Source organism: Mya arenaria, chromosome 15 (genome assembly GCF_026914265.1).
Source record: "Mya arenaria isolate MELC-2E11 chromosome 15, ASM2691426v1".
Lineage (NCBI taxonomy): Eukaryota > Metazoa > Mollusca > Bivalvia > Myida > Myidae > Mya > Mya arenaria.
Window position 1 is genome coordinate 6,037,858 of NC_069136.1, and position 134,801 is coordinate 6,172,658.

General features: G+C 35.7%; 1 protein-coding gene, 4 long non-coding RNA genes and 18 other non-coding genes across 23 annotated transcripts; all 23 read left to right on the forward strand.

The window, feature by feature from the left end:
• The first annotated feature begins 28,140 nt into the window (after positions 1–28,140).
• On the forward strand, positions 28,141–28,212 carry Trnae-uuc (transfer RNA glutamic acid (anticodon UUC)). Its single transcript has one exon. It is a non-coding gene; the product is annotated as a tRNA-Glu (tRNA).
• A 4,217-nt stretch (positions 28,213–32,429) lies between these two features.
• Positions 32,430–32,501, forward strand: Trnae-uuc (transfer RNA glutamic acid (anticodon UUC)). Its single transcript has one exon. It is a non-coding gene; the product is annotated as a tRNA-Glu (tRNA).
• A 3,697-nt stretch (positions 32,502–36,198) lies between these two features.
• Positions 36,199–36,270, forward strand: Trnae-uuc (transfer RNA glutamic acid (anticodon UUC)). Its single transcript has one exon. It is a non-coding gene; the product is annotated as a tRNA-Glu (tRNA).
• A 4,010-nt stretch (positions 36,271–40,280) lies between these two features.
• On the forward strand, positions 40,281–40,352 carry Trnae-uuc (transfer RNA glutamic acid (anticodon UUC)). The gene has a single exon. It is a non-coding gene; the product is annotated as a tRNA-Glu (tRNA).
• Positions 40,353–42,476: 2,124 nt separating this feature from the next.
• Positions 42,477–42,548, forward strand: Trnae-uuc (transfer RNA glutamic acid (anticodon UUC)). The gene has a single exon. It is a non-coding gene; the product is annotated as a tRNA-Glu (tRNA).
• A 1,488-nt stretch (positions 42,549–44,036) lies between these two features.
• Trnae-uuc (transfer RNA glutamic acid (anticodon UUC)) lies at positions 44,037–44,108 on the forward strand. The gene has a single exon. It is a non-coding gene; the product is annotated as a tRNA-Glu (tRNA).
• Positions 44,109–56,018: 11,910 nt separating this feature from the next.
• Trnae-uuc (transfer RNA glutamic acid (anticodon UUC)) lies at positions 56,019–56,090 on the forward strand. The gene has a single exon. It is a non-coding gene; the product is annotated as a tRNA-Glu (tRNA).
• A 1,784-nt stretch (positions 56,091–57,874) lies between these two features.
• Positions 57,875–57,946, forward strand: Trnae-uuc (transfer RNA glutamic acid (anticodon UUC)). Its single transcript has one exon. It is a non-coding gene; the product is annotated as a tRNA-Glu (tRNA).
• Positions 57,947–59,215: 1,269 nt separating this feature from the next.
• On the forward strand, positions 59,216–59,287 carry Trnae-uuc (transfer RNA glutamic acid (anticodon UUC)). The gene has a single exon. It is a non-coding gene; the product is annotated as a tRNA-Glu (tRNA).
• Positions 59,288–59,903: 616 nt separating this feature from the next.
• Positions 59,904–63,563, forward strand: LOC128218987 (uncharacterized). Its single transcript, XR_008258528.1, has 2 exons — positions 59,904–62,644; positions 62,940–63,563. It is a non-coding gene; the product is annotated as an uncharacterized LOC128218987 (long non-coding RNA).
• Trnae-uuc (transfer RNA glutamic acid (anticodon UUC)) lies at positions 61,185–61,256 on the forward strand. The gene has a single exon. It is a non-coding gene; the product is annotated as a tRNA-Glu (tRNA).
• Positions 63,564–64,981: 1,418 nt separating the features above from the next.
• On the forward strand, positions 64,982–65,053 carry Trnae-uuc (transfer RNA glutamic acid (anticodon UUC)). Its single transcript has one exon. It is a non-coding gene; the product is annotated as a tRNA-Glu (tRNA).
• Positions 65,054–66,712: 1,659 nt separating this feature from the next.
• On the forward strand, positions 66,713–67,896 carry LOC128220580 (uncharacterized). The gene is made up of 2 exons (XR_008258817.1): positions 66,713–67,031; positions 67,465–67,896. It is a non-coding gene; the product is annotated as an uncharacterized LOC128220580 (long non-coding RNA).
• A 1,726-nt stretch (positions 67,897–69,622) lies between these two features.
• Trnae-uuc (transfer RNA glutamic acid (anticodon UUC)) lies at positions 69,623–69,694 on the forward strand. Its single transcript has one exon. It is a non-coding gene; the product is annotated as a tRNA-Glu (tRNA).
• A 1,580-nt stretch (positions 69,695–71,274) lies between these two features.
• LOC128220467 (uncharacterized) lies at positions 71,275–72,722 on the forward strand. The gene is made up of 2 exons (XR_008258790.1): positions 71,275–71,673; positions 72,098–72,722. It is a non-coding gene; the product is annotated as an uncharacterized LOC128220467 (long non-coding RNA).
• Positions 72,723–74,126: 1,404 nt separating this feature from the next.
• Positions 74,127–74,198, forward strand: Trnae-uuc (transfer RNA glutamic acid (anticodon UUC)). Its single transcript has one exon. It is a non-coding gene; the product is annotated as a tRNA-Glu (tRNA).
• A 7,522-nt stretch (positions 74,199–81,720) lies between these two features.
• Positions 81,721–81,792, forward strand: Trnae-uuc (transfer RNA glutamic acid (anticodon UUC)). The gene has a single exon. It is a non-coding gene; the product is annotated as a tRNA-Glu (tRNA).
• A 655-nt stretch (positions 81,793–82,447) lies between these two features.
• Trnae-uuc (transfer RNA glutamic acid (anticodon UUC)) lies at positions 82,448–82,519 on the forward strand. The gene has a single exon. It is a non-coding gene; the product is annotated as a tRNA-Glu (tRNA).
• Positions 82,520–84,868: 2,349 nt separating this feature from the next.
• Positions 84,869–84,940, forward strand: Trnae-uuc (transfer RNA glutamic acid (anticodon UUC)). Its single transcript has one exon. It is a non-coding gene; the product is annotated as a tRNA-Glu (tRNA).
• Positions 84,941–92,961: 8,021 nt separating this feature from the next.
• On the forward strand, positions 92,962–93,033 carry Trnae-uuc (transfer RNA glutamic acid (anticodon UUC)). Its single transcript has one exon. It is a non-coding gene; the product is annotated as a tRNA-Glu (tRNA).
• A 4,181-nt stretch (positions 93,034–97,214) lies between these two features.
• Positions 97,215–98,274, forward strand: LOC128220421 (uncharacterized). The gene is made up of 2 exons (XR_008258780.1): positions 97,215–97,683; positions 97,864–98,274. It is a non-coding gene; the product is annotated as an uncharacterized LOC128220421 (long non-coding RNA).
• A 2,332-nt stretch (positions 98,275–100,606) lies between these two features.
• Positions 100,607–100,678, forward strand: Trnae-uuc (transfer RNA glutamic acid (anticodon UUC)). Its single transcript has one exon. It is a non-coding gene; the product is annotated as a tRNA-Glu (tRNA).
• Positions 100,679–110,528: 9,850 nt separating this feature from the next.
• LOC128220348 (BTB/POZ domain-containing protein 6-like) lies at positions 110,529–116,628 on the forward strand. Its single transcript, XM_052928704.1, has 3 exons — positions 110,529–110,784; positions 112,243–112,504; positions 113,386–116,628. Exons 2-3 carry the CDS (start codon positions 112,263–112,265, stop codon positions 114,386–114,388), a joined length of 1,245 nt encoding a protein of 414 aa, XP_052784664.1. The 5' UTR covers positions 110,529–110,784; positions 112,243–112,262; the 3' UTR covers positions 114,389–116,628.
• Positions 116,629–134,801: the final 18,173 nt, after the last annotated feature.

Below are 134,801 nucleotides of genomic sequence, written 5' to 3' on the forward strand. Positions count from 1 at the left end.
GTATATATATTAGGTTTATTTTAGGTAAAATGTCACTAAATTATGTAGAGGTCAAAATTCAGCACATTCCCTCCAAGTCACTGTGCATTGACGTCATGGCAAACCAAAGACTCCAGACATTTGCTTAAACAAAACGTAAGTCCATTGTGAAGTTTAAAAGTCATATAAACGACTATAAATGCCTATCAGTTATATATGTACAGCATGGTCACTAAAACAGAAGTTGTATGAGAAAACTATTTCTTAACCGATTCAAAAAATATTTTAGAACCAGTTGTTTGCGTTCATGAAAAAATCTTCTGTAAACGAAGTTGATAAACAAGAAAGGTAAAAACATCCCCTCTCAATCCCTGGTGTACCGGGGTGGGGGAGGGGGGGGGGGCGTGGTTACAATTGTCTGACTGGTACATTGACAACTAGAAAAGCTATGTTTAAATGTAATCTTGGAACCTTAAAATGCATATTTCCCACAAGCTTCAAATGGGCCAGCCGCCCTTTGCCTACTAACAGAGTACAAAAGGGCCTGTCCCCCATCGACCCACATAATAGCATGTATGAATAATGTAACCAGAATCCAAACTAACCCTTATATCTTATCTTACATTTAGCACAACCTGATTTAATTTCATTTATTATTTTAATATTAATCCAGTCCACTGGGTGACTGGCTCTGCTTGGGTTTCAGGACTCCTTCTAGCTTAGACATTCTCTCTTCTAGATTGCGGTATTAATGTGCCTCAGAGATCTATAGTCATCTTCTAACCTGTTCAGCCTCTCGCTTAAAAAAGGAAATACAAAATCACTTAACTGTTAACGTTACAAAATAAATAATTTGTTTTTTTTCTTTGAGTTACAGTTCTTGAAGAAGATTGAATAACTTTTTAGTTCTAGAACTGATGTTCTAGAACATGAAAGGTTCTTGAACAAGGTTGAAGAACTTTGAGTTCTTGAACCCGAGTTCTAGAACCATTTGTGTACTAGAACGTCAGTTCAATAACTAAAAACAGTAGTTCTAGAACAGTTCTTAAGGTTCTAGAACAGTTCTTGAACGTTCAAGAACTTGATGCTAGTTCTAGAACTTTTCTCGCAGGGGAAGACAAAAATGCCCATGCGTATACATAATATAATTACGAAACATGTTTCTAAACATAGTCAAGGTCCAATACATTCAAATAAGCAACTGATCAACATTATAAATACATCAAATCATGCGACCAAATGATATATCATCAATAAACTTAAATTTAAACGTGAAGTAGTTAATGTTAACAAATAATATTACCCGTAATACAATAAATATCTTTCTCTTAATTCCATTGCCTTATACACATAAATGGCAAGGTTTCTGTTTACAGTTACATTTTGCGATTTAAATAATTTAATAAATTTAGGTATATTCGGTGCAGTATAATAATAAGTTTTCAGGTATTGCTTTCTTAGTTCTTTATACAGTTGACATTCAAGAATAAAATGAAATTCGTCTTCAAGTAAATTACATGCAAGACATTTTCTATCACAGTGTGGTATTGCTACTGGTTTGTGCCATCTACCGGTTTCTATTTCTAATCTATGTGCAGATACTCTTATTCTCGCTAAAGCAGACCTATATTTTACTATATTAACATTTGACAAATAAGATTGAAGTTTAAAATCTGCAAACAATATGTATGATCTAGCTCTAGTAAATGGAGTAAATGCCTCACCAAAAAAGCCCATGATTTAAAATGTGAATTATCATCTAAATCACAATACATTTGATCATACGTACACTATCCTAACGTATCTAATAGTCTCCATTTGAATAATTTTCATCCAATATCGTATTACACTTGTACAACGTTTAGCTAACAATGTTGTTCTACCAAGCTCTCCATATACAAAATTGTTTTGAGTACATTTGTAAATTGTTCATTCATTGAACCATATTTGAAAATTTCATTCAGAAAATAATCAGGTCCAGCAGCCTTTCCATTATTTAGTTTTCTACATGCTTTTTTTATTTCATCTACTTGTATTGGAACATTCATTTCATTAAACATAACATTTATTTCACCATTCAAGTACCTTTCATTGAAATATAAAATGTCTTCATCTGGTTGAAAATATTGTGAATCTGGATCATTTATTGACTTAAAGTAATCTAAAAATTCATCTGATGTCAATGAACATGATTTCTTTACCACAGAGCCCTTAAGCAATCTCCAATACATCTTTGCACTTTTGAGTCTAGCTGTTTCTAACATTTTGGTTTTATTTTTATCATATAAAAATTTCTTTTTCCTGATAGTATTTTTATAATCCCTTCTAGCATGTACCATATCAATTCTTGTTTGGTCACATGGATAGTTTCTGTATACATTTAAACATCTATAATACTGTTGTTTATTACCTTTAAAATCTAGCTTATTGTATCTGTTTGGGATATTCTTTTTAAACAATGGTTTACAAACACCATCCACTACATTTGAAAATTGTTGTAAATTTTCATCTAAACTGCCTGACAGGTTGACAATCCGCAAACCTGTAGATTTACAAAATTCTAACAAATGTTTACCATATTCATTTACAATTTGATCATAACTTTTCCTGGGTATACATTCATCAGGAATATAATTATCGGGTAAAATGTCATACAAATGTTTAGATTCATTTTCTACATAGTCTGGCCTCTCCCCTACACGTGCATTAAAATATCCACATAATAGATACTTACATTCCACACCATAAATATTTTGTAAATAAAGCATATCATTCATTAATAAATTGAAAATATTTTGCTCTAAATACATCTCACTACTACTCCCTTGTGGTACATTATACAACAAACACAGTAAAATGTCACTTTCTAAATTAAATAAAGCTTCGTTTAATTTCAGCCTGATTAAACAGTCATCTGTACTTTTCACTAATTCTAAATGCCTTGACAATCTGTCATGTATATACACTATAATTCCACCACTGTCACCTTTTGCACCTTTACTTTTATTTTGTCTATTTAACATATACGTAACGAAATTCTTAACATTATATTTAGAATAATCATTCAGCCAAGTTTCTGTAAATAACAATATTTCTTTCATGCTTTACGATGAAATATGGGGTTTTAACAGTGAAATAACAACAGTGAAAATATCAATTTGATATTTTCACCGCAAAATAAGGAGTGAAAATATCAATTTTCAGAACTACTTTTAAAATCCTTTGTTGTTACATGTACTTGCCTTGGTCAAAACAGAACACTGGACTTCAGTAAATTATGTCAAAAAGGTTAAAAAAAATAAAGAAATATTTTATAAATTTAAATAAATATATAATTGGAAATTAACAACTTACCGTTTATTACCGGTTATCCCGTTTATCAAACATTTTACTGATCTTTGAAGCTGAATGTTCGAACATTTGCTTTCATTCCAAACAAATTACAGACAAAAACAACTGTTCGAACATAAATAAAATTTTATAGCATCGATCAAATGTATTTTGAACTGTTAACCGTTGTAGTACGTAAAATGAGCTTCCTGGAGAATTCACACAACAATTTACAGATAGATCCGATATTTTTTACCCCACCCACATCTCAAAAGGTGTCAACAAACTAGCGTGGCATTTACTCTTCTGGAAAACAAACATTTTAAAGCGAAACAGACTGGTCTCTGACAGTAAGATGACTGTATATTAACTTACTATAAAAACACGCGTATATGCAGTCTTAAACTAAGAAGAATGGTTAAAATCCAATGAGTATCCACATTTGTTTTGCTAACACATTTTACCTTCCAAATTTTCATTCTATAAATAGCGGTGTAGTAATTTGGTTAAAATAAAAAGTGTTTTCATTATTTTTGGAACATCTGTGCATTAATAATACTTCATTTTTTACTGTTCATAAAGCTTTGCAATAAAAAACGAGCGAATATTAAGCTATAAGAATGAATAGCAGAGAAATATTTCTCAGCAAACCGAAAGTAAAAAAGTTGACAGCTATAATTATGCATGAGGGGCGCCCCACGGGTAGCGGCGTAAAGCCCACCCTTTTCAAAAAAGGGGGTAATTCAGAAATAAATAAAAAACAAATAAAACTCCGAAAATAAGCATAAAAGAAACAGAAAATTTGTTTATTTCAGTGTAAGATCGTATTTAATTTCACTAGTGATCATAAAAAACTACATTTTCACTCGTGGCTTCGCCACTCGTGAAAATATGTTTTTCTATGACACTCGTGAAATAAAATACGATCTTACACTGAAATAAACAAATATCCTCTATATCATTTTTATTAAACAACTGCTTTATTTCCGACAATTCTAACTTGTTGTAACTTTTTCCTAATAGTCCTTGCACATTTAATAAACAAAAATTAACCCCATTAATGACCCCATCGCTGTCCTACTTCTTTCGCTGTTCTTGGTTTTCATTGGTCATTCGTGCCCCTCTGTTCTGTCTACTTGTTCCACCATCCGTCGTTCCCTGGGATACCAGCGAAGAGCCTCGTTCCCGTTCTTCACCTGAAGCAGAATTTCCCACTGGTCTATTTTTAGCTGCTGTCATACTCTGTTTACCTTTACCTCGGACATTGCCTAACACCACGTGTTGTACATTTGTGTTTGCTCCCTTCTGAATGGAGTGTTTTTGTGTTTTCTTGGTGTCTTTCTTTTAACGGAGTAGTGAACTTATTAGTAGCCTGTGTTGCTTTATCATCAAAAGCAAGTTCTTGGTCGGGAACTACAGGTAGGTCATTGTTTTTGTTTTGGTTTTTACCTGTACTAATTTGATCATGTGACCCAATGTTTACATTTTGTTGACGTTCAGCATGTACAATGTTATCAAATACCTGGCGTTCCTCGTCCCCGTTTGCCCCTTCCTGCTCCGAATCTGTATTTCTTTCATCTGTTACTGTCTCCGTCGAATACGCCCTGTTATCCTTACTTTCTGCTGTGAATAACGAATCATAATCATTGCCAATATCCTTTATTCTGTCCGTAATAAGTATGCTTAATGCATAATCCTGTCCTTTCATATATAAACACAGACCCCATAGTGTACCAACATTGCATAACCTGGTCCTTTAATATATATAAACTTAGACCCAAATGTGTACCAACAATGCATAAACTGGTCCTTTAATATATGAACACAGACCCCATGGGGTATCAAATATACATAATCTGGTCCTTTTAAATATAAACACAGGCCCTAATGTGTACTAACAATGCATAGTCTTGAACTTTAATATATAAACACACGCCCCAATGTGTACCAACAATACATAACCTGGTCCTTTTATATTTAAACACAGGACCCAATGTGTACCAATAATACATAACCTGGTCCTTTAATATATAAACACAGGTCCCAGTGTGTACCAACAATACATAACCCTGTACTTTAATATATAATCACATGTCCTTTAATATATAAACACAGGTCCCAATGTGTACCAACAATGCATCACCCTGTCCATTAATATATAAACACAGGTCCCAATGTGTACCAACAATGCATAACCCTGTCCTTTAATATATAAACACAAGCCCCAATGTGTACCAACAATGCATAACCCTGTCCTTTAATATATAAACACAGGTCCCATTGTGTACCAACAATGCATAACCCTGTCCTTTCATATATTAACACAGGTCCCAATGTGTACCAACAATGCATAACCCTGTCCTTTAATATATAAACACAGGCCCCAATGTGTACCAACAATGCATAACCATGTCCTTTAATATATAAACACAGGTCCCATTGTGTACCAACAATGCACTACCCTGTCCTTTAATATATAAACACAGGTCCCATTGTGTACCAACAATGCATTACCCTGTCCTTTAATATATAGACACAGGTCCCATTGTGTACCAACAATGCATTACCCTGTCCTTTAATATATAGACACAGGTCCCATTGTGTACCAGCAATGCATAACCTGGTCTTTTTGAATATAAACACAGGCCCCAATGTCTACCAACAATGCATTACCCTGTTGTTTAATATATAAACACAGACCCCAATGAGTATCAACAATGCATAACCCTGTCCTTTAATATATAAACACAGGCCCCAATGTGTATCAACACTCCATAACCCTGTCCTTTAATATATAAACACAGGCCCCAATGTGTACCAACAATGCATTACCCTGTCCTACAATACATTAACACAAGCCCAAATGTGTACCAACAATGCATTACCTGGTCCTTTAATATATAAACACAGACCTCAATGTGTATCAACAATGCATAACCCTGTCCTTAAATATATAAACACAGACCCCAATGTGTATCAACAATCCATAACCTGGTCCTTTAATATATAAACACAGGCCCCAATGTGAACCAACAATGCATTACCCTGTCCTACAATACATTAACACAAGCCCAAATGTGTACCAACAATACATAACCTGGTCCTACTATATATAATGATATGCCAAAATGTGTACTAATAACAAAGCATAACCTGGTCCTTTAATATATTAACACAGACCTCAGTGTGTACCAACAATACATAACCTGGTCCTTTAATATATAAACACAGGCCCAAATGTGTACCAACAATGCATAAACAGAAAATTATGAACTTGGTTATATGTAATTTAATTGAATGTACTATTTCAAAAAAAGAAATATTTTTACATCTAAATTTAGGCCTTCCGGCGTTCCTACTTTTTCCTACTTTTCCCTACTTTTTAGCCTGACTATTCGAAGAATAAGGAGAGCTATCCTAGTCACCCGAGCGTCGGCGTCGGGGTAACTTCTTATGTTAAAGTTTTTGTAACAGTTTTTGTACCACCTCAAATATTTTCAAAGTCCATTGACACAGGAGGAGGTGACCCTATCAAGCATTTTGACAAAATTATGCCCCTTTTTCGACTTAGAATTTACATTAAAGTTTGCGTGCCACCTCAAATATTTTCCATTCAATTTATGTAAATATCTCAGCACATCATGTATTGCATTGAAATCTTATCTAACAGTGATCCATGCATGTTTCGCCAAAACTTTCAATCCATACACCAAAAAGCGGCGGAATAGTCGAGCGCGCTGTCTCTTTGACAGCTCTTGTTTAACAGATTCCTACTTTTTCCTACTTTTTTCTAAACAACTCCTATTATTCCTACTTTTTTTGAAAATAAAGTCCACAAAAATATTAAAGTTTGATCTTTGTGCTAGTTTTATTTGCAGAAAATGAACAAAAGATGTCAAACTGGCTGGTTTCTGTATGTTAAAAGATGTGGCAACATGTTCCACTTTGACTTGCATCATCTTTCATATAAATAAAGGTTAGTCTCTTGGGTATTTTATATAATTTTTAGGCTGAACTCCAGAAGCATACTAACTTCTTGCAGTGTTTTATACCCAAGGATGCCATGCTGAGGGTGTTTTTGGTTACTTTCAAATGTGACTGTCAATTTGAAATAATTTGTATCTAGTTTTAGATTATTTATTTTAATCTTAGATTTCCTGTTCTTGAAATAAATTATCATTTGAAAGTAACTAAAACTGCTCTATGGGCATTCAAAGTCATATCAACTGGTATGTCGTACAGTTCATGTGATGGTCTTCCAGAACTATTTAGATCAATGTTTCCAGGACAAGTGTCTGATGACTTTACCATGAGCAAATCCAAAATCTCCTACCTAATATCTGATGGGATCGGACCATTCTTGAGGAAAAAACTTGTTGATCAAATTAATTCCAGTAAAGTTCCATATACTATTCAATTGATGAAACAGGAACTTGCAAAGATAAAAAAAAAAGTGACATTCTTCTTAGGGTTTGGAATGTGAAAACGGGACAGGTGTCAACTGTGTATTTCAAAAGTCTGCTTTTTGGACATGCTCCAGCTTATGTTGTAACAGAAGAAATCATTGAAACTTTAACTGAAAAGGGGTTTGAACTGAACGTACAACAGTTAGTTGCTTTAGGTTGTGATGTCTGGAATGTCAACAAGGCAACATGGAAAAAGCTTAATGACTATAAGAAGGAGTTGGGGTTTGCAGAATTGTTACCATTCATTCCTTGTACCCTTCATGTTGCCCACAATGCCTTTAAGAAAGGAATCTTTGTCTATGGTAAAGATGCTGAGCAACCAGCAGTGGACATATCTCAGTGGTTCAAGTCGAACACATGTCAGAGGGAGGATTTCCAGGAAACTTTGGCTGAACTGGGGCTTGATGATGAAATGTTTGGGCGACATGTTCAGTGTCGATTGCTAACACTTGTTCCTGCTTTACAGAGAATACTGCAAAACTGGAAAGCTGTCTGCAAGTGTTTTAATTCTGACCTCCCAGCTATCAGTAAAGAGAACCATACAGAGTCTAGCCTTCGTAAAACTCCAGGTATCAGCGTATTTGCAGCCAGCTTAAGGGCAAATCAACACTTGCTGAGATCCAGTTCCTGACCAACACAGGACCATTGTTTGAATCTTTCCTGGAACTTTTTCAGAAACAGGAGCCTCTTATCCATATGCTGTACTCGGAATCAGCAGATCTTTTGAAGACTATCATGCTCCGCCTCATGAAGTATGACTCTATTGGAAGTTGCAAAGGCATGCAGTTATTGGAAGTAGATGTCCGGAAAACTGAGTTGTGTTCTGATGTTTCTGAAATGGAGATAGGCAATGACACAAAGGCAGTGCAAAGAAGGTATTGTTAGGCATTAGGTCTTTCTATCAGACAGTGGCTGAATATCTGCAGAAACACATACCACTTCAGAGCAATCTCATGAAAGGAGCTCAGTGTCTCCATCCTAAAGTAAAAGATCAGGAGGCAGCCCAGAAGCATTTGAAAATACTGTGCAGCTCTTTGCCTGTAATCTAAGATGAGAATGTGTCTGCTGTAACTGATGAGTGGAAAGTATACAGAGCTGAAGTTTCCAGAATCAGTTTTATATGATGATGAAGGCAATCTGAAAAGGATTGATTCATTCTAGGATCATGTTCTCAGTACAAAAAACTATGCTGGGAGTCTGAAGTATCCACAGCTGACAAAGGTAGTACAGACATGCCTGTCCATTGCCCATGGAAATGCAGATGTTGAAAGGAGCTTGTTAGTAAACAAGAAAATACTAACTCCAGAAAGAACATGTCTCTCTGAGAAATCATTGAATGGATTAAGACTTTCCAGAGATGTGGCATATTTGGCAATGTGACAGATGTGCCTGTTACAAAGGAACTTTTGTCCTCAGTTAAACAAGCTCATGAGAAATATGCAGAAAGAAAGGAAGCTTGAAAAATGGAGATCTTAAGGAGGGAGAAAAAAGCAGCGGAAGACAAATTGAATAGGCAAAAAGAGAAAAAATCACTGCAGAAAGAGCAGGATAGAAAGAGAAAGCTCAATGATAGAGAGGGATGTGAAGAAAAGTGAAACAGAATTGCATGATGATCTGCAGAGGGCAAATATAATCTTTGAAGATGCTAATGAAAGGCTGGCTGCAGCTATTAAGTCAAAGGATTTCAAGGAGCTTAACATTGCCCAATCCCTACTGGAAGTAGCTAAAGGAAACATAAAAAAGGTGACAGAATCTATTGAGAAATGCAAAATACAAAGGGATGAAATAGCTAGAAAGAGAAAGAGGATGATTGATGAATGCCTATCAAAGCAAAATACTGCATTGGATAAGGACCAATAAGACCAACAATGGGCTTTTAGTGCTTAGTTTGCTTGATTGGTAAATGTAGATATGATTATGTTAATATTCAGCTGCTTGCTTCTGGATTTCACCCATACATATATGTATGTATAAGTAGATGTGTAGTCATATTCCTCTTTTTTGGAGTCATTGTTACCTTTTATTAACTACTAACATTCTCTTGTGTTTACTTATTTCATTTTATGCAACATGTGCATTGTTTCTGCTTTGGTAATAGTTTAATAGTCATTGTAAATCATCTTGCTTACTAACATACTATACTGTATATAACCCTGTTTCCATGTAGTTTGTAATATTGTGTAAATTTACCAGTAACATGCTAGTGAATGCATTACTAGCATGTTTTTGTTTATTTGCTTGAGATTAAAAAATATATATATAGTTTCAGGCTGAGGGATGATGACCACACAGTTCAGCAACATAAACCGACCAAACATCATTCACTAAAATATTTAATGTGGCATATAGAATGGTATGATTTTGCATTAAGAAACATCTCCTCCAGGTAAGTTAATAGCTATTAATAATTACATATTTAACCAAAAATATTCCTACTTTTCCTACTTTTTTGTAAAAAATATTCCTGCTATTCCTTCTTTTCTGTCAGAAAACCTACTTTTTATGCCCCCGAAGGTGGGCATATTAAAATCGCACCGTCCGTCCGTCCGTCCGTCCGTCCGGCTCTGTAACTTTCCCTTGTATGGACAGATTTTAAAATAACTTGCCACATGTGTTCCACATACCAAGACGACGTGTGGCGTGCAAGACTGTGTCCCTACCTCAAAGGTCAAGGTCACACTTAGTGTTTATTCACAATGGAGTGCTGCATATAAGGACATAGAGTATGGGTGGTCGTGTCCGGGCTGTAACTTTCCCTTGTATGGACAGATTTTAAAATAACTTGCCACATGTGTTCCACATACCAAGACGACGTGTCGCGTGCAAGACCCGTGTCCCTACCTCAAAGGTCAAGGTCACACTTAGTGTTTATTCACAATGGAGTGCTGCATATAAGGACATAGATTATAGGTGGTCGTGTCCGGGCTGTAACTTTCCCTTGTATGGACAGATTTTAAAATAACTTGCCACATGTGTTCCACATACCAAGACGACGTGTCGCGTGCAAAACCCGTGTCCCTACCTCAAAGGTCAAGGTCACACTTAGTGTTTGTTCACAATGGAGTGCTGCATATAAGGACATAGAGTATAGGTTGTCGTGTCCGGGCTGTAACTTTCTCTTGTATTGACAGATTTTAAAATAACTTGCCACATGTGTTCCACATACCAAGACGACGTGTCGCGTGCAAGACCCGTGTCCCTACCTCAAAGGTCAAGGTCACACTTAGTGTTTATTCACAATGGAGTGCTGCATATAAGGACATAGAGTATAGGTTGTCGTGTCCGGGCTGTAACTTTCCCTTATATGGACAGATTTTAAAATAACTTGCCACATGTGTTCCACATACAAAGACGACGTGTCGCGTGCAAGACCCGTGTCCCTACCTCAAAGGTCAAGGTCACACTTAGTGTTTGTTCACAATGGAGTGCTGCATATAAGGACATAGGGTATAGGTTGTCGTGTCCGGGCTGTAACTTTCTCTTGTATGGACAGATTTTAAAATAACTTGCCACATGTGTTCCACATACCAAGACAATGTGTCGCGTGCAAGACCCGTGTCCCTACCTCAAAGGTCAAGGTCACACTTAGTGTTTATTCACAATGGAGTGCTGCATATAAGGACATAGAGCATAGGTTGTCGTGTCCGGGCTGTAACTTTCCCTTGTATGGACAGATTTTAAAATAACTTGCCAAATGTGTTCCACATACCAAGACGACGTGTCGCGTGCAAAACCCGTGTCCCTACCTCAAAGGTCAAGGTCACACTTAGTGTTTATTTACAATGGAGTGCTGCATATAAGGACATAGAGTATAGGTTGTCGTGTCCGGGCTGTAACTTTCCCTTGTATGGACAGATTTTAAAATAACTTGCCACATGTGTTCCACATACCAAGACGACGTGTCGCGTGCAAGACCCGTGTCCCTACCTCAAAGGTCAAGGTCACACTTAGTGTTTATTCACAATGGACTGTTGCATATAAGGATATAGAGTATAGGTTGTCGTGTCCGGGCTGTAACTTTCCCTTGTATGGACAGATTTTAAAATAACTTGCCACATGTGTTTCACATACCAAGACGACATGTCGCGTGCAAGACCCGTGTCCCTACCTCAAATGTCAAGGTCACACTTAGTGTTTTTTCACAATGGAGTGCTGCATACAAGGACGTAGGGTATAGGTTGTCGTGTCCGGGCCTAGATTTTAAAATAACTTGCTACATGTGTTCCACATACGAAGACGACGTGTCGTGTGCAAGACCCATGTCCCTACCTCTAAGGTGAAAGATACACTAAGTGTTTATTCACAAGGGAATTCTGAATATAAGGACATAACAGTGTTGGTTGTCAAGTATGGGTGGTATTTTTTTATGTTCAAAGGCAATTTAAAATAACTTGCCATATGTATTTGACACGTAAAGGCAAGATCAACTTTTCATGTACTGACCTTGTTCGTAGGTCAATGTCACATTCGGGGGCATTCGTCACATACTGTGACAGCTCTTGTTTCCTACTTTTTTGTTAGTGGCTGCTGGAAGGTCTGCATCTTTGTGTTCTTATTTCACGAGTAGTGTCATTGGACGCTAAAATGGCGAACGAGGTTTGGGAAAAGACGTTTTAACGAGCACACCGGGCTATGTTGTGCAATATATTGGAATTAAGGCAATATTCCGGATAGAAGTTTTTCTATCCCACCAGGGGCAGCCAATATTTGTAATATTTCTGATTTTTTAGGTCAGCAAGAACTAGATCCTGTTAATATACATCAATAGAGAAATTTCCGTTCCAAGGTGGTACCCAACAATCCTTGATAAACACCCCATTTTGTATATGTTACATATGTAGAGTGTTGTTTGTGAAGTTTTGTGCTGTTGTTCAATGTTCCTAGTTTGTGATTGTTTATGTGTTCTATGTCTTTGGTCTAAGTTTGTGCTTGTTTGTTTCTGTGTTCTTTTTCTTTGGCCTAAGTTTGTGCTTGTTTGATTTTGTGTTCCATGTCTTTAGCGTTGACCCTGTGCCATTAAACGGGGTTTATGTTTAAACTTTCGACTACTGAACCTGTTTCTGTAGTTTTTAGCTCGACTATTCGAAGAATAGGTGGGCTATACTCCTTCGCCCCAGCGTCGGCGTCGGTGTCCGGTTAAAAGTTTTAGGGCAAGTTGGGATTTTCACTTAAAACTCCAATACCATTCATTCAATTAACTTAATATTTCACACAGTTGTTCAGAGCCATCACATAATGAGGTTAGATAACTCCATATTATCTTTTATACAAATTATGGCCCCTGATTGACTATGGAACTTAGGTTAAAGTTTAAGGACAGGTTGGGATATTTATTAATAACTTCTATACTCTTCATTCAATTGACTTAATACTTCACACAATTGTTCAGGAGCATCACCAAATGAGGTTACCATATCCTTAATACAAGTTATGGTACCTGATTGACTGTTAAAGTTTTAGGCAAGTAAAAGTTAAGGGCAAGTCGGGATTTTAATAAAAAAAACTTCTATACCGTTCATTAAATGCACTTAATAAAATTCAAAATTATTTAAGACCATCTTACAACAAGAAACATAACTCTGTTTTAAGCCTAAATACAAATTATGGCCCTTGATTTTTTTTTTGATTTTTTTAAAAATTCCTTTGAAAGGCATATTTGTATATTCTTAACCACATTTTCATTATGGGAAATCAAGATTTTTTAATGACTTGCGTCATTGTTTGGGCGGGCTGGTGGGAGTGCAGCATCAAAGTCACCTCATGTATCGAATAATTTTAGTTAGGTTTGACATAAAGAGACCAAACTTGGTATTATTACATCGTTATTGTATTCTAAGTCAAAGGGGCGTAGTCGAGCGTGCTGTATTACGACGGCTCTTGTTTTAATTTCTTTTTACAGGCACATTTTTACATTCTTAAACAGTTTTTTTTACCAAGGAAAAAAAGGAGGGCTATGCTATATGGCCCTTGATTTTTTTATTTTTTTTATTATTTTAATTTCTTTTGAAAGGCATATTTGTATATTCTTTACCACATTTTCATAATGAGAAATCAAGTTATTTGAATGACTTGCATCATTTTTCGGGTGGTGGGAGGGCAGCATCAAAGTCACCTTATGTATTGAATAATTATAGTTAGGTTTGACATAAATAGACCAAACTTGGTAATATTACATTGTTATTGTATTCACTTCTAAGTCAAAGCGGCGAAGTCGAGCGCGCTGTCTTACGACAGCTCTTCTTCTTATAAATATTGTCTTGGATTTTTCTTTAATCCGCCATTGATGAATACTTCCCGATATATATCTCGTTTGTTTTGTTTTTCATTATTTTGTCTAGTAAATACGCATAGCATGTAGGAAAACGTATAGAATGTGATATATATGTATGTCGTTAACAATTCTGTGTTTTTCTTCTATGTCATAAATTCAATAATATTTGTCCACTTGTTACTGTACTTTACACTGTAGTTTTCATTGTGTTATTAGTGATAATATATGTCTGTATGCTGTAAAGTGAGACACCTAAACCTTACAGCGTCTTGAATCAGAGGAGGTCTGTTTAAAACAAACTGTTACCTCTATGACTCAGAAGAGGTGTGTTTGTTTGTAACCTTCTGTTTGTGCATAATAGATATAAGTCTACAAAAAGGGAAATTAAAGTGATAAATCTAAACCTTAAGCAGCCTCTTAACTCAGAAGTGGTCTGTTTAAAACAAACCGTTACTTCTATGACTCAGAAGAGGTGTGTTTGTTCGTAGCCTTCTGTTTGTGCATAATAGATATTAGTCTACAAAAAGTAAAATAGGTACTTGTGAACATATTTACCATTTCCTTCTCACATTTAAAGTGAGACACCTAAACCCTAAACAGCCTCTTGGCTCAAAAGAGGTCTGATTAAAACAGACCGTTGCCTCTATGACTCAGAAGAGGTGTGTTTGTTCATAGCCTTCTGTTGGTGCATACCAGATATAAGTCTACGAAAGGGAAATAGGTATTTGTGAACATATTTACCATTTCCTTCTCGCTCGTAAAGTGAGACACCTAAACATGAAAACGAACAGTTACCTCGACTCAGAGGAGGTGTGTTCTGGATATTTATAGCCTTCTCTTGGTGCATGGGAGATGTATAGTTTATACGTATCCAACCACAATAAGCCAGAGTGACCCTGTTTGACTGTCCGAGAGGCCCAGCACTTCTCACACTCCTCGCCTCGTCATTCAGTAGATTTTCCACCTGGGTCAGGATATTTTAAGGGTGCTGGCTTGATGGGTATTTGTGAACATATATACCATTTCCTCCCTACGTGCAATGTCGGTAACCTGACCAAAGCCAGTCACAAGTCTGGGTGAAAAACAAGAAGTGACCACTTAACGATGTTTGATTCTTATATTTTGTCTCATGTTTTCAAATTAACCTTTTGTGCGTTCAAAACAAAAATCTTCTCATATCTATAGAATTTAATTGGTTAAAATGTACCCACTTTCGATGGGTAATTACCCCAATTTAAAGAGGAGGAAAATAGAATTGGCATTGTTCGTCCTTCATTACTATATATCCGACATAAGTTAATGAAAAATGTGTGAAACCAGTATAACCTAAGTGCGCCTAATATACCAAATTGTCATTGAGTTTATACCAAAAGTCCGTCTTGAGCCATTACTGTAAATTATGGACAATGATTAAATGAAGCATATGGCAAGTGTATAAAACCATAATTCCTTGGCGCATGCCCTAGATACCATTCACAAATGTCAAACTTTGTCCGCCCAGAACCATAACTACGTAACTAATTAATTTATAGAACTTACATGGAGTGTATATGATTTATAGGGTGATGGTGAATGAACAAAATTTGCCTACATTGGACTCTTGTTACAAGTAATTGTTTTTTAATTAATGGGGAAGACAACTATAATGTTTCTCTTCAGAGCCATTACAATCATCATCAGCTACCACGGCGCGAGTGTGATGGTCATCCAGGTTTCATCTATTCAGCAGGCTAGTTAGTTGGTTAGTTGCTCGATACTTTTGTTTTTACAAAACTATTCCATGAAAAAGTTTAGTTTTGGGAGATTAAATGGATTCATAATAATTTCTTGATGACGGATGACACACTAACAAAAGTCGTGAATAAGCTACTAACGATGCATGATTTGTAAGATAGTCCTGATCAGGCTGGGCTTATCATGAATGAGGTTAAGACAGTATTGGTACAAACTCAAATCTGGAATTGAACAGTAATGAACAGTAATAATTGTTCTATCAGTATTCCTGCACGTTGGTCAGTAACATAAACATTTATAATTTTCATATTCTCTGCATACTTTTACTGCTAAAAGTTAAGCAAAGTGTACTAGGAAAGTGATTTATATGTTGTCGGCTATTGGCAATAATGTAGTGGTTCCTGTAAATAGAAATGTGTTTAACGAACAGTTGGGAAATAAACTGCCATTGCATTTCTGAGATATGATTCGGGCTTGATATTAGATTATTTAGATTATTTATATGTAAAGTATTCTAACCACGAAAACCATGTAGCCGATGATATGAGTAAGTACAGTTATTCCTGAATTTTTAATTTTGAAATAAGATTGGGGGACCATTTACATTTGGCAGTTTTGCTTACTGTATTAATATGAAATAGCACAGGTTCAATTGACACCACGCCAATTACGATAAGGCTATGCCTACAGTGTCACGTGACCCCACAGTAAGGGTCCTCAGACATGAACACAGTCTCGAAGCAGACTATAATTATAGAGAATTTATACTTGACAATCAGATAAAAGATGCATGGAACATGGTAAAACATAGCAATAAAAGCAAGAACAACAATTAATTAGTTAATTATTATAATTAATTAAAATCAATGCTTGATTCAGGTAAAAATAATTTAATGTCTAAACTTTAAAATAATTAATTTCTAAATTACATTAGAATTTTGTTTCAGTAGAAAGGCAGTCTCTATTGTAAACCTCAAATTTAGGGAAACAAAACATGTATATTTAATTTCATTTACGAAAGTCAACAATAAATGACGTTTGTTTAGATCAAATGGATTTTGCTCTTACTTTCTCCATTAAAAATCACCTTTTATACAAGGTTAGTGAATTATTATTGATATAACTACCGTTATATTTATCTCAATGAATTAATATCCGTATTAGATGAAATACGAAACTGTTCCTACAAGGAACATACAGTAGGAGTTTGAAGTGATCATAGTCATTATAAATGCACAGGTTTATACATTGATTTGCGTCATTTACAAAGATTATTTTGTTTTATCTATACGTATATACGTGTTGTGACCTTTAGCTACATGATATTTGATCTATATGATATTTTAATTTTTTATCTAAATTTAATAAAACGTGTAACTCAAATTATGTAACTCAAATGTGGTCAATGTTATACACTAATACTAAAAATGATATTTCTTGTTTTAAGACTAACGAAAAGATACGTATATTATCATATGTACGTTCACATTAAGAATTTGGAGGGTTGAAATAGTCTACCCAAAGGTCACTTTGTTATCAAACAAATTCCAAAAAATATGCATAATTTGCATAATGTGAGCAGCAATAAGTAAAAATGTCAATATTATGGAATTCCTGGTCTTTACTATCTCTCAGTCATAAAAAACAGCATATTTTGTGTTTAATAAATAGAAAACAGAGAAATTACACTACTGTTGAAAAGTGCAGATTGTCGGAGGTCATGGCAGATAACAAAGGGCAACTGATGAGCCCCGCCTTATCTTAATGCTGATTGGTCAGTCGGGTATCGTCCAGCCAGTTTGACTGACAGGCGGCGTCATGTTAATTCAATATTTAATGATTTTATACTAGGTTTATCAGTACATTCAGTTGGTTCCATCCATTAGTAAATAGAGCTGTTTTCCATCAATAAGCATATTCTGGAGGGCTTTACTACTCCCACCTGCGTCGTAGTCCGCGTCGGCGTACGCTTAAAATTTTAGGGCAATTTGGGATTTTTACTTATAACTTCAATACCCTTCATTCAATTCACTTAATACTTCACACAGTTGTTCAGGGCCATCACATAATGCGGTTAGATAAACTCCATATAATCATTTTTTCATATTATGGCTCCAGATTGACTATGGAACTTAGGTTAAAGTTTTAGGGCAGGTTGGGGTATTTATTAATAACTTTTATACCCTTCATTCAAATGACTTAATACTTCACACAGTTGTTCAGGACCATCACACAATGAGGTTACATAACTCCATATATCCTTAATACAAGTTATGGCCCCTGATTGACTTAGTTACTTAGGTTAAAGTTTAAGGGCAAGTTGGGATTTTCACTTATAACTTCAATACCCCCAATACCCCCATAACTCCATATATCCTTAATACAAGTTATGGCCCCTGATTGACTTAGTTACTTAGGTTAAAGTTTAAGGGCAAGTTGGGATTTTCACTTATAACTTCAATACCCTTCATTCAATTCACTTAATACTTTACACATTTGTTCAGGGCCATTACATAATGAGGTTAGATAACTCCATGTGACCCTTTAAACTTAGCATGGCTCCTGATTGACTATGGAAATTAGGTTAAAGTTTTAGGGCATGGGATGTTTATTTATAACTTCTATACCCTTTATTCAATTCACTTAATACTTCACACAGTTGTTCAGGGCCATCACATGATGAGGTTAGATAACTCCATATTATCATTTATACAAATTATGCCTCCTGATTGACTATGGAACTCAGGTTAAAGTTTAAGGGCAGGTTGGGATATTTATTAATAACTTATATACCCTCCATTCAATTCGCTTAATTCTTCACACAGTTGTTCAGGACCATCACACAATGAGGTTACATAACTCCATATTATCCGTAATACAAACTATAACCCCTGATTGACTTTGGTTAAAGTTTTGTAGCAGGTTTAAGTTTTAGGGAAAGTTTGGATTTTAATGTAAAAACTTATAAAACCTTCATTCAATTGACTTTATACTTCGCACAATTAATGACCACCATCTTACAATATGGTACATAACTCCATTTTAACCCTAATTACAAATTATGTCTGTTGATTGATTTTTTTTATTGATTTTAGACAGACACATTTCTATATTTTTAACCAGGTTTTCATACAGGATTTAATAAATGGAAAACAAGTTATTAATATAATGACATGCGTCATTGTTCGGGTGGGCTGGTGGGAGGGCAGCGTCGAACTCACCTAATGTATATAATAATTATGTCTCCCCCATTCATGGGGAGACATATTGTTTTTGCCCTGTCCATCAGTCAGTCCGTCCGTCCATCAGTCCGTCAGTCAGTCACTACGTCACACACTGTCTCCACATAATAACTAAAGATAGCTTGCACCCAGGAACTTCATACTTAGTATGCTAGTTTGTCATAACTAGAAGATGACCCCTATTGATTTTGAGATCACTAGGTTAAAGGTCAAGGTCACTATGACCTTGAGGTGAAGAAACGATTTCCGCTCAATAACTAGAGATCCTTTGGGTCCAGGCACTTCATACTTGGTATGCTAGTTGTTCATGACTAGTAGATGACCCCTATTGATTTTGAGATCAAAAGGTCAAAGGTCAAGTTCACCTTCAGGTAATAAAACGATACGTTGGCAGTGACCTTAAGCTTAAAAATGGTTTCTGCTCAATAACTAAAGAAAGCTTGTACCCAGGAACTTCATACTTGGTATGCTAGTTGGTCATTATTAATTGATGACTCCTATTGATTTTGAGATCATTAGGTCAAAGGTCAAGGTCGCCGTGACCTTGAGGTGAAGAAACGGTTTCCGCCCAATAACTAAAGATCCCTTAAGTCCAGGAACTTAATACTTGGTATGCTAGTTGTTCATGACTAGAAGATGACCCCTATTGATTTTGAGATCAAAAGGTCAAAGGTCAAGTTTATCTTCAGGTAAAAAACGATATGTTGGCAGTGACATTAAGCTTAAATATGGTTTCTGCTCAATAACTTAAGAATGCTTGTACCCAGGAACTTAATACTTGGTATGATAGTTGGTCATGAGTAGTAGATGGCTATTATTGATTTTGAGATCAGTACGTCAAAGGTCAAGGTCACCCAGTTTCTGCTCAATAACTAAAGAACGCTTGCACCCAGGAACTTCATACTTTGTATGCTTGTTGGTCATGACTAGAATATGAACCCTATTGATTTTAAGATCACTAGGTCAAAGGTCAAGGTCGCCGTGACCTTGAGGTGAAGAAAAGGTTACCACTCAGTAACTAAAGAACGCTCGCACACATGAACTTCATACTTGATATGCAAGTTGGTCATGACAAGTTAATGAACCCTATTGATTTTGAGATCACTAGGTCAAAGGTCAAGGTCGCCGTGACCTTGAGGTGAAGAAACGGTTACCGCTCAGTAACTAAAGAACACTTGCACCCAAGAACTTAATACTTGGTATGCAAGTTGGTCATGAAGATGATCCCTATTGATGTTTTGATCAGTAGGTCAAAGGTCAAGGTCATAATGACCTTGAGCTGAAAAATGGTTTCCGATCAATAATTGAATAACGCTTGCGCCCAGGAATGTCATACAATGCAAACTTCGTTTACATTTTCCAAGATTAATCTACAACACTTTTTTCTCTTCACTATTTAATACGGGTGAATAAACAAAACTTCACTGTTGGTTCAACTTCCAAAATTACAAGTTTCATGTCCATCATTTATTTTTTCTCAGCTACAACCACACAATAGGGGAGACGCGCGCTTTTTACAAAAAGCAATCTCTAGTTTTAGCTAGGTTTGACATATAGTGACCAAACTTGATATATAGGAGGAGTTTATGGAATTATTTCATTGGAATACATTTGAGGCCCTTAGGATTACGGTCAAAGTTACTTTAAATAGAAAAATGGTTGGTATTGAATAACTTTTGAAAGGGTCAACATATTGTGACCAAACTTAAATGGTATGTAGGAAGAGTATAAAGAGACCTTTCCTGAGATTGTGTTTTGGGCCCCGAGAGTTATGGTCTAGGTCATGGTCACTGTTGCTAAAAATAGAAATATGGTTAGTACTGAATAACTTAAATAAGGGTTGACATAGTGTAGCCAAACTTGGTATATAGGAAAGTTTATGCAGAGCTTTCATTTAATTGCCTTTTGGCCCCCTAGGGTCAAGGTCTCTGTTTCTAAAAATAGATTACTGTTCGGTACTGAATAACTTTAGATGACATACTGTGACCAAACTTGATATGTAAGAAGAGTTTATGGAGGAAACTGAATCTCTTCTGCCAATTACTAAAAACCCGGTTTTGTCACATCGAAAGCGACGTAGTCGAGCGTGCTGTCTTACTACAGCTCTTGTTAACCAGGTTTTCACAAAGTGAAACCTGGTTATTAGAATGACGAACCTCGTTGGTCGGGTGAGCGGGCGGCCGGACGTCAAACTCACCTATGAAACTGAAAAATTACAGTAAGGGTTGACATATCTTGACCAAACTTGATTTGGGGCCCCTAGGGTCAAGGTCAAGGTCATTGTTACTAAAAATAGAAAAACGGTTGAAACTGAATAACTTTAGTTAGGGTTGACATATCTTGACCAAACTTGGTCTATAGAAGGTGTTTATGGATACCTTTCATGGGATTGCGTTTGGAGTCCCTAGGGTCAAGGTCAAGGTCACTGTTCTTAAAATAGAAGAATGGTTGAAACTGAATATCTTTAGTCAGGGTTAACATATCTTGACCAAACTTGGTCTATAGGAAGAGATTTAATGGATACTTTTCATGGGATTGCGTTTGGGGTCCCTAGGGTCATGGTTACTGCTACTAAAAATAGAAAAACGGTTGAAACTAAATAACTTTAGTTAGGGGTGACATATCTTGACCAAACTTGGTCTATAGGAAGAGTTTATGGATACCTTACATGTGATTGCGTTAGGGGTCCCTAGGGTCAAGGTCAAGGTCACTGTTACTTAAAATAGAAAAAAAACAGTTGAAACTGAATAACTTTAGTCAGGGTCCACATATCTTGACCAAACTTGGTATAAAGGAAGAGTTTGTGGAGACCCGTCATGGGATTGCGTTTGGGGTCTCTAGGATCAAGGTCACTGTTACTAAAAATGGAAGAATGGTTGAAACTGAATAACTTTAGTCAGGGTTCACATATCTTGACCATACTTGGTCTATAGGAAGAGTTTATGGATATCTTTCATGGAATTGCGTTCGGGGTCCCTAGAGTCAAGGCCAAGGTCACTTTACTAAAAATAGAAAAACAGTTGAAACTGAATAACATTAGTTAGGGTTGACATATGTTTAGCCAACTTGGTTTAAAGGAAGAGTTTATGGATACCTTTCATGTGATTGCGTTTGGGGTCCCTATGGTCAAGGTCACTGTTACTAAAAATAGAAAAACAGACACAGGCTGAAGTTATTCTGTCAATCATTGAAAACCTGGTTTCGTCGCGTTGCGGCGTTTCTTGTTTTTTATAAAATAAGATTTGACTTCTGAAATTATTACATAACTTGAGAGCATATTGATCATTAGTCTGTTAGAAAATATAAGGAATACAACTACGAGAATATGGTTTTATACACATTAAACATTTTAACTGATTTCCTAACTTAAGTCAGTTTCTTAGGTTAGGTATTTCACTGGTCATATGATATAATTATGGTTGCATATTACTGCCGCAAGATAACCTGAAAAACTGTTCGTGTTAACCACATGATTTTCTCGATACTTATCTAGCTATCTAGTTAATATTTGCGATACGTTTTTGTTAAGATAAATATCATAAGATTGAAAAAAGGCTTTTATGTAATACTTATAATTTTATGTTAAAAAACTTGTAGTTTTTAGCTCGACTATTCGAAGAATAAGGAGAGCTATACTACTCACCACAGCGACGGCGTCGGCGGCGATGTCGGCGTCACACCTTGGTTAAGGTTTTGCATGTAAGCACCTCTAAGTCATTATCTCAGTAAATACATCATGTATTGCATTGAAACATTGGATTTAATGCAAATAATGGGCCTTTATTATTTGACTTAGAAATTCTGGTTAAGGTTTTGCATGTAAGCACACATAGGTTATTATCTCAACAACTACTTAATGTATTGCATTTAGACTTTATACAATGGTACTCAACCATCCAACCTACTTAATCAACCAAGTAAGATAACTTTAGTTTGCATTTAATGCAAAATATATGCCCTTTATTATTCGACTTAAAAATTCTGGTTAAGGTTTTGCATGTAACCACATTTTAGTCAATATCTCAGCTAATACATCATGTATTGCATTGAAACTTTAGATATGTATTCCCAACTATCTAACCTACTACATTAATGAAGTTATATAACACTTTTTTTAAATATAATGCAAATTATGGGCCTTTATTATTTGACTTGGAAATTCTGGTTAAGGTTGTGCATGTAAGCACACATAGGCTAATATTTCAGCAACTACATGATGTATTGCATTGAGACTTAATACAATGGTACTCAACCACCCAACCTACTTGAATATCCAAGTTAGATAACTGTTTTTTGCAAATAATGGCCCTTTATTACTGGACTTAGAAATTCTGGTTAAAATTGTGCATGTAACAACATTTATGTTAATATCTCTGCAAAACATGTATTGCATTGAAATCTAATCTAATTTTACAGTGATCCATGTTTTGCCAAAACTTTTCAATCCTTACACTGAAAAGCGGCGGAATGGTCGAGCGCGCTGTCTCTGTGACAGCTCTTGTTTTTTCTTAATTTAACATTGAACATTTTAGGAAATCGACTTAGTTAAGAAATGACTTAAGATGTTTTATGAATACCAGCTCAGTTTTTTCTTATCTTTATAAACTGGAAGAGAATAGAACTTTTCTAATTCAACAAAGTTTGTGTCACACTTAACTCCTAACTAAAAACATAAAGGGGGTCATGGTTACCTTAAGATTACCTTCACCTGGAAATTGGTTTCGAATCAAAATATGACGAACGCTACGGCAAAGGACTCTGAATGTAATGCTCAATGAAAAATAACAAAATAGTTTCACAACACAGACCAATGACCAACAATAAGAGGTTGTCATTTCATTAGAAAATGATATGAAGGAATGTCATTTAGGAATGAATCAAACAGGATAAATAAACTTAAAGAACCAAACTTACTCACACAATGCTACAGTTTGGAGACACGTCCATAATGTTATTGTGCAAACGTAAAAATAAACCACATGATGTCACTTCACCAATTTAAGTTTGGCTGGCTGGTCTGTCATTATCCCCCCTCTGACTTGTTAAAAACAATAACAAAGTTATAGTAAGACATATAAAGGAATTGGATGAATAAATAGATGCACAAAAATGGGTTGATAGAATTACTTAAAACCTATTTTCATAAGCGCAAACACCAGAGTGTTCAAATGGGGTAAGGGGGTGGAGGGCTTTGGTTCATATACTTTTTGTTGTTTGAGGGGTACAATACACTCGGAGTAAGACCCCTTGTCCGCGCTCTCACCGAGGGATTACGTTGTCCAATTTTATGACACTGCTGCGGAACTCCACGTCTAAGATAATGAAATAAGCAAGACACAATTATTTCCTGTTAATAAATTAATCATAGTCTGTGGTATCGTTCATCGCGTTCTATACGTGTACAATGTACACATACCTTCATGACATAGTGCACAAAAAGTAGCCCACAAGTACGTGTACATTAAATAGAGTTTTTTCATCGTTTACAACCTCTGGTGTATATGGACGGTTTACAATGTCAGAATTCTTTCCTTAAACTACGCTCAAAGTAGATCACTAAGTAATTTCAATTTAGCAGTTAAATGCCTCTACTCAAAGGAGGCTTAATTGTTTATGCATTAATTCACTTCACCGGCAATCATTTTAAACAGAGTATTTTTGTACAAAATACGTGTTAAAACGCTATCATTTGTTATTACTATTGTTTATTTTTTAAGAACAGCTTTTACTGATGTACCGGCATACACCCAAAATTGTATGTTTATTTAATTGTTTCAATATAAGGCGCCATGCGGATGTTTCCCAGGATGCGTACAATGCTGGCCCAAACAAGCAAACTCCAGCCACATGTTTTACGGTTATGGCAAGTCCTGTGGATATAAGGTCAACGGACTGGTACCTCCACTTGACCGCTATGACTGGTTACAGGTCCTGCTTTTGCTCATGGAGTGCTAATGGTGAGCGTTTGTGTTCGCCAGCCGTCCGTCAAACTGAAGTTATTTCCTTCAACGACTTCTCCTGAAATCTTCTTTGCATTGACATCCCAAGATTGAGCAAAATGTCAGCCTTATTGAACAACATGCTCAACAGCGTTGCTGTTTTTAAGCAAACTTTGATACGATAATCTTCTTGTCCAAAGCTGACATATATGCTATCTGGAATCACCTAGAGATAGTAAACATTGTTTGTTCAAAAAATGTTATAATGTCTTGATAGACCCCGCCACGAAACTTATAGTTTTTCATACCGAAATACGTAAACAATAGGGATGCAGACGAATATTCGAATATTCGATCGAACGTTTGGTATTCGAATGTCAAAATCGGTATTCGTATATTCGATGTTTTTGTTGAATCAATAAATTAATAAGCTTTTTGCCTACAACTGTCATCTTCGTCTGCCTTGTTTTTACAACGATGGACCCGTAATGCCAGAGGTGTGAACTTGATGACACTATACACGCGCCATATCGGATATATAAACAGTCCGCGTAATTTTGCATCTACTGGCTGTTAGACAAGTGACATCAAACACATTCCAATTATTTTGGGAACATTTAAGATCGGCTTTTATACCAATGTGTTGTCTTCACTGCTAATCATGCTTGGCGATATTGCACAAATCGCCTTGATGGTTCAAGGGACATGTGCTAGTTATGTGCTTTAAACTGTTTTCTATGTTTCGATACAACGCTCTTGCGTTGAAAAGTAATTGTACGGTTTGACATTTAAGGATATTTGTCCTGTATTGTTGTACAATAGATCAGTCAAAATCGATGTTTGGCCATAGATGGTGTCGTTTTCTATAAATATATTTCGTAAACATCAATCCCAGAACGAGGCTGCAAGTACCACGTTGGCGCATATTGTCATTTAACCGGGAAAAACTAAAAATACTAACACCAAGAGGCACAGTATAGCTTATATTTATGTAGTCATTTTGATATGCTAAAATGCACGCTGTTCACCTTTTTTATTTGGAACATGTGGTGAAAAGTGATTGTTAATATCACTTATGAATCTTGTAGACTACCTGTATATGTCAGTTGCTGCTGAATCTTTCCAACTTAATGTGCATTTAAGTTGATACTGAATCTTATAGAATTGTTAATATTCATGATAATGCTACAAAATAAAATAAGTTTATTCCAAGGGATGTCTTGTCTTTTTAATGTTGTCTATAATAAATGGTTTTATGCATGCTTTAATAAAAATACAATTCTTCCTCTACTTGAAGGAGCTGCAACAACAAAATGTGCCTTTGCGCTATGCCACTGTGAAAGAAACTTTTCAGACTGCCTCAACAATGTAAAACATCCGCCCAACCAGAAGCTGGTGAGGCACAAAAGGAAAAAAATGCGGACTATTTAAACTTAAAAATCTTTTATAAAGTGTTACATGGACTGAATTAAATGGCGGAAATACGTGTTACTTTGTTTGACGCTAATGTACGTGATGGTGAAATTATAAATATATGGTTTAATCGTATTGATTCAGAAAGGGAGAAGCGAGCGCATCAAGGAAGCCTTCTTAAGCAAATATCCATCAAAATCTACCTCGGATGTATGCTAGTACATCAGTAGAAGAAGTTCGTAAAATTTTAACTAGAAGTACTAATAAAGCGTTGTGTTTTAAAGTGTATTTTGTTTTACTATAAAGTATAAATATATTGCAAATGAAGGGAAGTGCATCTTAAAATGCTTATTTTATCGCCTTTTTGCCCTGTTGTATCTATATATTATATATAAATTTATTATTATATAGTATTTGCTAGACACAGTCATTAATAAGTGTCTCTCTAAAGTGTTAATAACAAAAACTGAGGTCAAATATAAAAGTAACTGATGCGACTCAGATTGAATAAAATGAAAACAAAAGCATTAAGATTCACGAAGATGACGTTCTGTGTCATTGGATGAAGTTCACGTCAACACAATATGAATAAAAAAAATTTCGTGCGACCAGATCATCTGATTTGTGTGGTCCTCTTTCAAGAGGCGTTACGACCCTAACTGATGCAGTTGATGGCGGAGGCGGTGTGTGTGTGTTGGGGGAGAGGGTGATTGTTTTGTATTTTGGGCTTGGAGGAATATCGAATGCCAGGTAGCGACGACTATGAAACGTCACCTTCGTAGCTGTATCTGGTGATGGTATAGAGTTTGGCGCGACATTAATTTATAGCGCAGTTGATAGATTATCACTAATAATTACATGGGGTAATCGGCTTCCAAAACTGTCATGCTCAATCGCTTTCAGTCTTTGTATCATCACACAGTAAATACTTTAAAAAATGAAGTCATAATTATTTCTTTCACCTTGTTTTCTGTTGCGAAATGTCGGTTAATCTCTCACTCGTACTGTAAAACGTGCTATTTATACTCAACCTGTGTGGGTTTAAAGAGGCAGAGGCAAATGTAAAGAGCACATCATTTTAGCGAAAAGCCTAATAACGCAAATGAAACTCAAAGTTAAAATATGAAAATTAAAATCTAATCTTAAAAACGAGTGTTCAGTGTGTTCTTTCCAACATTTTATGTTTACTATGATTAATCAATAGCTGCATTCCCACAGATTGAACGTTTTAACAACTTTTTTTTATTTTATGTCTTGGAACAAGCAGTTTTGGGTAAATATCTGACAAACAGTTATAAAAGACTGATGACAAAAGATCAGATCGCAGATTTTCATATTTCCTCTCCAAAATTCATGTTTTATGCATTTTTCTTAAACCGTTAGTAACGGTTTAAGCCATAAAATATTAAATTTGGAATGGAAATATGAAAATCTGCGATCTGACCTTTTGTAAACAGTCTTTCATCACTAGTTTGCAGACATTTACGAAAAAATTTGCTAATTCCAAGACAAAAAATAAAAAAAGTTGGAAAAACGGTAAATCTGTGAGAGTGCAGCTGTAAGAAATAAGGTCATTCAATTACCCGAATTGAAGAATTTGAGGAACTTAACGTTAGTGTCACATGTTTGAGCGTTGTAGAAAAAAATATTTCCAGAATTACCTCCAAATACGCACAATTATATCATATGATTTATAAAGGCTTAATTTGATAAAAATCGTATGTGTTAATAAAATATCGATACTATTTCTTCATCAAAGCACTGTCTCCGGTGTGGTCTAGTGGTAAGGATTTCTGGTTTTCACCCAGACGGCACGAGTTCGATTCCCGGCACCGGAAAAGAAATTTTGAAATTCATAAAAGCACATTAGCTTTTCTTACAATATCGTAATTGATGACTTGCGTAAGATCTAGTGAATGTGTGTTTTAAACGTAACATGTTGTGAAGAATTGCCAATGGCAGAATTGGTGATGATAAAAGTATTGGTCAATATACATTTAGGTCAACGAATGGTAAAAGTGTAATTGATTATGCGGTTATATCTGCTGTGTTGTTTAACATTATTAGTAACTTTATTGTACTTTACACTTTTTCTAGCCATGTACCTATACAAATTAATATCCGTTGTGTATGCGAAAATACAAAGAATGAAGACGCCACTTCTACTGAAAAATTAGCTTGGAATAATAGTAGTATCAATATGTACAAACACGCTGTTGCAAGTGAGTTAAATAATCTTAACAATATTGTTAATAATGTATTGTTCTAATGATACTATTGACAATGGTATAATTACTTTTGGAAACACCCTGTATAAATGTGCCCATACGGTGTTTGGTGTACAAAAACAAACATATAGTCATGATAATCGGAGAAATTGTAAAAACCCGTGGTATAACAATGATTGCGATACAGCTCGGCGTGAATTCAATGAAGCGAATAAAATGTATAGGTTAAATAGGTCACCTCAGTTGTGAGCTGTTATTCTAAACAAAAGACGTTGTTATAGGCGGGTTAAACGAATATCGAAACAGAAATATAATTTAAGAAAAAAATCACAATTACATGATATGTCTAAGCAAAATCCAAAGCAGTTTTAAAAATAATTAAGAAAATCAAAAAGAAAAGTGTTAATAAGCATTCTGTGTCTGCTGAAGATTTTTATTTACATTTTAATCAACTTTTTTCGAGCGATGAAGTGTATAAGAAACTGTCTTGACCGATAATATAGTATATGACAACATTGTTAATACGTTGGATTGTGATTTTAGTGAAAGTGAAGTTATAAAAACTAAAAGCTATAAATAGATTGAAACGTCAAAAGAGTCCTGGAGAAGATATGCTCATTCCTGAATTATTTATAGATAGTAAAGATTCTTTAGCTCCATTGTTATGTAAACTGTTTAATTATATTTACACTAAAGGTGTTTACCCTATATCATGGACTAAAGGAATTATTATTCCTGTGCCAAAATGGGGGACTTAAATAATGTTGATAACTATAGAGAAATTATGTTGACAAGTGTGTTTTCTAAAATATTTTCATTGTTGTTTGACAGCAGGGCTCGGTCTTTTGTTGAAAATAATAATTCTTTGTCCGATTGTGCAATTTGGGTTTAGGAATAAACGTAGTACTGTAGACTGCATATTTGTATTACAAAATATAATTAACAAGATAATAGAACGTGACGAGGGTAAGCTTTATTGTGCATTTGTTGACTTTAAAAAAGCTTTTGATATGGTGTAAAGAAATGGTATTTGGTTCAAGCTTTAATTTCAACAAAAAATTTGTCAAAATATGTAAATATGTTAAAATCTATGTATGAGTCCGTTAAATTTTGTGTTAGAGTGAACGGAAAGTTGTCAGATTCGTTTGGAAGTAATATGAGTGTGAAACAAGGGGAAACATTATCCCCATTGCTATTTATTATGTTTATTAATGATATGGAATCACTGTTAAAAAGTGTTAGAGATGACTTTGTAAATTAAGAAGAATTACAGATATTTATGCTCCTTTTTGCTGATGATACTGTTTTGTTCTCTAAATCTGTGGAAGGCCTTCACTTGTTATTAAATAAATTACATGATTATTGTTTAAAATGGAATATCACTGTAAATACTAATAAAACTGTTGCTATGATATGCAAGAAAGGTACACGGAAAGAAAATGTCAGTTTATTTTATAACAAAGTTAAACTGGATATTGTTAATAAATTTTGCTATTTGGGAGTAATGTTATCATCCAATGGAAAATTTTCAGTGGCCCAGAAAGCTTTATCTGAACAAGCGTTATGTGCAATGTTTTCGTTAAATTCTTTGTTTGAAAAGATACCCGTAAATGTACATGAAAAACTTAAATTATTTGATTCAATGGTTTTACCAATATTAACATATGGTTGTGAAATATGGGGATTCCATTCTGCTCCCGATATAGAACGGGTTTATTTGAAATTTTTAAAACAATAACTAAATGTTAGATGTCAAACAACTAATGCTACTGTTTATGGTGAACTTGGCAAAGTGCCATTATATGTAATACGCCAAGAGAGGATATTGTAATATTGGTATAAGCTTGTAAAATCAAATGATAACCTGTTGTCTAGATGTTTTAGATAATGTAGTTCACTAAATATAAGCAGCTCATGGTATTCTGATGTTAAAAAATTGTTAAATGATTTAGGATTTAACTACCTATGGGATAATATGTCAGTCACTAAATTACAGTTGTCAAAAGTTATTGAAAGATTATATGATCAGCACATGCAGAAATGGTATGCGACTTTAAATTATCGTCCAAACTTTGTACTTATAAAGATATAAAAACAAGATTTTGTTATGAAAAATATGTCGAAAGTGTCACTAATGTTAACCATAGAGTATCTCTAAGTAGAGTGCGATGTTCAGCACACAAGTTAGCTATAGAAGAAGGCAGATATAGAAATATACCAAGAGATGATAGAAAATGCATATATTGCAATATGAATATGATTGAAGATGAATATCATTTTATTCTTGTATGTCCATTTTATAAAGATATTAGACAAATGTGCTTACCACGATATTATTGTCATTGGCCAACCAAGAAAAAACTATGTATTTTGTTAAGTTCTGAAAATGCAGCATTATTAAGGAAACTTGCTAAATTTGTTTATATTGCCATTGAAAAGCGCAAAAGTGCTTTAATTTAATTTAATTATTGCTTGTTAGTATTTGAATAGCTATATTTATATTTGTTCTTGAATTTATGCTCTTCTCATACAACATTAATGTCAATACTGTTTTATATTACGGCCGTGAATGTATATATATGCATTTGGCTACGAACATGTTAATGTTTATGCCTAATAAAAGTTCTGTTCTGTTCTGTTCAAAGTATGCCCCTTGTGTCAAAAGTGACACTGCCCCGGGGGTCACAAGTTTCCTAGAGACTTATTTAGAAATATTTTCAAAATCTCCTTGTTTCAAACCACAAGGCACATACCTTGATATTTGTTGTGGAGCATCATATTATCACCGTCTAGCAAAACATTTGAAATTATGCCCCTTGGGCAAAAGCTGACTTATTTTTTAATTTTTAAAGCTACAGAAATGAAATTTTGACCATGTACAGTTTTGAAAGCAAATATTTTTTACTCTTAGATTACCTTTACTTGGCATATAAATAGTTCATGCAACTAATCTGCTTACAACACTTTCTGTCCTCAGATGTTGAACATGTAGCATTTTTTAGCTAACCCAAACACAAAAAAGTGAACTATATATGTGTTGCCTATTACTCATACGTACATGCTCTGGATTGAAAATGACCACAAGAGTCATGCCAGTAGAACATAGGCCCTCTTGGGCTTCTTGTTTTTGTGGGGTTTTTTTTTGTTGTTGTTTTTTTTTTTTTTTTTTTTTTTGGGGGGGGGGGGGGTCACTTATAGAAGGATTAAACTAGGCCCTGAACTGTCGCCCGGTGTGGTCTAGTGGTTACGATTAGGATTTCTGGTTTTCACCCAGGTGGCCAGAGTTTGATTCCCTGCACCGGAAAATAGTATTTGGAGTCACAAAAACATTTTAGCTCTAAAAAACAATACCGTTATTGGTATAATCTGCTGAATGTGTGGTTTTAATATGATATGTTTGATATAGCCGCAGCAAGATATTTCCAGCGCAAAGGCAATGCGTATTTTATGTTACCGGCGAAAATCAATAATAATTTCCGCAATTGAAAGTTGAAATGTGAAAATAAAATGTGATATTGAAGACGAGTGTACAGTATGTTCTTTCCCCCTTGTAATGTTTATAAGGAACGATTTAGAAATATGGTCCCTGCTGTTGATATTGTTTATTTACTTTAAATGTGATTATGAATTAATTAAATTACCCAAATTTAAGAATTTGAAGAACTGAACGTTAATGTTACATGTTTTAGAGAGTTGCAGTAAAATGGTTTGAGTGTGATCTCCATTACGGCCCTGTAGTAGCTCCCCATATCATGAGGTGATTACGTCGATAACGTCGTATGTGTTAGTTTCATACTGCCTACTAGTTCGTAACACATAAATGTGTCTCCGGTGTGGTCTAGTGGTTAGGATTTCTGGTTTTCACCCAGACGGCCCGGGTTCGATTCCCGGCACCGGAACATACTTTTTGGAATTCAATAAAACATTTCAGCTCTTATAGCAATACCGTTATTGTTAACTTTCGAATTGTCGTATTGCTAATCAGAAGACACAGAGCTTGTGTATATGGTCCCTATGTGTGTTGCTTTTATATTTTTATATGCGCCTAAAGCAGTTAGATGTTAAAAAATCTGAGGTTGCAGAGCATAGCTGAATGACATCTTACATCAACTAGAGGTCTTCTACCAAGTTTTTACAATTCTTTTCTCCGGGGTCAAGGTGATTCATTGTCCCGCAGATATTTTTTATGTACTAAAGGAGTTAGAAATCAGATAGTTTGTGTCTAAAACCAGATCACATAGAGCATAGGTATTTGAATCGGTCAATCAACTGAATGTATTATACGTACAATTCGTCCCCTAGGTCATAGGTGGTCCCGGTGGGGCTCAAACCTTATATATAGACTTATTGCAGCAAATGCGCTTTTAACTTATTTTGCTGTAGCAGTTCCGTCCTAAAACTTAGGTCAAATATAAAAGTTACTTTGGTAGGATTATGGAAGGCCAGGTAGCGACGACCAGGAAACGTCACCTTCGTAGCTGTAGCTGGTGATGGTATATAATTCGGAGCAACATTATTTTAAAGCGCAGTTGGTATATTGTCATTAGATGGAGTAATGAGCCTACACGACTAAATGACATGCTCAATCGCATGGTGTATATTGTCATTAGATGGAGTAATGGGCCTCCAAGACTAAATGACATGCACAATCGCATGGTGTATATTGTCATTAGATGGAGTAATGGGCCTCCAAGACTAAATGACATGGTCAATCGCTGGGTGCATATTGTCATTAGATGGAGTAATGGGCCTCCAAGACTAAATGACATGCTCAATCCTATGGTGTATTTTGTCATTAGATGAAGTAATGGGCCTCCAAGACTAAATGACATGCTCAATCCTATGGTGTATATTGTCATTAGATGGAGTAATGGGCCTCCAAGACTAAATGACATGCTCAATCCTATGGTGTATATTGTCATTAGATGGAGTAATGGGCCTCCAAGACTAAATGACATGCTCAATCGTATGATGTATATTGTCATTAGATGGAGTAATGGGCCTCCAAGACTAAATGACATGCTCAATCGCATGGTGTATATTATCATTAGATGGAGTAATGGGCCTCCATGACTAAATGACTTGCTCAATCGCATGGTGTAAATTGTCATTAGGGTAATGGGCTTCCGAGACTAAATGTCATGCTCAATCTGTAAGGATTAAGTTTTTATATCATCAAACAATGACTTATATATGTATTTTCAAACAATAGTTATATCTTCAATCGTAGTCATTGTTATTTGTAGTTTCACCTCATGCGTATAGATTGCTTTGTGGCGGTTCGTAAAACAAAGAATACAAACTAAAAGGCCTTACATATACTCTACCTGAATATTATTAACTCGGTGTGCTCTTTTATTATAACAGTGCGTTCTACTTCAACAAATATTCGGTCATTTTCATATGTTTTCTAATTGCAAACTTTTCAATATATTCGGGATTCTAACAGCATATTTTATATATTTTACTGTCAGGCCTATTGATCCGGTTGAAGTTTATTTTTTATTCCAATATTTTAGAACTATTGTACCTATAATGTCAGCGTATTTTGTAAGGTCACACAGTGTTCTTTTTAACAAAAAAGCGCGCTTATAATATTCATGGTTAGATCACATATCATTATCTAACCTCTCACCCGTACTGTAAACATGCTATTTACTCAACCTGTGGCGAACTATTTATTCAACTTATGTAAGTTTTCATTGTACCGAAAATCAGTAATAACGCAAATGGGAAAACATACTATTTTATCTTTATAATGATCAATTTAGAAATAAGACCCCTGGTATTAACATTATTTATTTACATTAAATGTGATTATGAAGTAATTAAATAACACAAATTGAAGAATTTAAAGACTTTAACGTTTATGTTTTTGAGAGTTGCTGAAAAATGGTTTCAGATTGATATCCATTATTGCCCTGTCGTATCTCCGAATACGAACAATCATATCATGAGATGATCACGTCGATAGCATCGTATGTGTTGTAATATGCATGTAATGATATAATGGTTTATGCCATATCATTTCACTGTCTCCGGTGTGGTCTAGTGGTTAGGATTTCTGGTTTTCGGCCCGGTTCGATTCCCGGCACCGGAACTTCCTTTTTTTGATTTATAAAAAAACATTCAGCTTTTCTAACAATATTGTTGTTGTTTACTTTCGTATAATGAACTTGATGTGTGTTTTGTCCGCACTGATTTCAGTGCGTCATACAGATAATGATAATTTAATGTTGTGTACAGTAATTGTAGCATTAGAACTTTTCAAAACATATGGTTTGTTCCTAAAGATGGTTGATGTTGGTTTACTTCGTTATCCACCTTCAAACTAATTTCGAGTTCTCAGCCAGTTCTCCATATGTCAAAATGGTACGCTATGTTAGCCGTTCCAAGCGTCGAACACCGTCAATGCGGGATTAAATGGCTTGGTGAAATGGTAACATCGTGTTGTGTGTCGCACGGGTGGCGTGTACATTTAGTGGCTAAAAGTCACCAGTACGCCGATGGGAGTAATTGTGTGACACCAAGTTACAGGCTCACCAACGGGTACCGGTTCTATAACTCCAAGTCTCCAAGTTCACGAACATGTCTCAAAAGTTAACGCATGTATCGGACTATTTATCATAGACATGGGGATCAATGCAGATGGACGTTTCAATATCTGAGCCCTAGAATAGTTATAGTAATTCCAACATGACACATATTTGTATCCTTAGTCATATTCTTACTTGTATTACCTCCTCATACGGATGTTTTGCCTTGCGAGGGTTCGTTACTCAAAGAATACAAACTAAACGGCTACATATTATACTTTACCTTGAGATTAACTCGATATGCAATTATTTTAAAACGCTGCATTCTACTTCAGTAAATATTATGTCATTTTCATAATTGTTTTTATTGCAAACTTTATATATTCGATATTCTAACACATTTTTTTAAAATAAGTTTATGTACACTGTATTCTATTGAACAAATAGGCGCGGTTATAATATTCATGGGAAGATTAAATACAAATATTTAAATTCTTCATAACTGTATATACAGTAAAAACGGTAATTACTTTAAAAAGTGTAGTCAAGTTGTTTGACCTTGTTTTCCGTTGCGAGATATCGGTTCTAAGCAGCTCTCACCCGTACTGTTAAAACGTGCTACATACCCAGCCTCTGGCGAACTATTTATTCAACTAACATTGTACGTTTAAATAAGCATTTTACCGAAAAACGAAAATAATAACGCAAATGAAAGTGAAAATGTTAAAACTATAAACTGATCTTGGAAACGAGTGTACTGTATGTCCCCCCACCAATTATTGTTTACTATTAACAATTAATAAATATGGTCCATGATATTAACATTTTTTATTTACATTAAATGTGATTATGAATTAATTCAATTACCCAAATTGAAGAATTTGTAGACCTTAACGTTATTGTAACATATTTGAGAGAGTTGCTGTAAAATATTTACAAAATGTTATCCATTATGGCCCTGTCGATGCTCCGAATACGAACAACTATACATAATGAGATGATAAAGGAGATAACATGTCAGTATAATACTGGATACTAGTTCGCAAAGCATAGTAGTGTCTCCGGTGTGGTCTAGTGGTTAGGATTTCTGGTTTTCACCCAGACGGCCCGGGTTCGATTCCCGGCACCGGAACATACCTTTTGGAGTTCAATAAAACATTTCAACTTTTCTAACAATACCGTTTTTGTTAACTTTCGTATAATCTACTGGATGTGTGTTTGTCCGCACTAACTTTAGTAAGTCACACTTATATTAAAAATGTTAAAGTTGTGTACAGTAATTGTAGCATTAAAACTTAACAAAACTTATTACTTGTTCTTAAGTGATGAATTCCATATACTCATGAACTTTATTTATAGACTTATGCAGCAAAAGCACTTTTAATTTATTACACGCCTACTTATAAACGCCAGCTCCACCACTTATCGATGGTGCAAAGGAAATGAGCTGTCGACACTTCCTGCAGCTGCAGCCGTCCCTTGTGTTATTAGTCTGATTTATATTTTATTTGATAATTTTATTATATATATTAAACATATTAAAGACATATTTCGAAATATCGGAGAATGTGGTGCCGTGTATGAACACTTTTACTGCAGGGATTCCGTTTTGATTTTCAATATTGTGGGAACTATATTGCCAGAAGCCTCTCGTCAGAATCAGACGTGTGCACATTTTGAGATCTGCTAGCATTTCAAGTACTCATTGTTGATTACACACAAAGTAGGAAAATTCTGGTGCATGCAATTATAACGATTATGTATAGTACTCACGCTGTCATACAAATGAACTTACAAGCACATCTTGAGAAAACAATATATCCATGTATGGTGGTGCTGTTGGTCTTGTGATGGCGCTGTCGAGTAGTTGCTGGCGCTGTCGAGTATGTTTTGCACCCGAAATAACATCAAGATTTTGACTTGTAACACGTGTCTTAATTTGTGAGTATAGTGTCTGTCAATTTGTTTGGATACTTAACCGCACTATTTATATGGGGGTTATTTCAGTGTCATTTTCCGTGTCAAACTTTCATTGTAAAATACTACTTTACTGAGACAGGTATCAGCATCAAGTCTTTAAGTCCAGATGCCAATATTCTTTTGTACCCTGTAATGCCAGTCAATTTTGTTTAGGTCATTCAATGTTCTATTGAACAAATAGTAACAGTTTTCATGGAAATATCCCATATCATTATTTGAATTCTTCATAATGGTATATTCATGTATATTGAAAACGGTACATATGTTATAGTCATTATTTGTCAAACCTTGTTTTTTAGAAATGTGGGTTCTCATTTCTCACCCGCACTGTAAATCGTGCTATATACTCAACCTGTGGTGAACTATTAATTCAACTAACATTGTAGGTTTAAAAAAGCATTTTACCGAAAACAATAATAACGCAAATGATCGTTTATATGTGAAAACTAAAATCAGTGAACAGTATGTTCTTTTCCCCATTTTTGTTTACTATGAAAAGTTTAGAAATATGGTCCCTAATGTTAACATGATAATGAAATACAATTCAATTACCCACATTGAAGAATTTGAAGAAAAAAATAACGTCAATGTAACATATTTGAGAGAGTTGCAGTAAAATAGTTTCAGGATGGTATCCATTATGGCCCTGCCTTAGCTCAGAATACGAACACAATCATGTTATAAGATGATTAATTTGATGATAATCGTATGTGTTAGTGTTCACTATAAAACTGACTCCGGTGTGGTCTAGTGTTTAGGAATTTCTGGTTTTCACCAAGACCCGGGTTCGATTCCCAGCTCCGGAACTTTATTTTGTATGGCAGTTGGTATATTATCATTAGATGGAGTAATTGTCTTCCAAGACTAAATGTCATGCTCAATCGCTATTGAGGTATTAAGCCTTTTTACTCAAGTTTTCAAATATAATCAAAATTGTTCGAGACACCAAATCAAAACAACAAGACAAAACTAGAAATAAGGTTTATTATTGGTAGCAAATTTCACATTGTTAGATAAATAGATTGAGTCTGTGTCGTTCGTTCGTCTTTGCCATATAGGTAGTATGTGTAACGTATAGGCACGTCAGAACGGAAGGATATGCGAATGTCCACTGTATGACTCTGGATCGCCGCACTGACATCGCTTGACCTAGTCCTCTCTCTGAATCGGATACGATTGTTAAGAGTAATGATACTTAAAATTAAATGAAATTGGCAAAGAAGAACCTTGATTTATTTTTATACGCCCGAAGGGTCATATTATGTTATGGCCTCCATCGTCTGTCCGTCTGTCTGTCCGTCTGTCCGTCCGTTAGCAATTCCGTGTCCGGGCCATAACTTGGTAACTAAAAAAGCGATTTTCAAATAACTTCATACAAATCATCACTACATTAAAAGGATGTGTCGCACATGCAGAAATGGTATGCGACTTTAAATGATCGTCCAAACTTTGTACTTATAAAGATATAAAAACAAGATTTTGTTATGAAAAATATCTCGATAGTGTCACTAATGTTAACCATAGAGTATCTCTAAGTAGAGTGCGATGTTCAGCACACAAGTTAGCTATAGAAGAAGGCAGATATAGAAATATACCAAGAGATGATAGAAAATGCATATATTGCAATATGAATATGATTGAAGATGAATATCATTTTATTCTTGTATGTCCATTTTATAAAGATATTAGACAAATGTGCTTACCACGATATTATTGTCATTGGCCAACCAAGAAAAAAACTATGTAATGTGTTAAGTTCTGAAAATGCAGCATTATTAAGGAAACTTGCTAAATTTGTTTATATTGCCATTGAAAAGCGCAAAAGTGCTTTAATTTAATTTAATTATTGCTTATTAGTATTTGAATAGCTATATTTATATTTGTTCTTGAATTTATGCTCTTCTCATACAACATTAATGTCAATACTGTTTTATGTTACGGCCGTGAATGTATATATATATAATAAAAGTTCTGTTCTGTTCTGTTCAAAGTATGCCCCTTGTGTCAAAAGTGGCACTGCCCCGGGAGTCACAAGTTTCCTAGAGACTTATTTAGAAATATTTTCAAAATCTCCTTGTTTCAAACCACAAGGCACATACCTTGATATTTGTTGTGGAGCATCATATTATCACCGTCTAGCAAAACATTTGAAATTATGCCCCTTGGGCAAAAGCTGACTTATTTTTTATTTTTTAAAGCTACAGAAATGAAATTTTGACCATGTACAGTTTTGAAAGCAAATATTTTTTACTCTTAGATTACCTTTACTTGGCATATATAAATAGTTCATGCAACTAATCTGCTTACAACACTTTTCTGTCCTCAGATGTTGAACATGTAGCATTTTTTAGCTAACCCAAACACAAAAAAGTGAACTATATATGTGTTGCCTATTACTCATACGTACATGCTCTGGATTGAAAATGACCACAAGAGTCGTGCCAGTAGAACATAGGCCCTCTTGGGCTTCTTGTTTTTGTTGGTTCTTTGTGGGTTTTTTTTTTTTTTTTTTTGGGGGGGGGGTCACTTATAGAAGGATTAAACTAGGCCCTTAACTGTCGCCCGGTGTGGTCTAGTGGTTACGATTAGGATTTCTGGTTTTCACCCAGGTGGCCAGAGTTTGATTCCCTGCACCGGAAAATAGTATTTGGAGTCGCAAAAACATTTTAGCTTTAAAAAACAATACCGTTATTGGTATAATCTGCTGAATGTGTGGTTTTAATATGATATGTTTGATATAGCCGCAGCAAGATATTTCCAGCGCAAAGGCAATGCGTATTTTATGTTACCGGCGAAAATCAATAATAATTTCCGCAATTGAAAGTTGAAATGTGAAAATAAAATGTGATATTGAAAACGAGTGTACAGTATGTTCTTTCCCCCTTGTAATGTTTATAAGGAACGATTTAGAAATATGGTCCCTGCTGTTTATATTGTTTATTTACTTTAAATGTGATTATGAATTAATTAAATTACCCAAATTCAAGAATTTGTAGAACTGAACGTTAATGTTACATGTTTTAGAGAGTTGCAGTAAAATGATTTGAGTGTGATCTCCATTACGGCCCTGTAGTAGCTCCCCATATCATGAGGTGATTACGTCGATAACGTCGTATGTGTTAGTTTCATACTGCCTACTAGTTTGTAACACATAAATGTGTCTCCGGTGTGGTCTAGTGGTTAGGATTTCTGGTTTTCACCCAGACGGCCCGGGTTCGATTCCCGGCACCGGAACATACTTTTTGGAATTCAATAAAACATTTCAGCTCTTATAGCAATACCGTTATTGTTAACTTTCGAATTGTCGTATTGCTAATCAGAAGACACAGAGCTTGTGTATATGGTCCCTATGTGTGTTGCTTTTATATTTTTATATGCGCCTAAAGCAGTTAGATGTTAAAAAATCTGAGGTTGCAGAGCATAGCTGAATGACATCTTACATCAACTAGAGGTCTTCTACCAAGATTTTACAATTCTTTTCTCCGGGGTCAAGGTGATTCATTGTCCCGCAGATATTTTTTTATGGACTAAAGGAGTTAGAAATCAGATAGTTTGTGTCTATAACCAGATCACATAGAGCATAGGTATTTGAATCGGTCAATCAACTGAATGTATTATACGTACAATTCGTCCCCTAGGTCATAGGTGGTCCCGGTGGGGCTCAAACCTTATATATAGACTTATTGCAGCAAATGCGCTTTTAACTTATTTTGCTGTAGCAGTACCGTCCTAAAACTTAGGTCAAATATAAAAGTTACTTTGGTAGGATTATGGAAGGCCAGGTAGCGACGACCAGGAAACGTCACCTTCGTAGCTGTAGCTGGTGATGGTATATAATTCGGAGCAACATTATTTTAAAGCGCAGTTGGTATATTGTCATTCGATGGAGTAATGAGCCTACAAGACTAAATGACATGCTCAATCGCATGGTGTATATTGTCATTAGATGGAGTAATGGGCCTCCAAGACTAAATGACATGCTCAATCGCATGGTGTATATTGTCATAAGATGGAGTAATGGGCCTCCAAGACTAAATGACATGGTCAATCGCTGGGTGTATATTGTCATTAGATGGAGTAATGGGCCTACAAGACTAAATGACATTCTCAATCCTATGGTGTATTTTGTCATTAGATGGAGTAATGGGCCTCCAAGACTAAATGACATGCTCAATCCTATGGTGTATATTGTCATTTGATGGAGTAATGGGCCTCAAGACTAAATGACATGCTCAATCGCATGGTGTATATTGTCATTAGATGGAGTAATGGGCCTCCAAGTCTAAATGACTTGCTCAATCGTATGATGTATATTGTCATTAGATGGAGTAATGGGCCTCCAAGACTAAATGACATGCTCAATCGCATGGTGTATATTGTCATTAGATGGAGTAATGGGCCTCCAAGACTAAATGACTTGCTCAATCGCATGGTGTAAATTGTCATTAGGGTAATGGGCTTCCGAGACTCAATGTCATGCTCAATCTGTAAGGATTAAGTTTTTATATCATCAAACAATGACTTATGTATGTATTTTCAAACAATAGTTATATCTTCAATCGTAGTCATTGTTATTTGTAGTTTCTCCTCATGCGTATAGATTGCTTTGTGGCGATTCGTAAAACAAAGAATACAAACTAAAAGGCCTTACATATACTCTACCTGAATATTAACTCGGTGTGCTCTTTTATTATAACAGTGTGTTCTACTTCAACAAATATTCGGTCATTTTCATATGTTTTCTAATTGCAAACTTTTCAATATATTCGGGATTCTAACAGCATATTTTATATGTTTTACTGTCAGGCCTATTGATCCGGTTGAAGTTTATTTTTTATTCCAATATTTTAGAACTATTGTACCTATAATGTCAGCGTATTTTGTAAGGTCACACAGTGTTCTTTTTAACAAAAAGGCGCGCTTATAATATTCATGGTTAGATCACATATCATTATCTAACCTCTCACCCGTACTGTAAACATGCTATTTACTCAACCTGTGGCGAACTATTTATTCAACTTATGTAAGTTTTCATTGTACCGAAAATCAGTAATAACGCAAATGGGAAAACATACTATTTTATCTTTATAATGATCAATTTAGAAATAAGACCCCTGATATTAACATTATTTATTTACATTAAATGTGATTATGAAGTAATTAAATAACACAAATTGAAGAATTTAAAGACTTTAACGTTTATGTTTTTGAGAGTTGCTGAAAAATGGTTTCAGATTGATATCCATTATTGCCCTGTCGTATCTCCGAATACGAACAATCATATCATGAGATAATCACGTCGATAACATCGTATGTGTTATAATGATATAATGGTTTATGCCATATCATTTCACTGTCTCCGGTGTGGTCTAGTGGTTAGGATTTCTGGTTTTCACCCAGACGGCCCGGGTTCGATTCCCGGCACCGGAACTTCATTTTTTTGATTTATAAAAAAACATTTCAGCTTTTCTAACAATATTGTTATTGTTTACTTTCGTATAATGAACTTGATGTGTGTTTTGTCCGCACTGATTTCAGTGCGTCATACAGATAATGATAATTTAATGTTGTGTACAGTAATTGTAGCATTAGAACTTTTCAAAACATATGGTTTGTTCCTAAAGATGGTTGATGTTGGTTTACTTCGTTATCAACCTTCAAACTAATTTCGAGTTCTCAGCCAGTTCTCCATATGTCAAAATGGTACCCTATGTTAGCCGTTCCAAGCGTCGAACACCGTCAATGCGGGATTAAATGGCTTGGTGAAATGGTAACATCGTGTTGTGTGTCGCACGGGTGGCATGTACATTTAGTGGCTAAAAGTCACCAGTACGCCGATGGGAGTAATTGTGTGACACCAAGTTACAGGCTCACCAACGGGTACCGGTTCTATAACTCCAAGTCTCCAAGTTCACGAACATGTCTCAAAAGTTTTCGCATGTATCGGACTATTTATCATAGACATGGGGATCAATGCAGATGGACGTTTCAATATCTGAGCCCTAGAATAGTTATAGTAATTCCAACATGAAACAAATTTGTATCCTTAGTCATATTCTTACTTGTATTTCCTCCTCATACGGATGTTTTGCCTTGGGAGGGTTCGTTACTCAAAGAATACAAATTAAACGGCCACATATTATACTTTACCTTGAGATTAACTCGATATGCAATTATTTTAAAACGCTGCATTCTACTTCAGTAAATATTATGTCATTTTCATAATTGTTTTTATTGCAAACTTTATATATTCGATATTCTAACACATTTTTTAAAAATAAGTTTATGTACATTGTATTCTGTTGAACAAATAGGCGCGGTTATAATATTCATGGGAAGATTAAATACAAATATTTAAATTCTTCATAACTGTATATACAGTAAAAACGGTAATTACTTTACGAAGTGTAGTCAAGTTGTTTGACCTTGTTTTCCGTTGCGAGATATCGGTTCTAAGCAGCTCTCACCCGTACTGTTAAAACGTGCTATATACCTAGCCTCTGGCGAACTATTTATTCAACTAACATTGTACGTTTAAATAAGCATTTTACCGAAAAACGAAAATAATAACGCAAATGAAAGTGAAAATGTTAAAACTATAAACTGGTCTTTGAAACGAGTGTACTGTATGTCCCCCACCAATTATTGTTTACTATTAACAATTAATAAATATGGTCCATGATATTAACATTTTTTATTTACATTAAATGAATAAATTCAATTACCCAAATTGAAGAATTTGTAGACCTTAACATTATTGTAACATATTTGAGAGAGTTGCTGTAAAATATTAACAAAATGTTATCCATTATGGCCCTGTCGATGCTCCGAATATGAACAACTATACATAATGAGATGATAAAGGAGATAACATGTCAGTATAATACTGGATACTAGTTCGCAAAGCATAGTAGTGTCTCCGGTGTGGTCTAGTGGTTAGGATTTCTGGTTTTCACCCAGACGGCCCGGGTTCGATTCCCGGCACCGGAACATACCTTTTGGAGTTCAATAAAACATTTCAACTTTTCTAACAATACCGTTTTTGTTAACTTTCGTATAATCTACTGGATGTGTGTTTGTCCGCACTAACTTTAGTAAGTCACACTTATATTAAAAATGTTAAAGTTGTGTACAGTAATTGTAGCATTAAAACTTAACAAAACTTGTTCTTAAGTGATGAGTTCCATATACTCATGAACTTTATTTATAGACTTATGCAGCAAAAGCACATTTAATTTATTACACGCCTACTTATAAACGCCAGCTCCACCACTTATCGATGGTGCAAAGGAAATGAGCTGTCGACACTTCCTGCAGCTGCAGCCGTACCTTGTGTTATTAGTCTGATTTATATTTTAATTGATAATTTTATTATATATTAAACAAATAAAGACATATTTCGAAATATCGCAGAATGTGGTGCCGTGTATGAACACTTTTACTGCAGGGATTCCGTTTTGATTTTCAATATTGTGCGAACTATATTGCCAGAAGCCTCTCGTCAGAATCAGACGTGTGCACATTTTGAGATCTGCTAGCATTTCAAGTACTCATTGTTGATTACACACACAGTAGGAAAATTCTGGTGCATGCAATTATAACGATTATGTATAGTACTCACGCTGTCACACAAATGAACTTACAAGCACATCTTGAGAAAACAATATATGCATGTATGGTGGTGCTGTTGGTCTTGTGATGGCGCTGTCGAGTAGTTGCTGGCGCTGTCGAGTATGTTTTGCACCCGAAATAACATCAAGATTTTGACTTGTAACACGTGTCTTAATTTGTGAGTATAGTGTCTGTCATTTTTTTTGGATACTTAACCGCACTATTTATATGGGGTTATTTCAGTGTCATTTTCCGTGTCAAACTTTCATTGTAAAATACTACTTTACTGAGACAGGTATCAGCATCAAGTCTTTAAGTCCAGATGCCAATATTCTTTTGTACCCTGTAATGCCAGTCAATTTTTTTTAGGTCATTCAATGTTATATTGAACAAATAGTAACAGTTTTCATGGAAATATCCCATATCATTATTTGAATTCTTCATAATGGTATATTCATGTATATTGAAAACGGTACATATGTTATAGTCATTATTTGTCAAACCTTGTTTTTTAGAAATGTGGGTTCTCATTTCTCACCCGCACTGTAAATCGTGCTATATACTCAACCTGTGGTGAACTATTAATTCAACTAACATTGTAGGTTTAAAAAAACATTTTACCGAAAACAATAATAACGCAAATGATCGTTTATATGTGAAAACTAAAATCAGTAAACAGTATGTTCTTTTCCCCATTTTTGTTTACTATGAAAAGTTTAGAAATATGGTCCCTAATGTTAACATGATAATGAAATACAATTCAATTACCCACATTGAAGAATTTGAAGAAAAAAATAACGTCAATCAGTAAAATAGTTTCAGAATGGTATCCATTATAGCCCTGCTTAGCTCAGAATACGAACACAATCATGTTATAAGATGATTAATGTGATGATAATCGTATGTGTTAGTGTTCACTATAAAACTGACTCCGGTGTGGTCTAGTGTTTAGGATTTCTGGTTTTCACCAAGACCCGGGTTCGATTCCCAGCTCCGGAACTTTATTTTGTATGGCAGTTGGTATATTATCATTAGATGGAGTAATTGTCTTCCAAGACTAAATGTCATGCTCAATCGCTATTGAGGTATTAAGCCTTTTTACTCAAGTTTTCAAATATAATCAAAATTGTTCGAGACACCAAATCAAAACAACAAGACAAAACTAGGAATAAGGTTTATTATTGGTAGCGAATTTCACATTGTTAGATAAATAGATTGAGTCTGTGTCGTTCGTTTGTCTTTGCCATATAGGTAGTATCTGTAACGTATAGGCACGTCAGAACGGAAGGATATGCGAATGTCCACTGTATGATTCTGGATCGCCGCACTGACATCGCTTGACCTAGTCCTCTCTCTGAATCGGATACGATTGTTAGAGTAATGAAACTTAAAATTAAATGAAATTGGCAAAGAAGAGCCTTGATTCATTTTTATACGCCCGAAGGGTCGTATTATGTTATGGCCTCCATCGTCTGTCCGTCTGTCTGTCCGTCCGTTAGCAATTCCGTGTCCGGGCCATAACTTGGTAACTAATAAAGCGATTTTCAAATAACTTCATTCAAATCATCACTACATTAAAAGGATGTGTCGCGCGCAATTTCCAGGTCCATACCTCAAAGACTAGAATCACTATGGGGGTGCGTTAGCAAATCCGTTTCCGGGCCACAACTTGGTCACTAATAAAGTCATTTTTCAAATAAGTTTATACAAAGCATCATTATATTAAAAGGATGTGTCGCGCGCAATTTCCAGGTCCATACCTCAAACACTAGAATCACCATGGGGGAGGGGGGACGTTAGCAATTCCATGTCCAGACCATAACTGGGTTACTACTAAAGCAATTTTCAAATAACTTTATACAAATCATCTCTTCATTAAAACGATTTGTCAAGCATGCTTTCCAGGTCCGTACCTCAAAGGCTAATTTCACTGGGGGGCGTTAGCAAAGTGTCCAGGCCACAACTTTGTGTTACTACTAATAAAGGAATTTTTAGAAAACGTGTCCTAGCCACAACTTTGTAACCAATAAAGCAATTTTTAGATAACTTTATACAAATTATTGCTACATTAAAAGGATGTGTTGTGAGCACTTTCCAAGTCCTGCTACTTTTAAACTTGTATTCTCAGATTTTCTAAGGAAGTTTCAGATATTCTATTTTTTATAAAAATATTTCATTTCATAAAATCTGATTCCATATTAGTACATCCTTCATTGCACTACTTACCAGTATGTATGTTGTTTTACAATTATTCTGTGTTGTAAAAAATACTGTTGAACAAAGGTTTTTATTAGCACTGCTAACTTAAGTATCATTAAAGTTTCAATATTGGAAGTTTAAGCCTTTGTTGTAAACACTTCACACCTAGTAAGCAGTATACTAGCATAACCTAAATGTTTATTAAAGACCTCAAGCCGAATCTTCTTCGGGCGTATAATGCTCCGTTTCGCGGTGCTCTTGTTGTCAATGTATAGCTGTAGACGTTTTTACATCTTCGTGTACCTGCAACAACACCAAAGACATCAATAAACTGCTTTCAGTGAATCTTTAAATTGCTATAAGCAACGGGAGAGTGGGTGGGAACATACACCTGTAGAATGCTACCAATAAACCTCGAGTGACGAATACTCCCCGCACAAGCCTTATATACTGAACCTCAATCTCGTGCACGGAAAATCATGCACGAGAACAATATTCCCGCTAACAAGAACCGGTTTCTAGCGCAAACAACTATTATAAGAAACAATTTAGAACCGCGAATAATTTCATGTATCATCGCACAGTGAATAATACATGTATTTTCAAAGAAGCATTAAATCGGCATCCGTGGTCATTCTAATGTGAAATTCCTCTTTATAAGTATGTTTTCTTTTCGGAGGTTCGTAAAAAACGAATACAAACTAAACGGCATTACATATACTTTACCTGAAGATTCTTTGATTTGGCGCTGCGTTCTACTTCAGTAAGTATTTGGTAACTTTCATATTTTATATTGCAAGCTTGATATATTCGGGATTCTAATATCCAATTGGTCCTGTTGAAGTTTTTTTAATCCAATATTTTAGAATTGTTGTTCGCTTAACCTAACCGTCTCCGTTACGATTATACAAAATAACACATTGGTATAAATACAGTAGGTATTTTGGTATAGCATCAATACGATAAAAGTTAATATTTGTTTGCATAGGTTCTCTAAAATACCTTTGCCATTGTTGAACCTAAATGAAAAATTCATGAAGTCCTGATCTAAGTCCCAACGCTGATTAAGTTCCATCCGGACTTTACCGCATTTTTTTCTACTTCATGCACGAAATACCCTGAGACCTGTCAGTGCAATCGGAACTCCTCGGCTAGTATCAAGATATGGCCTCGGAAATAATACGGGTCGTAAGAAAAAAGTCCATCATGGCCGACCAAGAATATGTTCAAACAACCAAGAGATATGTTAGACCAAAGACAAAACTATTACCATTTATTTGTGTGTTAGTGTTATTTTATACTTAATATATTTTATTAAAATATAAAAATGGTTTTAAAAGAACCCTATTGAGAAACTAAATGGAAATGTCATTTATTTTTAGTGGGTGGGGTTAAGTCTGCTTCCATTTGACAGATTCTAAGATAGTAAATAATAATTTTGGAGCTCCAGTGATCAGTGGCAAAAATTAAGAACACAAATACTTTATTTGATTTTTGGAATAACAAAATTAATAAATCTGAATCTGACTTAACTTAGATTGAAAATAGGTTAGACTTTCCTATCTCCAGTGTGTATTTACATTTCATTTCATTAACTTGATATTTTTATAATTAAAATTTACGTTCTTTTAACCAAGGATGTATTGTTTATGTGTCCGTGAGTGTTGGTATCGAACAGCTTAATGGAATGGCACAATTGAATGCCTGTTCACTTATATAGCTCTCTAAATAAATTAGATCTTCATTCTAGTGGTGACTGGGCTAGCAAAATGAGTTTGAACACATAAACCAGCACACATTTCTTTCAAGGTTAAATTCTATGATATCAACCGGTGGTGGGGATGCAGAAACATTGAAAAATGCTGACATTTTGCCTGTGCCTGTGAATTGCAGACCTTTAAACTTTAATATTATTGTCATTTTCAGAGAGCAGTATGGTACCAGTGGTGCGGCCGACTCTGAATTCCTGGCTTGTTCTAATGAAAATTTGCTTTTTTCGAAATTTGGACAATAATTTAACAATCAAGTACCCTACTGGTTTAAGCCCAAATGTACCTGCATGCTTGTACAGCTAATCAACAATGAATGACAGTATTAAAATATCAACATTGTAGTGGAATTTCAACATGATAACAATTTCATTTTACATAAATTCTTAAATTTAGTCCAGAGCTAAAAGCTGCTCTCTCACAGATTGACAGTTCTTCTTGGTCATTCCTCAAAGGCCCTCAATTGATATCAAAATTAAATTAAATGTACACAAATGTATGGCTTAAAGCAATAGCGAAAAATTATTTTCCAAACAATTGAAATCTGTACTATTATGTGTGTCCTTATATGACTAAATAGAAGGAATTTATACCAAATTTTCAAACTTGGATATGAAAATTGTCAGCAGTCTAATATCACTGGTTTCTATACATTTACACAATAATTGCTTATTGGCTCATTAAAAGACAAAATTAAAAAGGTGTCCAGGGCTTCCATTAAGAATTTGAAACTGGCAGTATATACTTCCTGTAAATCAATTTTGGAAGATTTTCACTGATATGTGGAAGTTTAAGTCTCCTGAATACAATATCTTTTTCAAGAAGTATATTAAAAATCAAATAATTTGCAAATTCAACTTGCCAAATTCACAGACTTAATTATAATAATTCATTTTATTTAAAAACTGTTAAACTGATTGGAATTGTAAAAGTAATATTGACAAATGGTTCTGATATTTAACTTCCAAGCTTTCAACTTTGGAAGTTTCTTTAAAATTATGGAAATTTTTGTACTTCCAAGAAATCAATTTTGGAAGTTTTAACCCATTTCTATGGACTTATATACGTCCAAACTTCCTTTAACGGTAGCCCTGGGTGTCAGAACAGTAACTCCATGAGGATGCAGCTTTAAATTGGTGTGGCACTAAAAATATTGTGAAAAGTTTTCTGTTGTTGTACAGGCTTTTAAAATAATTGATCTGAAAATATAGTTCCTATTATTTCTTTTGTATTTCATAATTTCCATTTCAGGCACTAGAATACGAATGTAATCAAAAATGCCATTGTTCTGAGGATTGACCAGCAATGCATGGAAATCATATAACCATACTGCAAAGCCTACCTTGGGAAAATGAGTGCAAGATGGAAACAACGTGTTCAGTGGAACATCTTGTCATCTCAAATATTTGATGACTTACATACTGATGTGAAGGTGCAGATAAAAGTCATCTGTTGGCCCGTGATTATTAGATGCATTAAACCTTCCATGCCTGGAGCAATACACACGTTTGAATCTTAAGCTGGAGGTTTACTTTACACCCTACGTGTAGATAGAGCCAGACTCCTAATGCTTGGAAGTGCTACTCAGTGGTAACCCTCTTGCAGTCAACTTTTTAAAATATATTTCTCAGAGTATTTGAATGAACTTTGTTTTTAATCCGGACACATATTTTATAACTGTGGAACCTTTTTTAACAACGGAAAGCGCAAATATATATTTATTCAACTGTGTGGTAAAGGATTTATCTACATTTAAAGCTGTTTTCCTATATGAAGGAGGGAAGAACACAAAAACAGAAACAGATGGCATTGGCAGACCAAATAAAGGAGAGCTATTCTGTTTAGTTCAATTTTCAGACTTCAGAAAATCCTTTAATAGGGCACATCCTTGCAAATGCCATATTGTAAACTGGGCTCTTTAAAATGTGAAAAGGTGAAAGTGGTCGAGAGGATTAGCCTCGATTCCAAGGTTATGGGTTCAAGCCCCTCCAAGATACTTTCTCATGTTTCTACTTAGGCCACAAACAGTGATTCTGTAAGCTTCCAGCTTGCTTATCAATCTGATAAGGCATAAAATAAGATACTAGCTGACTTGCAAACAGTTTTTCGATTTGTGTTGATTTGTTTTTCAGTCCGTTGGAATGTTTATTAAAATTGATGAGCATAGCTTACTGCAACCAATATTTATTTTCTTTATTAAGTTGAATTTAACGAACACATCACACGACTTATGATTTTACAGATGCATGTTTATTTCATTGATTGTATGGGTTTGAAGACAATGTGTTGAGGTTTTGGCATAGCATAGTGTCCTCATCATCACTGTTGTGTGCAAATAAAACATTCCAAACAATGTATTAAAAACCATACCGTCAGGCCAAGTACTCAAAGATGCACAAGGATATTGCTAAAGAGACCGGTAAAATATTAAGACAAATAAAATGCATGGAAAGATCTATAACTCTGACACATGGTAATGCTTTAGTCCTCTTATTGTGTGTTGATGGTAAGACTGAGACATACAGTATTTTTATAATGAAGACTTAAATGTGTATGGCTACTTAAAGCCACGAATGGGGGTTAAACGCCAGAAAGATCGTGAAGTCTCCCAAAATACTCAATGCACTTTAAAGGCTTTGCACAGAAATGAAAGTAAAAATGGGAGCAAAACCTAAATTATCATTAATTTTACATTGGATTGCATACAGATGGCTCTGTTATAGCTTGACTAATATTGAAAATAAATTTAAGGGACATGTTGATCAAAACTGAAAGTTACTGTAGTTATACTTTTATGGAACTGGACATTAAAAAGAGTCATAGCGTGAAAAGTGATCTTAAGGCTCATTATTCAAAATAGATCAGGCCACACCAAATTAATAACGTGTTCATCGGATTTCCTGCACCTATTTCTTCAGAAAAGCAAAAATTATATTTTTAATATTTTCTGACTATAGTTGTTTTTTTTTGCGAGCGCTAATTTGTTAAGTAGAATGTAGCCTTTCCCCTTATCACCGTGTTTTTCGATCGTAACAATTATCAAAGCACCGGCCAGACTCTCCATGCAGCCGCTCTAATTAGAGTCAATGAACGATGTAGACCCGGATACAAGCGTCTAGATGATCGAGACTAAATTGGCAACATGAAAACATTTATTTCCCATCCTGATTCTTGAAAAATACGTGAACAAATAACAATTCTACCACCATTTTAAGTTTGATTAAATTTTGGGTAAATGTGTTTGTTTTAATTTGCCTTCCGCTTAAAGTAAACGTATATGTACGCTGAATTTCATCGTGAATGACAGTGATTATCCAAAGTTTGAATTTGGTTCGGACATGTTTGACGAAAATTCGGATGACCGTTACCTTGAAAAGACAGTTTCCAATCGGTCATCTATACCTACTACACCTGTCCAGGTAAAAACTTCAGGTGTGTATTTTAACTTCTTTGTTTGACAGCAAATATGATGTATTTTTTTGTATTATTTGTTGCCTTCAAAAATTTACATTTAATGATTTATGCATGTTTGTTTTTATTTTGCTACAGATCAAAGTATAGTGTTTATTTAATCCATATGCAATGCATGTACAGTAATAGAAAAATAACATTATATTACAATGAACATTTATGTATAATATTGCTTATTAAAATTTCAGATTTCTCTGATGCAGCGGATCATGAAATTCCTGTCCCCATGAGGCAACAAGGGCGTGCTCGTGGTGGAGGCCTTGGTCGCCGATGAGTCCATGTTCGTGGACAGTAGGATGAGGCTAAAAATTAACCTGACTGACATTCCTGTGCTTCATGCAATCCCATGAGTTTTACCATTCACAAAAAAACAGCAAACAAGCTGGAGTGTGTATATTATGTAAATATTAGTCAAAAAGGATAAAAAATGGTGTCAGACTGTGTGATTGAAAAAGGTATTAATCACACTTTGTGTTGGGAATAAATGTTTGTAGATTTTTTAGATGTCCATGTGTATGTTTAAACTATATTTGGAAATCATTAAATGTGTATTCTGATTGTTTTTTGTCTATGAAAAAATATTGCATATTCTTGTATTTTCTTGAAATATTTTTTGCTATATAAGAAAATTGACACAATCAGTACAAAAGAAATAAAAGTGTCTTTTGTATTTCTATTACTTGTCTAAACTTGAACAAGATATCTAAAAAATACGGAAAATCTGCAAGTTATCTGCAAAAAAAAGATAGGCGTTAAATTCTGAGAAAGCCTAAAATCAGTCTGGTGCTGGCTGGAATTTTCTGTGACATATTTGGTGCTGAAATGGTTTACAATACGGTGTGGGAGTTTTATAAATTCTCTTCCAGAACTAAGATGGCTACTAAGGCCAATTGTGTAGTCATTGCAAGAGTGATAGCTGTAGTTTACATTTGATTGCAAATGCCTATATTTATTTTGTGAGTGAGTTATTTTTCAAGTCACCTTGTCTAGTCATTTCCATGGCATAAGATATGACAATGTATTTTAATAGAGAATTATTTTTAAAGTTTTCCAAAGGAAAAGTGGAAAACCTTGTTAATAGATTTGGATATGCCATTGGGCAGGCAGGTGGCTGTGACCATTGGCGCTTGTGTCCAGGCTTTAACTTAGCCATGCTTAGGATATTTTGAAGAAAAAAAAACACTTAAAAAAGGTTTTAAAAACTGGAAAACTGTGGTTTTGAGTTCTCTCATTTATTAAATATTTTAAAGAAAGACATTTGCTTGATCTCAAATAGCATTTGTTTGACCTCGAAACTAATATTTGTATAGAATTATCTTTTAGTGTTATCATTCTTTCACTGGATGTTATCCTTGGATCCTGGATGTAACTGTTTACAATATCATTGTTGAAAATTGAGTTAAATGACTATATATATTTGTTCGCTCTTCGCTCGCTCCTCTTTTTGCTAAATGCAAAACAAATATATTTATTATTATTTCGCTCGCTCACCCCATGATGTTTCGGAAAAAATCCGACGAACAAGAGATCAATTTGGTGTTGCCTTAAGTATTATTCAAAAAAGGTCTGGTATACATTGCTGAAAAGCTGAGTAACCTGGGTAAATATTTTGTTTTAGGCTTTTAATTACAACAAAATACTCAAAGATATTAAGACTTATAAGTATTGATTAAGACAAATCTAATGTGTCAGGAAACTTTTAATGAGTGGGTTTATCCACAGTCTAGGAGGAAAAGTGAAGTATGATCTGCCGTGAACAAATACTATTTGAAGACAAGTTCTGCCAGCTTAGCTATCTCAACGTTTTGGCCGCAATCCCATGAACGTTGTACTGGTACTCTACCAATTGAGCTAACTGGGTGGCCTGTCACCACCTCACCCCTACCCCACAGAACTGTTTACACAAAAAAACATTGATTTTGCAGCCCAAACCCAATAATGCGGAGGTAAAGACATGCATGGCTATCAGCTGATAAAGTTGACTGGCTGCCAATCTCACACCCACCCTACCAGAACCCACAAAACAGCACAATGCAGTCAATGATTTTACAGAAGAGTAATGTTGTTTTAATGGCAGGGAAAGCTGAATTATGTGTGAATTATAACACAAGCATAGTATGACTTAAAACTTACATTTCATAGGGTAATCGTTCGACTGTTGAAAAAATGCTGACATTTAGCCCATGCATTAATTTTGTCAATTACATTTTCTGTGTGTTCACGATTTTTCTAGAGGCAACAGAGTGCTTCAGGTTTAAGAAAACATCTAAATATTCAAAAAACGAGCATTCTTTGATGTTATAATAAATATTTTCTCTTGAGCAAGCACAGTTGATTAAACACAATCCATTTCCTTGTTGTTACAATGAGCCTTCTTTACGCGGATTGAAAACGGTGTTATTTGCCGGCGGCCGCATCGCACTTTCGTATATCCTTACTACTATTTACGAGGTCTATTTCGAAGCTTGCCGGAGATGGCCAAGTTGTTACGATTGCTGTCAGAGATTAATATATACTAGTATACAAGGGAAATGAATTTTCCTCTAATTCACTAACTCAAATTAGGAATGTTATATTACTTGTAAAGTCAGCGTATTTTGTAAGGTCACACAAATTTCTTAGTAAGAAATAGGCACGGTTATAATTTTCATGGGAAGATCACATATTATTATTTAAATTCTTCATGATTGTATATACATTCAAAACGGTATATACGTTAAAAATTGTAGTCATTTCTTGTTTGACTTTGTTTTCTGATGCGAAATATGTGTTCTTATCTCTCGACCGTACTCTAAATAATGCTATATACTCAACCTGTGGTGAACGTTTTATTCACCTAACCTTATGTAGATTTAAAGAGGCAAAAGTAAGGGCAATGAGCACTGCAGTTTACCGAAAAGCAATAATAGCGGCAATTGTAAGTAAAAATTTAAAAATTGAATTATAATCTTGAAAACGAGTGAACAGTATGGTCTTTTAAAGTTTATGTTAACTATCATACATTAAGAAATATGGTTTCTGATATAAACATTGTTAATTTACATTAAAGCTGCTCCCTCACAAATTTAACGCTTTGACATCTTTTTTTTATTTGTTGTCTTGAAACGAGCCAATGTTTGCGACAACCCATGCAAACCAGATATATAAGACTGTTGATAAAAATAAGATCGCAGATTTTTATACTTAAGGTAATAAAATGATGTTGTATGCATTTTCTTAAACCGTTAGTAACATAAAACATTTATATTCGAAAGGAAATATGAAAATCTACGATCTGATTTTTTGTCAGCAATCTTACAGTTGCAACATTGAAATATGGTAAATATGTTAAACGTTGTAGTCATTATTTGTTTGACCTTGTTCTTTTGGTTGCGAAATATGGGTTCTAATCTCTCATCCGTACTGTAAAACGTGCTGTATACCCAACCTGTGGCGACCTTCTTATTCAACTAACATTTCAGGTTTATGAGGGCATTTTACCAAAAAACAATAATAACGCAATTAAAAGTTAATATGTTAAAACTATAAACTGATCTTGGAAACGAGTGTACAGTATGTTCTTACCCCTATTTAATGTTAACTATGAACAATTTAAAAATAGGGTCCCTGTTGTCAACAATTCTTTTATTTCATTAAATGTGATTATGAATTGATTCAATTACCCAAATTTAAGAATTTGAAGAACTGAACGTTAATGTTACATGTTTTAGAGAGTTGCAGTAAAATGGTTTGAGTGTGATCTCCATTACGTCCCTGTAATAGCTCCGAATACGAACAACCATATCATCAGGTGATTGCGTCGATAATGTTCATAGTATGTGTTAGTTTCGTACTGCGTACTAAATGTGTCTCCGGTGTGGTCTAGTGGTTAGGATTTCTGGTTTTCACCCAGACGGCCCGGGTTCGATTCCCGGCACCGGAACATACCTTTTGGAATTCAATAAAACATTTCAGCTCATATATCATTACCGTTATTGTAAACTTTCGTATAATCTACTGTATGTATGTTTGTCCGCACTAAGTACAGTAAGTCACACTGATATTTAACAGGTTAATGCTGTGTGCAATAATTGTAGAATTATAACTTAACAAAACTGATTTCTTGTTCCTAAATGATGAATTCCATATTCTCAGGAAATGTCGTATTGCTATTCAGAAGACCCAGAGCTTATGTATATTATCCCTATGGTCGCTGCTTTAATATTTTTATATGCGCCTAAAGGAGTTAGATGTCAAATATCTGAGGTAACGGAGCAAAGCTGAATGGCATCTAACATGAACTTGAGGTCTTCTACCAAGTTTTTACAATTCTTTTCTCTGGAGTCAAGGTTTGTCACTGTCACACCTAAATGTTCTTTCCCCAGTTTTATGTTGACCATGATTTTTTTTTTAGAAATATGGTCCTTGATATTAACATTGTTTATTGATATTAAATGTGATTTTGGATTTATTCAATTACCCAAATTGAAGAACTCAAAGTGACACTTTTATTTAAAATCAATGCATACACATGTATAAAAAACCCATAAATTTTGAGTGATAAACCTGTATCTACATATTAAATAATGCATTTATGGAAAATATTAATTACTGTTAGTGTTAACAAGATTGTTACCGTGTATTTAATGGCTGAAAACGCAAAAAATAGTAAATTATTGGTGAATGCTAAAAGATTTACTGTGATCTATTATCGTCTCATAAGGTAGAAATACCGTGATTTCTGCACCTTTCTTTCAAATTGAACTCGGGATCCTTCATAAGAACCATTGTTTTCAACATGTTTCAATATGATTTTTTTAAAACAATTGTAAAAAAAATCTTATTTGTGAGTAATAGTGCATCTTTAACGTTAATGTAACGTGTTTAAGAGAGTAGTTGCTAAATACTTTTAGAATGGTATCCAATAGGCCCTGGCATAGCTCCGAATACGATCAGTCATATCATGAGATGATAAGTCGATAAAATCGTATGTGTTAGTGTAATATAATAATAGTTCTGTACCCTTTCCACTGCCTCCGGTGTGCTCTAGTGGTTAGGATTTCAGGATTTCACCCACACGGCCCGGGTTCGATCCCCGGCACCGGAAAAGAAATTTTGAAATTCATAAAAGCATATTAGTTTTTCTAACAATATCGTGTTGCTGACTTGCACATGATCTAGTGAATGTGTTTTTCTAAAACAAAACAAGTTTGAGATATTCGCCGTAGATTTTTTCCAGAAATATTTCCATTATGTCCCTGCCGTTTCCCCGAGCGTTTTCTGTTGCGAAATATCGGTTTTAATATCCACCCGTGCTGTAAAACGTGCTTTTATAATATTATACTAAACCTGTGGCGAACTATATAGTCAACTTACCGTGGCTATGTTCGTTTAGAGAGGCAGAGACAAAGTCAATGAGTAACTCATTGAACCGAAAAGCAATAACATCTCAAATGAAAGTTGAAATGTGAAAATTAAAAGATAATGTTTACTGTGGTCTATCTAGAAATAAGGTCCCTGATGTCAACATTGTTTATTTACATAGAATGTGATTATGAATCAATACAATTACCCAATTTGAAGAACTTAAATATTTTCAGAAAGATATCCATCATTATGCCCTGCCGAATCTCCGAATACGAACACAATCATACCATGAGATGATAAAACCGATAAAATCGTACGTGTAAGTCTTATCATTTAATATTTCTATTTCATATCACTGGCTCCGGTGTGGTCTAGTGGTTAGGATTTCTGGTTTTCACCCAGACGGCCCGGGTTCGATTCCCGGCACCGGAACTGACTTTTTGGAATTCATAAAATATTTTAGCTACTTTTAAACATAAATACATGAAATTATTTACGCTTCGATAAATAAAGGATTGAGGATTGAGGTCAATTCAATATATTGTTCTATGTAGCATATAGTTCTTTTGTACTAAGATTTTTGATGGGGATAAGTAAAACCGTTTGCTTCGGTATTTTGAGGTAAATATCGTAGGCCTGTTCCACGTTCGTCACTCAAAGTTTTATGTTTGGTGAAGAACGATACAAATATGACAATATGACTGAATGAGAAGAAAATAATATGAACGTCCGTAAGTTAACGCAATCCAAGGATATTTGATGACAAATTTGATCAATTGAAGTGGAATGTTGAAACAGAGACGGAGTGGGCGGAGGAGTCAGCAAGAATTGTTTTCTAAAGATCAAAATATTTGTATGGAGATAAAGATCATGATGAACATAAAAATTATTTGCGTATTTCGTTTATTTAAGGATTTAGGATGATCGTCGTATATATTTCTTACATAATGCAAACAGTCCATTGTTTCATTCAATGCCATACAATATATTTGTAGAAATTGAGTTGAAAACGAGATATAATAGCAATTTTATCATAAATCCGAACCTCAGAGCCGTATTATAAATAACTTAATATTGTAATTGCATTTCAATACAATAGCATTTTTTTAACTTTAGACATAACGCTCGTCATAGCTTTACGTGCCTGATCCGTCAATTGTTTGTTAGTTTTGCCAAATCATAATTAAGCATCACACCAAATTGGATCAAATGATATAAATCTTCCAATATAGCATTGCTATAATAATGTTTTTTTATCTATTAACCACGTACAAAAACAACTTTTGTGTAATGTAAATTCACAATAAACCAACTTGTTGAAGAGCAGTTTGACTTTGTGCAGTCTATTGTACATATACAGTAACTTCAAAACTATATCAAATCAACATCACTCACTAATTCATGTAACTGACTAGAAAGAAAATGAAGTCCTTCAAAATAATTCAGCATATTAAACTTCATCATTCCAAAAAATAGAAAACAAAAGCGGATAATGATCAACTTCGCGTTGAAGCAGCATACATAAATATTGTGTATAACTCATCAATATTCACTCTCGGCCCCCAGCGTATTTATAACCTATATAACTTATGTGATTATGTTATAAATAGGCCCGAGAATGATCAATAATATGACTAAGGTTAACAGCGATACGAATCGTATACAGTATATATAAATCTAAATCTGCCTGCTTGTAGCGTCTCCGGTGTGGTCTAGTGGTTAGGATTTCTGGTTTTCACCCAGACGGCCCGGGTTCGATTCCCGGCACCGGAACTAACTTTTTGTAACAAATTAAAACATGAAAGGTTTTTTAACAAATATATACATACAATTATTCACGTTTCGATGGATATAGGCTTAAGGTATATTGATATCAATATATTTATTTAAGTTATCATAGTTCTATTGTACTACGTTTTTGGCGGGGATAAGTAAATACGGTTTTCCTATTATATTATCGTAGGACTGCTCCTCGTTCGTCACTTGAGGTTTCGTTTTTGGTGAAGAACTACACAAATATGACTGAATGAGAAGAAAACAATTAGACAATTCCGTTAGTTCAAGCACTTCAAAATTATTTTGTTCTGACAAATTTGATCAATTGAAGCGGAATTTAAAATTGCATAGACGGTGTGGGCGGCGGAGTCAGAAAGAATCAATCCTTTTATTTTCGAAGCTTTTGTGGGGGTAGATGGGTTAGAGGCCGCGGAACCATGCTGGTAGGACGTCTCGTTCAGTTTTAGTGAGTGGTTTGCTTCAAGGGCTTGAAAGGGCACTTGAACAGCCGAAGCGCGGCGGACCTCCCGTGTTCCAACATCCCGATTTTGGCGTTGGGCATGGTCGATGAACAACAAGATCCATGGCAACAGAGACTGCCACGTTCGATCAGGAAGTCTGAATATGAATGATAAGTATTATCATTTTGCTGACGAAAACTGTTTTACTCAGGAGGAAGGAAATTAATTTTCCTTGTTTATAATGAAATAAGGTGGCGTTTTATAAGCACGGCTGATTCGTGCGCATATGAATGTAAAGGGATTCAGCTTTGGGGAACCGATACCTTCACATCGATTCAATTCATTCTTAAATTTTACAAGAAAATGTTTTTGGTGAAAGTTTGCTTTCATTATACAATTTCATTACATGAATAATAATTTGTTTTCACATGTCTACAAAGAACATAGCAATGCAATATACACTTGTACAACTTGATTTAGTCCGTATACATAAATCATGTAATGAGATGTTTTCGATACATCATTGTAAAGGAGCTTATGGGTGATGAGGCCCGACATCTAGTGGTACAAATCAAATCCTGTAAATCTGGATGACAAACGGGCAGAGGTTTCTGAGTTTTCCCCAAAAGGAGGGCGTTATCTCAGTTTTGCCTTGGCCAGTCGACCACGTCAGTAAGCTCCATTTTTTGCAAGCATGTTGTTACCTAGACATACTTCGCTCATGTTGCAAGTTCATGCTGTATGTGTTAATCGGTTTCCAAAGTGCTTCTCTGAGACTTCAAAAATAATCTACAGAATATGTGTTTTGTCCGCACTAAGTGTAATAAGTCACACTGATATCGAAAATGTGTATGTTGTGTACAGCATTTGTAGCTTTAAATATTGTAGTCATTATTTGTTTGACCTTGTTTTCTGTTGCGAAATATGGGTTCTAATCTCTCACCCGTATAGCATAGCGTGCTATATACTCAACCTGTGGCGAACTCTTTATTCAACTTACGCTGTGTTCGTTTAAAGAGGCAGAGACAAAGGTAATGCGTACTGCAGTTTACCGATACGAAATACTAAAGCAGATTTTAGTTGAAATATGAAAATTAAAATCTAATCTTGAAAACGAGTATGCAGTATGTTCTTTTCACCCATTTTGTGTTTACTATAGTTAAAATTAGAAATATGGTCTAAGACATTAATAAAGTTAATTGCATGAAACGTGATTATGAATGAATTCAATTACCCCAATTGAAGCATTTGTAGAACTGAACGTTAATGTTACATGTTTGAGTGAGTTGCTGTAGAATATTTCCAGATTGATATCCATCATTATTCCCTGCCCTAGCTCCGAATACGAACAATCATATCATGAGATGTTAAGTCGATAACATCGTACGTGTAAGTCTAATGTATCAATGGTTCAGGCTATACACTTTTGTGTTTCCGGTGTGGTCTAGTGGTTAGGATTTCTGGTTTTCACCCAGACGGCCCTGGTTCGATTCCCGGCACCGGAACTTAGTTTATGGTATTAAAGCATTTTAGCTCTTACATCAATACCGTCATTGTTAACTTTCGTATAATCTACTGAATGTGTGTTTTGTCCGCAGCTAGCTCAGTAAGACACACTGATATTGAAAACGTTAATGTTGTGTACAGGCATTGTGGCCTGAGAACGTTTTTCTTGTTCCTAAATAATGGATTCTATGCTCTTTAAGAATTGTCGTGTTGCATATCAGAAGACACAGAGCTAAGGTATATGATGATGATGGTTGTTCCTTTTATGTTTTTATATGGTAAATGTGGTTATATTTATATTGACAAAAAATCAGATCTTAGATTTTCATATTTCCGTTGGAAAATTAATGATATATGACTTAAACCGTTACGTGTGGTTTGAGAAAAATGCATAAAACACCAATTTTTGAACTTTAATATGAAAACCTGCGATCGTAGTTTTTGTCAGCAGTCTTGTATCACTGGTTTCCATGGATTTTCGCAAAAAATTGGCTCGTTCCAAGACAAAAAAATAAAACACTTGTCAAAACATTTAATCTGTGAGAGTGCATCTTTAACACAAATATGATAAACTACGTTGTCTTTAATCGTGTGTGAGCAAACAGGCGCAGAAACAATGTATTAGTAAAGTATGTAAAGTATTCACAGCTGTATATTCGTTGAGACAGTTATAACAGTAACACTGAAGCCATTATTCGGTTAACCTATATGTTTCCTATACGTATATCGGTATCGATGTTCTAGTTTTGTCACGTCCTAATCTCTCACCTGTACTATAAAGCGTGCTATATACTCAACCTTGTGGCGAACTATTTATTCAACTCGCGTTTTGTAGGTTTAAAGATGCAGAGTCAACTGGGGTTTTTTCTGTACAAAAGTTATAAAAGTCTGAAAGCTATAAATTGTAATGGTCTGTTTATGTTGTACAAATTGTTGGCATTAAATTAAGTAAAATGAAATCTGTATACCATATTATATTCTTTTTATAATAATTCAACACTTCAATGGATCTTTTAACATCTAACATATGCATTTAATAAGACAGTTTATATATTGTCTAACATTGTACTAATGTACATTTACACATTATCAAATTCAATTTTTAAATTGATTACTTAGGTACCTATGACAATTTTTTTAAAGAACGATCGATTATATAATTTACCTTTTCCGTGTACCGTAACACATAAATAGTGATAGTGTCACTTTAATACCTGTGGGACGTTCGCTTGTATAGCTGATAAAATAGGTCAAGTTATTTTCACCCGGTGACGATTTGGGTATAAATTGAGGGTTTTCTGATCAGAATGAACATTCACAACCTTAAGCTAATACACAAACAGGCACACACACAGAGGAAATTATTTTGACATTGCGATATACTTAGGTGAGATTTTTTTGTTTTATTTAAAACTCAGACTTTGAGTTTTCAACGCAGAAATGAATGAATAAACTAAACTTACTTTATCTATTTTTGAATTCTTACTACTACTACTACTACTACTACTACTACTGCTACTGCTACTGCTACTGCTGCTGCTACTGCTACTGCTACTGCTGCTGCTCCTTCTGCTGCTACTGTTATTATATTTCTATATTATAAAATACACTTTTAATTCGCTAATTTACTATCATTATTATTGATAAATGTTTTTCTAATACAATGACACTTTCCTTTATAGGTAAAGACCACGTATAAAATGGCGGACAAGAAGGATATTAGCGCGTTACTACCCGTAGCCATGGCAACGCTTTTCCAAAGTGGTTGTTTCTTGTGTGTCGGTATATTACGTCCAGCGTTAACGTTTCTCCCAAAGGATCCAGTGACGTTGATAGGAACCGTGTACGGATTGGCGGCGGTGGACATGTTTGTGTATTATTACTATAAGAAAGGACAGAACAATAAACAAGCGTGATAAACCTGTTCACGAAATACTTTTAAACTGATCACATACTACCGCAATGTAATAGGATTTCATCGAATGTACTCCGAGTTCATAGTTATCATGATATCAAACGTTATTTATATGAAAGCGTGTACTGATTTGTAGTAAACTATCGCAGGTTCACTGTATAATTATCAAAATAGTATGCAATAAATAAAAAGCGACAAATGTCGTTTTTCAGATTATTGAATTATGTGCTAATCTTAACGACACTCATGTGACTATTTATTGTAATGTTACATTGTTCTATGATCCTTCTTGTAAACGATATAGTATCCACATAACTCGAAGTACATTTATTAAATAGGTACGATTCAACGATATAATTATGTACATTTTGAATAAATGACTTAGAAAATACCACTATTTAAGCACTTAAATTACTTTGTCATACAATCTTTAATATGAAGAACCCATGCATCGAGTGAGAGTATGGAACTCACTGAATGCATAAACTGAATACGAACGAAGCAAAAAACGTTACAACAATGAATTCTTTGTGGAAATGAAATACTGTGTTTCATGGAAAAAAATACAGCTCTAAGTTTGATTATCGCTAGTTTAATCCAGGGGTTAATAACGTAATGACTGGATATCCAGGTTCGAAATGATAAACAAGTTTATCTTGAATGGGTGAAATTACATGATATCAAGGTCCGAGGTGGGAAAAATCATGAAGCCACCCTGGATCATTAAAATGTAAGATGTGAGACAAAGTCGAATAGGACTTTTATTATGGAATCGGTTTCCAATACTTATTTGACAAAAACAAAACAAAAAACAACAACAACTTAATAACGGATAAGGCTCCAACGTTTCGTATAACTCCTTCAGAAACCGTTTTCATGGTATTATTACAGAACATTTTGTTAAAATTTTGCAAGTAAAGTTTGCACTCAAAATTGCCACACAAATTTTACTGAATTGCATTTATCAGTCTAACGAATGTTGACGTACGCCTGCTGGTAGTGTCGATCCATGTACACGTGTGTCACTTGGACTTGACTTCTGTTGCAGTTTATTCAAAACATGAAACATCACCAAAAATAAATTTAACCCTTTAATTACTACTCCAATTTTGGAGATACTTATCATACATAGATGCGTTCACCTTTGCTGTTCAAATAATTAGAACTAGGTTAACTCTTCATTCTCCAATACTATCAACAACCAATTTTATTCAGAATATTTTTTTTTTATTTTGGCAACCCATTCACAATATAAAATACTTTTATCATTTATATTTTACAGTTTACAGTGTTATTATACACTCAGCACATACAGCACGTGAAAAGTGGTAAATACATATGATACAAATTACGTTTGTAATAATATACAACACATTTGGTATTTACATGATAAAAAATGAAACTTATGTTATCTTATTTACCACTGACCTTTCTACACCAACAATTCAACGTACAGGTTAGCAAAGTTTATTAAGCGTTATGAGCTAAAGTGACACCATTATTCAAATCAAAACATAAACATGTATAACAATCATTAGTTTCTAATTATAAGCCGTTAACTACCTACTAAATAATGCATTTATGGAAAATATTATAGAAGATAAACTTCGCTTTGAAGCAGCATACATAAATATTGTGCATAACTTACCTATTTTCACTCTCGGCCCCCAGCGTATTCATAACCTATATGTTAACTTATGTGATTAGGTGATATATAGACAAGAGAATGATCAATAATATGACTAAGGTTAACAGCGATACAAATCGTATACAGTATATATTAATCTAAATCAGACAATTCATAGCGTCTCCGGTGTGGTCTAGTGGTTAGGATTTCTGGTTTTCACCCAGACGGCCCGGGTTCGATTCCCGGCACCGGAACTTACATTTTGAAATGAAAGCATTTTAGCTCTTTTATCAATACCGTCATTGTTAACTTTCGTATAATATACTGAATGTGTGTTTTGTCCGCGCTATATTCTGTAAGCCATTTTTATATATTATCAATTTGATGTATTCTACGTGCATTTCGTATCCTTCGGTAATAGTTGGTGCCGGCGTGGGCTCAGACTCTTTATATGGACTTATGCAGCAAATGCGCTTTTAATTTAATACATGGCTACCTTATGCCAGCTCCACCACTTATTGGTAGTGCATTGGAAATGAGTTGTCAACAATTCCGTGGAGCAGCAGATTTTGTGTTTACTTAAACACACGTATGTTTTAAATTTTATTTGATAATTTTATGTTTGAGAAAGTCTCTGTAAAATATTTCCAGAATGATTTCCATTATGGCCCTACCGTAGCTCCGAATACGAATACTCATATCATGAGATGATGAAGTTGATAAAAAAATTCGTATCTGTTAGTTTTACATGTATAGTCATTATGGTTCTCAAAACATCGTAGTGTCTCCCTTGTGGTCTAGTGGTTAGGATTCCTGGATTTCACCCAGATGGCCAGGATTCGATTCCCGGCACCGGAACATACTTTTTGGAATTCATTTAAACTTTTCAGCTTTTCTAACAATACCGTTTTTGTTAACTTTGGTATAATCTCCTGATTGTGTGTTTTGTCCGCACTAAGTTCTGTAGGTGACACTGATATTGATAATGTTAATGTTGTGTACAGGAATTGTGGCCTGGTAACTTATTTCTTGTTCCTAATTAATGGATTCTATGTTCTTTAAGAATTGTCGTGTCGCATATCAGAAGACACCGGGCTTAGGTATTTTATCCCGATGTTCGTTCCTTTTTATTTTTTTATCTGGTTAATGTGGTTATATTTATATTGACAAAAACATTAGAATGTAGATTTTCATATTTCTGTCCTAAAATTAATGATATATGGCTTAAACCGTTACTTATGGTTTAAGAAAAATGCATAAAACATCAATGTTATGAAATTTAACATAAAAATCTGCGATCTTATTTTTGTCAGCAGTCTTGTTTTACTGGTTTCCATGGATTTTCGCAAAAATTGGCTCGTTCCAAGACAAAAAATAAAACAGTTGTCAAAACGCTTAATCTGTGAGAGTGCAGCTTTAATATAAATATGATAAACTACGTTGCCTTTAACCGTGTGTGAGCAAACAGGCGCAGTAGCAATGTTCACGGGAAAATCACATATAATAATTAAAATTATTCACAACTGTATATTCATTGAGAAAGTTATAACATTAACACTGAAGCCATTATTCGGTTAACCTATATGTTTCCTATACGTATATCGGTATCGATGTTCTAGTTTTGTCACGTCCTAATCTCTCACCCGTACTGCATAGCGTGCTATATACTCAACCTGGTGGCGTACTATTTATTCAACTTGCGTTTTGTAGGTTTAAAGAGGCAGAGTCAACTGTGATTTTTCTGTACAAAAGTTAAGAAGTTTGAAAGTTATAAATTGTAATGGTCTGTTTATGTTGCACAAACTATTGGCATTGAATTAAGTAAAATGAAATCTGTAAAACTCAATGCATCTTTTAACATCTAACATATGAATTTAGTAAGACAGATTATATTTTCTAATATTGTCCTAATGTAAATTTACAAATTATAAATTTCAATTTTTAAATTGATTTATTACTTAAGTATCTATGACAAATTCTTTTTTAAGAACGATCGATTATATAATTTACTTTTTCCGTTTACCGTAACACATTAATAGTGATAGTGTCACTTTAATACCCGTGGGACGTTCGTTTGTATAACTGATAAAATAGGTCAAGTTATTTTCACCCGGTGACGATTTGGGTATAAATTGAGCGTTTTCTCATCAGAATGAACATTCACAATCTTAAGCTAATACACAAACAGACACACACACAGAGGAAATTATTTTGACATTGCGATACACTTAGGTGAGATTTGTTTTTTTTGTTTTATTTAAAAGTCAGACTTAATTGGAGTTTTCAACGCAGAAATGAATAAAAAAAACTAAACTTACTTTATCTATTTTTTTAAATTCTTACTACTACTACAACTACTACTACTACTATAACCACCACTACTACTACTACTACTACTACTACTACTACTACTACTACTACTACTACTACTACTACTACTACTACTACTACTACTACTACTACTACTACTACTCTATTGCTACTGCTGATGCTGCTACTTACTGCTACTGCTACTGCTACTGCTGCTGCTGCTGCTGCTGCTGCTGCTACTTCTGCTACTGCTACTGTAATTTCATTATTATTATAAAATACTCTTTTAATTCGATAATTTACTATCATTATTATTTATTTATGTTTTACTAATACAATGACTCTTTCCTTTAAGGTAAAGACCACGTATAAAATGGCGGACAAGAAGGATACTAGCGCGTTACTACCCGTAGCCATGGTAGCGCTTTTCCAAAGCGGTTGTTTCTTGGGTGTCGGATTATTTCGTCCAGTGTTAAAGTTTCTACCAAAGGATCCAGTGACGTTGATAGGAACCGTGTACGGATTGGCGGCGGTGGACATGTTTGCGTATTACTACTATAAGAATGGACAGAACAATAAACAAGCGTGATAAACATGTTCACGTTATCCTTTTAAACTGATCACCATACATGCAGTGATGCTGGAATTCACCGAATGTACTCCGAGTTCATAGTTATCATGATATCAAATGTTATTTCATATGGAATCATGTACTGATTTGTAGCAAACTATCGCTAGTTCACTGTATGATTTACAAAATATTATGCAATAAATAAAAAATAGACAATTGGCTTTTTCAGATTATTTAGACAATTGATTATGTGCTGATCTTAACGACACTAATGTTACAAGTTATCGTAATGTGACATTGTTCTATGATCATTCTTGTAAAAGATAACATGTACACACAAATCGCTATGACTTAAAAACGAAAGAAAAACATATGTGGTAATCAAATATGGATATTGGTACATATAGCATATAGTTTTTTTGTACTAAGATGTTTGATGGGGATAAGTAAAACCGTTCGCTTCGGTATTTTGAGGTAAATATCGTAGGACTGTTCCGCGTTCGTCACTCGAAGTTTTACGTTTGGTGAAGAACGATACAAATATGACTGAATGAGAAGAAAACAATATGAACGTTCGTTAGTTAACGCTCCAAGGTTATTTGATGACAAATTTGATCAACTGAAGTGGAATGTTGAAACAGAGACGGAGTGGGCGGAGGAGTCAGCAAGAATTGTTTTCTAAAGATCAAAATATTTGTATAGAGATAAAGATCATGATGAACATATTTGCGTCTTTCGTTTATTTAAGGATTTAGGATAAAACTAGTCGTATATATTTCTTGATAATTACATAATGCAAACAGTCTATTTTTTCATGCAATGCCATACAAAAGACTTCTTAAGTGGTACATTGAAATTGAACTTATTATATATTTGTAGAACTTGAATTGAAAATGAGATGTAATAACAATTTTCTCATAAATCCGAACATCAGAGCCATGTTATAAAGAACTTAATATTGTAATTGCATTTCATTATGATAGCAAAGGTTTTATTTTAGCTTAAGACATTACATTAAACATAGCCTTACGTGCTTGATCCGTCAACTGTTTGTTACTTTTGCCAAATCATAATTGAGCATCACACCAAGTGCGCTAAAAATATATACTAGTATCCTCTAATATAGCATTGCTATAATAAAAAGGTTTTTTTTTATCAATTTACCACGTACACAAAAAAACTTTTGTGTAATGTAAATTCAGAATAAACGAACTTGTTGAAGAGCAATTTGACTTGTGCAAAACATTATCTGCAAACTAGTGTACATATAATGCACCAGTCGATTGTCACCACGCCCCCCCCCCCTGCAGGTCCGGGGAATAGCGGGGACTTTGACTTTCGGTCCAGCCAACCCCGGGTAAGATCCCCGTCCTGCGGGGACAAACTGCTTGTAAAATTCCCGCCCAATGCCCCCGCACCATAGAGACTCTAAGTAAGATCCATTCCCGGCCATTTTTGGCACAAAGACAAAACCACCGAATTCACCCGGCACTGCGGGGCCACCTGAAAGGTAAAAACACGGCCCATTTCCCCTGTTTAGCCCCGGACCTGTGGGAGGGAGGAGGAGGGGGCGCGGTTACAATTGATTGGTGCATAACGTCAATACTACATCAACATCATCATCACTCACTTGTTCACGACTCTGACTAGAAAGAAAATGAAGTCCTTCACAATAGCTCAACATATCACACTAAATCATTTAGAAAAAAAATAGAAAACGATATAGGGGAAAGATAAACTTCGCTTTGAAGCAGCATACATAAATATTGTGCATAACTCATCAATATTCACTCTCGACCCCCAGCGTATTTATAACCTATATGTTAACTTGTGTGATTAGGTTATAAATAGGCCCGAGAATGATCAATAATATGACTAAGGTTAACAGCGATACAAATCGTAAACAGTATATATAAATATAACGCTGTCTGTTTGTAGCGTCTCCGGTGTGGTCTAGTGGTTAGGATTTCTGGTTTTCACCCAGACGGCCCGGGTTCGATTCCCGGCACCGGAACTTACCTTTTGGAATGAAAGCATTTTAGCTCTTTTATCAATACAGTCATTGTTAACTTTCGTATAATCTACTGAATGTGTGTTTTGTCCGCGCTATATTCAGTAAGCCATTTTTATGTATTATCAATTTGATGTATTCTACGTGCAATTCATATCCTTCGGTAATAGTTGGTGCCGGCGTGGGCTCAGACTCTTTATATGGACTTATGCAGCAAATGCGCTTTTAATTAAATACATGGCTACCTAACGCCAGCTCCACCACTTATTGGTAGTGCATTGGAAATGAGTTGTCAACAATTCGTGGAGCAGCAGATTTTGTGTTTACTTAAACACACGTATGTTTTAAAAAAAAATTGATAATTTTATGCTTGAGAAAGTCTCTGTAAAATATTTCCAGAATGATTTCCATTATGGCCCTACCGTAGCTCCGAATACGAATACTCATATCATGAGATGATGAAGTTGATAAAAAAAATCGTATCTGTTAGTCTTACATGTATAGTCATTATGGTTCTCAAAACATCTTAGTGTCTCCCTTGTGGTCTAGTGGTTAGGATTCCTGGATTTCACCCAGATGGCCAGGATTCGATTCCCGGCACCGGAACATACTTTTTGGAATTCATTTAAACTTTTCAGCTTTTCTAACAATACCGTTTTTGTTAACTTTGGTATAATCTCCTGATTGTGTGTTTTGTCCGCACTAAGTTCTGTAGGTGACACTGATATTGATAATGTTAATGTTGTGTACAGGAATTGTGGCCTGATAACTTATTTCTTGTTCCTAAATAATGGATTCTATGTTCTTTAAGAATTGTCGTGTCGCATATCAGAAGACACCGGGCTTAGGTATATAATCCCGATGTTCGTTCCTTTTTAAATTTTTTATCTGGTTAATGTGGTTATATTTATATTTACAAAAAATCAGATTGTAGATTTTCATATTTCTGTCCTTAAATTAATGATATATGGCTTAAACCGTTACTTATGGTTTAAGAAAAATGCATAAAACATCAATATTATGAACTTTAACATAAAAATCTGCGATCTTATTTTTTGTCAGCAGTCTTGTTTCACTGGTTTCCATGGATTTTCGCAAAAATTGGCTCGTTCCAAGACAAAAAATAAAACAGTTGTCAAAACGCTTAATCTGTGAGAGTGCAGCTTTTATATAAATATGATAAACTACGTTGCCTTTAACCGTGTGTGAGCAAACAGGCGCAGTAGCAATGTTCACGGGAAAATCACATATAATAATTAAAATTATTCACAACTGTATATTCATTGAGAAAGTTATAACATTAACACTGAAGCCATTATTCGATTAACCTATATGTTTCCTATACGTATATCGGTATCGATGTTCTAGTTTTGTCACGTCCTAATCTCTCACCCGTACTGCATAGCGTGCTATATACTCAACCTGGTGGCGTACTATTTATTCAACTTGCGTTTTGTAGGTTTAAAGAGTTAGAGTCAACTGTGTTTTTTTCTGTACAAAAGTTAAGAAGTTTGAAAGTTATAAATTGTAATGATCTGTTTATGTTGCACAAACTATTGGCATTGAATTAAATAAAATGAAATCTGTAAAACTCAATGCATCTTTTAACATCTAACATATGAATTAAGTATGACAGATTATATTGTCTATTATTGTCCTAATGTAAATTTACAAATTATAAATTTCAATTTTTAAATTGATTTATTACTTAAGTATCTATGACAAATTCTTTTTTAAGAACGATCGATTATATAATTTACTTTTTCCGTGTACCGTAACACATAAATAGTGATAGTGTCACTTTAATACCTGTGGGACGTTCATTTGTATAACTGATAAAATAGGTCAAGTTATTTTCACCCGGTGACGATTTGGGTATAAATTGAGCGTTTTCTCATCAGAATGAACATTCACAATCTTAAGCTAATACACAAACAGACACACACACAGTGGAAATTATTTTGACATTGCGATACACTTAGGTGAGATTTGTTTTTTTGTTTTATTTAAAACTCAGACTTAATTGGAGTTTTCAACGCAGAAATGAATGCAAAAACTAAACTTACTTTATCTATTTTTTTTAAATTCTTACTACTACTACAACTACTACTACTACCACTACCACTACCACTACTACTGCTGCTGCTACTACCACTACCACTACCACTGCTACTGCTACTGCTACTACTACTACTACTACTACTACTACTACTACTCTATTGCTACTGCTGATGCTGCTACTGCTACTGCTACTGCTTCTGCTGCTGCTGCTGCTGCTGCTACTTCTGCTATTGCTACTGCTACTGTTATTATATCATTACAATGAAATACTCTCTTATTTCGATAATTTACTATCATTATTATTAAAATATATGTTTTACTAATACAATGACTCTTTCCTTTAAGGTAAAGACCACGTATAAAATGGCGGATAAGAAGGATACTAGCGCGTTACTACCCGTAGCCATGGCAACGCTTTTCCAAAGCGGTTGTTTCTTGGGTGTCGGATTATTACGTCCAGCGTTAAAGTTTCTACCAAAGGATCCAGTGACGTTGATAGGAACCGTGTACGGATTGGCGGCGGTGGACATGATCGCGTATTTCTACTATAAGAATGGACAGAACAAAAAACATGAGTGATCTACCTGCTCACGAAATACTTTTAAACTGATCACATACTACTGCAATGACATAGGATTTCATCGAATGTACTCCGTAGTTCATAGTTATCATGATATCAAACGTTATTTATATGAAAGAATGTACTGATTTGTAGTAAACTATCGCAGGTTCACTGTATAATTATCAAAATAGTATGCAATAAATAAAAAGCGACAAGTGTCGTTTTTCAGATTATTGAATTATGTGTTAATCTTAACGACACTCATGTGACAATTTATTGTAATGTTACATTGTTCTATGATCCTTCTTGTAAAAGATATAATGTACACATAACTGGAAGTACATTTATTAAATAGGTACGATTCAAAGATATAATTATGTGAATTTTGAATAAATGACTTAGAAAATACCACTATTTAAGCTCGTAATATACTTTGTCATACAATCTTTAATATTAAGAACCCATGCATCGAGTGAGTGCATGGAACTCACTGAATGTATAAACTGAATACGAACGAAGCAAAAAACGTTACAACAATGAATTCTTTGTGAAAATGAAATACTGTGTTTCATGGAAAAAAATACAGCTCTGAGTTTGATTATCGCTAGTTTAATCCAGGGGTTAATAACGTAATGACCGGATATCCAGGTTCGAAATGATAAACAAGTTTATCTTGCATGGGTGAAATTACATGATATCAAGGTCCGAGGTGGGAGAAATCATGAAGCCACCCTGGATCATTAAAATGTAAGAAGTGAGACAAAGTCGAATAGGACTTTTATAATGGAATCGGTTTCCAATACTTATTTGAAAAAACAACAACAACAACTTAATAACGGATAAGGTTCCAACTTTTCGTATAACTCTTTCAGAAACCGTTTTCATGGTATTATTACTGTACATTTGTTAAAATTTTGCAAGTAAAGTTTGCACTCAAAATTGCCACACAAATTTTACTAAAGTGCATTTATCAGTCTAACGAATGTTGACGTACGCCTGCTGGTAGTGTCGATCCATGTACACGTGTGCCACTTGGACATGACTTCTGTTGCAGATTATTCAAAACATGAAACATCACCAAAAATAAATTAAACCGTTTAATTACTACTCCAATTTTGGAGATACTTATTATACATAGATGCGTTCACCTTTGCTGTTCAAATAATTAGAACTAGGTTAACTCTTCATTCTCCAATGCTTTCAACAACTAATGGTATTCAGAATATTTTTTTTTATTTTGGCAACCCATTCACAATATAAAATACTTATTTCATTTATGTTTTACAGTTTACAGTTTTATTATACACTCAGCGCATACAGCACGTGAAAAGTGGTAAATACATATAATACAAATTACATTTGTAATATACAACACATTTGGTATTTACATGATAAAAAATGAAACTTATGTTATCTTATTTACCACTGACCTTTCTACACCAACAATTCAACGTACAGGTTAGCAAAGTTTATTAAGCGTTGTAAGCTAAAGTGACACCCTTATTCAAATCAATACATACACATGTATAACAATCATTATTTTTTAATTATAAACCGTTTACTACCTACTAAATAATGCATTTATGGAAAATATTGTATAAGATAAATTTCGCTTTAAAGCAGCATACATATATATTATGCATAACTTATCAATTTTCACTCTCGGCCCCCCAGCGTATTCATAACCTATATGTTATCTTATGTGATTAGGTTATAAATAGGCCCGAGAATGCTCAATAATATGACTAAGGGTAACAGCGATACAAATCGTATACAGTATATATAAATCTAAATCAGACAATTCATAGCGTCTCCGGTGTGGTCTAGTGGTTAGGATTTCTGGTTTTCACCCAGACGGCCCGGGTTCGATTCCCGGCACCGGAACTAACTTTTTGAAACTGTTTAAAACATTTAAGGTTTTCTAACAAATATATATATACAATTATTCACATTTCAATGAATATAGGCTTTAAGTATATTGATATCAATATATTTATTTAAGTTATCATAGTTCTATTGTACTACGTTTTTGGCGGGGATAAGTATATACGGTTTTTGGACTAGGGCACTTGTGGCCTAGTTCATAGCCATAAACGCGCTATCTGCATTCTCAAGCCGCATATGGGGGTTCACTGACGTAATGTATTCATACGCTGTATTTTGATTGGATTGCCGTTAGCAAATTTGAATAATCAAAGTAGTACCGGAACTGATTACAATGAAAACATCCAATAAAAATAGTTCTCCTAACAATTCAAGCTAACTGTATGTTCTTGTAATGAAGCACAAGAAATTCATACGTAGCGAGTGAGTTAATCGGGTAAACTACATGAATATTCGTGCATACGGTCAGATTATATGCAATAAGAATATGAACATATTGGAAAAGTACGCATCGAAATTTTCCGTTCAATGCTCTGTATTGATAGACTGGTACCCTCTTTCTCTTTTATCCGAAGACCGCGGTGCCCGTCGCGCATTCGAAATGTCTTGTGAATTCATACGTAAAGCGAATAAAGCGTGCAATCTAAGTAGAAAACAACCAGGAAAGTTGGTTTGAAAAAAAGTATTGTTATCCTTTGCATACAATGTTGGTATTCCGAAGTCGGTCCCTGTTCTTTTTTTTTTCGACATAATTTGCATGTTTCCGTGATATTTTCTCTTCGATATAAAGTTTTTTTAACTAATCATCGCATGGCACTTAGCACATTTTTAAATACAACATGATTTTTGGTATTTATTGTTCAAATACTATAAATGTTAACTAAAAACCATATGCCGCATACCTGTATAACTTTATATATTTGAGGAAAAGTAAATTAGGGTACCAGTCTACTTATTGACCTCAAAATTTACTCTGATCAGAGCGGCCGAATGATTCAGACATACATGTATGTTATCACTACTTCCGGATGCTGATGATGTGAATTTCATAGTGTTTTATTGAGGAAATTTATCAATAAAGCCGCCATTGAATGATTACCACCATCAAACGGTTTGATTTTCATCTTACCGTGGGTAGCATTTTTAATTTGACACGTAAATTTTCAAGCAATACCAAGTTCGTTTGAAAAAATCATGTGATTTCAATTTTGCAAAATGGAGATAAAAAATATCAAATATGCGCATTCTTATTTATGAAGTTTCATTCTAAATAAAGCCAAATGTATGAATATGTGCACAGCATCTGTGAATAAGATGATTGTTTACCTATGTGCATAGAAAAGTCTTGGAGCCACAAGTTACAGTTACCACATCATATTCTTACTAAAATTGATAAAAAAAACCAACAACAACAACAACAAAAACAACAAAACGGACAGAGGCGTGGTGTTTCAAAACAACACAACCTGCCCCTGTGAAATGCACCAGTCAAAAATAAATATCAACATTAAAATTATGGAAGCCAGAACTAGTGTCCTCGCAATGCCGGGTGATTGCGGTGGTTTTGTCTTCCCTCAAAATATATCAGGGAATTGCTCTTACCTTAGATTCCCTGGGTGCGGGGGGTTATTCACGGGATTTTACCACCAGTTTGTTCTCGCAGGGCAGGGATTTTACCGGGGATTGGCTGGACCGAAAGTCAAAGTACCTGCTATTCCCTGGGGGTGGGGGCGTGGTTACAACTGACTGGTGCATACTTTACAAGTTCTTTTTGTGAAGACGCTGTGTGCTCACTTTTTGTTTTCTAGCCAAGAATAAAAATCAAAAATCAGTCAGAGATACTGTATGGTGATGCATTGTTGTTGATAGATCAATAAAAATGTGTGAAATATTTGAGGGAAAGGTATTTGGTTAAATAATTTACAAGTGTAACTTTTTATTTAACAATGCAGTGCCGAATATTGTGGAGAAAGAATTGAATTTGTATTAATTAATCAGTTGACTTGTGGCGTTTAGGGAACAAAATTAAAATCAAAATATTCAATAAAGTTCCCTTATCACCCAATGTTGTAGAATAGTGAAGTAATGAAGATTTAACCTCACAACAGTCTTTCTCAAATGCTGTCCAGGCTTCTTTATGCTTAAGAATAACTAACCTCGCGATGTCAGACCAGAAATCATCTTGGCATGAGATTGGATCACTACATGAATCATTATGCACCAGTCAATTGTAACCACGGCTCCCACATCCGGGGGTATACCGGGATAACCGGCGAAATGGGCCATGTTTTTACCTTTCAAGTGGCCCCGCAGTGCCAGGTCTTCCCGGAAAATAGAGTGTGGATGGGGCTTAACATAATGTCCCTTGGGTGCGGGGCATTTGGTGGGGACTTTACCTTCAGATTATCTCCGCAGGGCGGGGATTTTAGCTGGGGTTGGCTGGACCGAAAGTAAAAGTACCCGCTATTCCGGGACCGGGGTGGGGGTGGCATGGTTACAATTGACTGATGCATTAGCTTGTGTATTCAGATAAAGTTAAGAATATATATTTATTTATATAAGTTATACTTTGCAATCTAAATCAAAGATTTGAAAAATGTATCCTTTATCAATATATGCAAGTATACATAAATGACTGTGCAAATCTTTATGTATCATCCATATATGAGCACCTTGCAGGGTGAATGTTATTTGTAAAAAATATACTAAGTGAGCTTTCAAGATTATCTTTCCAATCGCATACACAATGCAGTTTAAAACCTGGATAATTTAAACAAATCTTGGTTGTAGACCATTACTATTAAATATTTGATAAGTCACAGACATTATAAGGTACAGTTTAAAGGGGCTGTACTCAGTTAATGATGAAAAAGCAAAAAAATAAAGAAAATTGTAGAAAATTGACATAAACTTCGATGTGTACAATTAATGCATTGAAACTTACTAACTGATGATCCTCATAGTTTACAAATGATTTATTAATAGCAGTTATTTCGTGTTTTTCCATTAAAAAAAGATTACTAGGTATGTCTACCGAGTAAAATTCATTTCTTATGCGTGATCTGCCGTTGATGTTATTACATGATATTAGAGAGTTAGGTAATACATCTGGAAAATTCCACCCAGTAAAAGTAAGTCTTCATAGCATAGTGGATACGACACTTCACTGGATTTTTTTTATTTTGGTATTTTATTTACAATAACGATATCAAAGAGTAAAATATTTTATTAAAAAAGTGTCCTCAGATTCGTTACAGGAAAAAAACAACTTTTTTGGTGCCAATCTGGTGTACAGTCCCTTTCATAAACAACAAGTGAAGCCAATGCTGAATTAATTTGAGACAAACAAAAAGAAGACAGCACAAAGTTTTCATTTTTCTAAACTTTCTCTCAGTGATGGGGAATAAATTTTATTCACTGCAGTTGTTTTCTAAGTTTATGGAAATAAGAACAATTGAAACAACTCATTAACTACTGTTGATCAGTGCAGATTGTGGGAGGTCATGATTGATTTCAATGAACCACCAATAAGCTTTGCCAAAATTGGATAGTGATTGGTCAGTCAGGTGCTTTTGGTAGGCATGATTAGCATGAATGTTAATTTTAACCATCATTTATGAATGTTTACAAAATCATTGAATATTGAAATAACAAGCGAAATGTTAGTTTGAATGATGAAAGCCATGAAATATGTGAAGTATTCAAAAAGAGCCCATTTTTTTAGCTTGTGTAAATAATGAGAAAATTGTTAAGTAAAATTATTTATTGTTTATCAGGAAATGTTGAAATCTCATGTTTAGGCCTATAGTGATCATACTTGATTGCTATGTTATTGGCACTTATTGCAATATGTTTTATTCATTGCAATATTTATGTAAAATATTAATTATTATGTTGACTCATGTTTGTAGATAAGAACTAATGGTATAGGTGATGTGAGAATGATCTCATAAGTCTTTAAAACCCCTTTTGGTTTTGTGAGTTTTTTGCTCCAGTCTTGTTCAGTTTAGCTTTTGAAGATTTTCAAAGTAACTGCAAAACAAGTCCAGCACGCTGTCTAGAAAGACTATTTCAAACCCTGGCCAGATATAATTTCTTGTCTTTTCAAAGTACCAACTTGGCAATGGTTTTATCGTAACATAGGATATTGGTTTTAAAGAACATGTTAGTGTTTTTGTATGTGGAATGAAATATCATAAGTGGCACTAAATTGAACATAATCTATAGTTCTCATTGATATTACACATAGCCCCAAGTACATGTTGATCTAAAATTTAAGGCTTGGATGGAGTCAGGGCAAGAAAAATGCACTGGCCTAAAAAAAATACATTTGGTTCGGGTTACCCGACCCTACCAACGGAATAGGCGCCGACCCTTCCGTTTTAATAGTCACTTTGAATTTATTTTTTAAAAATTTAAAAAAAATCTCATTTTTTTCTTTGCTTTTCAATATGTAGTTTAAGCCTTAAATGCTTATACAGAAGATAACTTTAACACCATTCTCCAATGATGAAAATGATATTCTTTTATAAAGCCTAATAAAAAAATAAAATAAAATAAAGCCTACCTTCCCTACCTATTTTTGAAAAGGATGTAGCCCTAACCAAACAATTTTTAAGCCATATTAATACATTGTACTTTCCAACCCAAGAACTGTTTGTTTATCAAAGTAAATAAAGCAATCCCCACACCAAGGAACTGCAGTATTGCTTAACCAGCTTAATTGACATTATGAGTTGGAGTTCAAATTGCTGCAATTAAAGGCACATCTAGTTTGCAGAATTATTCAAACTCTGATTTAGCAATCTTAATATAGTTATATGAACTACTTTTGCGAAATGAAAGCTTTTTTAGATTACCAAGGACGGGTGAAAAGTATTTGCCAAATGTACTGCAACACCTGATACCTGTTACCTAGGAATCCAACAAATTCTTGGCACTCCAAATGTTACAGTACTATTCAATTTGCAGTGCCTGAAAAGAAAGCTTTTTGATTCAACATTCAACATCTTGTTTCTGTATGACATATTGGACCAGGAGAATCATGAACCTACAACCTTTTGCATCTATTCAGATAGGGAGCTATCAGGACAGTGACAGATAACAATACAAGAATGGCCAACTGCTGCAATTATTGAGTTATCTAATGCATACTCGTACAATTAAAGATGGAGAAACTAAATCTTAATTTTTCCAAACTACTTCCTTAAGCATCTTGTATGTAGTTGTCTTTCACAATGATTGTTCAAAGTTACAATGACCCTGTGGGTTAAAGATGCTCTGTCCACGGGGTAACAGGTTTTGTTGTTCCTGCGTTTTGATCCAGGAGGTTGTATTTAACTCAAGTAGATTTTTGCAGATTCGGATTTCACAAGGAACAAGCCGAGTAAAATCAAATCTACAAAATATTACCAGAATCAAAAATAACATTCCGCCATATCCGGATCAAAACGCAGTACTAATAACCCTTTATTATATACATTACTGATTAGATCACTTAGAAGCCACATCTTTGCATAATAAATTTCATTTTAAGGATGCACTCATTGGTTTAATGACGTCAATTTAATATTGCGCAACATACTTGTTATGACGTGACGTCACAATAGTGGTATATGGCCGTATTGCACTGGAGCGGAATATGGGTTAAAGTATTTTGTGATATGTATTGCATGTGGATTGATGATGGGTATATAATAAAGAATAAAATTATGTTTGGTATTCCATTCTCACTAGCAGTGTGGTGAACTGCTGACACCATGTTATGAAATTTGATGGTCAAAGTATTTAAAAGACATTTCAATATTTCATACTTTAAAAACGATATTCATCTCATCTTAGTCTACTCAACTTGCTTTGCTATGTACAAAAGTCTGCAGCAGTAGTATGAATAGCATTAGACAGAAGGCAGTGCCTAATAATTATCAACAGCACTAAGTTATCATGGTAACATGTTATATGAATTGAATACCAAGCACAAATTAAGAGGGAGAAAATAATTCTTCTCTTTTTAAATAAAAACTACTTCCTAATAGCATTGTGTATGCAGTCTGACATAGGTGTACAATGTAGATGTCTTAAACAAAGATTGTTCAAAGTATGGCCCTGTGGTTTAAAGCTCCCCTGAAAAAGAGGTGACAGGTTTTCTATATAGTATATAACTACATCATTGAAAATTTCCTCTGAAACTGCAAATAACAGACCTTTGATATAAAAGGATTTGATCAAATTAAAGAAGTATGTGTGCCCCCACAACACCCACCCCCCTCACTCTACACACACTTAACTAGATTTTTCTAATTTCCTTTGCAGCTTGCAAGCAGTTTTAGTCTAAAGTTTAAGCTAGCCCATTAAACAGTGACCCCTTGTGATGTGAGCCAATTTTTTCAATGCTTAGAATATTGTTGTCAACATTTCCCTGAATAAAGCCCTAGTCCATCAGTGTTTTCAGCACTTTGATTCTATTATTAATTTTGTAGGACTGCTCCTCGTTCGTCACTTGAGGTTTTGTTTTTGGTGAAGAACTATATAAATATGACTGACTGAGAAGAAAACAATTAGACAATTCAATTAGTTTAAGCACTTCAAAATCATTTTGATATGACAAATTTGATCAACTGCAGCGGAATTTAAAACTGCATAGACGGAGGAGTCTGCAAGAATTAATCCTTTTTCTTTTCGAAGCTTTTTGGGTAGGTAGAGGCCGCGGAACCATACTGGTAGGACGTCTCATTCAGTTTGGGCCAGTGGTTTGCTTGAAGGGCTTGAAAGGGCACTTGAACAGCCGATGTTGAACAGACCTCCCGGGTTCCAACATCACGATTGGCGTTGGGCGTGGTCGATGAACAACAAGATCCATGGCAACAGAGACCGCCACGTACGATCAGGAAGCCTGAATATGAATGATACGTATTGGCATTTTGCTGACGAAAACTATTTAACTCAGAAGGAAGGAAATTATTTTCCCCTGTTTAAAATGAAATAAGGTGGCGTTTTATAAGCACGGCAGATTCGTGCGCATATGAGTATAAAGGTATTCAGCTTTGGGGAACCGATACCTTCACATCGATTCAATTCATTCTTAAATTTTACAAGAAAATGTTTATGGTGAAGATTTGCTTTTATAACACAATTTTATTACATGAATAATAATTTGTTTTCACTTGTCTACAAAGAACATAGCAATGTAATATACACTTTTCTGTTGCGAAATACGGGTTCTTTTCACCCATTATGTGTTTACTATTGTCAAAATAAGAAATATGGTCTATGACATTAATATAGTTAATTGCGTTAAACGTGATTATGAATTAATTCAATTACCCCAATTGAAGCATTTGTAGAACTGAACGTTAATGTTACATGTTTGAGAGAGTTGCTGTAGAATATTTCAAGATTGATATCCATTATTATTCCCTGCCCTAGCTCCGAATACGAACAATCATATCATGAGATGTTAAGTCGATAACATCGTACGTGTTAGTTTAATGTATCAATGGTTCAGGGTATTCCCTTTTGTGTCTCCGGTGTGGTCTAGTGGTTAGGATTTCTGGTTTTCACCCAGACGGCCCGGGTTTGATTCCCGGCACCGGAACAGAATTTTTGAAATTCATAAAAGCATATTAGTTTTTCTAACAATATCGTTATTGTTGACTTGCGTATGATCTAGTGAATGTGTTTTTCTAAAACAAAACAAGTTTCAGATATTCGCAGTAGAGTATTTCCAGAAATATTTCCATTATGGCCCTGCCGTATCCCCGAGCGTTTTCTGTTGCGAAATATCGTTTCTTCCACCCGTGCTGTAAAACGTGCTTTTATAATATTATACTAAACCTGTGGCGAACTTTATATTCAACTTACGCTATGTTCGTTTAAAGAGGCAGAGACAAAGTCAATGAATAACTCATTGAACCGAAAAGCAATAACAACCCAAATGAAAGTTGAAAATGTGAAAATTAAAAGATTATGTTAACTGTGGTCAATCTAGAAATAAGGTCCTTGAAATCAACATTGTTTATTTACATAGAATGTGATATTGAATCAATTCAATTACCCAATTTGAAGAACTTAACATTAATGTAACATGTTAATGAGAGATCCAGCAAAATATTTTCAAAAAGATATCGATCATTATGCCCTGTCGTATCTCCGAATACGAACACAATCATATCATGAGATGATAAAACCGATAAAATCGTATGTGTTATATTAGTCTAATAAACTCATATTTCTATTCATTTATCACTGTCTCCGGTGTGGTCTAGTGTTTAGGATTTCTGGTTTTCACCCAGACGGCCCGGGTTCGATTCCCGGCACCGGAACACTTTTTAGAATTAATTAAAACAATACAGCTTTTCAAAACATTCCGTAATGTTAACGTTGGTATAATCCACTGAATCTGTGTTTCGTCCGCACTAAGTTTAGTTAGTCACACTGATTTTGCAAATGTTTTGTTGTATAAGTAATTGTAGCATTATAACTCTACAAAGATTTTTTTTTCCCGAAATGATGGATTCTATATTCTTTGGGAATTGTCGTTTCTCATATCAGAAGAAACAGAACGTAGGTATAGAGTCCCGAAAGAGTTCTGGGCTAAACGATGTTGTTGTTAAGATCATTCGTGTCTAAAATCTGATGGTCACAGAGCATAGGGTTAGTCACTGTCCCGCGGATTATTGTTTTATATGGACTAAATGAGTTTGTCTTAAATCAGATCACAAAGAGCATAGATAGTTGTATGTTTCATCACTGAATGTATTCTTCTACGTACAATGTGTATCTCGGGTCACAGTTTATGCAGTTGGGGGCTCAAACATTATGTTTGGACCAATGCAGCCAATGCAATTTAAATTTATTTAATAGTGAAGGATGATTTCTGACTTCAACGAAATTCATTTATATCATTGCCGTGTTCTTTTTATTTAAGTTCCTAGATAAAAAGAAAGTACCGTATTATAGAAACCCGTTGCAGCTGAGTGACACAACCAGTCTCCAAAGATCGTTGCCATTTATAAGTGTGTGAGCTAATAGGCACAGTACCAATGTTTACGGGAAGATAAAATATGATTATTTAAAGTATTCACAATTGTATATACATTGAAAGGGTTATTACGTTAAAAATATAGCCATTTTTCGGTTTACCTGTATGTTACCCATACGATATCGGTATCGATGTTCTAGTTTTGTAACGTCCTAATCTCTCACCCGTACTGTAAAGCGTGCTAAATAATCAACCTGGTGGCGAACTATTTATTCAACTCGCGTTTTTGTAGGTTTAAAGAGGAAAAGTCAAGTGTGTTATTCTACACTGAGACAGTTATAAAGGTAATTTTCTGTTTATGTTAAAAGTATTTCAATATACAAAGAGTTCGCATAAAATAAAGTAAAATGAAATATGTCAACCATGTTATATACTTCTTCTGTCAATTCAAAACCCCAGAGGATGTTTAGCATGTAAAATATAAATTTATCAAGACAGTTAATATATTCGTTTACATTGCACTTTTGCATATTTACACATAATAGTTTTCAATACAAATACTTTTTAAGAACGATCGCCGATTATATAATTTACCTTTTCTATTTACCGTGCCACATAAATAGTGATAGTATCACTTTAATACATGTGGGACGTTAGCTTGTATAACTAATAAAATAGGTTTATTTTAAGCCAGTGACGATTTGAATATAAATTGAGCGTTTTCTCATCAGAATGAACATGGGGTAAGAATTGTTATTGCTTTATTCAAAACTCAGACTTTATTTGAGTTATCAACACAGAAATATGAATGAATAAATTAACCTTACCTTATCTATTTTTCAAATTCTTACTACTGCTACTACTACTTCTACTACTACTACTACTACCACTACTACTACTACTACTACTACTGCTACTACTACTACTACTCCTACTGCTGCTACTGCTGCTGCTATTGCTACTGTTATCATAATACTATTATAAAATAACATTTTTAATTCGCTAATTTACTATCATTATTATAAATGCTTTTCTAATACAATGACACTTTCCTTATAGGTAAAGACCACGTATAAAGTGGCGGACAAGAAGGATACTAGCGCGATACTACCCGTGGCCATGGCAACACTTTTCCAAAGTGGTTGTTTCTTGGGAGTCGGAATATTAAGTCCAACGTTAAAGTTTCTACCGAAGGATCCAGTGACGTTGATAGGAACCGTGTACGGATTGGCTGCGGTGGACATGTTTGTGTATTACTACTATAAGAATGGACAGAACAATAAACAAGCGTGATAAACATGTTCACGTTATCCTTTTAAACTGATCACCATACATACAGTGATGCTGGAATTCACCGAATGTACTCCGAGTTCATAGTTAACATGATATCAAATGTTATTTCATATGGAATCATGTACTAATTTGTAGCAAACTATCGCTAGTTCACTGTATGATTAACAAAATATTATGCAATAAATAAAAATAGACAATTGGCTTTTTTTCAGATTATTGAGACAATTGATTATGTGCTGATCTTAACGACACTAATGTTACAAGTTATCGTAATGTAACATTGTTCTATGATCATTCTTGTAAAAGATAACATGTACACACAAATCGCTATGACTTAAAAACGAAAGAAAAAAATATATGTGGTAATCAAATATGGATATTGGAAGACTTCAGCATCTCCGGTGTGGTCTAGTGGTTAGGATTTCTGGTTTTCACCCAGACGGCCCGGGTTCGATTCCCGGCACCGGAACTACTTTTTGGAATTCATTAAATAGTTTATCTTCTTTTTAACATAAATACATAAAATTATTTACGCTTAAATAAATAAAGGATTGAGGTTTATTGATTTCAATACATTATTCTATATAGCATATAGTTCTTTTGTACTAAGATGTTTGATGAGGAAAAGTAAAACCGTTTGCTTCGTTATTTTGAGGTAAATATCGTAAGACTGTTCCACGTTCGTCACTCGAAGTTTTACGTTTGGTGAAGAACGATACAAATATGACTGAATGAGAAGAAAACAATATGAACGTTCGTTAGTTAACGCACTCCAAGGTTATTTGATGACAAATTTAATCAACTGAAGTGGAATGTTGAAACAGAGACGGAGTCAGCAAGAATTGTTTTCTAAAGATCAAAATATTTGTATAGAGATAAAGATCATGATGAACATATTTGCGTCTTTTGTTTATTTAAGGAATTAGGATGAAACTAGTCGTATATATTTCTTGATAATTACATTATGCAAACAGTCTTATTTACTTAATATTGTAATTGCATTGCAGTACAATAGCATTTTTTTAACTTTAGACATAGGACTCATCATAGCTTTAGGTGATTGATACATTAAACGTTTGTTAGTTTTGCCAAATCATGATTGAGCATCATACCAAATTAGCTAAAATGATATAAATCTTCCAATATAGCATTGCTATAATAATCAAAGTGCTGAAAGCACTGATGGACTAGGGCTTCATTTAGGGAAATGTTGATAACCATGTTCTAAGCATTAAACAAATCGGCTCACATCACAAAGGGTCACTGTTTAATGGGCTAGCTTAAACTTTAGACTAAAACTGCTTGCAAGCTGCAAAGGAAATTTGAAAAATCTAGTTAAGTGTGTGTAGATTGAGGGGGGTGTAGGGCACACATACTTCTTTAATTTGATCAAATCCTTTTATATCAAAGGTCTGTTATTTGCAGTTTCAGAGAAGATTTTCAATAATGTAATTATATACTATATAGAAAACCTGTCACCTCTTTTTCAGTGGAGCTTTAAACCACAGGGCCATACTTTGAACAATCTTTGTAAAAGACATCTACATTGTACACCTATGTCAGACTGCATACACAATGCTATTAGGAAGTAGTTTTTATTTAAAAAGAGAAGAATTATTTTCTCCCTCTTAATTTGTGCTTGGTGTTCAATTCATATAGCATGTTACCATGATAACTTAGTGCTGTTGATCAATATTAGGCACTACCTTCTGTCTAGCTATTCACATTACTGCTGCAGACTTTTGTACATAGCAAAGCAAGTTGAGTAGACTAAGATGAGATGAATATCGTTTTTAAAGTATGAAATATTGAAATGTTTTTTAAATACTTTGACCATCAAATTTCATAACATGGTGTCAGCAGTTCATCACACTGCTAGTGAGAGTGGAATACCAAACATAATTTTATTCTTTATTATATACCCATCATCAATCTACATGCAATACATATCACAAAATACTTTAACCCATATTCCGCTCCAGTGCAATACGGCCATATACCACTCTTGTGACGTCACGTCATAACAAGTATGTTGCGCAATATTAAATTTACGTCATTAAACCAATGAGTGCATCCTTAAAATGAAATTTATTATGCAAAGATGTGGCTTCTAAGTGATCTAATCAGTAATGTATATAATAAAAGGGTTATTAGTACTGCGTTTTGATCCGGATATGGCGGAATGTCATATTTGATTCTGGTAGTTTTTTGTAAATTTGATTTTACTCAGCTTGTGCCTTGTGAAATCCGAATCTGCAAAAATCTACTTTAGTTAAATACAACCTCCTGGATCAAAATGCAGGAACAACAAAACCTGTTACCCCGTGGACAGAGCATCTTTAACCCACAGGGCCATTGTAACTTTGAACAATCATTGTAAAAGACAACTACATACAAGATGCTTAAGGAAGTAGTTTGGAAAAAATAAAAATTATTTTCTCCATCTTAATTTGTATGCATTAGATAACTCAATAATTGCAGCAGTTGGCCATTCTTGTATTATCCTCTGTCACTGTCCTGATAGCTCCCTATCTCAATAGATGCAAAAGGTTGTAGGTTCATGATTCTCCTGGTCCAATATGTCATACAGAAAGAAGATGTTGAATGTAGAATCAAGAAGCTTTCTTTTCAGGCACTCAGATTGAATAGTACTGTAACATTTGGAGTGCCAAGAATTTGTTGGATTCCTAGGCAACAGGTATCAGGTGTTGCAGTACATTTGGCAAATACTTTTCACCCGTCCTTGTAAATCTAAAAAAGCTTTTATTTCGCAAAAGTAGTTCATATAACTATATTAAGGTTGCTAAATCAGAGTTTGAATAATTCTGCAAACTAGATGTGCCTTTAATTGCAGCAATTTGAACTCCAACTCATAATGTCAATTAAGCTGGTTAAGCAATACTGCAGTTCCTTGGTGTGGGGATTGCTTTATTTACTTTAATAAACAAACAGTTCTTGCGCTGGAAAGTACAATGTATCAATATGCATTTTTCTGACTCCATCCAAGCCTTTAAATTTAGATCATCATGTACTTGGGGCTATGTGTAATATCAATGAGAACTATAAATTATGTTAAATTTAGTGCCACTTATGATATTTCATTCCACATACAATTACACTATTTAAACATGTTCTTTAAAACCAATATCCTATGTTATGATAAAACCATTGCCAAGTTGGTAATTTGAAAAGACAAGAAATTATATCTGGCCAGGGTTTGACATAGTCTTTCTAGACAGCGTGCTGGACTTGTTTTGCAGTTACTTTGAAAATCTTCAAAAGCTAAACTGAACAAGACTGGGGCAAAACAATCACAATACCAAAAGGAGTTTTAAAGACTTACGAGATCATTCTCACATCACCTATACCATTAGTTCTTATCTACAAACTTAAGTCAACATAATAATTAATATTTTACATAAATATTGCAATGAATAAAACATATTGCAATAAGTGCCAATAACATAGCAATCAAGTATGATCACTATAGGTCTAAACATGAGATTTCAACATTTCCTGATAAACAATAAATAATTTTACTTAACAATTTTCTCATTATTTACACAAGCTGAAAAAATGGTCTCTTTTTGAATACTTCACATATTTCATGGCTTTCATCATTCAAACTAACATTTCGCTTGTTATTTCAATATTCAATGATTTGTAATTATTCATAAATGATGGTTAAAATTAACATTCATGCTTATCATGCCTACCAAAAGCACCTGACTGACCAATCACTATCCAATTTTGGCAGGGCTTATTGGTGGTTCATTGAAATCAACCATGACCTCCCACAATCTACACGATCAACAGTAGTTAATGAGTTGTTTCAATTGTTCTTATTTGCATAAACTTAGAAAACAACTGCAGTGAATAAAATTTATTCCTCATCACCGAGAGAAAGTTTAGAAAAATGAACGAAGCCGAGTTACATCTAGTAGAATATCAAATCCCCAAGCTTTCTTTTTCACATTTAAGTGCAAGAAAAGTCACTTAATAATAATCTGAGTAAATTCATTATAATGTAAGGTCACATAAAGGATATATTGTGCTTTTTAAAAATAACATTTTTTCATCTGTTTAAAATTATGTCAAATGTAGTGCGTTGAAATTTTATTATGAGTTTAAAACTGCACTCTCATTTTGACAACTTTTTTTATTTTTTGTCTTGGAACGAGCCAATTTTTGCGAAAATCCATGGAAACCAGTTATAGAAGACTGTTGACCAAAATTTAGATGGCAGATTTTTATATTAAAGTAAAAAAATGATGTTTTAAGCATTATTCTTAAACTGTTAGTAACGGTTTAAGCCATAAAACATTAATTTTCGAACGGAAATATGACAAACTACGAGCTGATTGTCAGCAATCTGAAATCATTGGTTTGAAGATGTTTACGCAACAATTTGCTCTTTCCAAGACAAAAAAAAAGTTGTAAAAACGGTAAATCTGTGAGAGTGCAGCTTTAAACTATGTCAGGAATAATTCAAGGGCATGATTTTTTTTGTGATTTTTAGCATTAAAATTGTCTGAATCGCATGAAAATTTATAAATTATGTAAGGTATTCTCACATTGGTCACACTTTTTGAACTTTGTGCTGTCTTCTTTTTGTTTGTCTCAAATTAATACAGCATTGGCTTCACTTGTTGTTTATGAAAGAAACTGTACACCAGATTGGCACCAAAAAACTTGTTTTTTTTCCTGTAACGAATCTAAGGACACTTTTTAATAAAATATTTTACTCTTTGATATCGTTATTGTAAATATAATACCAAAATAAAAAAAAAATGCAGTGAAGTGTCGTATCCACTATGCTATGAAGACTTACTTTAACTGGGTGGAATTTCCCAGATGTATATCTAACTAGCTAATATCATGTAATAACATCAACGGCAGATCACGCATAAGGAATGAATTCTACTCGGTAGACATACCTAGTAATCTTTTTTTAATGGAAAAACACGAAATAACTGCTATTAATAAATCATTTGTAAACTATGAGGATCATCAGTTAGTAAGTTTCAATGCATTAATTGTACACATCGATACCAAATTTATGTCAATTTTCTACAAATTTATTTAAATTTTTGCTTTTTCATCATTAACTGAGTACAGCCCCTTTAAACTGTACCTTATAATGTCTGTGACTTATCAAATATTTAATAGTAATGGTCTACAACCAAGATTTGTTTTAATTATCCAGGTTTCAAACCGCATTGTGTATGCGATTGGAAAGGTAATCTTGAAAGCTCACTTAGTATATTTTTATTTACAAATAACATGTACCCTGCAAGGTACTCATTTTTGGATGATGCATGAAGATTTGCACAGTCATTTATGTATACTTGCATTTATTGATAAAGGATACATTTTTCAAATCTTTGATTTAACTGTAAAGTATAACTTATATAAATAAATATATATTCTTAACTTTATCTGAATACACAAGCTAATGCATCAGTCAATTGTAACCATGCCCCCCCCCCCCCGGTCCCGGAATAGCGGGGACTTTTACTTTCGGTCCAGCCAACCCCAGCTAAAATCCCCGCCCTGCGGAGATAATCTGAAGGTAAAGTCCCCACCAAATGCCCCGCACCCAAGGGTCATTATGTTAAGCCCCATCCACACGGTATTTTTCGGGAAGACCAGGCACTGCGGGGCCATCTGAAAGGTAAAAACATGGCCCATTTCGCCGGCTATACCCCCGGATGTGGGAGCCGTGGTTACAATTGACTGGTGCATAATGATCCATGTAGTGATCCAATCTCATGGCAAGATGATTTCTGGTCTGACATCGCGAGGTTAGTTATTCTTAAGCATAAAAAAGCCTGGACAGCATTTGAGAAAGACTGTTGTGAGGTTAAATCTTCATTACTTCACTATTCCACAACATTGGGTGATAAGGGAACTTTATTGAATATTTTAATTTTGTTCCCTAAACGCCACAAGTCAACTGATTAATTAATACAAATTCAATTCTATCTCAACAATATTCGGCACTGCATTGGTAAATAAAACTGTAAAAAGTTACACTTGTAAATTATTTAACCAAATACCTTTCCCTCAAATATTTCACAAATTTATATTGATCTATCAACAACAATGCATCACCATACAGTATCTCTGAATGATTTTTGATTTTCATTCTTGGCTAGAAAATAAAAAGTGAGCACAAAGCGTTTTCAGAAAAAGAACTTGTAAAGTATGCACCAGTCAATTGTAACCACGCCCCAACCCCCAGGGAATAGCAGGTACTTTGACTTTCTGTCCAGCCAATCCCGGTAAAATCCCTGCCCTATGCGAACAAACTGGTGGTAAAATCCCGTTGAATACCCCCCCCCCCGCAACCTGGGGATCTAAGGTAAGAGCAATTCCCTGATATATTTTGAGGGAAGACAAAACGACCGCAATCATCCGGCATTGCGAGGACACTATTTCTGGCTTCCATAACTTTAATGTTGATATTTATTTTTGACTGATGCATTTCACAGGGGCAGGTTGTGTTGTTTTGACACACCACGCCTCTGTCCATTTTGTTGTTTTTTTATCAATTTTTAGTCAGACTATGATGTTGTAACTGTAACTTGTGATAAATGGCAACAAAAAAAAATTTTTTTTTATTTTATTATCTTTGTAAAGGGTGACGACTTGACCCTGAATTTCCATATATTTGCCGACATGACCCTGTTTAAGAAGCCATAACTTTATCAAAACTTTTGTGTCAAAACAACGCAACCTGCCCCTGTGGTAAGAGAGGAAATCAAAATTGAGCATGCAAGATTGTTTTATCAATGGCGATGGTTTATCACAATGTCATGTACTTACACTGAGAGTGGCTGCAAGACTTTTCTATGCACATCGGTAAACAATCATCTTATTCACAGACGCTTTATGCACATATTCATACATTTGGCTTCATTTAGAATGACACATAAATAAGTATGCGCATATTTGATATTTTTTATCTCCATTTTGCAAAATTGAAATCACATGCTTTTTTAAAACGAACTTGGTATTGCTTGAAAATTTACGTGTCAAATTAAAAATGCTACCCACGGTAAGATGAAAATAAATCCGTTTGGTGGTGGTAATCATTCAATGGCGGCTTTATTAATAAATTTCCTCAATAAAACACTATGAAATTCACATCATCAGCATCCGGAAGTAGTGATAACATACATGTATGTCTGAATCATTCGGCCGCTCTGATCAGAGTAAATTTTAAGGTCAATAAGAAGACTGGTACCCTGATTTACTTTTCCTCAAAAATATAAAGTTATACAGGTACGCGGCATATGGTTGTTTAGTTAACATTAATAGTATTTGAACAATAAATACCAAAAATCATGTTGTATTTAAAAATGTGCTAAGTGCCATGCGATGATAAGCTAAAAAAAACTTTGTATCGAAAAGAAAATATCACGGAAACATGCAAATTATGTCGAAAAAAAGAACAAGGACCGACTTCGGAATACCAACATTGTATGCAAAGGATAACAGTACTTTTTTGAACCAATTTTCCTGGTTGTTTTCTACTTAGACCGCACGCTTTATTCACTTTATGAATTCACAAGAAATTTCGAATGCGCGACGGGCACCGTGGTTAGCTGATACTGGTTTCTTTTCGGATAAAAGAGAAAGAGGGTACCAGTCTATCAATACAGAGCATTGAACGGAAAAATTTCGATGCGTACTTTTCCAATATGTTCATATTCTTATTGTATATAATCTGACCGTATTCAAGAATATTCATGTAGTTAACCAGATTAACTCACTCGCTACGTATGAATTTCTTGTGCTTCATTAAAAGAACATACAGTTAGCTTAAATTGTTAGGAGAACTATTTTTATTAGATGTTTTCATTGCAATCCGTTCTGGTACTACTTTGATTATTCAAATTCGCTAACCGCAATCCAATGAAAATACAGCGCATGAATACATTACGTCAGTGAACCCCCAGATGCGGCTTGAGAATGCAGGTATCGCGTTTATAGCTATGAACTAGGCCATAAGTGCCCTAGTCCAAAAAGGTTTTATCTATTAACCACGTACAAAAAAAACAACTGTTGTGTAATGTAAATTCACAATAAACCAACTTGTTGCAGAGCAGTTTGACTTTGTGCAGTCTATTGTACATATACAGTAACTTCAAAACTACATCAAAATCAACATCACTCACTTATGCATGTAACTGATTAGAAAGAAAATGAAGTCCTTCACAATAACTCAACATATTAGACTTCATCATTCCAAAAAATAGAAAACAATAGCGGAAAGATTAACTTCGCTTTAAAGCAGCATACATAAATATTGTGCATAACTCATCAATATTCACTCTCGACCCTCAGCGTATTTATAACCTATATGTTAACTTATGTGATTAGGTTATAAATAGGCCCGAGAATGATCAATAATATGACTAAGGTTACCAGAGATACAAATCGTATACAGTATATATAAATATAACTCTGTCTTCTTGTAACGTTTCCGGTGTGGTCTAGTGGTTAGGATTTCTGGTTTTCACCCAGACGGCCCGGGTTCGATTCCCGGCACCGGAATTAACTTTTTTAAACTCATTAAAACATTAATTATTTTCTAACAAATGCATATGTACAGTTATTCACGTTTCGATGAATACGGGAATTAGGTTTGTTGATATCAATATTATTATTTAAGTTATAATATTTCTATTGTACTAACGTTTTTGGCGGAGATAAGTAAATACGGTTTTCCTATTATTAATATTGTAGGACTGCTCCTCGTTCGACACTTGAGGTTTTGTTTTTGGCGAAGAACTATACAAATACGACTGAATGAGAAGAAAACAATTAGACAATTCCATTAGTTTAAGCACTTCAAATGTTCTTTGATGTGACAAATTTTATCAGCTGAAGCGGAATTTAGAACTGCATAGACGGAGTGGGCAGCGGAGTCAGCAAGAATCAATCCTTTTCTTTTCGAAGCTTTTGTGGAGGTAGAGGCCGAGCAACAATGCTGGTAGGATGTTGCGTTCAGTTTGAGCCAGTGGTTTGCTTGAAGGGCTTGAAAGGCCATTTCACCAGCGGAAGCGCGGCAGACTTCTCCGTGTTCCAACATCTCGATGGGTGTTGGGCGTGGTGAACACCAAGATACAGGGCAGCACAGACCGCCTCGTTCGATCAGGTAGTCTCAGTATGATACGTATGGCGTTTTTCTGACGAAAACTATTTTAATAAGTCTTAAGCACAAACTATAGCTGTTATAATCAGAGTGTATCTGATTCCTAGTGGTTTGAATTATTTGGCATTTTGTAACGGGAAGGGGGCGTTTACCATTGTTTTTCAATGTTGATTGGTAAACAGGCATTATTTCGGAATTACAGTTATGAAATTTATGTACGGGGTAGAAATACGCTAGCGGTATCATGGTAACAAGTTTGCATTAAAATGTTCGAAGATAACTCTAATATGTAAAACGAAAGTGAGTCTATGCAGTTGTTTCCCTTGATAACATTTCACGTAGTGTGAAAGGTTTTATGATATATGTATATATATTTATAATTTTTGTATTTTTTGTGAACAGCAAAAATGTTCGGATCTGTAAAATCTAATAAAACGGTCAGTGTTTGTCAGGCAGTTTCCAAGCACTCATAGTAGCTTTATCATAAGTTAAAGACGTGACAATTATTCTTCTTATCGGATATCAGCAGACACAGAGCTTAGGTATATTGTATGCCGCAGTCAGAGTTGGTCCGCCGCTCGTGTCGTCTGTACATGTTTAATAATTTTTATGTTTTAAATGAGCTATCAGTCTAGATAGTTCGTGACTAAACTTTGAGGTTAGTGTGCTTAGATAAATGGTATGTAACATCAACTGTAGATCTTGTACCAAGCTTGTAAAATTCGTTTCCCTTGGATCAGGGCTAGTGATTGTACCACGGCTTATTGTTTTATATAGACTGAAGGAGCTAGTAAGAAGATAACACGAACACGAAATAAAAGGCCTAAAACATACTTTACTTTGAGATTTACTCGACACGTGCTTTAGTTAGAACACCGGGTTCTATTTCAGTACATATTTTGTAATTTTCATGCAAAAAAAGCCAATTGCAATCATGATAATTTCGTGAGTCTATCAGCATATTGCAAATATAAATATTAAAATAGATGTTTAATTCTCAGGTCAATTGGTCCAAACACAGTCCATGTATTAATCCAATATTGTTCGGTATTCTAACAACATATCTTAAATAAATAAGTTTTTTCTGTTTGGCCTATTAGTCCATTTAAAATGTGTGTGAAGTTGACTAAGCCATCGGCAATCGACAATCGACATTCGAAATTATATCGTACAACTACAATGTTTAGCTGCAATGTCGAGCTGGACGGAATTCCAGCTCAACATTTGATAGTATATAACAAAAATTCAATGTCGAGCTAGAATTCCGTCCAGCTCGATATTGCAGCTAGACATTGAATATTTGCAATATAATATCGAATGTCGAGCTAGAAATCCGTCCAGCTCGACATTGCAGCTAGACATTGAATATTTGCTATATAATATCGAATGTCGAGCTAGAATTCCGTCCAGCTCGACATTGCAGCTCGTCATTGAAGACATGCTATATAATATCGAATGTCGAGCTAGAATTCCGTCCAGCTCGACATTGCAGCTAGACATTGAATATTTGCTATATCATATCGAATGTCGAGCTAGAATTCCGTCCAGCTCGACATTGCAGCTAGATATTGAATATTTGCTATATAATATCGAATGTCGAGCTAGAATTCCGTCCAGCTCGACATTGCAGCTAGATATTGAATATTTGCTATATAATATCGAATGTCGGGCTAGAATTCCGTCCAGCTCGACATTGCAGCTCGACATTGAAGATCTGCTATATATAATATCGAATGTCGGGCTAGAATTCCGTCAAGCTCGACATTGCAGCTCGACATTGAAGATCTGCTATATATAATATCGAATGTCGAGCTAGAATTCCGTCCAGCTCGACATTGCAGCTCGACATTGAAGATCTGCTATATATAATATCGAATGTCGAGCTAGAATTCCGTCCAGCTCGACATTCCAGCTAGATATTGAAAATCTGCTATATATAATATCAAATGTTGAGCTAGAATTCCGTCCAGCTCGACATTGCAGCTAGATATTGAATATTTGCTATATAATATCGAATGTCGAGCTAGAATTCCGTCGAGCTCGACATTGCAGCTAGATATTGAAGATCTGCTTTATAATATCGAATGTCGAGCTAGAATTCCGTCCAGCTCGACATTCCAGCTCGACATTGAAGATCTGCTATATATAATATCGAATGTCGAGCTAGACTTCCGTCCAGCTCGACATTGCAGCTCGACATTGAAGATCTGCTATATTTAATTTCGAATGTCGAGCTAGACTTCCGTCCAGCTCGACATTCCAGCTCGACATTGTAGCTGTACTATATAATTTCGAATGTCGATTTTCGATTGCCGATGGCTGAGCCAACTTCACACACATCCATTTAAAGTTTATTTTTCAATCCAATATTTTGAAATTGTTTTACCTGTAATGTCAACTTTAGGTCACGCAATATTCTATTAATCGAAAAGGCGCGGAAACAATTTTCATTGAAAAACACATAGAATTGTTTAAATTCTTCATATGAACTGTTTATTCAATGAAAAGTTTAAAACGTTAACAATTGTAGCCATTATTTGGGTTCACCTTGTTTTCTGTTGCGAAATATCGGTTGCGAGGAATCTAATCGATGATCTATCTACTTATAGCCTATTATGTCACGTCCTAATCTCTCACCCGTACTGTAAAGCGTGCTGTGTACTCAACCTGGTGGCGAACTATCATCAGTATTCAACTCGAGAGTTTTTAGGTTTAAAGAGGCATAGTCAACTATGTTTTTGTCTGTATTGAGGAAGTTGTAAATTGAAATTGTCTGTTGATGTCATAAGTATTTTGTTATACAAACAGTTTGATACAAAATTAAGTAAAGTGCAATCTGTAGGCCATACTTAAAACTCTCTGTTTTATAATTCAAAACTTCAGTGAATCCTCTAAAATGTAACCAAAGGATTGGTACGTTGTCCAATCATTTCATATATCAGCGTATTAGTTTACTATAGTATTACTATTGTATAACTGTGTTGTTCTGAACGAATACTTAGTGTGCATTATTTGTAGTTTACAGAGAAATGAGTATCATTCAATGTATTGCCTATTTCGGATTCGATAGAACGCATGGTCGCATACTATATTAATGAAAGGCGGTTTCGGGTGGTTTTCCCATTCGATGAACATGTGCATTGAACGTTCTACACAATTTTCTCGACACTGCACGATTTCAAACGGATTTTCTTTGTTATTTAATTTCTTATAAGTAATTGATTCCTAGTAAACATGCCCTAAATATAACATATCATAAAATAAGGAAGCAAACATGATTTATAACGGGAGTACAACTGATACGGCTCTTATTTTTATCTTAAACCTATAACGTTTTATACATTGAATTAAAAATATCCGATAATATTTTCTACGCGACAATGACTTACACTACCTATAAAAGCATTACTTAAAACACCAGAAAATCTTCTCGAAAGTAAAACATTAATTTATATCGTCAAAATAGCTATTGCTAATCGCTGATCTACGTTAATGACAGGTATCACGCACGTCCTAATCTCTCACGCGTACTGTTAAGCGTGCTATTTACTCAACTGTGGGTGAACTAATTATTCAACTTGCCCTTTGTAGGTTTAAAGAGGCATAATCAGCTGTGTTTTTCTGTAATTAGAACGCTATAACGCTGTTAACCATATTTTATACTTTTTAAAACAATGTATCTAAACATATCTTATGTGGGTTTACATTTTACTTTATGATTTTGCCCATAACATTTTTATGTTGTTAATTTATTTATTATTTTTAAATCTATAACAAACACTTATTGACAAAGATCGACTCTATAAGTCGTACAGTCACGGACCTATATATGGTTTATAGGTCCGTGGTACAATGCAACAGGAATTGTGACAATGTCTCTTTAATACCTGATGGATAACTGATGAAATAGGTCAAGGAATGTAAAGCCAGTGTCATGTGACAAGTCGGTATAAATTGAGGGTTTCGCATCAGCATAAACATTTACAAACTAACACAAACACAGACGCAAACATACAGAGGAAACTATTCGACATTATCAAAGATTTAAGGTGAGAATAAAATGTTTTATTTTAGAAACTCAAGAATTTATATAATTAATCAACACAAAACTGAATAAATCAATTTTTTAAATAAAAAATATTATACAAAATAACATTTTAATTCGGTAATACATTATTATAACTGGTTTTATTTATTTTTTTCTAATGAGATCATATATTTTTTGCAAGAAAGAAGACAACACCAAATGTCTGACAAGAAGAACACTAGCGCTTTACTTCCCGTAGCCATGGCAACGCTTTTCCAAAGCGGTTGTTTCTTGGGTGTCGGTATATTACGTCCAACGCTAACGTTTCTGCCGAAAGATCCAGTGACGTTAATAGGACTAGTGTACGGATTGGCTGCGGTGGACATGTTTGTGTATTTCTACTATAAGAATGGACGGAATAATAAACAAGAGTGATCTACCTGTTCACATGATGGTTTAAAAGTCAAACTGAAGGACGATAGTACTTAGTAGTTAATATTTATCATGATATCAATTGTTATTTCATATCGAAGCATGTACTGATTTATAGCAAACTACCGCTGGTTCACTGTATGGCTTACAATATATTATGAAATAAATGAAAAAGAGACAATTGGCGTTTTTCAGATTATTGAGACAAGAGATTATATGCTCATCTTCACGAAACAGTTGTGACAATTTATCGTAGTGTGACATTATTCTATGATCATTCCTGTAAAAAAAATAGCATGTACATACAAATCGAAGTGCATCTATTGAATTGGTACGATTCAAAGACAACATTTTTGTTCATTTTTAATTTAATTTCATAGTTTTCAATAGTATTTATGATATAAAAAATATTTCATATGAAAACATGTACCGATGTGTAATAAACTATCGTTGGTTCACAGTATAACTAAAAATGGAAAATGCAATATTTTTTTTTTTAAATGCCTTTTATTAAATTATTGACATGGAATGCACTGAATTTATATAGATTATACGGACGAAACAAATAGAAAATAACGAAAGTAAAATGCATGTACTCTCTGGGAAAATGAAGTACTGTGTTAAATGCAAAAACAACAGCATTCAAATGTATACATTTAGTTAAGTTAGACTTAGTGTTAACCAGGGTCAATGAATGTAATGACCGGATATCCGAGTTATTGCCAAATATCAAGGTTCGAGGTCAGAGAAATTAACTATACCTGGTTCATAAAAAGAAAGTACTGAGCAAAAGTCGAATAGGACTTTTAAAATGGAATAGGTTTCTAATCCTTATCTGAATAAAAAACTTAACAACGATTAAAGCTCCAAATTATCGTAGATCTCTTTCAAAAGCCATTTTCTTGGTAGTATTGATGTACATTGTTTGAATTTGCTAATAAAACTTACACTCAAAATCGCCACACAAATTTGATTTTAATGCATTTATCAGTCTAACAAAATGTTGTAGGACGCCCACTGATAGTATATATCCAATCCATGGACACGTGTGTCACTTGGACATAACTTCTGTAGCAGTTTATTAAAAAGAACATTGGTACTGACTGTACAATCCTTGGTCGCCCTCTATTGTAATATGCCAACAGAGTGGGACCACAGCGCTGAATCGATGGTGCCGAATTATATGTTGCTTCGGTCTTATGTAAGGGTTCCAGAAGTGACCAATATTGTGCCGGGCTACTGTTATGCTTGTTGCAAAGTACAAAGCCACTGACTGAATCTTTTTAGAGGCATGTGGATATGCAGATCTTGAATCGATCTTGATTTGAAGATCATAATGTAAGTTAACATGTTAACTTCTCCATTGGCGACTTCTAAGATGAAACATAATCCAAGAAACGGTTATAAAGTTTGCAGCAACATACCGAAAATTTACCGAAAATAAATAAAAACCGCAAATGAAAGTTAAAATGTGAAATTAAAATCTGGACTTGTAAATGAGTGCACAATATATATTTTCCATATGAACACTTTAGAAAATGCTTCCCGATATTGAAATTGCTGTTTCGTGTTAATTAATATTAAATGCGACTTTGACGTAATACAATTACCCCGAATTGATGACATTGAAGAACTTTTCGTTAATGTAAAATATTTGAAAGAGTCGCATTAAAATATTCCAAGAATGATTTTCATTTTGACCCTGCCGTAGCTCCGAATACGAACCATCATGCCAGGAGACGTTGTAGGGTCGGTTATGCCGCGTGATTCAAGATTCAAGTCTTCAATTTATAATTGTGACCCAAATGCCCATGAGAGATAACAAACATATATCAAAACACGGAACAGCATCAAAATAAAAAAAGTAAACCGTTAAATTGCTACTCCAATTTTGGAGATACTGATCATACAATGATGAGATCACCCTTGCTTTGATTAGGCATACTCTACATAATCCAATACTCCGAACAACCAAAGTTATCAAGAATATTCTTTAGTTGTCAACCCATTCACAATGTAAAATACCTTTATGATGTAACTTTTACACTAAGTTCGGTTTAAAATTGAACTTAATTTATCCTGTTTACCTCAGACTAATTTCGCCAACATTTTAACATACAGGTTAAACAAGTTTATTATCTATCTCTCAATCAACCTCGTGAAAAAATACAATGCCTGACTCGGTGCAAAAAGAAGAGTACCACCTGCATACACGTACATATAACTTTAAAAATACATCAACATAATCATCGTTTACTTTTTCATGTAACTGACTACAAAGAAAATGTCCTTCACAATGACTCGACAAATGACACTTCTAATTCAGATAAATGGAAAACGATATAGAGGAAAGATTTACTTCGCTTCAGTATAAATATTGTATAGTGAATAACGTGGGAGTAGGATTATTGGTCCCAGGTATAACTCATCAATAGTATGACGAAGGTTAACAGCGGTACACGACGTTTATATATATATATATATACCTCTTAATCTTACCTATTTACAACGTCTCCGGTGTGGTCTAGTGGTTAGGATTTCTGGTTTTCACCCAGACGGCCCGGGTTCGATTCCCGGCACCGGAACTAACTTTTTGAAACTCATTTAAACATTTTATGCTTTTCTAATAAATAAATAAATACATGAACATATTCACGGTGAATACAGGCTCAAGATTTATTTTTTGGGATTTTACCATCTGTTCGTCCCCCCAGGTCCGGGGAATAGCGGGGACTTTGACTTTCGGTCCAGCCAACCCCGGGTAAAATACCGGCCCTGCGGTGACGAACAGATGGTAAAATCCTCGCCAAATGCCCCCGCACCCCAGGAACCCTGGTAAGGCCCATTCCCCGATATATTTTGCGCGAAGACAAAACCACCGCATTCACGCGGCACTGCGGGGCCACCTGAAAGCTAAAACACGGTATATTTCCCCGGCTATCCCCGGTATATCCCCGGACCTGGGGGGGCCGTGGTTACAATTGACTGGTGCATAAGTAAATCGTCTTCCTCGTGATTTTAGAGTTAATATTGTCGGACTGTTTCGCGTCCGTCACTTGAGGTTTTGTTTTTGGTGACGAACAATACAAATATGATTGATTGAGAAGAAAACGATTGGAAAGTCCGTTAGTTAAAGCACTTCAAGGTTATTTGATGATAAATTTGATCAACTGAGGCGGAATTTTGAAACATAGAGGAAGTGGGCCAGTGGTTTGTTTCAAGTGCATAAAAAGGTACTTCATCAGCCGAAGTGCAGCAGACCCCCCCCCCGTGTTCCAACAACCCGATAAGTGTTGGGCGTGGTCGATGAACAACAAGACCCATGTCCTCGTTCGACCCGAAAGTCTGATCTCATACGTTTAGGCGCTTTTCTGAGATTCGTAGGAAATCGAACAAGACCGGTCCCTCGCATTCGTGGTTTCGGAATTATTTTCGGAATTAACTTTCCATCTTAAGCTATTGTAGAACCCGTTGAAAAGGCAGCGTTTAGGGGATACTTTGCGACGTTAGTTACCAGTTATCAAATAACATTACAGGCGCCACGAAAAGCACTTTACGTAGGGTTTAGAGAGAACTCCGCATGTGAGGGGATGCTGAGATATCTTCGACATTAATTACCCCCATTTAAGCTTTTTTTGGCGCATAGGTATAGAAGAAAATAGACGTTACGTATGGAATCGAGAGACCTGAAGAACAAGACCGGTCCTTGCATTTGTGGTTCCGAAGATATCTTCGACATTCCCATCTTCCGACGTTAGAAATCGATGATCAAATAACGTTTTAGGCGCCTCGAACAGCGCGTTACGTAGAGTTTAGAAATACCTAACGAACAAAACTAGGCCCTATCCCGCACGTGCGGGGATGCTGATTATCTTCGACATTAACTACCCCATTTAAAGGTACTTTGGCGCCATTTGTAACGTAACGTATAGGAGAATCTTGTATGCGAATAGATGCGATGACGCCAATACATCAGAGATGCGCCGATTGTCACTAAATAGGGAATCGAGAGACCTAAAGAACAAAACCGGTCCCGATCCATCACACTCGTGGTTCCGGAGATATCTTCGAGAATAACTTCCCATTACAATAGTATGTCAGAGAACGTTAAAAAGAATGAAAAGTTTCGTTTTGGGGGCACTTTGCGACGTTAGAAACCTTTGATCAAATAACTCCCCAGGTACCGCGGACCGCCTGTTACGTAGGGTTTAGAGAGACCTAACGGACTAATCTGGTCCCGACTTCCGCACGTTCGTGGATGCTGAGTTATCTTCGCCATTAACTACCCCATTGTAATGTATATTGGCGCCATTTGTGAAGTATAAGAGAACCTTGTACACGAATACAAACCGTGATGCCAATGCGTCAGAGATGCCCAATCGGTCCCGTTACGTAGGGTTCGAGAAACCTAAAGAACATGACCGGTCCCGACCCCCTCGCATTCGTGGTTCAGGAGATATCTTCGACATTAACTTTCCATTTCAAGCTGTGTCTGAGCGCGTTGAAAAGTGTGAAAAGTAGCGTTTTAAGGAACAAATTGCGACGTTTGAAACCGGTGATCAAATAACGTCCCAACCACCACTAAGTGCGCGTGACGTAGGGTTTAGGGAGACCAAACGCAAATTAATCGTCCCGACTTCTGCACGTGCGGAGATGCTGAGATATCTTCGACATTAACTAACCCCATTTTAAGATATTTTGGCGCTATTTTTAATGTAAAGGGGAACCTTGTACGCGAATAGAAACGGTGAGGCTTACACGTCAAAGATGCGCCGACGGGCACGAAATCGAGATACCACAAATGACAATACCGGTCCCGACCACCTGGCACTCGTGATTCAGGAGATATCTTCGACATTAGCTTCCCATCACAAGATATTTCGGAGTCCGATGAAAAGTATAAACATTCGCGTTTTGGGGACATTTTTCGGCTTTAGAAACCGGTGATCGAATAACGTCCCAGGCACCCCGAAGAGCGTGTTGCGTAGGGTTTAGGAAGATCTAACGGACAAAATCCATTTGGCGCCATTTGTAACGTATAAAAGAAACTTGCACGCAAATGGAAACGGTGATTCAAATACGTCAGAGATGCACCCGTGGTTGCGTTACGTACGGAATCGATAGATCTAAAGAACGAGACCAGCCCCGACCCCCTCGCACTTGTGGTTCTGGAGATATCTTCGACATTATCTTCCCGTTACAAGGTATGTCGGAGCACGTTGAAAAGTAGCGTTTTGGTGACACTTTGTGACGCTAAAAACCGGTGACCAAATAACGTTCTAGGCTCCCCGATAGGTTGCGATACGTAGCGTTTAGAGAGACCTAAAGATCAAAACTAGTCTCAACTTCTTAACGTGCGGGGATGTTGAGATATCTTCGACATTAACTACCCCCATTTAAAGGTATTTTGTTGCCAATTAAGCGTATAGGAGAAACACTTGTACGCTAATGGAAACGATGACGCAATTACGTCAGAGATTCCCAGACGATCGCGTTAAGTAGAACATTGAAATACCTAAAGTACAAGGCCAGTCCCGACCTCCCCGCCTTCGTGGTTCCGGAGCTTTCTACGACATTAATCTCCCATAATATATTATGGCAAAACCCGTTGAAAAGGAGCGTTTTGAAGACATTTTGCGACGTTATAAACCGGTGATCAAATGACGTACCATGCACCCCAACGGTCGGGTTGCATAGGGAACAGGGCCCAAAACTGGACCCAATTTCCGCACTTGCAGGGATGCTGATATATGTTCGACATTAACTATCCGAGTGTAAGGCATTCATTTTGGGGCAATTCGTAACGTATAGGAGAAACTTGTAGGCGAATTGAACCGGTGACGCAGTTACAATACTAACCGAGAGACCTAAGGAACAAAACCGGTCCCGAACTCAGCGCGCAGATCCTTACATATTTACGACATTAACATCCCATTTTAAGGTTAGGAGACCCCGTTGAAAAGTAACGTTTTGGAGGCTTTTTGCGACGTCGGAAACCGGTGACCAAATATTGTCCCAAGCGTCCCGACGGTCGGTTTCCTACGGCAAATGAGTCCCCTAAAGAACAAAACTGGTTCAAACTCCCGCGGATGCTGAGATATCTTCGTCATTAACTACAGCGTTTTAAGGTACTTTGGCGCCATTTATCTAAGAATCCGCGCATGCGCAGATGTCCGGACCGGGTTTGTTCTTTAGGTTGCTTGGTTCCGAATGGAACGCGACCGTCCGTGCTCTTGTTATGTACATGTAACTTCGTCAACGGCTTCATACGCCCACAAGTTTCTTTCATATGTTACAAAAGGCGCCAATTAATTTAAAATGGTGTTGTTAATGTATATGATATCACAGCACCCGAGCTCGTGCGGAAGTTGCGACCAGTATTGATCTTTATGGGCCTCTTTTCCCTACCAAAAGCTACCGTCAGGGTGCCTGGGACGTTATTTGGTCACCAGTTTCCAACGTCGCAAACTGTCTCCAAAATGTTACTGTTCAATGCGGCCCTACATACCTTAAGATGGAGAGGTAATGTTTCAAATATCTCAGCATCCGCGCATGCGCGGAAGTCGAGAGCGGTTTTGTTCTTTAGGTTGCTTGGTTCCCGACGGAACGCGACCGTCGGCATACTCTGACGTTACTGCGTCACCGGATTCATTAGCCCGCAGGTTTTTTTGATATGTTATTTATGGCGCCAAATTACCTTAACACAGTGTAGTTAATGTTGAAGATATTTCAGCATCTGCGCATGTGCAGACGTTGGGACCAGTTTTGTTCTTTAGGTAACTCAATTCCCTACGGACGTTATTTTGTCCCGGTTTTTAACTTACTCTGAAACTGTAAAAATAAAACTTAACTTCGATGCGTATTCAAGGGCTTGTCACACATAACCGATTTGGTACCGGTGATATACCGGAGCATAAATTTGGCGATTTTCGGGAATCGGTACTGGTACGGCAGCGCAATGGTACCGCAATCTATTGTCCTTCAACCGCGATCTAATGACCTATAACCGCGATCAATAGACCTACAACTGCGATCTATAGAACTACAACCTTTCACTTTTTATCGTGACATATAGATATTCAACTCCGATCAATATATCTAAAGAACTACAACCGCGATTTTAAGACCTATAGCCGCGATCTCTAGATATACAAATGCGATCTATAGACCTACAAATACGATCTATAGACCTACAACCGCGATCTTTAGACCTTCAACCGCGATCTATAGACTTACAACCGCGATCTATAGACCTATACCGCGATCTTTAGATCTATAATTGCGATCTAAAGACCAACAACTGCGATCTTTAAACCTACAACCGCAATTTTTCACCCTTAAACTGCGATAAATAGACCTTCAACCGCGATCTTTAGACCTATAACCGCGATCTATAGACCCTAAACCGTGATCTTTCGTCCTACAACCGTGATAAACAATCCTGCAACCATGATTTTTAGACCAACAATCTTGATATATAGAAATTCAACCCCGATCAATATATCTATAGACCTACAACCGCAATTTTAAGAACTATAGCCGCGATTTCTAGACATACAAATGCGATCTATAGACCTACAATCACGATTTTAAGACCTACAACCGCGACCTTTAGACCTACAACCGCGATTTCTAGACCTACAAACACGATCTTTAGACCTTCAACCGTTATCTATAGATCTATAACCGCGATTTTTTAACCTAAACCTCCCTATTTAATCCTTTAATCTCGATTTAAAGACCTACAACCGCGATCTATAGACCTAAAATCGCGATCTATAGACCTACAACCGCGATTTATAGACCTACAACCACGATTTATAGACCGCGATCTATAGACCTACAACCACGATCTATAGACCTACAACCGCGATCTATAGACCTACAATCGCGATCTATAGACCTACAATCGCGATTTTTATACCGATAACCGCGATCATATAAACTACAACCGCGATCTATAGACCTACAACCGCGATCTATAGACCTTCAACCGCGATCTATATACCTACAATCGCGATCTATAGACCTACAATCGCGATCTATAGACCTACAATCGCGATCTATAGACCTACAACCACAATCTATAGACCTACAACCGCGATCTATAGACCTACAACCACGATATATAGACCTACAACCGCGATCTATAGACCTACAATCGCGATCTATAGACCTACAACCACGATCTATAGACCTACAACCACGATTTTTATACCGATTACCGCGATCATATAAACTACAACCGCGATCTATATACCTACAACCGCGATCTGTAGATCTATAACCGCGATCTTTAGACCTACAACCGCGATCTAAAGACTTACAACCGCGATCTTTAAACAAACAACTGCAATCTTAAACCTCAACTGCGATATATAGACCTATAACCGCGATCAATAGACCTTCAACCGTGATATATAGACCTACAACAGTGATGAACAGACCTACAATCGTGATTTTTAGACTTACAACTGTGATTTATAGACCTACATCCGTGATATATAGACTTCAAACCCGATCGATAGACCTATAGACATACAGTCGCGATCTCTAGACTTATAACCGCGATCTTTAGACCTTCAACCACGATTTTCAGACGTACAACCGCGATTTTTAGACCTACATACGCGATATTTAGACCTACAATCGCGTTCTATAGACCTACAATCGCGATCTTTAGACCTACAACCGCGATCTTAAGACCTACAACCGCGATCTATAGACCAACAACCGTGTTTTTAGACCTTCAACCGCGATCTATAGACCGACAACCGCGATTTTAGGCCTTCAACCGCGATTTTTAAACCTACAACCGCGATCTATAGACCTTCAAACGCAATACATAGGCATATAAATAGACAACCATCCGCGATCTAAAAACATAAAATCTTAATAAACATACAAACATCCGTGGTATACAGACCTACAACCGCGTTCTATAGACCTACAACCGCGTTCTTTAGAGCTATAACCGCGTTCTATAGACCTACAACCGCGTTCTATAGATTTATAACCACGTTCTAAAGACCTACAACAGCGTTCTATAGAGCTATAACCGTGTTCTAAAGACCTACAACCACGTTATATAGGCCTATAACTGCGTTCTACGGACATACAGCCGCGTTCTATAGACCTACAGCCGCGTTCTTTAGACCTACAACCGCGTTCTACAGACCTATAATCGCGTTCTATAGACCTATAATCGCGTTCTATAGACCTATAACAGCGTTCTATAGATTTATAACCACGTTTTATAGACCTACAACCGCGTTCTATAGAGCTATAACCGCGTTCTATAGGCCTATAATCGCGTTCTTTAGACCTATAATCGCGTTCTATAGACCTATAACAGCGTTCTATAGATTTATAACCACGTTCTATAGACCTACAACCGCGTTCTATAGAGCTATAACCGCGGTCTATAGACCTACAACCACGTTCTATAGGCCTATAATCGCGTTCTATAGACCTATAACAACGTTCTATAGATTTATAACCACGTTCTATAGACCTACAACCGCGTTCTATAGACCTATAATCGCGTTCTATAGACCTATAACAGCGTTCTATAGATTTATAACCACGTTCTATAGACATACAACCGCGTTCTATAGAGCTATAACCGCGTTCTATAGACCTACAACCACGTTCTATAGGCCTATAACTGCGTTCTACAGACCTACAGCCGCGTTCTATAGACCTACAACCGCGTTCTATAGACCTACAACGGCGTTCTATAGACCTACAACCACGATCTATAGACCTACAACCACGTTCTATAGACCTATAATCGCGTTCTACAGACCTATAACAGCGTTCTATAAATTTATAACCACGTTCTATAGACCTACAACCGCGTTCTATAGACCTTCAACCGCGAGCAATAGACCTTCAACCGCTGTTGATATAACTACACTCGTGATATACAGACCTACAACCGCGTTCTATAGACCTACAACCGCGAGCAATAGACCTTCAACCGCGGTTGATATCACTACACTCGTGATATACAGACCTACAACCGCGTTATATAGACCTACAACCGCGTTCTATAGAACTATAACCGCGTTCTATAGACCTACAACGACGTTCTATAGGCCTACAGCCGCGATCTATAGACCTACAACCGCGTTCTATAGACCTACAACCACGTTCTATAGACCTACAACCGCGAGCAATAGACCTTCAACCGCGGTTGATATAACTACACTCGTCATATACAGACCTACAACCGCGTTCTATAGACCTACAACCGCGTTCTATAGAACTATAACCGCGTTCTATAGACCTACAACGACGTTCTATAGGCCTACAGCCGCGATCTATAGACCTACAACCGCGTTCTATAGACCTACAACCACGTTCTATAGACCTACAACCGCGAGCAATAGACCTTCAACCGCGGTTGATATAACTACACTCGTCATATACAGACCTATAACAGTGTTCTACAGACATATAAGCGCGTTCTATAGACCTATAACCGCGTTTTATAGACCTATTACCGCGTTCTATAGACCTATAACTGCGTTCTACAGACCACAAACCGCGTTCTACAGACCTACAACCGCAGTTGTTAGAACTACCCTCGTGATATACACACCTACAATCGCGATTTATAAACCTACAAACGTGACCTAAGGACCTACAACCGCTATGTTCAGACCGACAACCGCGATGTTCAGACCAACAACCGCGATGTTCAGACCGACAACCGTGATGTTCATACCGACAACCGCTATGTTCAGACCAACAACCGCGATGTTCAGACCAACATCTGCGATGTTCAGACCTACAACCGCGATGTTCAGACCTACAACCGCGATGTTCAGACCAACAACCGCGATGTTCAGACCAACAACCGCGATGTTCAGACCGACAACCGCGATGTGTTCAAACCGACAACCGCGATGTGTTCAGACGAACAACCGCGATGTTCAGACCGACAACCGCGATGTGTTCAGACCGACAACCGCGATGTTCAGACCGACAACCGCGATGTGTTCAAACCGACAACCGCGATGTTCAGACCAACAACCGCGATGTTCAGACCGACAACCGCGATGTTCAGACCAACAACCGCGATGTTCAGACCAACAACCGCGATGTTCAGACCGACAATCGCGATGTGTTCAAACCGACAACCGCGATGTGTTCAAACCGACAACCGCGATGTGTTCAGACCAACAACTGCGATGTTCAGACCGACAAACGCGATGTGTTCAAACCGACAACCGCGATGTGCTCAGACCAACAACCGCGATATTCAGACCGATAACCGCGATGTTCAGACCAACAATTGCAATGTTCAGACCTACAACCGCGATGTTCAGATCGACAACCGCGATGTTGAGGTAATTTGCGGAATTATTGATTTTTACGACACTATCATTGTTTGCAACTTTGTGGCAAGCACATTTACATGTATGAACACAAAGTTAATGTTTATCAACTTAAAGTGGTCGCTCGACTGCGTCGTGCCTATGCTACACTGTAGCGAGTTTCGTCTACGAGTTGTTGCGAGTTACAATTCGCCCAAAATCTTCAGGTGTTGTGTTGGACTCGAAGCTTAGTCGTTGCATGTCGAAGACATGTCTCCTCATAAAGAAAGTACTTGACAAGCAGTGGCGAGAACTTTAAACGGTTTGAAATTGTCGTTCGAGTTTTCGTCTCTTACACATATCGAAGACATGTGGTGGGGGTGTCAAACAAACTCGAACACTTGCCGCCGCTTCTCGCTGCGTCAAAAAGTCGCTCAACAATCTACGAGTTCAGCAGCGACCCAGGAGGACATTATTACGATCTGTGCTCGAGGGTTGTGAGTTTATACGTACCCTTTCGACATATCCTCGAGACTGTTTCAAGATTTCAACCAGTTAACATTATTTTTTATTCTCTGTGGTTGTCGAAAGAGTGTCATGCACAGATCGTACCGATGTTGCATAAACCCGAGTTTAACACTACATTCGTATTCACATGGAAGAGAACTCGAGCAGTTGTCGAACTGATATACCTATCATCGGAATCCGCGGTCATCTCGTGGCATTTTTGGCGAGTTATAATTCACCAGCACTCGTGGTAACTCGCGGATCCAAGTCCTGCCAGTGTGACAATCTTTTAATTTATCTTATACGTAATCACTCTTGGTATTCGGCAAAGGAATGGCTCCCTTAATGAATAATCACACTGCTAACCTTTTTTATTGTTTTCAAATAAAAAAGCACAGAGCTCTGCTCTTGCTCTTTAATCAATTACGAATGAATGCAAATGTATGGCGAGTTTAACAGCCATCCCATTGATCAAAATGCAGTTGCTTACATCAAGTATGAATAACGCGTTATATCAATGATACTTGAGTTATATTTCAACTACGCATATTGAATGTCAACAGGAAGATATGTACAAGTATTATTTTGTCACGTGATGATGATAAGGCTTTGCATTTGTTATATACTGTTTACTTTTACTTCCGGGTTTTATCACGTGTGTATATAGACTTAACAAACAATAGCTGATCTAGATCGTCACTATACAACGTATACAAGGGCAATACAATAGGATTTATGGTTTAAACGCGTACAAGTATTTATAAGGAAATACATTGCATATGTTTTTCTGCCTTGATAACATACAGGTTATTTCATAAGGAAAATAAATTCGGAAAGTTTGCTGAATTGACACCGTACAGGTTAGATTTTTTTGGTTTTTGTTTATTTGTTATATAGAAATCTTCAATGTGTGTCGAATAGATGTACTGTATTTAACATATTGCATTACTTTTATTACGTGTATTTCAGAACTTGATGTGTCATACCATCTACAGTAAATTGACTCTGCCAAAATGTCATAGGCCAGATTTAGCTCAGTCAAATGACTTCTCCCAAAGAGTCTGATTCACCAAAACTAATAAAGTTGTTTTAATATACAAAAAGGGATGAATAAATGTCGAAAATAATGGTACTTATGAAGGATACAGAGTTTAATTTGAAAGAAAGGTGCAGAAAACACTTTATTTCTCTACTTTAAAAGACGATAGTAGATCACAGTAAATAGTTTGGCACTCACCAATCATTTAATATTTGCGTTTTCAGCTATTAAATACACGGTTACAATCTTGTTATCAGTTATTAATACTTTCCAGTATGCATTATTTAGTAAGTATTTCAAGGTTTATCAATCAAAATTTATGTTTGTTATACATGTTTGTGCATTAATTTTAAGATAGCACACCCCGAATGAAAACCTCCACTTTAAACTCTTCCATTTTAGTGCTTTAGACCATGTAATAAATTACTACAAAACTATTTGAGTGTTTTTAGGTACCCAGAACCACAATTATGTGTTTTTATCAGCCTACATTTTCTACAGAAATTTAAATTGTACTTTCATTAAAAAGTAATTTAATACATGTGTACAGATAGATATTAATATCTTTTAAGGTTTCATAACTTGCAGCCCAGGCTCAAATAACTGGTGGGGAATTTCAAACCCTAGTATTTTTTTTAAAAAAGGGCCGGTGAAACGTTTTGATTTTTTTGGTATAATATTCCAAAAATGGATAAAGTTTTTTCTTGATAAAGAAATGGTCATGAATAGTTCTAGAACGTGTAGATTTTCTTTAAAACGTCGATGTTCCGATTTGTACGCGTCGAAAGCAGTAAGTTAAAATTGTTATAGCTTATGGCTATTTTAGTACAGTTTGATTATATTTGTTGATGATCTGATCAATAATGTATTATATCTGAAAACACATATATTTTTGTTTCACTTAAACCAAATTATTACCCAAATGTTGATACATAAATGAAATGAAGGATTTTTCTTATCTCTTGGGTAATGTCGTTTTTATAAAAAAAATCTGAAATTAGGGAAGGAAAATTCAGAAAATTCCGTTTTCAAATCAAGGAAATGAAACCCCTTAGAAATGATAAAGATGATCATTGTTTAAAGTGATGATAGGGTATTGCTAACTTAACTGATAATATTTTGCTGTTGACACGAATTGTTTTACATAGTATATACATTTTAAGTCCGTAGTTCCTATAAAAAGGTTCTGTGTTTTCAGTTTAATTTTTAATTACTTCTATGCTATACTGTGTGTTTGATATTAAAAATGATTATGTTATTATACTTCTATGTTATGCAGGTCGTCTAGCTGAACACCTAATGTCTGACGCCTGGCAGCATGCAGAGTCGTTCTCCGTCACGAACGTAAAAATGCTGGATGATGACGTATTATGTGACGTCACTATCCTCGCGGGGACGGATAAACGGGAAATGAGGTGTCACCGGTTCATATTGGCCAGCCGCTCACCGGTTTTCTACACGATGTTCTGCGGATCACTTCCGGAAACCGGCGTCGTGGAGATACCCGATGTGGAAGCAGATGTGTTCCAACAAGTCATCAGGTTCTTTTGTTTACCTAGTTGTCTCCCTTTTATCATTATAACAAACTATTTCAGACGTTTTAAAATATTTTTCTTCGGCTATATCCCAAACTTATAATTCCTTTAACCCGAACGAAACAATTACCGAAGGATAGGGAAAGGAAGATGAGGACGGGGGAGAAAGAAAATGGTAGAGAGTACAGAGAGGGAGAAAGGGACGGGGGACGTGTAAGGAGGTGGGAGAGAGACATGAGAGAGGGAGAGAGATGTGGAGGAAGGGGAGGGAAAGAGTTGCGTGAGGAAAAGTTGGAGAGAGATAAGTGGAGGGAGGGAGGGAGGGAAAGAGAAGCGTGAGGAGAGGGGAGGGGAGAGAGAGAGGGGGGGAGAGGGAGAGGGAGAGAGAGAGAAATGCAGAGAGAGAGGGGAGGGGAGATAGAGAAAGAGAGAGAGAGAGAGAGAGAGAGAGAGAGGGGGGGGGGGGGAGGGGAGATAGGCAAAGAGAGAGAGATAGAGAGGGGGGGGGGGAGAGAGAGAGAAATGCAGAGAGAGAGAGGGGAGATTGGCAGTGAGAGATAGTGGAGAGAGAGAGAAATGCAGAGAAAGGGGGAGGGGGGTTGGCAGAGAGAGAGGGGGGGGGGGGTGGAGAGAGAGAGAGAGAGAGAGAGAGAGAGAGAGAGAGAGAGAGAGAGAGAGAGAGAGGCAGGGAGAGTAAAGGTAGAAAGGCAGAGAGTCAGTCAGATAAGAGATTGAAGGAGAGAGAAAGAGTGTGTGTCTGTGTTTGCTAGTACTAGTATACCAATAAAATGAAAGTGCAATGCCAAATCAAATGCATACTATATTGAAAATCAAGTACATACAATATCCTTTTTTATGACGCAGTATTCCATTACTTTTCCCCGCAGGTACCTGTACACAAACGACATCGTGATTACACCTGAGTCTGTTATGGCAATAATGTACATGGCAAACAAATATGACATCCAACAGTTGACTAAATGTTGCCAGGAATACTTGGAAGAGAAAATGAGCGTCGAAAACGTTTGTGTCATTTTGGACCAAGCTGTAAAGTTCGAAGAAAAAGAGCTTGAGAAAAAATGTTACCTCTTCATTGCAGAAAATTCGACCGAGGTATTTGCTACGGAGGGTTTTCAGGTTTTATCACGCGGGACACTGGAAACTGTGTTGGCAAAAGAGCAGGACAACCATAAACTAAAGCCTGAAGACATTTACATTGCGTGTGCGAAATGGGCAAAGACACAATGTCTCATGGAATCACCGAGCGATATTACAAATGCAAAGCTTCGTGCTAAACTTGGTAATTTGGTAGATATGATCAATTTTTGTAAGATGACATACGACTCATTCATTGACAATGTCTCCTATGACAATATTTTAACTGGAGACGAGAAGGTCAGGTACCTGCAAGACATACGCAAAGAAACCACGAAACCTAAATCAGCGTTCGTCGTGGAACGGCTGCTGATAGTAACTAGCTCGTGGACGTACGGTGGATTTCAGGACGGGATCAGCTTCCGGGTGTCTGATGACGTCACGCTGTGCGGGGTTGCTCTCTACCTTCCCTGTGAGATTGGTCAGGTGACTGGCTCCCTTACCGTCCTACAGGGGCAGACTCCAGTCCTCTCCCAAACCATCACTCTACAATACAGGCCTGAGATAAAGTATGAGATAATCATTTTCTCCAGTAAAATACCGGTTCGATCAGGTACGATATATTCAGTGCGCCAGACGCTCCTTGGGACGAAGACGTACAGGGGCGAAAACTACCGCGGAAAACAGTGCGTACAGGGGGTCGAGATTGAGTTTTTAGAGCTGAATTTTGGACAGTCGGACAACGGAACGAGACTTGAAAGAGGACAATTCCATGGACTTATGTTTGAAAAATAGACCACGACATTAATTACATAGTATACGTAATACAGCCATAAACTTGTGATTGATGTGTGTGGGGATGGGTAAATGATAGTGAAGACCATCTGAAACTAATCCAGGATTTGACGCTTAAATGGGCACACTTGGGATCGTAACTTAGAAGGCCCCTTTCACTAGGAACCGGGAAAAGGCGCCAAACTTGGTATAGGGGTTTTGGTTCTCCTCCAATAACGATTTGTCTAATATTAGTCTAAAATAGTGCGTTCTGGTGTAATTTAAGGATTTTTGTCTACCATTTTGACCCGAAATGTTGATTTTGGACGATTTTAGGGGTGTCGGGTGCCCCATGTCCTAAATCCGCTAGACTATACATTGTGCTGGTTCGCAGTGCAGAGGAAGCCTTTCATGATAGTCTGTGTTTCAGTATGTTATTGCTGACTGTTATTTTCTGTAATACGATTGTATTATTTGCAAATACCGTCAAAGATAGTGTTCGGCATTATTTTTAATCTTAACCATGCAGAGGTTAATGATCAAACGACAACTCTTTTCCACACTTTTCCGTAAACATTCAGTAGTTGTTTCCCTTATATTGTGTGTAATATTTGAGCCGAGTTGATTTAAATTTCTTTCGTCTCAATGAAGAACGATGAGTATCGTTATATTAACGATACGACTTGAACAAGCCGATAGCATTGTTTCATAAACTGTTCAAGTTGTTGTTTTCAATTCTATTTAGTTCGTTACTTGCTGTTTAAAGCATGGTGTATGTATGGAAACCTGTATTGTACATGGGAACCTGTATTGAGGAATTATGGAAACCTGTATTGTGGAATTATGGAAACCTGTATTGTACATGGGAACCTGTATTGTGAAATTATGGAAACCTGTATTGTGGAATTATGGAAACCTGTATTGTGGAATTATGGAAACCTGCATTGTATATATGGAAACCTGTATTGAATATGGTGAAACCTGTATTGTATATATGGGAACCTGTAATGTATATATTGAAACCTGTATAGTATATATGGGAACCCTTTATTGTATATGTGCAAACCTTTATTGTATATATGGAAACCTGTATTGTATATTTGGAAACCTGTATTGTATATGTTGAAACCTGTATGGTATGTATAGGAACCTGTTTTGTATATATGGAAACCTGTATTGTATATGTTGAAACCTGTATTGTATATTTGGAAACCTGTATTGTATATATGGGAACCTGTATTGTATATTTGGAAACCTGTATTGTATATATGGAAACCTGTATTGTATATTTGGAAACCTGTATTGTATATATGGGAACCTATTTTGTATATATGGAAACCTGTTTTGTATATATGGGAACCTGTATTGTATATTTGGAAACCTGTATTGTATGTTATGGAGTTTATACTGGAAAGTACCAAGCGACGTTTAAACATGGAATGATCTGGTAGATTCTGGTATTAACCCCACAACATACTGATGGTGTATTTCTCTAGTATTGTCGACTTTTTGGTCGACTTGACGCACGGTTATAACACTACTGATCATTACACTACATGTTGTCAAACTTGCGTCGACTTGCCCACTTATGTAGGAATCCTGCCCACAGATCAGCCAGTTCGCTGATAGCCCATTAACCTGTATGTTTAATGTTCATGTCTGATGACGTGATACATCTTTGTTATCATTTGAAAGGTACTTGCTTGTTGAGTAATAATGACTTAATATGTTGACATGAGTTTTGTCGACAAATCAGTTTAATCACGTTATGTCGGCTTGACTAACATTAATGGAGCCAACATATCATATTTAATTAGATTTGTCGATAAATGTATAAGTCGATATGACTTTTAAAAATGCAGTTTTTCTAATCGACAATAGAGTAAATGATCGTATATACGACACACGATTCCATAAGAATACCCCTATCTCAAGATAAAAGCCGTGTTATGCAAGTATAAGTAACGATTTTTCCATTCCATTGTAATGGGCGTATATGTTAGGTGATATAAATATACATTAATCATTTTATTGGGAAAGCAATCGGTATTCTCCTTAATGTTATAACATATAAAAAAAATCGAATGCCGTCCAATACAAAAGCATGTAGGCATTATTTGTTTCTCTTATTTTTTAAGTCAGGACATTCCACACGCTTCATTCGTAACTATTTCATTGAACTATTTTTGCCGGACATTATATAATCATTTGTTGATATGCTTTGTTTGTACATTACCAAATAAAGAACACGAACACAAATACCCGGGTTCCCGCCTTGAACGCTTCGGAGCATGATATTCAGTTGAACCCCGTTGGCTCGAATTCGCTTGGCTCGAGTTCCTCGTTAGCTCGAACTAGATGTAAAAACCCGATTTATTTATACTGAAGGTAAACATACCCGCTTGGCTCAATGTTTTCGAGGCTCGAGGTACAAAGCCGGTCCCTGGAAGTTCGAGCCATCGGGGTTCGACTGTACTTTGCTTTTACGTTTTTTTTCCATTACTTTCTTGGTATAAATTTCTGCAAGATTGAGTTTCGTGACATTTTACTCGACAAACCAGAGTGGTAGTTATATTTTACAAGTTTGCATGTGCAGACCAGAACACAATCTGCAGAACTTAAAAATGCATTAAAACAAGACGTATGCGTGACATGGGATAGGTAAAATTAATTGAATCTCTACATGACAGCCGCGTGCAAATACGGACCCCGACGTCTCGCCAAATCTCGCGGAGTCCGCACGCAACATCACCACACGGTAGCGCGCGGAAAATTGCATGGGGTTGCTATATAATTAGCAGAAGACGCTGTAAAACGCAATATTAAGAAAATTGGATAATAACACATTACAAGCCACGTGGGGAGGTATGACAATACAGCTTCCTCGTGAAGCCACGTGCATATTGTCACCTGAATTCATCCGCCGCATGACCACGGCTTGGCGGAGGTTTGACACAGCGGAAAACAGTCTGGTGAGGCGTGAGCTATGATTTTTTTGCAATGGACTGCCGTTTTTTTCTTATAAGCCAGGCAAATGCCAATATCGTTTAAAGATCGTATTTATGAATTGTATGTATGCAAGAACCAGAAAAGTGTACTGATTCAACACCAATGGCTTCCGTCCGCCCGTCCATGAATTGTGATTTTTGCAGCATATTTCACTGTTGTCTTATAAGCTTGAAGAGGAACTGAGATTATACAAAAATATGTATTAAGCATACAGTCGAAACTCTCTATGTCGAACTCTGTTATCTCGACGTTACGGTTATGTCTTTTAATGTATATGCATATTAATGAATACTAGAGTATCAGTTGGTACAAGTCCGGTTACGTTTGTTTAGTGTTCGTAGGCTGTATAGTTTCTTTCATAAATTGAATGAATGATAAAATATGATATAAATATGAACAGCCTAGAGTAATAAAAATACATGTTTTACTTCCTGTGTTAAGAAAACAGCTACATGGAGAAATCTAAGCCTGTCCGTCCACGTCTACAAACGTAGAACACATGAAACATACCTGCAAAACGCTTACTTGACACGTAACATTCGTTCAGTTTGACATATATTTGTCTCGGTATATCGTACTCTTCATGTCCACTGTAACACTGACAAAGACAAATAGATCAAGTCCCATTTGCAATTACTTGGATGCTACTAGAACCGGGTGAGGAATCACGTGACTTAAAGTTTTAGGGGTTCTCACATGGGTCACCACGGCCCCAACCGATGTAAACAAAGGAGTAAGTGACGTTAATTTATAGATAATTTTATTTCAGGATTGCACCATTAAAATACAAGAAAATCTGAAATAGTTCACACATAGTCTGCAGTGTCTCTATATGTAGCGATAAGAGGTAAGAATAAAACGACGTGTTTTGGTAGCGACAAAAGTAAATACAATGCAGGGGTGCTTAATGTTATAACAAATTATCTTCCGTGGAAAGTAATGAGCTTTGATCTTAATCATCCGTTTTCTGTATGTTGTCTAATGACGTCGACATCATAAACCGTTGCCACGTGACATCCGCGTGACATTCTGCTGGTGGTGTCACCTCGCTGTCCTCACACGCAGTACGCCGCGGTCCGTCTGCTATCCGCCGTCTAGATCCGATTTCCCCAAATTTGTACACAGCTACGGAGACACCGTCAGCTTTGCTTGTAAAAAATCCCTCATCTCGCTCGGACTATTTTCTTTTGCACGTGCATCGAGTTAAACACTATAGTGGTGTAGCGGTTCACGTGCTGAGATAAATATAACCCCGCGCGTCTTTTCCCGAAATAAACATTAGCCGCCTGGATACCACCCGTGTCGTCAGTGACAGGTCCGTCCATGGCGATCCGGTCGCGGACCCGTTCCTCAATTAGTTCGGAAATATCTCCAATTATTTCATTATCATAATAGTTTCGCATTGTTTGGTAACATATTATTTCTTGTTATCTTGCTTTTCTGTGAATTTGTCAGAAATACCAAAGACTTGTGTAGTTCAAACACCGAACATGGTTATTACCGCTCAAAAATTCATTAAACCGCGTGTGTTAACTGAAAATCTCGCGAGAACTCGCCACTATGTGCCTATCCGATTTCTCAAAATTGGTGGTTTCTTAATTTTGTTAAATTCAGAAAACATTCATTACGGCGCGTTACAAGTCAACGGGTAATCGTAAATCAGGGAATGAATGGAAATCTTTAAGCGAATATCAAAATAGTTATTCGCACAATTGAGCAATTAACGAAATACATCAAAGGTAATCTGTCATCTGGTAATATGTCTATGGATTTTCCTTCTTCTGGATTTCTAATCGAGGCCTCTTTTATAAAATATTAATGGAAGAAAAATGTTTAATTCCTTTTAATATTTTCTTGATAGATCTAGCAGTCGTGGAACGGAAGCTGCGACCAACGTTCCAGACAGTCGGAGTTTGAAATATGGGGGACAGTGTCATAGTTTCAGCCATAAAAATATTCAGGAAAAAATGCTTATTAATTTCATCACTCAAGAAAAAGTCTTAAAAGTTAATGGTCCAGCTTTTTCACGCTTTACAATAAAGTATACTTCTCCAAATTATCTGCAAAAATGTGAGGTATTGACATACGAAATTACGTCACTAAAATGACGTCAAAATTGTTTTGTGTACAGTAGTGAATGAGCGCTCTTGAACAAATATATTAACAACACTTTAATGAATGATATAACTATTTAAGTGGCCATCTACTTGATTTCATTTTTTATGGAAAAAAAAATTCTTAAATTAATTATAATCTTTTAGGACCCAAACTCACCTTTCGTGCCATATATACATGATTAAGGATATACACAGTGTTATTTAATACCTTACATTAATACTTTACTAAAGAAGATAACTGTTATTTCCCAAAATGTTTATTTAAGGAATGAATTGCGGGGTTGATGTCATTATCGGAGTATGAACGCAATTGGGCTGGTCAAAGTGTGTGGAGTCCGAAGGACTTCACGCGTACTTTGACCAGCCCAATTGCGTTCATATCCCCGATAACGACATCAACCCCGCAATTCATTACTTATATTTACACCAATAGTTCATTATTTCATTCAATAATTGTTAAAAAAATACTTTATTTCATTTAAAACAAAAACTTTCAGTAACCCTTTCCTACCCATTCTGTAAATAGAACGACCCGACTGTAACCGGAAGCATTTTTTTCAAATGACGTCACAATATCGCGGGAAAAGATCAACCACTTGAAATCACTTTTAAACGTAAAATTCAAACAGTTATGGCAACTATACATTTAAAATGTAAAAAATTAACACTTTCCAAAATATTGATTTATATTTTACGGGACCTTCTGACACAATACAAACAATAGCAAGATAAATATTTTTCATGTATATTGTTATGCAATGAATTGCGATCCGAACATATCCGAAGATGTTGCGTTCATCGATTGATGAACGCAATTGCCGAAAGGCAATTCATTGAAGGAATGGAAGTTGATGTGTAAATATTAATTATTTAAAATGACGTCAAAGATGACCTCAAAATACTTTCAAATATAAGACATATGAATAGACATACTTTAATTTCTAAACAAAAATGGTCGGACTTATTGTGGATATAATACGATGTCTTAATATATTATATATGTTTTATTACACCTTACACAGCTTGAGTGAACATTTGAGTACAAAGATTAAAACATCCGCCTGACTTACATTAACATCTTTAAAACAAACGTTTTATGTAAAATGACATCAACATTGACATCAAGGTAATTTTAAACTTTCCAAGTTCGACAAACATTAATTTATAAAACTGTTGGTTGGACCCACGGGTTTCCAAAAACAATGAAATCGAGAACAAAAAAATGGCAGTAATTCAGTTGAAATCCTTGAGCGTTGTGTCACATTCAAATAGACAATATCATTGTCTGTATCAGTAATTATTTCATCAAAATACAAACAAACTGCTGGTCGGAACGGATTATTATATACTAAATGCACCTTAATTTTGTACTAGGCCTTATTAAAATCAATCTTAGAAAAAGAAAAGTACGACTAAGGCAATTTATTTCCTTTCCTCTGATTTCATCGACTTCCCGGTATTTTATGGAACCAAATGTTTTGATGGATCTACTTTATTCCGAGCGAACGCAAAACCACCATGTGTGCAATATTATTCGCAGACGACAATAATTCTGAGGCAGGCAGATAATATTTGGGATATAAAACCAGAAGAGACCCAATGTTTAGCTGACGTCAAACTGAGAAATGTGGAGTCCATAGCGAGCGTTAAGCGATGAGTGCACAGTAAATAACATATCAGGTGCTCTCCCGCGAGATTAAACGAGACTTCCTGTGTAGCACGTGCTGTGCGCAGGTTCGTATGCGCAGCGTGATAAAATGATGGGTATTTCAGCGCTTGCTCGTTGTGAGGAGTTTTTATGTGTCCATTTTCTTTGTTTATTGTGATACTTATTTCATAAACCGTCGTTAATTTGAACTTAACTTGAAACTCACCAAGAACATACGCTTAAGTATGGTAACGCCTATCCAAAAATTGTACGTTTAAAAGAATAACAACGAAATAGTGTTTTGTTTCAAACATTTCGTAGAGTGCAGGTGTTCGATATTTTCTCATGTTGTGTGATTCGCACCAATAAATACCGCGAACAGCCCACCAATCAAATGTGTCGCAAATAAAACGCCCCCTATCGAAAACTATACCACTTAATTTACATAATTTCGGACAGAACGAAACTGAATCAAGGGCTTTATTTCTTCAGGAGAGATAGTACAGTATGGCGCCTTGTTACAATTTAGGAATGTTGAAGAATAATAATGTGTTTGATTTATAGCCCTTCCAACTATGGAGCACATTTTTATTTGGTTTGATATCGAAGCGATGCGAATGAATATAAAACAGGAGGTTTCGGGACTTAATAAAATGTTCATCAAAGACAAATTATAGCCATCAAAGACTGGCCAAAATTAATGGAGAGGCGGAATTAAATGACGTTTTTTGGTAAACCAAATTAAATTCCAATTTCATTATCGTTCCGAAATAAAGAGGCGAAGTATGAAGCATTGTTCAGTTGATGTAGAGTCTATTGCCCGGGTCTCAATATTTTAATGTTCTAAAGATTCCCGATTCGTATTGATGGGTGTTAATGTTCTCGCATTTTTCAGTTTTAGTGCGACAAAGTGAATGACAAATGGTCTCCTTTCCTTTGAAAATGGACTCTGCAATTTTCTTGTTATGAGTCTATTAAGTTTCTTAACAAGACGTTGTGCCCCCTAACAAGCAGGTGCGGAATTGGGATATTTTCCATACAAATGTGGCTGCATGGAGGTGATGGCAGTGCATAAATGTCCAGACAAAATATAGTACCTTTATAAACAATGAATGGGCTCATTTTTATAAATCCCGTTCGGACAAATATTGGAAGATCAATAATTTCACATACATATTTTTTTTGTGTGTGTGACAAATCAAATTGAGAGATGTACTTGCAAATTCCAAAATTTTAGGATTCGATTTTGCAATAACGTTAAGGGTTAGGGTTTGGTAAACGTTTATGGTTGGGGTAAGTTTGAATCCCCTCCATCATTTAAATAGTGCGAAAACATTTCCCATATAACCCAACCTCCAGCTTCTGTTACGCGAGAATGCAGTCTTACCGGCGAACACAAAGTACACGATTAGGATCAATATGCATAAATAACAAATCAGCAGATATAGAAAAAACATTTGGTAAGGTTTGTACCCCACTGTGACGTGTGAAAGGTTTGCTTAGCATCCCTTACGTCGCCTGTCGCATGTGTGAAATTCCACTCCCAGGTGTAAGCGGGTTCGCTGAGACGTCGCGGTGTCCAGCGGTTCCACCGGGCTTCAACTGTAAATTGCTGCTATCACTACAGCGGGTCTCCATGGAGTTGATGTTTTAGCTGTAAACCAGTTTATAATGAAATACATATTCCGCTAATTTGACAAAACTTACAGCGAGGCAATACTTATTATTATCACAGTTGTTGTTGTTTTATTAGGCAAAAAGGTTATGTGGTCAGGGTAACATCTAGTCCAAAATCAGGTAGGATAGGAAGACTTTTATTAAGCTTTTATTTCATGTTTATCGAACTTTCTAATACCACGTTATTGTCAGCATTGGGTAATACCGTTCAACAAACAGGTACATCAGTATAAAGCTATTTAAACTGCATATGAACTATGCACTATAAATATGGTAGTGTCGGCCCCTATTCCGTCGTGAGGGTCGGCCTCCATTCCGTAGGTAAGATCGGCCCCCATTCCGTACGTACGGTCGGCCTCTATTCTGTCGGTAGGGTCGACTTCTATTCCGTAGGTAGGGTCGGCCTCTATTTCGTAGGTAGGGTCGGCTCCCATTCCGTAGGTAGGGGCGGCTTCTATTCCGAAGGTAGCGTCGGCCCTTATTCCCTAGGTAGGGACGGCCTCTATTCCGTAGGTAGAGTCGGCCTCTATTCCGTAGGTAGGGTCGGCATTGGTTCCATAGGTAGGGTCGGCCTCTATTTCGTACGTAGGGTCGGCCCTCTATTCCGTAGGTAGGGTCGGTCTTTATTTCATAGGTAGGGTCGGCCTATATTCCTTAGGTAGGGTCAGCCTCTAGGGTCGACCTCTATTCCGTAGATCGTGTTGGCCTCTATTTCGTATGTAGGGTCGGCCCCTATTCCATAGGTCGGGTCGGCCCCTATTCCGTAAGTAGAATCGACCCCTTATCGGTAAGTATGGCCAGCCCTTATTCCGTAGGTAGGGTCGAGTAAAGGGAACCACAATTATTTTGTCAGGTCTTAAAATTGCGAATCTGTCGTATTTAAGTTTTGAGCTGGTTCGCTAACAATGTAGTTCACAGTAAACGTGTTTCAAGATGACATAGATGCCCGAATGTTCAGATTTTTATAAGCTAACAACGTGAAAAACAGCATCGATTTTGTATTTTAAATATGAAATAGTTCAGTTCAGCTGTCACGTTGTCTCAGATCTATTAAGGAATACAGCCGATCACGAATGCATCCTTTAAACATCCACAGCAGTACTGGTTTGATAAAATAACAAGGATGACTTTAACAACGTTTTTAACTTTAACAAAGTTATAAACAATCGGCCAAATGCTTCTTGTATAAAGAATACAACTTGCCGATGGGTGACAGTCTTGAATACAGTTATCAAAGAAGACTGTTTACTACAACAGTTCTTACTGACCACCATAGAATTAAAACCACAGGACAGGAACAACAGCTTAACGTAATTGTTTTACTGTGATCTCCTTTAAGGGACTAGACACCAGATGGTTCAAAAACCTGCAAATACACGAGCTCATCAAAACAAGTCTAAAATAGTTAAAACAAGCTTGAATGAGACCGATAACACATCATTTTACATGAATAAAATAATATTTCTGCGTTTACTCTTTTAAAAATAGCGCATAATGGTTTCCTAGTTTTAGTGTGTATATTAAGCACGTGTAAGTCACGTGATTAGTACAGATATATATATATATACCGACGCTATTTTTAAAATTCCTAAAACATAAGTTGTTGACAAACCAGGTAAATTTAGACAAATACGCAAAAACTGCGAACGATACATGTGTAGTAAAGGATGTGAAACATGAGTTAGTAAGATTCAATGCGCTGTACACAACGATATCACTTTAATGTAAGTTATTGACAATTTTCTTTTTTTCTTGCAATTGTATCTTCTGGGCTCTACCTCCCTTTGAATCCACGAGAATCAAAGCTTATTATAAGTCTGGAAAAAAACTCGACCTAGTAGCAAAATGTGACCCCTTTTGACCCTTTTGGAAATGCTCAGGCTATGGGTTTTTTAAATTATGATTGAAAACAGGTATCCCACTTGATGGGTGTTAAAATCAGCACTTGTCAAATCTAATATTCCACCCCTCCCCAAACTCATCGGTCGTATTATTGCTAATTTTATATCCATTTCTTCAAAGAAAAACGACGGAGGCATTTCAGCATTAACAAAATTAGTAATTATCAAAACCACCTCACGGAAGGGAACCAGATATCATATATTGTTAAAACGCTATGGGAAATTCGGGTAAAATTATTTTAATATCCGAAAAATCGGAAAATATAAAATTTAAATGTCAAAGTTGATTTGTGGAGTTCGGAAAAAGAAAACCAGATTTCTTGTTTTAATGTTTCATTTGCTTGGTACAAGTTCCCGGGGAGAAATCAGACGAAAGTTGATGAAAACGGCGACCACTAACTGATAGTCGCGGAAAGAAGGTGAAAACCAAGAAGTTTCATCTGATGGCCCGTTTGGCTTTATCTTCAAGTGGATCTTTGTCAAGTTACACTAAGTATTCTGGTGGTCTATAGTGGAATTTAGAAACAACTTCCTAGTTGACGAGCTATAACCAACCTTACCTTTTAGTACATGCTATAATAACGAAATTAGTTTGTCCGCGAAAATGTATCCTGTTGAGGCTTTTACATTATTATCAAAAACTAAATTTATGCGATTGCATAAAAAGAGCATAATTGTTAATTCTGAATCAAATTTGAATTAAACATAATTTGAAAGTAGGATTAAAATATGTGGTCCAAGATTTTATTTTAAAAAATACGTCAAAATCTCACTGATTGCCTGCTTTTCAGGCACCATATTTCTCAAAAATGAGCATGCCACTTTTACCTCTGTAGGCCTCATTTTCGTAGACGACGCCACAACTGTATTATGCATATTGTTTACAGAGAAAACTTATTGTACAGTGTGTAAGATCTGATGACGACCAAAGTCTGCTAATGCCCCCACTACTATGTATGTGTTGTTGTCAAATTATTGGTCTATACTAAACATAGACTTATTTTATCATCACTTGTATGTTAGTAAATAAAGTGTTAGCTTATGCAGGGCGCCTGGCAGGTAGGCATTCGGTATCCATTCATTGATCTAGCTACTGGGTATGCAAGCGACCATATCAGAAAAAGGCCGGTATGGGGCTCGAACCTTCGAACCTTCGACCTCCCACGCCGTACAACTCTAACCACTAGGCCACTGAGGCGGCGGGTTGTGCTGAATGTTACCGAAGTATTTCACCTACAATATTTATGTGTGTGTTTGCTTAAAAATGTGTTGGTGAAAACAACTCAACCCCTCCAAGGCGGTAACACATATAGTTTTTGTCGGTGTTTGGTGTATAATGTCTGTTTGCAGTAGTGCATTGAATAGCTTTTTGTAAATTAACGAATACATGCATACAGTTGTGCATTGTTTTAGTGCGAGAGGGGGTGAAATATTTCAGTCGTAAGTTGATATTGTCTTTGTGTCATATTTTCATTATTTCGCACAAAGAAAGGAAAATAAAAAAGACAGATTTGAGATTGAAATTACGACCAAACCATTTTATTTATACCGTTCCTGAACTGTTAAAGGGGCTAGACACCAAATGGTCCAAATATTGGTAAATACTGTGTTGCCTCAAGACAAACCTAGAATTGTCAATGTGAGGTAATAGGAGGCCGATATTACATCACTTAAAACATAGTTATAATAATGAACGCAACAATAATGTTGCCGTCTCATCCGTGTTTCCCCGATTAAAATAGCGCATTGTGGTTTCCCAGTTTAAATAGTACCTGTTTATATGAGTACAAATAAATTTACCGACGCTATTTCTAAACTTGCTGGGATTTACGTGATAGACAACCCTAGTAATTTTCGAATTTGAAAAAATGCGCAAAAACAACGAAAGTTGCATGTTTCGTAGGCGGAGTGATACATAAGTTTGTAAGATTCAATGCGTTGTACACAACGATGTCAGTTTTATCTAAGTTTTTGACAATTTTCTTTTTTTCTTGTAAATGTATGATTTGGTGTCTAGCCCCCTTTAAAATGGGCAATGCAGATTAAGACTATAGTCAAACAATAAAAGTATTGCAACGTTAATGAAATGTATCCTACAATGTTTGCCGAAACGACTGTCAGGCTTTGAAAGCAATTCTCAATATAAACGACTTTGGTGTCCGCCTTTATACGAATTGGGCGTGCGCAATAAAATGAGAACAACTAGATGATATTTAAATCAACCTGTAACGTATTTATTTGCAAATAAAGCAATAATTGTGTACTTAATGGCATTTCTCTTAACTGGTCGGTGTTATGTTGCTCATTTTCGGTAATATTTGATGCGATTAAGGGTTATATTTGCGTAACTGACATCCGTGTTCCGTCCCAGTTTCGACAGCAATTGAAAAGCAAGAATGTTTGTTTTGGGCTCATTTTTTTGAAACTTTTTGTTAAAACTGTTAAACAAGTGTGGGAATATCCTTCCTTTTTTCGTTTGATGCAAAAAGGTTAAACGGCAAACTGCTGAGAATAGCCTTTATTATCGGTGTAGATGTCATGCCCGTATTGTAGAATCCAAATTCTATAAAAAAGAAGACTATTTCAAATATTATGTAATACAAACTATTTTCAACCTTATAAGTTATTTATTACATGTAAACTTCCCTTTAAAGACTCTAAAACGCTTATGTAATTGTTTAAATTTAAATCGGAATAACCATGAGTCGTATGACATGTGGCCACGCCCAATAATCTGTCTAAGGTTGTTTGTCTGAGGTTTCAAAGTGAATTGACTGCGTTTTTCGCATATTTGCTGTTACAAAAAAGTATTGGTCGCATGAATAATTAATTGATAAATTAACCGATTTATTTAAAAATACGTTATTTTTATATACGTTGATTTTTTGGGGGTAAAAACGTGCAATATTTATTTGGTAACTTCTTCAGTTTAAAATGCTGAAAAAAAAGCATAGAAAAGTGGCAACATTGTTTTCGGACCCAGTCCAGCACTTCCATGATAATGAATCTGTCACGAGCGCGTGTATTAATCGGAACTCCTCTACAATGCCTATTTGGTAACAACAGCCACCTATTTTCCCGTAGGCAGAAAGCTATGGTATGTTTCTGACAGAGGGTACATGCTCTCGACGTCTTTTAAATAAGGAAAGATACAAAGTCTATTTATCCGCAGAAGATTGGGGCATTTGATTGAGAAAATTTAGAACTTCAAACTGTGACTCGTGCAGTGCACGTGGGGTGCGGGATTGTGGAAGCTTCGACCCTCACACCGGGTGGGGCTTGGGGAGACTGTATAAATTAAACACGAATAAGTCGTCATGTTTAGTTCCCGTATAGTCTTTGTAAGCGGCTTTACGCGCCAGATGAATGTGATTGTGTATGAACTGTGTAATGTTGATTTAGGACTATGACGTTTGTGATATTTTAGACTCGTTTTTGTGATTTATAAACACTTTGTTTTTATGTTTTAAGTGTCAATATTTGGAATTCCGGTGTGATACTTTGTGCAATTACTTAAAAACATTTTAAATATTGTTTAATTATTTGTTAATATTTGTTATTGTATCATTTTCTTTTGTCAGAAGTCGACAATGCTTTACTAAACACTTTACATGCAAATAACGACACACGGAGTAATTTATTGAGTCATACTACTTTCAATAGCATTGTAAAGAAGCAGCTTTTACTTTTGTATGTACTTTTTATTGTAATTTTTGTTGAAAGTAAATATTATTATGTAGGTATTCTGTATAAAAAAAACTTTGGAAACAAAGACATATTTTTTCGTTAAAATTGACATTGCTTCATAGACACATACAAAGCTAACACAAGTGTATAGTATAATAATAGGATGAATAATGACCAAATATTTGATTAATGTGTTTTGATGTTTATACATTCAAAAGAAATTATTAATAACGAAACAGTTACCATCTATCATAAACGGTATCAGAAAATAACCGTAATTTTTCATCCGAATTTAATAGAATCAGACAGAATCTCACTGGGAAATACAGAAATTAAGCGGAGATGTTTGGCCTCTTATCACCCAACTGACCGACCATCAAATGATCGACAATCTGTTTATATGATAATTTTATAAACTATGGAGATAAAACAATAAACACGTGATAAAATCAGTTCTGGATGTGTCTTGGTCAATAAAGGTTCAGATATATCTTGACGTTCAAATTGCTTGAAAGGAAATGTGTGCTTCGGTTATTTTAAATATTATTGAAATATATGATACATAATATGGATATAAAATATAATATAATATAATATAATATAATATAATATCATATAATATAATATAATATAATATATGAAAACTGACAAACACACGAAAATGGAGTTTAATATATACAATACAATATTACACTTTGTAAAAGTCTGTTTCTGAAATATTATTATTTTTATGAATCAATTAAATAATACGTTGCCTGTGTATGCATGGCAATAATGAAGACACTATTATTTGTTTAAAATAATATTCAGTTTTTGACATAACTTAACATCTTAATATATAATTCATATAATACGCTTAAAATATTTGTTGAACATCCATGTGTTCTTTTTGTTCACATGTTTCCCTGTTTCCATTTAGTCAAAACTGAATCGCTAATTTATTATAATATAAATCGCTAGAATGTTGCATAATTATATTCACACATGATAGAATTGATATATCAAATAAACAAATTACACAAAAACGTTTTATTTTTATGTTGTTGCGTAAAACTGATATATTTTCATTTCTTAAAATAACATAGTTTTACCTTAAAATCTATATAACATTCCAAAATAAAATAATAGCTCTTGCTTTCTACGTATTGTTATGAAAAACAAAATGCATTGAAATATGTAATAGTAAATGCACCAACACCCCGAGTTATTGATCTTAAAAATACGCGAGCGCTTCAGTGCGAGTGTTTAATTTCATTTATGAAGGTGGTGAATAACTTAATTGTTTTGTACCCTGTTGTGGTGGTGGTGTGTAAGCTTATTTATACTCACACTAGGGCCTTGCACCAGTGTTTAGCACTGTCACACGGGACCCCCATTTAACTGCCCACCGGAAGAAGATTAGTATCATTTAATGGTACGACGGGGAATCGAACTTGCGACACCTAGATTGGCAGTCAAGTGTGACCACTAGATCACCATGTTGTCAAGGAGAACGTTCACTAAATAGCGTAAAGTCTTAGTGAAAAGCTTTTTAATTTATCTGCACGGTAATTATAGAACGATTACGCCCATTCTTTGTTTTACCATTAGTGAATAGGCAAAAACAAAGAGAACATTCTGAAACATAGTGCAATAAATTCGAAAACCAGCGGCATATATACAACCACGTGTTTGGTCATCAACAACATTGGATCGTTTACGTGTAAACTTATCACTCATTTTATCGGTATTCATTTCAGATATCAAGGTATGGAAAATGTAATAAATAAACCCGAAAACTTATGTTTTTGGAGGATTTACTGTCAGAGCCCCAGCACGGGGCCCCAAAATCAGTGGCCTTGTTGTTGAGGTTTGGCGCCAGACAATACATGGGGTTTTGTAGAGATTTTACACTTTAATTTACAAACATCAATCATTCTCTACACAATTCTGTTCTGTGTGATTTTATTTGAAACTAAGGTTTAATGTGCTTTTGAAAACATGGCATTTGTGATACGAAGTTAAGGTGAGGCGGTGCTTTATGGCGTTTCAAATGTTTCGGATCGTCGACATTTTCATCAAAGTTTTATTACTCTATTGCTATGTAACAATATTACAATGATTAAAGATGCACTCTAACTGCCAAATAAGATTTAACACAAATAATAATATTTTTTAATATTCCTTAAAAGATTAATAAATGTCGAAAACAATGGTTCTTATGAAGGATGCCGAGGTTAATTTGAAATGAAATGTGCATAAAACACGGTATTTCCACCTAATAAGACCATTATTAGACAAAGTAGATATTTTAGCATTCACCAAACATTTAATATTTTTGCTCTTTCTGCTGTTAAATACACGGTTACAATCTTGTTTTCAGTAATTAATGTTTTCCATAATTGCTTTATATAGTAAAAACTTAAAAGTAAAGGTTTATCAGTCAAAAATGGTGTTTGATATACATGTGTATGTATTGGTTTTTGAATAAGAGTGTCACTTTAAAAGAAGTATACTTATACTTATTTGGAATAAACGATTGTTATCATGCTTAAATGATGAGGAGACATTAATTATTATCCTGAATATAATAGAGAATAAACTGGCTTCAATAATAGCTCTTATGTTTATTTCAGGAAAGAAGTACGTACGCAACTGACGACATATTGTATTCAGTTACTCAGAAATTGCCTTCTCACGTTACTCAATCTAGAACTTGGATTAACAATATCTCTCCAATCCCCTTTTTGTCTAAATGATAAAGTATACTTTATAAGTTTTAAGTTTAACCATCAACAGTGCATGCAACCAGGTCGTGTAAACCTAGAACCAATCCATCAGTAGTTATGCACACATAAAACATACAAAGAGGCACTCATTTCTACGAAATGTTAAGATCAGCATTTTCTATTGACATTCCATGGTTGGAAGTGTCGTATTGTTTCCTTTCTTAAAATAGTGATTGGGTGAGCAAACGAACCTTTGCCTACAAAGCTATATTTGACTCTGGTTCTTAAAGGGACTAGACAACAGATGCTACCAACATCGGAAAATACAGTATTTCCACAAAATAAGCCTAGAATTGTAAATACAAGCTAGTATGAGGCCGCCCCACATCCTTTTACTTGATTAAAATAATATTTTGAGGCTGTCTCAACTGAGTTTGCTCGTTCAAAAGTAGCGCATAATGGTTTACAAGTTTAAAATGTGTATATTTAGCATTTGAAAGTCACGTGATTAGTATAGATACATGTAGCGACACTATTTTAAATGGGATTGACGTGATAGACTAACCCGGTGAATTTGATTTGGAAACATACGCCAAAAACTGCGAAAGATACATATGTCTTAAGCGATGTGATACATCAGTAAGTAAGATTCAATGCGTTGTACACGACGTTATCAATTTCATGTAAGATTTCGACAAATTTCCTTTTTTCAGGCCAAGTTACAATTGTATCATTTGATGCCTAGTCCCTTTAAGGTCAGCAACTTTCTACTGGATATTTCCATTCCAAAACCAGAACTGTGCAGTCTGTACAGAGTAACACTTTTCAGCATTTGTTTCATTGTTGTCGCTTTATTTTGCAATTTTTCTTCCAACTTCAAGTCTGAATATGGTCATTAAATGGACAGTAGATGCAATTCCCTCATATAAAGCTACGATCAGTAGAATGCCACAGACCAGCTTTTTTCCTTTCAAAGTGACGGGCACTATGTTTCACTATCATAGAATCTTTATTTGGAGAAGCAACCGTTCTTCCCATTTCTATATGCTATGTCAGACCGCATACAAGTGAGGACCAGAGACACTATTCCATTGAGCGTGTTGACGTACGGCTGCACATGGATGGACCCTGTGGAACGAAAGGTTCGAATTCACTATAGCTAGGAAACAGTAATACTCAAGATGCATTTCCCTTGCTCAAGAAATGATAATGCAATGTTATATTGGCCAAGGATGGTACAAGGTAACAGTTAACATCTCAAATAAGCAAGATAGTTCCCATAGGTATTAAGATTATTCCATCGTAGAATGCCACCAGCTTTTTTTAAATGACCAAGAATAATGGGTAAAATGTACCTTACTGGACTGGTTGAGTGGCGATACATAGTTTTAAATATAGACGGTTAGTGGGGCTATAGAAAAATAAACAAATCATTAACATCTAAATTTGAGTGGTCAACAACTATGGACCGACCAATATAACTGCATTTTAAGACTGTTGACGTACGCGTTGAATGTGGAACAATTGATTCCTTTTCCAGAAGGCTTGCATGCCATGAACACATTTCAGCGTGTATCTGGTCGTTATTAAGCCCATTTCAGTACATTTCCTGATTTTTGTCTGCAAAATCTCGCTTACTAGCTAATAAAGAGGTTCTGTTTAGACTGAAATAGCCACTTAACTAAAAGAGCATGGAATTTGATCAATTTTAGATAAATATAATCAGTAAAATCAGCGAAAATGCAAACGCTTGGTTCTTATACTAATTTTGACTTATCTATACGGACTTTGAAATGGGAAAACGTATATCAAATGATCGTTTTGTTATCAATAAACATTCGGTCTCCAAGGGAACGGTATATTTGTCGAATTTGATCTAATACCCCGCTGCTTCGTTTGTACGGAGGGCAATGGAGATAACTATTTTTTGAGGATTTTAATTAAGATCCGGAGTTATTAAACGAGGAGAAAGAAGACTAAAACAATAATATAGATAGACCCAGCATCGCATGCGGAGTATGAAAATAGCGGTGCCGACTTATATTTTATCTGCGCTGTTAGGAAACAAATCTTTTCATCGATATGTACGGTTTTGTCAGCAGGAATGACTGTGTTTCGCGATTTATACTCCGAACCCTGCACGGAAACGATACAGAAGAAGTGGAGATAGTTGTAAAATCCATCCAGGAAACAACCCATAAATCATCCTGCCAAATTGAGAAACACGCGTTAAAACAGAAACATTGTGTCATTCGGTTTTAACTGATGGTTTTCAAGTTTTAATATTATCCTGCCCTGTGATTTAAGTGTCCATTGTTGCTTGCGTTCGCAAACCATCTGCTATTGTTAGTGATGGAGATAAGGTAAAGTAAGGTAGATGTTGAGAAGCGTTTTACAAAACGGGGGTTATAGCCCCACTCCATCCAACCAATCCGGTAAAGTAGATGTAGAGTAGGGTTTTACAAAATGGGGGTTATAGCACCACTCCATCCCACCAATCCGGTAAAGTAGATGAAGAGTAGGGTTTTACAACATGGGGGTTATAGCACCACTCCATCCCACCAATCCGGTTAAGAAGATTTAGAGTAGGGTTTTACAACACGGGGGTTATAGCACCAACCGTCCCAACAATCCGGTAAAGTAGATGTAGAGTAGGGTTTTACAAAACGGGGGGTTATAGCACCACCCCATCCCTCCACTTCGGTAAAGTAGATGTAGAGTGGGGTTTTACAACATGGGGGTTATAACACCACCCCATCTCTCCACTTCGGTAAAGTAGATGTAGAGTGGTGTTTTACAACATGGGGATTATAGTACCACCCCACTCCACCAATCCGATAAATTAGATGTTGAGTAGGGTTTTACAACATGGGGGGTTATAGCAGTTGTAGAGTAGGGTTTTACAACATGGAGGTTATAGCACCACCCCATCCCACCAATCCGGTAAAGCAGATGTAGAGTAGATGTTTACAACATGAGTGTTATATCAACACCCCGTCCCACCAATCCGGTAAAGTAGATATAGAGTAGGGTTTTACAACATGAGGGTTATAGCACCACCCCGTCCCATTAATCCGGTAAAGTAGATGAAGAGTAGGGGTTTACAACATGGAGGTTATAGCACGTCCTCATCCCACCAATCCGGTAAAATAGAAGTAGAGTAGGGTCTACAACATGGGGGTTATAGCACCACCCCGTCCCACCAATCCGGTAAAATAGATGTAGAGTAGGGTTTTACAACATGGTGGTTATAGCACCACCCCATCCCACCTATCCAGTAAAGTAAATGTAGAGTAGGGTTTAACAACATAGGGGGTTATAGCACCACCCCGTCCAAACAATCCGGTAAAGTAGATGTAGAGAGGGTTTTACAACAAGGGGGGATATAGCACCACCCCGTCCCACCAATCCGGTAAAGCAGGCGTAGAGTAGGGTTTAACAACATGGGGGTTATATCACCACTCCATCCCACCAATCCAGTAAAGTAGATGTAGAGTAGGGTTTTACAACAAGGGTTTATAGCACCAACCGTCCCAACAATCCGGTAAAGTAGATGTAGAGTAGGGTTTTACAACAAGGGGTTTATATCACCACCCCATCCCACCAATCCGGAAAAGTAGATGTAGAGTAGGGTTTTACAACAAGGGTTTATAGCACCAACCGTCCCAACAATCCGGTAAAGTAGAT

Excerpts from the sequence above, each read along its gene's own strand:
- LOC128220348 (XM_052928704.1), top strand. The coding sequence starts at position 112,263 with ATGTCTGACGCCTGGCAGCATGCAGAGTCGTTCTCCGTCACGAACGTA. Across the intron at positions 112,505-113,385 it reads GTGTTCCAACAAGTCATCAG|GTACCTGTACACAAACGACA; the intron begins GTTCTTTTGTTT and ends TTTTCCCCGCAG.